The 134,971-nt window shown below is 38.7% G+C and overlaps 5 protein-coding genes, 1 long non-coding RNA gene and 2 pseudogenes across 9 annotated transcripts in view; 5 read left to right on the forward strand and 3 right to left on the reverse strand.

Moving 5' to 3' along the window:
* Nucleotides 1-1,885, forward strand: part of LOC111195552 (uncharacterized) — a 6,259-nt pseudogene extending 4,374 nt beyond the window's left edge.
* Nucleotides 1,886-24,984: 23,099 nt separating this feature from the next.
* eif1 (eukaryotic translation initiation factor 1) lies at nucleotides 24,985-28,332 on the reverse strand. The gene is made up of 4 exons (XM_007236499.4): nucleotides 28,169-28,332; nucleotides 26,280-26,443; nucleotides 25,844-25,945; nucleotides 24,985-25,681 (listed from the first exon to the last, which is right to left on the reverse strand). Exons 1-4 carry the CDS (start codon nucleotides 28,197-28,199, stop codon nucleotides 25,637-25,639), a joined length of 342 nt encoding a protein of 113 aa, XP_007236561.1. The 5' UTR covers nucleotides 28,200-28,332; the 3' UTR covers nucleotides 24,985-25,636.
* A 29,913-nt stretch (nucleotides 28,333-58,245) lies between these two features.
* LOC103044360 (keratin, type I cytoskeletal 13) lies at nucleotides 58,246-60,749 on the forward strand. Its single transcript, XM_015602245.3, has 7 exons — nucleotides 58,246-58,802; nucleotides 59,221-59,303; nucleotides 59,397-59,553; nucleotides 59,676-59,837; nucleotides 59,960-60,085; nucleotides 60,175-60,398; nucleotides 60,536-60,749. Exons 1-7 carry the CDS (start codon nucleotides 58,305-58,307, stop codon nucleotides 60,654-60,656), a joined length of 1,371 nt encoding a protein of 456 aa, XP_015457731.3. The 5' UTR covers nucleotides 58,246-58,304; the 3' UTR covers nucleotides 60,657-60,749.
* A 19,528-nt stretch (nucleotides 60,750-80,277) lies between these two features.
* LOC107197050 (keratin, type I cytoskeletal 13) lies at nucleotides 80,278-91,227 on the forward strand. 3 transcript variants are annotated; one of them, XM_049476359.1, is made up of 7 exons: nucleotides 80,278-80,741; nucleotides 89,298-89,380; nucleotides 89,504-89,660; nucleotides 89,861-90,022; nucleotides 90,140-90,265; nucleotides 90,391-90,623; nucleotides 91,017-91,227. In XM_049476359.1, the coding sequence occupies exons 1-7, from the start codon at nucleotides 80,346-80,348 to the stop codon at nucleotides 91,126-91,128; spliced, it is 1,269 nt and encodes a 422-aa protein (XP_049332316.1). In that variant the 5' UTR covers nucleotides 80,278-80,345; the 3' UTR covers nucleotides 91,129-91,227. The 3 variants fall into 3 exon arrangements, with proteins under 3 accessions (XP_049332316.1, XP_022538749.2, XP_049332315.1); XM_022683028.2 differs by lacking the exons at nucleotides 89,298-89,380; nucleotides 89,504-89,660; nucleotides 89,861-90,022; ... (1 more) ...; nucleotides 90,391-90,623; nucleotides 91,017-91,227 and adding exons at nucleotides 81,429-81,511; nucleotides 81,600-81,756; nucleotides 81,871-82,032; ... (1 more) ...; nucleotides 82,389-82,621; nucleotides 82,936-83,145 and having other exon boundaries at nucleotides 80,279-80,741; XM_049476358.1 differs by lacking the exon at nucleotides 80,278-80,741 and adding an exon at nucleotides 88,264-88,723.
* A 7,066-nt stretch (nucleotides 91,228-98,293) lies between these two features.
* LOC103043362 (keratin, type I cytoskeletal 13) lies at nucleotides 98,294-101,173 on the forward strand. Its single transcript, XM_007236498.4, is given in 8 exon segments — nucleotides 98,294-98,370; nucleotides 98,372-98,777; nucleotides 99,577-99,659; nucleotides 99,783-99,939; nucleotides 100,101-100,262; nucleotides 100,367-100,492; nucleotides 100,618-100,850; nucleotides 100,963-101,173. Coding segments are annotated over 8 exon segments (1,341 nt in total). The 5' UTR covers nucleotides 98,294-98,308; the 3' UTR covers nucleotides 101,075-101,173.
* Nucleotides 101,174-104,820: 3,647 nt separating this feature from the next.
* LOC125799505 (uncharacterized) lies at nucleotides 104,821-114,034 on the reverse strand. The gene is made up of 2 exons (XR_007438470.1): nucleotides 113,623-114,034; nucleotides 104,821-105,062 (listed from the first exon to the last, which is right to left on the reverse strand). It is a non-coding gene; the product is annotated as an uncharacterized LOC125799505 (long non-coding RNA).
* LOC125799504 (uncharacterized) lies at nucleotides 104,821-114,675 on the reverse strand. Its single transcript, XM_049476360.1, has 3 exons — nucleotides 114,041-114,675; nucleotides 105,482-113,579; nucleotides 104,821-105,020 (listed from the first exon to the last, which is right to left on the reverse strand). The coding sequence occupies exon 2, from the start codon at nucleotides 112,458-112,460 to the stop codon at nucleotides 106,110-106,112; it is 6,351 nt and encodes a 2,116-aa protein (XP_049332317.1). The 5' UTR covers nucleotides 112,461-113,579; nucleotides 114,041-114,675; the 3' UTR covers nucleotides 104,821-105,020; nucleotides 105,482-106,109.
* An 18,808-nt stretch (nucleotides 114,676-133,483) lies between these two features.
* LOC103042831 (keratin, type I cytoskeletal 13-like) overlaps nucleotides 133,484-134,971 on the forward strand; it is a 4,327-nt pseudogene continuing 2,839 nt past the window's right edge. Inside the window, exons 1-4 of the transcript XR_007438471.1 lie at nucleotides 133,484-134,029; nucleotides 134,298-134,380; nucleotides 134,509-134,665; nucleotides 134,876-134,971. The exon at nucleotides 134,876-134,971 is cut by the window's right edge and continues 66 nt beyond it. The product of XR_007438471.1 is annotated as a keratin, type I cytoskeletal 13-like (transcript). The remainder of the gene's footprint in view (nucleotides 134,030-134,297; nucleotides 134,381-134,508; nucleotides 134,666-134,875) is intronic.

A 134,971-nucleotide genomic window follows, 5' to 3' on the forward strand; every position in this document is an offset into this window, starting at 1 on the left:
CCAAATCACTGCAGCATGGAATAGGTGGCGCCAGGTGACTGGAGTGCTTTGTGACCGTCGTATGCGCAACCGCTTCAAAGCCAAGGTATACAAAACCATCGTACGTCCAGTGGCATTGTATGGAAATGAATGCTGGCCAGCAACAGCGAAACAAGAACAAGCCATGCATGCCATGGAAATGCGGATGCTACGATAGACCCTGGGCATCTCCCGCCTTGATCATGTCAGAAATAAAGACATACAGGAAAAAAGAGAGTCACATCTATCACAGCCAAGATGCGGGAGGCTCGACTACGATGGTATGGACATGTGGTACGTAGCGATGAAAACTCTGTGGCGAAATCAGCAATGCAGTTGAGCCCCCAAGGACGCCGACCACGCGGACGACCAAAACTGCGCTGGATGGACAAAATAAAAGCAGACGTGAAGATCATCAGCGCCACGGCAGAAGACGTGCAAAATTGGCTGTGGGTGCAGTGTTAATTTCGTTGACGAAAATTTTCCGTCATAGTTTTCGTCAATGAAGCTTTTTTCCAAGGCGAAAACGAGACAGTAGTACTTACCATACACTTGTTGTCACAATTTGATTTATGACCCCTGATTGAATCTTTTAGTACACAGTTGAGTTAAACACACCATCAGCTCATGAAATAACATCAGCATTAAAACGCTGATCTCTGCATGGAGATCTGTGTGACTGAAAGGTTTGTGGTGTTTTTACCGGAGTCGCTCCGCATGGTTTTTACACGTTGTCTTGTTTTTTCGCGACGTCAAATGAGAAATATTTCGCATCTCCTCTCTCTCCTTGCTGCTGACACTGTCAAGTTAACTCTGAGTTGAGCCATGTAAGTAACGATAGATCACAGGCGAGTCTTTTCTCACGGGTTTGTATCTGAGCGCACCGCGCTGCTTCATTAGAGGTGGGTACTGATTGGTGGCTACCCCGCTTGTCCCACCTCTCCACCTTCGCTTAAGTAGTAGTGATTAGATATCTTACTAACTGGTCCCTACCTTTCAAAAAACTAAATCAGTTCTGATTGGATGTCGTCCCTGCCAAACATTTTCGTAACGTTTTTATTTGTTGATGAAAATGTCAGTTAATTTCGTCTTGTTTTTATTTTTTATGCTGTTTTTATTTAGTCATCGTCTCGAGTAGTACTTACCATACACTTGTTGTCACAATTTGATTTATGACCCCTGATTGATGGCTTGATTTATGATCTTTTGATTTATGGTTTACTTTATGGCATGCTGACTGACAAGGCTTGGGACATGTCTGATTGACAGGCTGACATGTTTATTACCCCACCAGCAACCCCCCTCACCAGACGACCCCCGTCCACATTCACCCACTCCTAAGAACACCTGGCTTGTTACAGCGCGTTGGTGTGACAGTGGGTGGGGTTCTTGTTTGGGGGGCGGTGACATCAGTATATGTAGTATTTAAGCATTTTCTTTACCAAGTTAAGTGTGTTTTAACTACAGAAAATAAATCATGTCTTCTACATTCACTCCAGCCTTTAGAGAACATAGCTCTGATAACTTTATGTGTTTTGCGCCAAGAAAGAGAATCTACAACCAAGCGTTTACTATCGACTCTCAAAAACAGTATAAGAGTGTTAAAATTAACCTCTACAATTCTCAGGCCTATGACGTTTGTGGGGAGGTGCATACAGAACAACCGCCTTCTTCTGAAAACCTGTTAAAAGGAAATCATTCTACACTTCGGGTATTTGGCGACAAGACAGCCCTTAACACTCAAGGTGAAATGTATAAGAAGTTTTCTCCAGCAGACACTGCCAAAACTGACGGTGGCATCGCGGTCTACAACCACGAAGAGACGCCGATGTGTGACACGAGGTCTGTGGACCATCACTGGTCATGATGTTAACACAGACGATCCAATGGTCTACGACGACGAGCGGTCGATGCCATTTACAACAATATCGGACAACAGCTGGTTGGATCGGCTTTGTGAGGATTTTGGGGGTATGAATTTGACATACCTACCACCAAACTATTATTTGCCAGAGCTGCCAGTGGAGTCTAGATACCAGACATTGCCAGCCGGCATTGAAGATGACGAAACATTGGTTGAAGCTCCTGAAGTCAAAACTGTACCTACAAAACCGGACGACGTGGATGGTCAAGTATGCGCCACGGGTTTAAAGCTTATAAAGTCTGCTGTCGTAGTGATTCTACAGCACATTATACACAACAAACTCAAGGAAACGTGTCTTGGATGTGAAGTTTGTCAGACATTGTGCTGAAATATCGCGTAAAGTTTGAAATGACAAATTTGTTGTATAAATGTATTGAGGACAGCGATGTTGATTTAACACATTTCAGTAGTGCACATGTTGTTAATGCTAAACGTTTGCAAAATTTTAAGAAACAGATGGGTATTGTGAAATCAGTATCAGATGACTGGTACAATTTGATACAAATATGTATAGAAAATAATGAGCCATTCCATGTGACAATCGGGCTGGATTTGGTGGGGTTTTTAGATGCGGTTTGGCTATACTAAACCCCTTCTTAAAAAACGGTATAGCCATTCTGAATAAATTTCTAAAAACCCCACCAAATCCAGCCCCATACATTGCAGGGCTCCCGGCATACCCCAGCATGCCCCCGCCGGCTTGATTTTGGTAGTAAGATACATAGCGCTCAGGGTCCATGGCGTGTATGTTAAAAGATTCCATTTAAAATACTATTGCTCGTTTTACAGGCCTAAAGTGTAGTTTCACAACCACTTTACCGTAGGAAAAATCAATATACTGGTTCTGATCAGTTTTAACCTCAATAGCTATATCATTAATGTGTGTCTTAGTTGTTGACACGTAGGGTGGCTTGTTGTATCTAATAGTGACAATGTCGTGATGGTTCCCTGTTATATGTACACATCTTAACAGGGGTACAAAACAGTCTCCAACTGATTGGTAATCAATGATGTCTGATGATGTCTGTGTAAACAAACAATGAGTAGAAACCCCCATAGATGTCTGCAGGGTGTGGTGCATACTGTCTCTGCACAACATCCAGATCATTTCCTTTAACACCACATTCTAGAATCACCCCTGGTTTAAAACCTAATATGATAGCAAGTTTCCCATAAAATGTCACCCCCACAGCGGATTGTGTCTAATAAAAACCCTGTGTCTTATTTGGTCATAACCAAGAGCTGTTGATAGTTCGACTAAGTGTGTATTAATCTCACCAATCAGGGTCGGTATGTTGTTATAATACCCGGTAGGCAGCGTTATTTGGTTGTTTTTTCCAGATTTTTTATCAAACACGACAAACGTAGCATCTGCATCACCAAAGGTGTTCCATGTTCGTGGGTATTGAATCTCTATAATACCCACTTCCCAGTCACCTTTTAAATCTAACGGCTTGCTTAGTTTGGTTCTATAGTTAGAAATTTGATTATTAGGGTACACAGATGTTGACGAATTACACGGCAACGTGACACAAAAACCACTCTCACCCATATTGTTTTTTTGTGCGAATGAACAGTTTCACAAAGCGCATAGATTTTAAGGCGTTTGTATGTCCACGACATCATTTTCAGGAATCCAACTGTTGAATTTTGAAGGCCAACCTAACCATTTTACTAAAACTAATATTTTTTTACCCTGTTTCTTTTTATCTAAAATCTTTTCAACTTTAAATGTTTTATCTTTAGGCAAGTGTATTTTTTGCAGCTCTTCTTCATAAAAACACCCTTGTATAATATCACCATCATAATCTTTTAACCTATAAACTGGTGGTTGTCTATGGATACACTCTGATATGGTAAAAAATTCATGTGTGTAATTTTCCTCATATCCCTTTGTAAACGGACCCCTGACTTTAGAAATCCGCACAACATCCCCAAGCCTATACCTAAAGACAGGTTTCTGTTCTAGTTTGTTTTTCACACCATACAATGTTTAAAAAACCGTAGATTCATTTTCTTTGGTTACATCGCCAGGTTTAATTTTGATACTACGGTGGTAACTATTGTTGTACCCACTCATCAAGTCTTGTAAAACATTGACGTACCTTTTTGAATTCGTTGCTGTTAGATAGCGCCACATCCGACTTTTTAGAGTTCTATTAAACCGCTCTATGACGCTTGCTTTTAGCTCGCTACCCGTGGCAAAATGTGTAATTCTATGTTTCGAAATAATATTTTGAAAATGTTTGTTGGAAAACTCTTTACCCCTGTCAGTCTGCAACTTTTTAGGAATTCTACCTTCCGTTAGAATGGATGCAAAAGCATTAGCAACCTCCAAACCTGATTTATTTTTTAACAAACGGACCCATGCATATTTACTTAATACATCTATACATGTCAACATAGATTTGTATCCATCATTCTCCTTAGAATACGCGCTCATATCAACAAGATCAGCTTGGAATTGTGAGTCAATACCGTACACTATTACTCGGTTTCTTTTGTAATTGTGACGTATGGGTTTGTGAAGTGTGTATGCATCCTCGCCTGCTAACCAGTCTGAAACCTCTTGATCAGATAAACGCATACCAGTATCCTCGAAAACACATCGTTTCAAACGATTTTTACCGCCTAATGAGCCAGCGCTAGAAGGCATGTAATAAGCCTTTTTCAGAAGATCCGACATGTTGATAGACGGTGTTTGCTGAAAAGAATTACCCTGGAAATGTTTGACACGCTATTTTATTCACAACTCACTGTGCATCAATGTAATCCAGAAATTGTACACATACATCAACATTTCTTTCAAGCAAATATTCAACAAGTGTTTCAACCACTTTACAAACATTAATCGGTCTCTTTGTTAAAAGTTGCATCACACAAATATCTAGTATGTATGTACACAAACATAGTACATGACCGACTCGCACTGTCTTAGGCATAAGGGACAGAATCTTACCGTTTGTCACATGGAATGGCTCATTATTTTCTATACATATTTGCATCAAATTGTACCAGTCATCTGATACTGATTTCACAATACCCATCTGTTTCTTAAAATTTTGCAAACGTTTAGCATTAACAACATGTGCACTACTGAAATGTGTTAAATCAACATCGCTGTCCTCAATACATTTATACAACAAATTTGTCATTTCAAACTTTACGCGATATTTCAGCACAATGTCTGACAAACTTCACATCCAAGACACGTTTCCTTGAGTTTGTTGTGTATAATGTGCTGTAGAATGACTACGACAGCAGACTTTATAAGCTTTAAACCCGTGGCGCATACTTGACCATCCACGTCGTCCGGTTTTGTAGGTACAGTTTTGACTTCAGGAGCTTCAACCAATGTTTCGTCATCTTCAATGCCGGCTGGCAATGTCTGGTATCTAGACTCCACTGGCAGCTCTGGCGAATAATAGTTTGGTGGTAGGTATGTCAAATTCATACCCCCAAAATCCTCACAAAGCTGATCCAACCAGCTGTTGTCCGATATTGTTGTAAATGGCATCGACCGCTCGTCGTCGTAGACCATTGGATCGTCTGTGTTAACATCATGACCAGTGATGGTCCACAGACCTCGTGTCACACATCGGCGTCTCTTCGTGGTTGTAGACCGCGATGCCACCGTCAGTTTTGGCAGTGTCTGCTGGAGAAAACTTCTTATACATTTCACCTTGAGTGTTAAGGGCTGTCTTGTCGCCAAATACCCGAAGTGTAGAATGATTTCCTTTTAACAGGTTTTCAGAAGAAGGCGGTTGTTCTGTATGCACCTCCCCACAAACGTCATAGGCCTGAGAATTGTAGAGGTTAATTTTAACACTCTTATACTGTTTTTGAGAGTCGCTAGTAAACGCTTGGTTGTAGATTCTCTTTCTTGGCGCAAAACACATAAAGTTATCAGAGCTATGTGCTCTAAAGGCTGGAGTGAATGTAGAAGACATGATTTATTTTCTGTAGTTAAAACACACTTAACTTGGTAAAGAAAATGCTTAAATACTACATATACTGATGTCACCGCCCCCCAAACAAGAACCCCACCCACTGTCACACCAACGCGCTTTAACAAGCCAGGTGTTCTTAGGAGTGGGTGAATGTGGACGGGGGTCGTCTGGTGAGGGGGGTTGCTGGTGGGGTAATAAACATGTCAGCCTGTCAATCAGACATGTCCCAAGCCTTGTCAGTCAGCATGCCATAAAGTAAACCATAAATCAAAAGATCATAAATCAAGCCATCAATCAGGGGTCATAAATCAAATTGTGACAACAAGTGTATGGTAAGTACTACTCGAGACGATGACTACATAAAAACAGCATAAAAAATTAAAACAAGACGAAATTAACTGACATTTTCATCAACAAATAAAAACGTTACGAAAATGTTTGGCAGGGACGACATCCAATCAGAACTGATTTAGTTTTTTGAAAGGTAGGGACCAGTTAGTAAGATATCTAATCACTACTACTTAAGCGAAGGTGGAGAGGTGGGACAAGCGGGGTAGCCACCAATCAGTACCCACCTCTAATGAAGCAGCGCGGTGCGCTCAGATACAAACCCGTGAGAAAAGACTCGCCTGTGATCTATCGTTACTTACATGGCTCAACTCAGAGTTAACTTGACAGTGTCAGCAGCAAGGAGAGAGAGGAGATGCGAAATATTTCTCATTTGACGTCGCGAAAAAACAAGACAACGTGTAAAAACCATGCGCAGCGACTCCGGTAAAAACACCACAAACCTTTCAGAGTCACACAGATCTCCATGCAGAGATCAGCGTTTTAATGCTGATGTTATTTCATGAGCTGATGGTGTGTTTAACTCGACTGTGTACTAAAAGGCAGCACTGTTGTTCTGTACAGTTAAAGTTACTGATACAGATTAACTCTCTCATTAAGATCAGATCATCTGTTTAGTCCCACAGTGTGAAACATATAGCGTAGTGTTGACAGCAGGAACAGCTACAATAGGTTTGCTGGGTTAGTGCTGGAGATAAAACTCCTTTAAAACAGTATTTTTACATCTAAAGCTCTGTTCAAACTATAATTTTCAGATGTTTTATGACCTGATTTCTAGAACAAAATTTTAAATGCAAAATATTTATAGTCACATACCTACAATAATAATATACATTAAATCATATATAAATATAAATATATTTCACATTCAAACATTACCAATATTACACAACTGGTTAATAATTTTTTTATTTTTTATAAGTGTATAGTTAAACATACAAGGAAACTGATGAAAAAGCATTTACATTTACACCCTTTACATTTTAGTCGACTAAATTGACTGTAATTTTAGTCGACTATATTCTTATGATATTTAGTTGACTAAAAATAGACTAAAACTAAAAACATTTCAGATGACTAAATTATGACTAAAACTAAATGCTATTGTCACAAGACTATGACTAAAACTAAATGCATTTTTTTTTAAATGAACACTGTGGGAGGAAGGCAGGTTGGCATTCTCTGCTGCAGTGCTGTTAGCCAATCAGAGGCGATATATTTGCATGTATGAATATTCATGAGAAATAGCCAAAACCTATGTTTCTTTAGAGACCTGTAAGTCAGTGATCTAAAGCAGGGCTAAATAGAAGCACCAGAGCACTTTTTTCACAAAAAAAAAATGGCTCACACGGCATTAATTCATACAAAAGACCACAACTAGACTATTTAAAATGAATTTTAAAATGATGGAATGTGACTTTTAAAGGAAAATCATGAAAATTATCAGGAGTGCCCAAACTTTTTCAAACCCCTGGGCACTTAATAGCACTGTGCAAGCCCCCTGGCATTAGTTAATATACAGCTGCTTTATTGGCACTAATCTGCTCCAGAAAAATCTCGGACAATTATCAGAACAGAAAAAGAGAAGGTGTCCTCAAGCGCTGGCAGTGTAACAAAATGTTTTTCCCCAGTCAGTGTCCAGCTGCTTCTTTTGATGACCAACCTTGTTCCCAGGCTCAGAACGATGACCTCGCAGCTGTCCATAAATCAGATCTGAACAGAAATGCGCTAATCACACACTGTTCTGGTGTCTCATGTCCTGCCTGTAGACATATCCACTCATTAACACTTAAAGGTCACAGTAATTACAGATGAGAACAACACCATGCGGTACTTGTGCCCTACTTAGTGTTTTTTAACTGTGTTATTCTGACTAACTAACTACAATAATGTGAGAGTAAAATACAGAGAAAGAGAACTAGAAATGTAATTTTGAATAAATGTAATATACTGTACAAACAGATTGGCATAAAGACCTATAGAGTATGTGCTAAAGACACAGACTAAAGTAGACCCACTAAACATTAGACGTCTTATAGATGTGCAGATCATGTCTATATTGCGTCCGTCGGTCTAATACCAATTCTGCACTTCTAGACGCCGTGCAAACTAGGTCCGCTACTTGGACGTCTAACTATGACCCTAATTGGACGTCAGTATGCAGTTAAACATTTGAATGTCGGACGACGTCCTGGGGACGTACATTATTAAAGAATATATTTATTATTGTTATATTAATTTATCAACCTTGTTGTTATCAATATCATTGATCAATATGAATATGTATTATTTATTATTAAGCATTGTTTATTACTAATTACATAATATTTTTGTATGTATTATTTATGTTTTTTTTTTTTTTTTTTGGAAATGCAATTTGTGTGGAACAATTTTAGATTGATTTCAACCAGACTCGCCGCTCTGATTTGCTGAGACCGCAGGTCATCATAACCCAAACTCCACTCTGATCCTGGCACCATATATTTGCATATTGGGTGTGGCCTCTACCTAACTTACCATCTTTGTGTTGTCTGTTGCCCAAAGTTACTTTATCCTGGGCGTGTAGTAATGTAATATACATGTTGATTGCCAGGCCTCAGTGTTTGTAGACTGTAGGAGCACATTAACTTTATTCTGTGTTCTTAGTGATCACAGTATGCTGGCTTGGAGCTCACTCTTTACAGAGTTTACTCCTATACTGCTGCAATATTATACTGTCAGTATTGGCAGTTAAGTAATAATAATAATATACTAAATATATTGAGAATACCTGTGTATATATAGATCATATAAGGGCTAATTCTAGTCCAAATTAGGTCGTTGCAGACGTCTTTTCTGCGTAGAAAAGACGTCTGCATCGACCTAATTTGGACTAGAATTAGCCCTTATCTGAAGGTCTGGGGGACGTCAATATTGAACGTGCGGAAGACGTCGGAAAAAAAAACATCATCTGGCATCACAGTCTGCATCTTCAGGAGACCAAAATTGGACATGCAAAAATTACCTAGAAAAGATGTTGTTTCAACGTCTCTTTGTTTAGAGGGGAAATTTAAGTGTTCTTTAAGCAGCACAACTAAGTGGACGTACCAAAGTATTTAACATTTTTGTACTTATTTATTACAAGTAGTTTATTCTAAAATGTACTACTAAAGTACTGAAAGTAAAAGTACAATATTGAGTATTGTGTAGTTTTTACAGAAAGCAGTCCAAAGTCTGAATAATAGCTTTAGTAATAATGTGGGATTGGAAAGATTCATAACATTTTTTTAATTGTAACAATGAGTAACGATGCAGCACATGAAATATTTGGGACAATCTTTAAGTCTAGACTAAAAACTTACTTGTTTAGTTTAGCTTTTGGTGATTAATATTTTCATTAGATAAGGCTGCAGATTCAGGGGTTTATGGACAGAGGGAATTGTGGTACGCTGAGATGCTGGTGCTGTTGTTCTCCCACTGCACACGGTCACTCAGGTTTGTGGACGGTGGAGTGGGTGGATGCCAGTGTTTCAGGGTGCTTCCGTGTCTATGTTACCTTCTGGCTCTCTCCCTTTAGTTAGGCTGTTTTATTCAGATCTGCCGGAGTCATTAGATAATCACACTCTGATACTGTTTTATTTTCTCTGTTTTACATAAATCCAGTCAAAACTAATTCCATCTATCTGCCTTTCTGTGTTCTCTATCCATCTATTTTACATGTATTGAGATGCCCTTTTCCTGATGTTGCCCAGCCTGGCTCTCCACTGCCCACTGTGTCATAAATTAGTATCTGTTACATTAGCTTTAGCTATAGCTCACATTATCTCTCTGTACTGTTGTTTTGTTCTGTTATTTGTTTATTTGTTATTGTTCCTCTGACTGAGTCTTGGTTCCTCCTAAGGTTTCTTCCTCTTAATGTATAAGAGTTTTCCTTGCCACTGTGTTACTACAATAGTTGGTGTCTCTGTGTTTTTCTATGTAAAGCTGCTTTGTGACAAGTTCTCTTGAAAAAAACGCTATATAAATAAAAGTTTATTGAATTAAATTGAATATGTATCTGTATATGTAAAACTCATATGAAGTGAAGTAAAAGTAGGAGAAAAAAATCTACAATACTCCAGTAGATACAGATACTACTTTTTAATACTTAAGTACAGTACTGAAGTAGTTCTACCTCTATTTCTTCTATTGGTTACAACTCATTTACACTAAAACCCCTCACTACAGTATGTTCCACAGGTAAAAGTATGTTCCATTAAGAGGTACCCATATTTTTCCTACAGTGCAGGATGTAATGCGCTGTTAAAGCTGGCTTAACTCCTATGTTTGTAGTAAATAGTTCCACATTTTTATTCTATACCTTTTTAAAGCAATTTGTTCATGAACTCCTTCTGAATTAAATCGTTTTGTTTGATCCACTTTGTATTTTACAACAGGTTCCAGGTTCTAAATAAAAAAGTTAATAATAGTTGAGAGACTTTAGAAGAGACATAGGCATTTACCAATGTTACCCTTTCCCTTCAATAAGTTCTAGAAAAAAAATCTGAAACATATTAATATATATATATATATATATATATATATATATATATATATATATATATATATATATGAACCAATGTTTTTTAATGTATGAGAGAGAGCGAGAGAGAGAGATGGGGGGATAATTATTTAAATAACCATTTTTAAATCACATTTTCTTAAATTTTGAAGATGTTTTTAGGCATCTCAATTATTCATTTTATTTATTCGTCTATTTTCATAAAAATATCAAGCTATTATATTACATCCAACAAATTCCTGTCCACTCTGTCACCCAAAGTAACATTTAATATCAGTGACTTCCTGTGACAACCTTCATACTGTTTTATTGTCAAGGAACTTCAGTCACATGCTGCATGTTAAGTAATATGTTTATAAGTAAATATGTTGATTACACTTAATATTTCTCATATTAATATGTCTGTATTTAGCTGAGGTTAGGCTTAAGCTTTCCACCCTGTCATGGTAAAACATCACAGTAATAGAAAGTGAAAGTGAACATAAAATGTGATTTATCTTGAAAAATATGATTTCTGTGTAGTCTGAAGCCTAATAAACATGATGAATAGTCAAAAGAATTACTATAAACTATGACCACATATATAATTATGAAATAATCAAAAACAGAGTTAAACAAACCAAAAGGTGTTTTATATTTTAGATTTTTGATGCCAACTTTGTCCACTCTTGTCATTATTTTCTCAGTCTGCTTCATGAGTTTAAAACTGACTTTGTGCTCCAACTCTTTCCAAACCACCTAGATTGTTTTTATATCAGGTGTTTCTTTACAGTTTTTAAATTTTTAATAATATATAAGTTTAAGGGGTAATAGAGGTGTAATAGGCACTGAATTTTTATAATGACTCCTAGATGTGATCCAAGATGGCGGCGCGTGCACCCCCATCCCCCCCCCCCCCCCGAGGAAACAGCGTTTTCGTGTTATTTGTCTCGTAAGTCGCATTGTTTTTGTACGTCTTTGTCGTGCGTTCACGTCCTGAAACGCACCTACAGCCGTGAGTTTCTGCTTGGAGTTCAGTGACAGCAGAGACACACAGAACCTGTGGCAGGGTATCCAGTCTATCACAGGCTATAAACCACATCCACAGACCTGCGACAGCGACACATCTCTGCTGAACGACCCGAATGGGTTCTTCGCAAGGTTCGAGCCACTCAACAACACACCCGCCCAGAAATCCATCCTTCCTCCTGGTGACCAGGTGCTGACGCTGTCCCCAGACAGTGTGAGGAGAGCATTCAGCAGGATCAATGCTCGGAAAGCTCCTGGGCCTGACAACATTCCTGGCCGTGTGCTGAGAGACTGTGCCTGGGAACTCGCAGAGGTTTATACTGACATTTATAACACCTCTCTGAGTCAGGCGGTGGTTCCCACATGCTTCAAAGCCACCACCATCATCCCTGTCCCAAAGAAGGCATCGCCATCCTGTTTCAATGACTATCGTCCAGTTGCACTCACCCCCATCCTCATGAAGTGCTTCGAACGACTAGTCATGCATCACATCAAGTCTTTGCTCCCCCCCTCCCTGGACCCCTACCAGTTTGCTTATCGGTCAAATCGCTCGACCGATGATGCCATCTCCACTGTTCTCCACTCAGCCCTCACACACCTAGACAAGAAGAACACCTACGTCAGAATGCTGTTTGTTGACTTCAGCTCAGCATTCAACACAATCGTCCCCCAACAGCTCATACACAAACTGGATAGTCTGGGGCTGAGCACTTCACTGTGCAACTGGCTGTGGGGCACAGCCAAGGGGCTCCCCAAGGATGTGTGCTGAGCCCCCTTCTGTTCACTCTGTTGACCCACGATTGCACACCAGCACACACCTCCAACCTCTTCGTCAAGTTTGCGGATGACACGACGGTGGTGGGTCTCATCAGCAACAACGATGAGTCACACTACAGGAGCGAAGTGAGCCGCCTGGCCTCCTGGTGCAAACACAACAATCTCTCTCTGAACACAGAGAAGACCAAGGAGATTGTTGTGGACTTCAGGAGAACTCACACACTGCACACCCCTCTGTTCATCAACGGAACTGCTGTGGAGAGGGTGAGCAGCACCAAGTTCCTGGGTGTGCACGTCACAGAGGACCTCTCCTGGAGCACCAACTCAGCGTCACTGGCCAGGAAAGCAAATCAGCGTCTCTACTTTCTCCGCAAGCTGAGAAGAGCTGGAGCCCCCACCCCCATCATGACCACCTTCTACAGAGGGGCCATCTAGAGCATACTGACCAGCTGTTTCACCGTGTGGTACGGGGCCTGCACAGCATCCTGCCGCAGGACCCTCCAGCGCATCGTGAGAGCAGCTGAGAAGATTGTTGGCACCTCTCTCCCCTCCCTTCAGGACTTGTACAGCTCCCGCCTCACACGGAAAGCCCTCCGTCTGGCAGGAGATCCCTCTCACCCACTACACAGCTTCTTCAGCCTGCTGCCATCAGGGAGGAGACTGCGGAGTCTCGGGCGAGGACCAGCAGACTGCGAGACAGCCCCATCCATCAGGCTGTGAGGATGCTGAACTCTCTTCCTGCTCTACCCCATCCCAATCCTGCCCCCAGCACACACTCACTCAGCATCCTGAACCCCCCCACTAATAAAGTACTGAAACTCTGCACTACAATGCACAAAGTACTGGTCCCTTCCAAACAGACTTGCACTACACACCCAATATCTGCACTACTGATATACTTGCACTGTCTATACGCACTTTAATTCCACTTAATTAAACTGTGAACTTTAAGGACTTACGCACCCATTCACTTTACCAGCCTTAAGCTATATACCATATACCGTATTTGCACTACTGTTATTTACTATTTTTACTGTCATTCCATCTCAATCACCATCAATATTGCACTATTGTCTTACGTATGTTTATTGTGTCTTGCTGTATTGAACATATAGTGTCTCTCACTCTTTTATATTATAATTATATATCTATTTTTTACTTATTTACTTATATTTATATATCTATTCCTCCCCCACACCACTGCACCTTGTTTTTGTCTCATGTATGTCTATTTGTGTCCCTGCTGTATTGTACTCATAGTGTCTCCCATTCTCCTTTATTATATCTATTATCTGTACTTGCTGTAATATTGGGAAGGAGAGTAACGTAATTTCAATTCTCTGTATGTCCTGTACATATGCAGTATTGACAATAAAACTACTTGACTTGACTTGAGATTAACTAAAGCTGTTGGTCTGTATCTGCAGGATGTACTGGGCTGCACTGCACTGGTCTGATGGGCTCAAATGCACAACAACATCAGAAGACATCAGAATTCCTAAGATTCTATCACACTGTTTGTGGGATAGACAGGTCACATGACAACACCTTGTAGGAAAACACTGCATTACATCTCACTTTCCGCTGTGAAAAGAAGAGCAGTACAAAAAGGCATTGCTAAGTTGGCTAAATTTATCCCTGTATCCTATCAGTTCATTCTAAAATGTTACACAATATTAAATGTTACACATTATTAAATATTATTGCATAATTTGGATGGATTTCTCATTTTTATTCATTAAATTCAATCATTTCAGTTTATTTTTAAATCTTAAATTTAATTTCAAATCTGCCTTTGCCCTAAAATACAAAACATCCTATGTACAAAATACAAATTTTACAGACATAAACATCACTCTATAGTCTTTCTTTCCAAAGAAGTAAATTCAAAGAAATTCTATTGACATTCATGTTTCTGTTAAATTTTATATTTTTGTGTTTAAAAGAATTTTAACATAGACCAACAATAACTTCAATCCTTTTTACTTCAGGATCTGTACCAATAGCGATGACACAACAAATCTATAAAAAATAAGCTGTGAAACCTGTGAAAAGAAGATCTAAGCTGCAGGTCTGTAGTATAAAAAGTAATTGCTAGGTTGGCTAAATAAGAACATTTAGGCTATGTAAAACTAATAGACCAATGGACTCTAAAACCTTTGACTACTAGTGTGAATGGTAGTCAATTCATTCTCTACACAAGACGATACCAATAAATTAAGAATAAATGGTACCACTTTAAAATAAGACTACCTTTATAAAGGGTTTATAAATGGTTTACAATTAATTTATTAATGGTTACTAATTAGGTTGTAAATGCCTTAAAAATCATTAATAATCAGTTATAACACATACGTAGAAAGGGCAACAATATAGATGGCTGTGAGTTCACTATTTAACAAACAACAGGTCATTGTTGCCCTTTCTACGTATGTGTTATAACTGTTTATTAATGTTTTTTAAAACATTTACAAGAAGGTACCGCAGCATCCGGTCCAGCACGACCAGATTCTGCAACAGCTTCTACCCCCAAGCCATCAGACTCCTCAACTGCAGAGACTGAACTGATGGTTTTTCTGTACATGCACACACACTCTTACCCCACTTACCCCAGAAAATGGAAAGCACTAAAAACCCTACTACCTCACTGGACTCTATTGCACACTGTGTAATAGAGGTAATTACTACCTCACTGGTCTTTTTTGCACACTTTTTGCACACTGCATAATTTGCACACTGTCTTGTTATTTTTTATTCTTTGTCTGTATTGTGTTGTATTGTCTGTCTGCACTTTTGTACTGTTGCACTATTGTTCTGTCTACACTGTGTTTATGTGCACCATGGTCCCTGGAGGAACGTTGTTTCGTTTCACTGTGTACTCTGTATATAGCTGAAATGACAATAAAAACCACTTTGACTTTGACTTTGACCTAATTAGTGACCATTAATAAACTAATTGTAAACCATTTATAAAGCCTTTATAAAGGTAGTCTTATTTTAAAGTGGTACCGAATAAATAAATGCTTATATACATTTCAATAGGAAAGTTATGATCAGAAATGATTATATAATAACTCTAAAATAATTCCTATTAAATAGTTTTATATTGTAATAATGCGCTGTCCTGAGATGAAGTGCTTTAGACACGTGGACTGTGGCGTTCACCGCAGCATCTGAAATGAAGCTCTCTCATGGATAAACGTCTGCTAATTAAAAATTGATCTATAAGAATGTAATTAAGGGAGCGTGAATGTGTAGCCTTGTAGGTCAGCGTCATCTAATGATGTCTTACCAGGCGAATCTGTCACACTGATGAACTTTTCCTTTTTCTCAAAGGTAAAGAGTCGTATTGTTCTAAGACAGACACTGCAGACACGTACATATTAAAAATAGCCCTTACTGCAGGAGACTGTCACACTGCTACAGCAGATAGATAACAAGCTCTTCCATGGGATTTAAATAATAGAATGTTTACCCTGGATAAGCATGAATAATGCAGTGAAGCATACTGAATAATATCACTGTATAATGTCACACTATAATGCCCCCTTTTTTTAGAGAAACACAACTTTAGATAATGTTCAAAAATGTGCTTCGGTGTGTTCCTTTAAAACATATGTTCACATATATATATATATATATATATATATATATATATATATATATATATATATATATATATATATATATATATATATATACAGACTGTGTAGTCTTGGTTCAGAAGAGAGTTCACAACTCTTCATTGCTCTAATAGTTCTAGTATTTCTCTTAAAATTGCATTACGGGACAATTACATTTCTAGCTCCTGGACTTCCTCTTTAGTTAGAAAGTGTATTTTGCTCATTGAGCCTCTCTGAAAGAACACAGAAAGCAGCATATTTCATAAGTGTTGTTCTGTCCATCACACTGATTTTGATGCTGTTATTTTAAGATTTAAATTGAGATTGATTGTGTATAATATTGCTTTAACCTGGGTGTTTGGTTGATGCTCTTATTATTTAGAGAAACTTACAGTACATTTGATTTATGATGCACTAATGTGGGAACCTAGCATTAAGATTTGTGCCCAAAGGCTCTTATTAGCATAATAAAGTGTCCAGTGAAAAACTGTGCATTGTGTCAATATCCCTGCATCCTAATGTTTTTTTCTAAATTGTTACACAATCTTTAATTAAATAAAATTGAATACAAATGTTTTCATTTGCATTATATAAATTCAATAATTTCATTTTTTTTATAGACTTTCAGTTTCATTTCAAATCTGCCTTTGCACTAAAATACAAAAAATCTTGTGTACAAAATACATAAAAAATCACTCCATAGTCTTTCTTTCCAAACAAGTAAATTCAAAAGATTTTAAATGACATTCATGTTTGTGTTAAATTTATATTTTTGTAATTAAAATAATTTTAACATGGACCAGACAATAACTTCAATATTTTTTACTCCAGGATCAGTGCCAAATGTGATGTCACAATAAATCTATTAAATAAAATAAAATACAATAAAAAAGAATAGACAGACATTTTTCTATTTATTCTTGGACTGACCTTGTTTTAATTTGTGCATTATCATTTGCCATGACCAGTACCTGCGTCTGTTACATGCAAACCCAAATAACATGCCTGTGTACAGCCTGTGTGTGTAGCCCAACGGTTTTCATTTTGGCCCACATTGTCAGAATGTCTGTGATGGATCCCACCTGGGTTGTACACTGCATATCATCGCTGTCCAATGAGAATCAATTTCTCCATTTTTGTTGATTTTTAGTTTACTACATACTTGGAACACACATACTGTCCCAATTCTCCAAAATTTCCTTGAAATAAACCGATTTTACATTGAAAGTTAGGAAGGTTTTATTTCTTTCCTGTAAAGTTGGTGAAGAGTTTTGAAGATACTTGTTTTTCATTGGATAACGACGATATGGAGTATAGAAAGGAAACACATCTACACAGCAAATTTCTGGAGTTCAAAAACCTGGAGTGTGAAAAAAATGTGTGAAAGTGTTAAATTGTGTGAGTTTATTCTCCAACTTAAACTACAGGTTAAGTTGAGGGGAACTCTTTGGTGGTGTAGTAGTTCAGAGTTTATTCCAAGGAAATGAGGAGCGTGACTGAACTATTTGTTAACATTGTGAAGGAGTTTATGGTAAAATTAATTCCAGCTGAGAGCTGTATTTTACGCTGGATGGAATAAATATTTTAACTCCCACAACAGTTCAGATTTAACTCCTGAACAGAGGCCAACTTAAAAGGCCAACTCCAAGAAAAAAGTTACTTTAACTCTGTTATAGAGTGTATTTGATGGTCACACATAAACACTTAAAATGAGTTGATATTAACTCTCAGGGAGTTTATTCCAAAAAACTGAATTTGCTGTGTAGGTCCAGAAAACGCATGTCCAAACCCACAGTGAGGGGCGTTGCCTCTTTAATATATATTGTGTCCTGCCTACCTAATATATAATAATTTACCAATACATTTTTAAATATTTGAACTTAGATCTGAAGCAGTTAGCAGTGTTTGTCCTCACACTTTTTGTATAACATGGTAATTTTTCTTGTAGTCTGTATTTGATAGTACCAATAAACAAATGGTATTACTGAGTGCATTTTTGTACGTATTGTAGGAGCAATCAGATTGTGCCGATTTACTGTAACAAAATACACTTCAAAATTCACTTGAATAACCTCCGCACCCTATTACCCCTTACTGTATTTATCCCGGCGCTTGCCCTGGAGCTCATGCCCCCTTGAAACCCACACAGACCACGTTCTACCCACGTGAGCAGCCCACAAGACTGTTGGGAAATGTCTTGCATAATATTTCTCTACACAAATATGAGGGGTATAATAAAGCGCTGAGCTAAAATAAAAGAGCTAAGCAGAGGGAATCAGCACTGAGGCCTGAATCGCGCTGCAGGATCCGGACTGAATCTGGCTGGACTTTATCTGGGACACGAAAACAAAGACTCCGAGGCCAGCGAACACCTCGTCAGCTCCGAGACAGCGGCTGCCAATCCGCGGGAAACGATTCAGCGATTCAGCACGCTCACAAAAGTCTGCATGCATGAAACCGGTGTGAGGGCCAACATGGACTATTGCCATGGCAACGAGGGCCTTTCAGGCGACGAGTAGGGAGAAGGGAGAATGGAGCCGAGAACGGGACCGGCCCCGGATCTGCAGAAGCTTTACCATGATGACAAGATTACAGACAGCATTGCCAACAGGGATCAAACAAACAAATAAAGAATCGCATTCAAGCCGTGCTCTGCTCTCTGATTTGTTGCGGGTTCTTAGACACTTCTCACACTCAGCTCTTTTTGTCTGAGTCACATTCATTGAGCATAGAGAGTTGGCGATGGCCTGAGGACAGTTTCAGCCGAAAAAAGAGCATCTAAAGTATTCAGACTGCCTGATAATGAAAAGACGAAAGCTAATTATACAGTCATCCCCCTACACCCCCCTAATCTAAATGCATATGATCAACCAAACCCTGTTTATTGTCTGAATTGTGTTTTTTTTTAGCTTTAGCCTTGAAGCTATAGGGCTAATTTAGCTAGAAAGCATATACTGCAAAAAGTGAAATCCTGTAACACGAAGGAGGAGGCCGGATGCAAATGCAAGTCACTTTTATTAGACATTTAGAAACTAACAAAGAACTAACATTAAGCAATCCTTGAAAACTGAAGACAAAAAACACAGCAGGTCTGAGGCTTAACAAAACATAACCTAGACAGAGTAACAGGACAAGGTCAAACAAAAAGAGCGACAGAGAACAAACAAGCACATGAGGTATTTATACAGAGGCACACACTAGGGACACCTGTGGAGGTAATGAGGGGGGCAGATTTACACATGAGACAGGAGGGGTTACAGATGACAAAGCGCGGCTAAGGCGGAGACAAGACCAAAACACAACAGTTGCACATGGCTGGGAAACATGACAGGTAAACAATAAAGAACAGAGGACAGGAGCAGGAAGGAACCACAAAAAAGGAAAGACACTGGACAGACACAGGCTAAGGTGTGACAAATCCCTTTAAATGTAGTTTAAATATCTACTATTTCTCATTTTGGTAGAATTAAACATATTATTAAAACTTATTTTATAATTATCTGCAATTACCTGAACTTTCTAGTCCTTACATTTTAAAAAAATGTACATAAGACCCTGTGTCACGGCCCAAGCATTTGTCCTTAATAGTATTTTTTCCGTTACATTACTTTTACTTTTATACTTTAAATAGTTTTGAAGCCAGTACTTTTACGTTTTTACTTGAGTAAAAAAAAAGCTTAAGTTGATCATTCAACTTCAACTTCTACAAGTATTTTTAAACCCTAGTATCTATACTTCTACTGAATGTGAATTCTTTCCACACCTTTGTTGATTTGAAACAGTAAAAGATGGAAATAAAAAAGTCATCCTGTTTAAAATATTAAAGAAAAGCATTATCTTTAACTTTATGCATTTTTGGAAATCAGGTCATCTTTTATTTGCACAGCTATTCAGAATTTTTGCTTAAAAAGCCTCAGTCCCTCACTCCTTACTGACTTGGCACACAGAGCCTGTCCACTGTGGCCTTTTCCTCCAGCAGCTTCAAACAGAAGGTAATTCCTGTAAAATGCGATGAGCCATCTGGTATTTAAATGTCACTGACAAAATTGTGTGTTTTTGGCAAGCGGGATGATGAAAGACCAGAGCTAATATATTTAGTGCTGCTTCTGGATCACCTGAAGGAATTTTAGTCCCTTTACCATCTAACTCCACTCCACTCTATAACACTGTTAGAACTCGTCTTCAGTGGGTATCTCATTAATATGTAGAAGACAAAGCCTGTCAAATACTGTCAAGATTAAATATAGACATGAATATCTTAAGTACATGCAGCATAGAGTAGGCAGCTCTTCCTTCAGACATCTTAAAGACCCTTGTCCTATTTTTTATTTTTATTATTATTTTTAAATTTTACTTTCCGTCTGAGCTTCACATATACTCTACATACTGTTCTTTTAAAAATTAAGAGACCACTTCAATTTCTGAACCAGTTTCTCTGATTTTGCTATTTATAGGTTTATGTTTAAGTAAAATTAAGATTGTTGTTTTATTCTATAAACTACAAACAACATTTCTCCCAAATTCCAAATAAAAATATTGTCATTTATAGCATTTATTTGCAAAGAAAGAGAAATGGCTGAACTAACAAAAAAGATGCCGAGCTGTCAGACCTCAAATAAAGCAAAGGAAACAAGTTAATATTCATAAAGAGTTCAGAAATCAATATTTGATGGAATAACCCTGGTTTTTAATCACAGTTTTCATGCATATTGGCATGTTCTCCTTCACCAGTCTTACACACTGCTTTTGGATAACTTTATGCCACATCTGGTGCAAAAATTCAAGTAGTTCAGCTTGGTTTTATGGCTTGTGATTATCCATCTTACTCTTGATTATATTCTAAAGGTTTTTAATTTGGTAAAATCTCATCATTTTTAATCTCCAGCCTTTTTTATTTTTAAAACTGGCACAGGGGTCAATATCAATATAATGTGCCTTTACATGCATAGTTGTTTAAATGTCATACAAACACTGTTTTTACACAACAATGCCTTTTTTAAGATTTGCTCAAAAGAAACACATTATTTTTTCCATTTAAACAGTGTTGCCTGGTCAAGTAGAATCATTAATTGGAATGGTTAAATTACACATTTATTATATTTAATTATTTTTTGAAGGGGACAGATTATTCAAAACTCACTTTTCGCATGCTTTTGTATTTCCACTTGGTCTCGACTGCTCATATTGTGATGTCACAATGAAGAAACCTGCGTAGACCTACCCTGGCACCACGCCTCTCCAGTCAACCCCCACCAGAGCCCCACCCCCCAGATTAGTTAAAGAAACACCAATTCTGTCATTTTGGTTAAGAAACTCTGACGGTACACAGCAGGATCAGCCAACAGACTTCACCTGATAGAGGGATCTGTACCTGCTGTCAGAGGCAGATCAGCAGATAAGGGGCACATAGTTAAACTAGCTTGTTTGTTTTTCTGCTTTTATCACAAGCTACCATTAATGTGTGGGCAGCAACAGCTTAATTGCATAAAAGTGACAGAGCCCTTAAACAGAATATTCTGAAAGGGACTTAAACATGCAAGAATAGAGCTGGTGAGATCTGATGAAATCTATTTATCTGAGATTTTATGTAAGGAACTTCATGAACATGTTTTGTATAGCCCACAGACCTAATCTAAACTGTATAAAAATAGGTATAATATGTCCCATTAAAAAAAAATCTTTAGTTTTTAATGTATGGAATTTATAGTAAAGTTTACAATGTCCACCCTATCATGGTAAAATGGTTCAAAATGTTTGCAACTTCAGATCAGCCACATTTTCATCAAAACATAATTGTCTCAAAAATTGTCAGGCCTGTCATTGCATGATAGAAAATAAAAAGGGATTAGGTTGGGGAAATATGATTCGTGTGTAGTCTAAAGTCTCTTAAATATGATAAATAGTCGAATCGTTTTTTTATAAGAGTTTTCAAGTGAACTCCACTCTGATTGGCTATCCTGTTCTCTGCCTAAATCACAAAGCAGTTTAGAGTGAAACACTCCTTATAACTTAATGTAAATGGGTGGAGCTAGGTCTCAGCTGCTCTGCTTCACTGGACTATACTGGGTGACTCTGGGCTTTATCAGACAATTCCTTTAACACTTAAGATCACAGATACACAACTCAGTATCTCAAGAGAAACAGTGTAGAGAAACAGTGCAGATGTGAGGCAACACTCTCTAAAGTTCACTCATTAATATCACATGCTTTCACTGTCCCCTAGTGGAGCAAGTGTGTCTGTTTTACTTTTACTCAGTATTTATATTAGGTTGTATATTTGTTTAGATTTCTATTTTATTCGTATATTTTATTTTAGAAACGTTTTTCTGTTTTTATTTTTTATTGTTTCTAGCAGAACAAAATATCACTATCTCCACCAATATAAGGTAACCATGGTTACTGAAAGTTAATGTAAAAGGTTTTAAGTCACTGTTTACGAATGAAGAGGTGAATAGATTAAACTTAAATTCATAATAGGAGGCATGTAAAGGCCTCCTATTATGTTCACTGACTATGAAAATAAGTTACAAATTACAACAATAAAGACAATTTATTTTATGGATCATGGTTATTTAATTCACAGTGATAGTGGATAGTTCCTTTTAATAGTATTTAATATTTCTTTGTCTTTCTAAAAGATTTCTTGGATTTGAAGACCCTTTCCATGAAAATAAGAACCATAAGAATTCAAATGGTTATATGAGTCAAATTTGCTATTGGTAAAGAACTTCTAATATATAAAACTATTAAACAGAACTGAAAAAGTAATTATTTGGCCATGAATAATAGTTGTTATATTTTTAAGTCAATGCTTTGTGTATACTTGCCTGCATCATCACATTTACCAGAGACACTTTTTTTAAAACATGTGATTTTCTTTATATATATATAATTGTCACTGCATTCTTAGTAAAAAGAGGTTCATTTTTGTTTTACAATAGTGGAAGCCGGTTTGGTGCTGTTTATAATAATTCTTAAACATTTGTTAAAAACAAGCAATTAGCCAAAGAGTGTGAGGTGATCCTTTGTTTTAAATTCTATTAAATTCTTCTTTTCATCCACATACAGGGAGATCAGCCAATCCAGCAAATCCAAGTGTACAAAATCGGTGGCATCATATACTCAAAAAGACTCTACAATAAAGGTTCTATAGTTAAGCACTGAGCAACAGCTTTAAACTTTTACAACTGCAATATTTACATTTTTCTATTTTAATAAAATTGCACTTTTCTGAAGTGCTGCTAATACATTTATTCTAATTATAAAATACTGAGTACAGAAGTATTTGGTTTTATATATGCACAAGGCCATAAAATAAAAAAAAACATTTACACCAAATAATTAAGTATAAACTGCATGGGGTATCTACAGTTACCTTATTTTTAGCAGTACAACATAATTTAGAAAATCCATTAAATATTACTAAACATTGCACACTTTATGAGCTAAAAAAATAAATAAAATGCTTTCAATTTATTTGAGTAGAGTTTTTACCCATATGAGTGATAATGAAAAAAAAATTAACATCTGAGAAATAAATAAGGTACCAGTTAACTGATCTTTCTTAATACATCTTTCCTGTTGGCTCCTGAATTTACTAATTTGCATAATTGGCGTGTACTCTAGCCCTCACTTACCCTCAGTGTGTAGTCTGAGCCACCAGGGCTACCTTTCATTTGGTATTCAACTATTATTTATTCAGTGATCGGTTGCCTGGCTGTAGTCTTGTAAGCCACAGCAAGTTACCATTTGCCAACTGTACCATCTGTAATGAAGTAATTCTGTGCTAGATTAATTTGAATTGCGGTGTAGGACAAGCTCTTTATGGCAATAAATTATGCCAGGTGCCAATAGGAAAGATGTATTTTGTTGTGTAATATACTAAGAAATGTTAAGTAAACTTAACTTCATCACTTAGTGTGCCTTAGACATTTAATTTAAGTAATATTTACTGAAAATATGAATTAATCTTTACCCAAATAATGTGAGTGCATACGGTCACCTTAAATTTATTTTCTTTTTTTTGACAGTGTCTGGATGTTACCCAAATTCCTAACTGAAGGCATTATTTTATCAACACAAACTTTGTCTTGAGGATAAAACTGTCATTTGTACACGTTGAGCTACATTTATTTATCCATAACAAGATTAAATGTTTGCAAAATCTGCAAAAAGGCATGCATGTGTATATATAAATATGCTAATGGACATACACAACACTTTACTGTAAATTGTTTTGTTAACCTTATCCTAAATAAAATGTGAGGATTGATGTCTAACTATTTGTATTACTACCATAATGCTGCAATTTCCTTCAAATTCTATCTATACATCTAAAAGAGATAAATCAAAAGTTAAATCTGTAATTCATAAAAGTATTCCAAACCATTCAGTACTGAGCTTGAACCACTAATTGCTCACTTGATTAGAATTAGAACATGGGACACCTTTTACAGTTTCGATGTAAAATTTTCATTATTCTGTGAACTCAAATCTTTACTCCACAGAAAATATTTAGTCTTTAAGTAACTTTCAACATTCACTAAAAATAAGTGTTAAGATTTTTACAATGATTAAAAAAAAAAAAAAATTAATACAAAAGTGAACTACGTACTATACATTGTAATGCATGTTATTGGATTGTAAAACAAGTCACATGACAAGACTATCAGCAGGTCCAAAGCATGTGATTTTTCTAGATAAAGATCTGAAGCTGTTTACAGCACGTAAGATTACCCATACAATTTATGACAAAATTGTATTTTTTTTAAAGCAAGACTGCAGCACAAGAGAAGGTAAGGGATATTGTTTATTTCAGTCAAAAAAATGACAAGATTAGAAAACTGAAATTAGGCATATTTTAAAATAAGAATGGAAAAAAAAAAGCAAATATTAAAAAGTTAAGGTGGGCTCGCCATGCTCTGTGCTCCAGCAGCACTCCAGTGTAATCCTGCAACAGGCTGGCCCACATACGCAATCCATTATGGTGGAGCATTAAGAATGAAACTTGGCATATGTCAAGACCTCACCTTAACACCCCCACCCTGACTTAAACCAACAACAATTGTGCAAAATGTAGCATCTGAGGATTTTTATTGAAACTTATACACAACAAAACAAACATGGAACTGTGCTTGAAAGCACAAGTCTAACTAAAAAGGAGAGAGGGGAAGGGGAGAAAGGATAAATAAAAAAATTAAAAGAAAAATATATAAATCACCATTCATCACGTATTGTTTGTGTTGCTGACTGTCCATGCTGTAACTGGACTGGGCTCTTTGATGATGAAGCCCTACTGCTGAAGAGTCTTAAATCAGATGCAATCACTTTCATTTTCAGCGTTTGCTATGTATGTTGGTGGGGGAAGGGTTGGGGGATACCAGCCAAGGAATTAGGGAGGGGAGGGGATCAGTGTCAGGGTCAAGGTGGGGGCAGATCGCCAAAGCCTCTAAAAACCGTGGACCTTGAGCTGCTCCTCTTTGGCCAGTTCAATCTGTTGGAAGAAAGTGAAAGGAAATATTAATACCATTACAATTTAAAATGTTAAAGCCCAGGTGAACCTGAAGGCTGAAGTGGGCACTGAAAAATCATTCCAAAATGAAAATGTAAATCCATTTCTGATAAGCTGCTCCAAAATTTACAAAAATCTACTTACATCAGTCAAGAACTGACAGATATTCTTGCGCTGGTCGCCTTGCAGCTGAATCACTTCACCATACTCAGGGTGCTCAATCACTGTCCCATTGCAGGCAAATTTCTGGGGGAGAAAACAAAGAGGAACAAGTTTATTTAATCATTTTATAGTTATGCTGATTATTATGATAGTAATAGATACATACAAGAGTGAATAAAAAACAAGATTTTTTTAAATCTGAGAATAAACATCCAGCCTGACAAAAACAACTACAATAATAAATGTCTTCAAGATTATTTGAATTTTACAACGTAATGCTTTGAATTTTACACCATCCCTATTCTCCCTTTTTTTTTACATTCAGCTTATACTTCTTTAATTTATTCTTCTGGATATGCCTAGAGCAAAAAAACTGCTAGATAGGTGTGAAGGTTTTGAAGTATATTAAATGGTTTACCTTCTTGAAGGCCTTGACTAGCTTCTTCTTATCATAGTCATCGGCAATGCCCTGAACAGTGGTCAGAGTCTTCCTGCCGTTCCTCTGCTGGATTCTTATGTGGATGTAGTCCTCAGTCCCAGCTGGGAGCCGATCATCACCCTTAGTTGCATCAGCAAAGGGGTCTGAAGAAAACAAGATCAAGGGAGAAAGCAATCAATGCAGGGAAACAAAGGGCATAGAGAAAGGCAGTGAGAGAAGTGAGGGGTAAAAAAAAATCGGTTACCAAGCCAAACCAAGCCCAAAACGTGATCTTAAAGAAAAATATTTAATTGTTGTTTATGCCAACCCATCATACGTGCCAATCAATCAATGTATGTATGTAACATGAAATCTGTCACTTGAAATATTATATTAAACTGAGCCCCATGTCAAAACTGAAACAGCAACTTAAATCAACGAAAGCTAAACATTTGTGATAAATGCTCAAGTGGCAAAAACGTCAACCTTGATTTTTATTAGACTAGTGTCTGTATTTAACATAAACACGGAAGAAGGGCTTTGAAAACAAACAACCCAACATTCCGAACTGTAAACGTAACCGTGATTGAGCAAGCTCTACATTTAGACAGCCCCCCATTTCGGGCCAGCTATGACTAACAAGACGAGGTCATATTTCTTAGCGACTGCGCAAAAGCTAAATATAAGCAGAACCCCGCTTCCATTTTGTGAAGGCCAAACTGGCGGCTACGTCTCAAATGGCGCCCCAGTGCACTATGTAGGGAGTATCTAAATCCACAAAACTGTAACCTATCCTAGCTAGCTTTAAAGATTAAATCGAAGAACACAACGGTAACCATGAAGACAACTGGCAGCTATTATATTAGATTAAAAAAACAAGCGCTCCAGTTGATCTGACAGCACTAGTCATATTTGCTGCTGCGTTTTGTTCTAATATTTAGGCGTCCAATTTAGTTCACTACATAGGGTGCACACAGCCATTTGAAACGCCCCTTAGACATTTTCTAGACTGAGCCAGGTTAGCATTTAAGCTACTTACAAAGGATTACAATCAGACAAGATACAAGGGCAACGGTCACTTAACAGTCGAGGGAACTCAAAGGTGGAATAAAGATGATCTTATTCTGCTATTGTGGAGCCAAAAAAATAAACAAATTGAAGCGAGGCGTCGAGTTTAGTGGGGCGTTAGCTTTAGCCACAGTCGTCATGAAACAGACAAACAAGTAGTTAGTTAACGTTAGTTAGCTACTGTGTTAACCATCGTCAGCTATTGTTAAGGTCCAAACCAATTCGCAAAACTACAAAAATCTTACGAATATATGGTTATTTATTCATAATAACAATACGGTTACGTTATGGGTTACGTTTGCTACAACTATTTTCTTTTAAAAACCCGAAATTAAGTTTAAATTAGTAAAATAAGTGGTTGCATTAAAAACAACAGTACGAAATTAAGGAAAAAAAATTGTGTACAATTTAATCTATTTCTTTCCAGCAAACGTAAATTGGGCCTTCTTATTAAAGTCTGACGTTCCACCTTAAATGGTGCGACACTCATCATTTCGTCAAGAGTATTCAAGTGTTAACTGCTGCACTATTTAAGGTGGAACGGTACACTCGAATTCAACAGTACACACAATACGTTTCCTTTCCTTTAAACCGCAAGTAACAAGCCCCACAACAGTAAAATAACGCTAGCTATAACCAGGTAAACATTTTCAGACGATTACCGTAACTGTCAAATTAATCTAAATACAGTTTCAGTATTTTTTTACTATCAGATTTGGCCGCCCTTCCCCCACCCCGCTAGTTCAGCTAACGCTAGTTAGCTGAGCTCCCTCCAGCCCTACTCTGGATAAATTCAAAAATCTTAATAGAAATGGTCTTACCGAAGGTTTTGAGGTTCTGGATAGCGGACATACGATTTGATTCCCTTTCCTCTCGGAGGGTAACGGAGTTTTCGTCGGTCGGATTTATTTTGTTGGTTTAAGCTGCGTTACTTTCACCTTCAGACACTCGCACGAAATGATGACTGCTCAGAGTAAAAAAAAACACATTTATAGCCCCGCCCCCTGCATGACGTGGCTAGCTGGTGGTGGTCGCCATGGTTACCACAGGAGGGAGGCCACTAGCTTCAGATCTCTATGACATCACACCACGCAGTCAGAAAGCAAGAGTTCCAAAAGCAGCAGTTTCAAGGCTTGTTTCTTGTTTCTTTTGTTCAGAACAGCTTGCTATTAATGGCAGCGATGGACCAGAGGCCAGTTAAGTGCTGGTTTAAGCAACACTAGTTTTAGTTCAGTCAAACCTCTGAAATCTACAGATTTTTACTATTCGCCTAGTATAAAACATGCTGTCATTGGCCGAAAGAAATATATTTTTCTTTATAATGTTACTTTTATTAAAGAGTTGTGTGTCCTGAATTAGAATATATTGATAAAGTCTCAGTGCAAAACTGTATTACCCAGCAACACTAGTTTTAGTAGTCAAACCTCTGAAATCCACTAATTTTTACTATTCGCCTAGTGTAAAACATGCTGTCAGTGGCTGAAAGAAATATATTTTTCTTTATTATGTTACCTTTTATTAAAGAGTTATGTGTCCTGAGTCAGAATATATTGATAAATTGCCAGCGCAAAACTGTATTACCCAGCAACACTAGTTTTAGTACAATTTCTTACTTTTTCTTTTTTTTTATCTACGTTATTTAAACGTGTTTAGAATATTTGAAAAGCTTTTAATTAGCTTTAAACTCTAAATATAATTAAAGTAGTTCATATTATTTCATTTACAGCCTCAAAACTGATTTTTATTACCTTTTTGGGGGTACTTTTATATTGACAGGAAATCGTTTTGGACTCCTGCCAAGTGTTGCTAGAATCACAATGCTGCTCATTTCACGGAGCTGGTCTGTCTGCAGAGCCGCAGAGCCACAGATTTAAACCAGCAGTTTCAGGCCAGTGGTATTCTGCGCATGCGTTGACACTTGCTTCGGTTTTCTTAGCGATTGTTATACTAGTGACACTTTAGTTTTAGGAGGAATTCCAGTGTCCTGTCGAGTTGTGCTACCCATCGATATATGCTTCTTTCCACCAGTGCGCCTGCGCGGACATTCTTTTATGATTTTTCTTTTAAAAGTCAAAAAAGTAATAAAACAGGCAATGATAAGCAATTTAAAATACAGAACACACAAAAAATATGTAGGTCTTATTACCTTAATTTTATTTTTTTTTATACACCGAGTTAAATAAAGCTTATCCAAATATCCCGTTGGAAGCATATTTCCTAAAGAGTGCTTATTTTTGTATTTTTACCTTTACATATACACTAGGGTAGACACGATTTGACAGGGTAGCACAACTCGACAGAACAGGTGTTATTAAGGACAAATAGACTGATGGACTGATGGACTATGTAGACATATCGCTCTCAACATTTATAGTTGGCTCACGTGGGATTTACTTTTACACTTACTCAAACATGTAAGTTACATACCAGAATGAACAATTCGCCTTAATTATGCAATACGTATGATGTATATCATATTATACCTTTGGTGCAATATTTTATTTATTTTGGTTTCCATGGCAATAAAATTATGACGCTCTCTCCTTTTTTTCTATTTATTTGAATATTTTTTTGTATATTTTTAAACTGTGATTTAATATGTCCCAAATGTGTGATTAATAAAGGATCGATTTATCTTACAACATAAATAAAACAGATTTAAACTGAGCATAATGTTAAACACTTGGCTGAAACAAAGACATATGTATATAGTAAATATTGCACACAAAATAGTGTAACCTTTGGACATCAATAAAAACAGAGGATTTAAAAACCTTAATTAGCTATAACAAAATATCACTTATGTTAAGCGCTGGCTTTATGTGTACACTTACACGTGCAAGAATAAAACAGCATAAACAGACTTAAACTGAGTATAATCATAACTTTATTAATACAATAAAATAGTGATAATATAAACAACAAACAAAAAACGTCACTTAACTAACAACAGCAATTACATTACCTAACAACAGCAATTAACAGAAATCAACATAAGCAGCAGAAATAAAAAATTACAGTAATCAACTTGATACTTGTTGCAGTATCGCTCTTATATCAGCACGGAATTCCCTTGTTGGACTGACGCACTGCAATCGCAGCGGAATCGCGTTGTGCAGCAGGTGGACCCACAGTACTGGAACCAAAAGAAAAAGAGCAGACTGGACTGCACAGGGAAAACTGGGGGAATTCTGGAAGCAAATAAGTGATATTACTGTCAATCAACACAGCTTTTACATGGGTCTAGTACCACACATGGGCAATGTTGGATCCTTATTTAATCTCTTGCTGCTAGTTTAATAATATAAAAAATCTGTTACTTTATTTATTTCAGATTCTAAAATTCTTTAAACATACTACTTTGATGGTAGGCATATACCAATTTAATTTTTTATTTTTTTGCTTAAATCCCTTTCTTGTGTTGTCTTCTGTTTATTTTTTTTATTACATTTATTTTTATTGACATTTAAGCACAGCAAGTCCAATAACCTGCCAGGGTGTAAAGTTTTATCATTTTAAATTGTAAAAAGATATGATGTTAAAGTATTAAAAAGAGCCAATTATATTTGCATTTTATACAAACTGTGTACAGAATCCTACACGTTTATAAACTGGAGAAAAATTTCCACAAGACCATGACAGTAGCTAAATAAATCACAAATTAAGCTATTACTACACCTACCAAGCATTACCATTGTTGCCTCCTTATGTACAATATAGAATTCCTTCCATTTCTCTGCATTTTTAATTATCCTCCACTCACCCTTTCCTTTCTTTGCCTTTCTTGTGATCGGCTCTCGGGCTGAACCTGCTGGGATGACCTGATTGCTGCAGTGAAATGCCTTTTTATAGTTCTGAGGTCTTTTCAAACCACTTCCCTGGTTCAACTGCATCTGCATTCTTTATTTTGAAGGTCTCAGAGAGCTCTTCGGTTTAAATCCGAACATGATCAAATGTGACAAAAAGAAAAAATACATAATTTTTCTTTAACATTTTTTTCTAAAGGTGGGCAATTCTTTACAATGGCCCTGATTATAAAGTCAAATAATCATTTATTTTGCAAAGGTGATGCTATTATCTGTACAGTAGAGTTTGTTACATGTTAAATTTCTTTCCCTGGCCAGAAGAGGGCAGCAAAAGCAAAGCTATTTACTGGAGAGCTCAGGACGTCCACCTGTGCAGAGATTCCCTGTGCAGAGTAAACTAATGTACAAAGTAAATGTACAAATGACAAAATGATTTATATTTTTTACTTAAGTAAAAGTGCAAAAGGCCACGCTCCAAAATGTACTTAATGTAAAAACATAAATGTATTTCTTTAAAAGGTTTCCTTGATTCTTGATTTTGAAATGTTTTTGAATTAAAAGTAAAGAGAAGTCCTGAAAATCAGGGTTAAAAATGTTGGAGTTTTTGGATTGTGTGGAGTGTTGTGCATCCTTGAGTTTCTTGAAGGTTGCTATATATGTGTAATTTAATTAATTTAATAAACAAATGTAACAGAAGTAGCTGAAATATCTAAAAGAAGTAGTGCAAGGCAAAAAAAGTAAATTTAGGCATTTACCTCAAAATGTATTACTGTACCATTGGGATTTATTAACATAAAATAATGAGTCATAAAGCAATCAGTGTCTTTTAAGAAGGTTGTAGATGGTCCTGTAAGGATGTCCTAGCAAGTTCAACCCAAGAACAAACTATAACATCCTTAAAGAAATCTCCAACAATCCTAAAAGGCAACCACAGGACCTACAGGTAGCTCTTCCGACAGATAATGTCAAGTTAAAGCATCTACCAGCAGAAATACATTGCACAAGTTTGATTTTCATGGGAAGAGTGCAAGGAGGACAACCTCTTTATATATTCAGTTAAATAAATGATGAAGTGAAATGTTATTGTTTTTGCAAAAGGTGATGTGATTATATCTCATGTATCTACAGATTTAGTTTAAAAGAAGATGAAATATTGATTTGCCCATATGTCTTAAGAAACCAAATATTTAATGGGGTGTATTATGGATGATACATTAGAGCTGTCTGGTCTTTTAGTTGTGGCTGAAAGCATAAATTCCAGTTTCCAACAGTAGGTGGAACCCACGAGCCAGAAATGCGAAATCTCACAGTACCTTGCTTTGAGTGGGCTGAAGGATGCTTTGGAGTGACTGTTGAAATGAATGTAACAAAATTAAACATATTCAAACACAACTTTCAGCAGCTTATCTCTTTTGTCAAAGCACAGACCCTGTGTGCCAATTATCTCTCCCATTCCAGTTCTTATTAGAAGCAGAAAAAACAGCTTGCAGTATGTAAAATGTAACTGAGAACAAAGTACACAGGTTATTAAGTAGCTCCTCTAAATATCAGATCTCTTACAAACAAGATTTATCTGATTAAAGATTTTATTTCAAATTGTGGGCTTGATTGTCTACTTTTAACAGAGACATGGTTAAACTCAATTTTGACTGCATTTGTGTTTACTAAGCTGCATTTTTGCATTTTGATCTTTTCAGTGTTCTCTGTGGAGCTAGACTTAAGCAACAAAAATCATTTGTGAAGTATAATTAAAGAGGTGCATCAGCTTTTGAATGTAAATGTATTAAATAATGCAAAAAATAATGTGCATTCAGTTCCCTGCTCAGGCATGCAAATTTGCATTTTATTTTTATTGTTTGCATTGTATTTTAGTTTTATTTATTTACGTTGTTACCAGAATCACAATCATAATGAAATCTGTACCTCACTTCTAAGTGTGAATTATAGATATGTAAAATAGGAAACTTGAAGTTGACTTGTCAAGCTTCTCAGAGCAAAAATGCTAATCTTTTTACAGGTAATGCACAATATTTGCACAACACTGAATTCAATTAAACAGCTGATGGGAACTGATTTTAGATCAGTACTTTAACTCTAAAGGGCTTAGTAAATGAGGCCCATTGTTTTCAATTGGATGAGTGGTGTGGCTGTCTGTACAGAAATATGAGTATGTACATATGGAGTTACGTGGACGTGAGTGACGAATGCTTTTTATACCGTGTTCAGTGTAAAAATAGCAGCAGCAGCAGAGTCAGGGTTTGTTCATACCTGTTTAAATTATCTGGGTAATATAACATGTTAAACTGCACCTGAACAGCCGTTTAGCCTAAACATAAGGAGAATATTTGAAAATTGGGGATCAAGGTCAGATTACATTCTAATCACAAACTAAATGTACTGGAGTTCGTTAGGGAGTGGACTTCTCTTGCGGCTCTCAGTGGAGATGTTTTGGTCTATACTGGTCTAATGTATAAAGGTATGTTTAAAGAATAGTGCCTATGTGTTTTTTGCGTTTAACTCTTAATTTTCTTTCATCTGGTTTAAAATTAAACTGCATTCTGTAACGCGGGGATGAGACGGGAGGCGGATTTATATGCGGGTAAGACCAAACTTTTAATAAATAATAAGTAAACAAATAAACAAATCAGGGGAATAACGAATATAAATATGTACATAAACAAACAACAGGGAGAAACGTAAAACAGATAATAACAAACAGGATTAGGGAAATATACAGGGATAACTACGTAAATATACAAAATAAACAAAGAAACAAACAGGAAATAAACGTAACTAGAAATAACGTGACCGAATAAATAAACAAGAGCGAGTAAATAGAAAACAATGACGTGACGTGACAGACAACGGGGGAAGGTGCAAAGACCGACGGAGGACAAGGTGGCAGAGGAGGGCTATTTATAGTAACATGAAACACTGAACACCTGGGGAAACAGTTAACAAGGGGCGGAGCTACAAATTACACACACGTAATGGAAAAGTACAAGAGAAACACACTAGGAAACGGGGAAAACACAGGAAAACATAGCAAGGGCGTAACAGAAGCCCCTCCCTAAACGCGCAGCTCCCGAGGCGCGTAAAAACGAACCCCGGGGGCCGGCGGCGGGGAGAGGCCGGGAAACACAAGAGACGAGACCTGAGACTTAACATGGGGCAGAACTGGAGACTGGACTGAAGACCAGACAGGAGACTGGACAGAGAAAGGAGACTGAACCAGGGACGTGACTGGAGACTGGACATTGGGCGAGACAGGAGACTGGACAGGAAACTGGACAGGGGACGATGACTGGACGTGAGACATGACGGGTGACTGGACAGGACTAGACATGGGAACGGGAACAAAAACATTAACAGGAACAGACACGAAGACGGTGACAGGAACAGGCACAGAAAAACCAGACAAGACAGGAACAGGAACACAGACAGACACGGGGACCAGAACAGGAAGCGACATGGGGACCAAATAAACTTGGGGATGCAAAGTTCTTGGGCTGGAGTCCGGGGCTGGAGTCCGGGGGCCTTGGGGCAGACCTGGGCACATGGGGCTTGGGGTGAAACTTAGTTCTGGGTGCAGGAATGGGCGTGGGTGTGGTGACGGGCCTCGCTGGCGACGCGACGGCTTGGGCAGCAGGAGCTGGAGGCGCGGCAACTCGGGCAGCAGGAGCTGGTGGCGGTGCGGCGTCTCGGGCAGCAGGAGCTGGCGTAGCGGCGACTCGGGCAGCAGGAGCTGGCGGTGCGGCATCTTGAGCAGCTGGAGCTGTCGGCGCGGCGACTTGAGCAGCTGGGGCTGGCGGCGTGGTCGGCGCTGGAGCGGTAGGCACCGCTGGCACAGGGACATGGATGGTGGGCACTGCTGGCTTTGGCACATGGGCAGTGGACACCGCTGGCACAGGAACATGGACGGTGGGCACCGCTGGCATCGGCACATGGGCGGTGGGCACCGCTGGCACAGGAACATGGACGGTGTCTGGCACCGCTGGCATCGTAGCAGGAGCGGTGGGCATCGCTGGCATCGTAGCAGGAGCGGTCGGCACCGCTGGCATCGTAGCATGGGCGGTGGGCACCGCTGGCACAGGAACATTGGCGGTGGGCACCGCTGGCACAGGAACATTGGCGGTGGGCACCGCTGGCACAGGAACATTGGCGGTGGGCACCGCTGGCACAGGAACACTCACGTGAACAAACTTGGACCCTTGGGCAGTAGGTGTCTGCGTGGAGACTTGGGCTGCTGAAGAGAGCACGGAGACTTGACATGAATTCACCGCAGCGTATTCAGGTTCCAGGGCAGCAGGAGCAGCAGAGTGCAGCGCCGTTGCCATGGAGACCTTGGAGCGGAGATCTGCTGCCGCCCTCGGAGCGTCGAAAACCCGGGCTGGAGCTGCTGATTCCCCGGAAGAGTCCAGCGCATCGGAGCGCGGCTGGGCGGCCGCGGAGGAGGTTGGATCTGCCGCCGTAGGAGAAGCAGATGCCGCTGCAGATGGAGAGGAGAGCGCCGTAGCAGCCAAAGAAACATGAGCCGTCGAGAAGCTTGGAGCTGCAGCCGCCGGAGATGCTAGCTGAGTTAGCCGCGTAGCCTTGGAGAAGCTTGGAGCTGCAGCCGCCGGAGATGCTAGCTGGTTAGCCGCTGAAGCTAGCTGCGGAGCCGCCGAGGTGGAGCGCGCCCTGGGAGGCGGGTGGAGGACAGCCTCCGCAGCCGGCGACAAGCGGGCTATCGTCGGGAGGTAGAACTCGTCCTCCGAACTGGACGCGGCTGCGAGGAGGTCCACGTAATCCCAGAAATAGTCCTCACAGCCCGCGTTTCTGCCCGCCTTGCCTACTTCGCGGTTCGGAGCGAGGCCGATGGCCCCAACCGTTAGCCCCCCCCCAAGAAAATCCTCCGGATCTTGGGACCTCTTAGAGCGCCGTGACCGAGGCCTTCTTCGGCCTCGAGGCCTCGGATTATCCTGCGCCGAGGTCCCAAAGGGAGCGTGACGGATGGCCAGCTTGCATCCAGCCCAAGGGTGACCCGCAAAATCCATATGGTTGGTCTTTATGTAACGCGGGGATGAGACGGGAGGCGGATTTATATGCGGGTAAGACCAAACTTTTAATAAATAATAAGTAAACAAATAAACAAAACAGGGGAATAACGAATATAAATATGTACATAAACAAACAACAGGGAGAAACGTAAAACAGATAATAACAAACAGGATTAGGGAAATATACAGGGATAACTACGTAAATATACAAAATAAACAAAGAAACAAACAGGAAATAAACGTAACTAGAAATAACGTGACCGAATAAATAAACAAGAGCGAGTAAATAGAAAACAATGACGTGACGTGACAGACAACGGGGGAAGGTGCAAAGACCGACGGAGGACAAGGTGGCAGAGGAGGGCTATTTATAGTAACATGAAACACTGAACACCTGGGGAAACAGGTAACGAGGGGCGGAGCTACAAATTACACACACGTGATGGAAAAGTACAAGAGAAACACACTAGGAAATGGGGAAAACACAGGAAAACATAGCGAGGGCGTAACACATTCTAATTAATGACACACCACCACCTTGTGTAACCCCTCTAAATGTACCACAGCACACACAACGGTTAAATTCAGGGAATAGCACCATCTACTACTGAGTTAAATAGGGCAACTTGTCTTTCTCATGTGAGACATGCTGTGACATTTCTCCTTTAAATGTGCACAGAAAACTCACAGATAAATACATGACCCAAAGCCACAGAAGAGTTTTAGCCAAAAGACATATTATTAGAGCATATATTATTCATCTCTAAATGCTTTACAGACACTAAGATAACTAGCAATGGTAAGTTTTATCCAGCACACTAGCTAGCTAGACCACTTCAGTTTCTGAATCAGTTTCTCTGATTTTGCTATTTATAGGTAGATGTTTGAATGAAATGAACATTGCAGTTTTATTCTATAAACTACGAACAACATTTTCAGACCTCGAATAATGCAAAGAAAACAAGTTCCTATTTCAAAAGTTTTAAGAGTTCAGAAATCAGTATTTGGTTGAATAACCCTGGTTTTAATCACATTTTTATACATCTTGGCAAGTTCTCCTCCACCAGTCTCACACACTGCTTTTGGATAAACTTATGCCACTCGTGGTGCAAAATTCAAGCAGTTCAGCTTGGTTTGATGTCTTATGATCATCAATCTTTCTCTTGATTATATTCCAGAGGTTTTTTATTAGGTAAAATCAAAGAAACTCATCATTTTAAAGTGGTCTCTTATTTTTTTTCCTGAGCTGTATTTAATGTGATCAAGTGCCTTACTGAAACTAATTTTTTAAAAAAGGTGATTTTTTTTTAAAAGGTGATGTGCTACAGGCGGCTAACTCTTTCTTACAGTGTTGTTACAAATGCAGTGTTGGAAAAAAATGTAGTTAAACCGAACTATTGCATGTGAGTCTGCAAAGATGAGCTCTTTGTTCTGTGCAGTACTATGTCTTATATGTATGTCAGTATAGCTAATGATAAAGTAATGAAGCAATGTTTTTTTATATGCAAGCTCCATTAAGATGTGTTATACAAAACAGTTATTCTGTTATCGAAATTATTCATTTGGACATGCTCCAAACTACTGGTGTGTATTTCTAAAAAAAATTATACTAGCCTCAGACCCCACTGCCTGTTTTAAATCGTTTTATTTCTAATTTTTCCCATTTTCTTCTCAATTTACACGGCCAATTACCAAACCCACTCATTTGGACTCCCCCATCACTAATAATGCCCCAACACACCAGTAGGGTGAAGACTAACACATGCCTCCTCCGATACATGTGAAGCCAGCCACCGCTTCTTTTTGAGCTGCTGCTGATGCAGCATTGCCGAGCAGCATCACAGCGCACTCGGAGGAAAGCGCAGCGACTCGGTTCCGGTACATCAGCTCACAGACGCCCTGTGCTGCAGACATCACCCTAGGAGTGATGTGGGGAGAGAGCGCCATCTACCTACTCAGAGGGGGCCAGTTGTGTTCCCTCTGAAAGCCGGGAGCTTGATGGCAAAGCTGCATGAGCGAGGTTCGAACCTGCGACCTCCCACTATCCAAACAAATGCTTGCTTGAAATCTGTGCAGCAATTGATTCTTTTTTACCATTATGTTCATGAAAATCAGTGAATTTCAGTTTTTATGCCATGGCCCCTTAAAACACTTTGATAAAGAGACTAAAGCCCCACTGGGTCATCTATATGTTTATTTAAATTGTTTTAAGTTAATTCACTCCCTGTGTCTCTCTGTGCCTCCAGGCTACCAGGTCACAGTGGCCATGCCCTCATTCCCAGGGAATTATATTAATGCACTTATTCTATGCGTATGACTGTTATTAACTTATAAAAGCCTTTAAGCCTTTTGACAGTTAATGCAGGTAGTTGAAAACAAATAGCTTTTAACAATACAGCAACAAATGAATTAGACATTTTAATAATTGCTGTCTGTCAATCCTAACAAAACTTGGAGTGACTTAAGGCCAATTTAATCAATAAAACTAATTACTAACAAATTCTAATGGAAACTGTGTATTCAGTGCTGTAAATGTAAACTGTAACGTTGCACACAATGAAGGAGGTGTTTGTGTGAATAATGACAATGGAACTGTGACCTTTAGAGAATCTGTCACAGTTACTGAGCTGAAAAGTCACCTGATTTTTAGTTTTATTGTTACAGGCGGGGTGTGAAGTTTTGGTATTTGTTATTTAGGTGGATAACTCTGCTTGGTTTCTGCTTGTTCTCTTTGTGCCACAGGAAACACCCATGAGGAGCTGCTGGTACATAACAAATGACCCTGGGTGAGTCAGTGGCAGGGGTAAAGGGCTCGAACAGGTTGGGGCAGATTTCTGGGCGTTTAGAATAGTGCGTTTCACCCTCCTGACACCGACAGGGACCTGCAGAGAGAGCCAGTGTTTGTGTTAACTCAGTAAACAGCTAACCTGTCATTATATTGTCAGGACAGGTTAATCAACAAGCACACATGAATGTGTTCATTCATATACAGTGTCTTTCAAAACATTTGAGACAAAGGCATAACTCGTTTTAAACGTGCATTCAGAGTTTTTTAGGTGTTTAAAGTGTGCATCCTTATATTTCAATGCCTGAATGATTTAGATCATTGCATGTTCATACATTTCATTATATCATGTCAAAATAACTGTGCATTAAATTTTGTAGCTAGTTTTTGATATTCAGTAATATTGCCAATGTATAAGTGAAAAACATTACGAGAAGAAATAATAACAGTAAACAGTACATCAGTAAACCTTGTTGAAATACCTTTTATAATCCAGTACTAGCACCCTTTTCTTTTCAAGCTATTTCAATGATATTAAAATGTGTGCAGCATTTGCTTTAGCATTGTATTGTTTAAAAATGTTTGGACCTGTCGTCCCTGCCATTACAGGAGTGCGCTGGCACAACCTCATAGCATGAAAGACCCTGGCTTTTGGACTTTTGTTTTGCTAACAGTCTAAATGGTCTCTTTTGTCTTTGGTCTGGAGCTCAATGTGTCAAGTTCTTCCACTATGTCTGGAATATTGATTCCTCTGATCGCAAGACACAGTTTCACTGTGTACATGTCCATCCTAGAGTCTAGAGAAGTCGATGCCATGTCTGGACGTGGTTAATATAAAGCATATATATTTTTGCAGTGTTTTAAGTGGCATTTGTGAATGTAAATCTGTATTGTAGTGCTTGATAAAGGTTTTCCAAAGTAATCCCTTACCCATGTGGTTCTATCAGGAATTCTTGGATGGTGGTTCTTAATGCAGTGCCGTCTAAAATATCAGATATCAGATATCACGTGTGTTCAGCAAATAATGTTAAAATCACCTGTTCAAACCCATGTCACTATTTTACTTCATTACATGCAACAAATTGCCATTGTTCCCTGTCATTATATAGATATTAACACATTTAATTAATTTGAGCAAACAAAACAAGAATTATTTCATATTTATACTGTCTGCAATAAAAAAAAGAAAAAATATTGATTTAAACTGTGCCCTGATGAGGTCATACTCATATGCCCATTAAAAAAAAAGGTTTGACAGCTGCAGGCACAGGCAGAAACTCTTGCGGTTTTTAAAACACTCTGCACCACCTAAAACCTCAACACCACTATGGCTTTAGGCTGTAACCCATGGCCTGTAGCCAAAAGCGTTGCCAGATTCCACAGATATCTCAGTTGGCTTTTTGAAAACATCGCACCAGTGTTTGCGCCACCACTGTGCAACTTATTGCTCTAACCGATTCCTGTTTTCTCACATTTAGAATCAGCAAGGTCACAGAAAGGTTAGTTTAATGTAACAGAAATAAAATTCTATAAATGCTCTGATAACCTGTAACATACTATTGGTTTGTAAATGGAACATTTAGAAAATTTTTAACTACATTTACACTAGTTAGACAAAAAACATAAGATTATGGAAATATCTGCAGTCATTTTCCCGGTATACTAAATGAAAAAAGGAAGCATTACTTTTTAAAATGATGTCTACTACATGTTAAAAGATTAAATTGTTACCCATGATTCACAGTGATTATGAGCTTCTTCTTTTACTCCACACAGTCAGAGGCAAAGCGAGTTTATAGGCAAGTTAAAGCCTGCAACTCTTAAAAAAACCATCACCCAGTTCCTGACTGGAAAAAAACTAATCACTAAGTTTCACTCCACGTTTTTATTTCACAGACATATAAAGTATATAAAAGGAAAGGAGAAACAGCTTTCTCCTTTGCTACACTGTAATACATTAAAATGAATTAGTACACTTGTTTTATATACAATTATTTTTGAATGTGGCACCTATTTTAATTATTACATTTATCCAGATAGAATAGCTGAAAAGATACAGTTAGCACACATTCTTAGTCTAAAATGGCCACGGCAATCCAATTTTAAAACACTGGAGAGATTTTTTTGCCCCTCCAACTCCTCCCCAGACGCCATGCAAAAGTTATGTGCTTGGTTTAAGACACTGACTGTACACAAACAACACAAATGCCACAAAGTCCTTTATCCAGAAAAAAGCCAACAGCTCCTAAAATACACACTCTAGAATTACTGCTTTACAGATACTGATAACATAATGGGGTGTGTTTCCGGATAACAAAATTATACAATGACAGTTATTTGAATACCTATTGGTCATTTGTCTTTATAATAAACATCTGTGTAATGATGTTTTATTAATTTTAATGGTTTAATATTGAAAAAACTGTACTTTGGAGACTAAGAAGGCTTTTCAACATGCACAGCAACTGGAGTTTGTTGTTGTTTAACTGTGTTAGCTGCACTACCTCCATTACACACACACACTAAAAAGACTCTACTTTTATACTTTTAGACTTTACTTTATTATTTGTACTGTTTTTTTTTATCTGTATCATATTATCTTTTCCTTTTTTGTAACTTTTGTGAACTGGGTATACCTGCTGATACTGGAATCTATCTACATGGGTTATACAATGACACTGAAACACCTGTCATTTTAGTGTGGGAGGTTTCATGGCTAAATTGGAGCAGAGTGTGAAGGTTCAATTAGCAGGGTAAGAGCACAGTTTTGCTCAAAATATTGCAATGCACACAACATTATTGGTGACATACCAGAGTTCAAAAGAGGACAAATTGTTTGTGCACGTCTTGCTGGCGCATCTGTGACCAAGACAGCAAGTCTTTGTGATGTATTAAGAGCCACGGTATCCAGGGTAATGTCAGCATACCACTAAGAAGGACCAACCACATCCAACAGGATTAACTGTGGACACTGTAAGAGGAAGCTGTCTGAAAGGGATGTTCGGGTGCTAACTCGGATTGTATCCAAAAAAACATAAAACCACGGCTTCCCAAATCACGGCAGAATTCAATGTGCACCTCAACTCTCCTGTTTCCACCAGAACTGTCTGTCAGGACAATAAATTAGTGTGCTCTAAAACCAGGTGTTTCAGTTTCATTGTCCAAACCCTGTATCTATCTATCTTTTGGGAAGCGGGGGTAAAATTGCTGTTCTCAAAGTTATGTCGTTCGATCATTTTTTATCGGAAAACGCACCCCAGTTTACGATAAAATAATGTAGCTCATACCTCTGCTTCCTTGATCAGGAGAAGGATGGCCATCTCAGCATCTGTCTTTTAGTTCTTCTGGTCTCTAAACCGTCTCCATCTATGAAACGCTATGTCAATGTTTATTCATGTCTCACCTGGTCATCTTTAAAATACGTATTTAATCCACTAAAATTAAAGCTGACTGATTAATTTCAAATTGAGTTGTCTATGGAGGCAGTTATTAAAATGACATGCAAAATTCTGTACTGAATATAAGAACACTGTTTTATTGAATAGACTACCAATATTTAGTCATTTAATGCTAATAACTATGTTTCAGGAGCTGCTTTCAGTTGCTGTCATTTTAATAATAGGTCTGTAGTATGAAATTATGCTTTTATATGCTGCCCAATCAGCAGGCCTTTTTCTCAGAATGAAGAGTAAACATCCGACTCAGCGGATGAACACAAGCTAAAACCTGTTGTAGAGACTTTGATGTCTGTGGAGAAAACACACAATCAAAGCGCTGCGGTTTATTCGAATTGCATGTGGAATGTTTCCACACCTCATTAAAGCGATAGTTTGTTGAAATGTAGTCTCTGTTCAGTGTTTTCTGTTCAGCTGTAAAATGAGGAGGCCGAATTGCTTTGCATTGATTGAGTTTTGGGAGATTAATGTTTTTTCCGTCTTGACTGATGGAGGATTCTAGCTGCTCAACAGCTCTGGGCATTATTTGCTGTATTTTTTTCATTTCATAATGCACTAAACGTTTTCTGCTGGTGAAAAATCTGAACTGCAGACAGGACAGTTCAGCACCCGGACTCTTCTTCTGCAGAGCCTTGCTGTTGTGATAGATGCAGTATGTGATTTAGTATTGTTTTGCTGCAAGAAGTACAGTTTTCCCTAAAAAAAAACATTGTCTGGATGTTCAGCAATGAGTGCATTTCCAGCTTTCCAGCCCTCACTATAGGTACTGATGCAGCGTCACACCATCAGTATTCAGATTTAGACTTTTAAACTGTGCTTTAAGAATGCGTTTTATATGATAATTAAATAGCATTTTCTGCAAACTCTATTCACAGACTGATTTCTGCCCATGCAGTCATTCCCAGTGGAGAATTATGCCTGATTTTAATGCAGGGCCACCTGAGGGCCTGAAGATCACCAGCATTCAAAACTGACCGTCAGCCTTGTCACTTGTGCACAGGTTCTTTCAATCTTTTGATGATGTTATGTTCTGTAGGAGGCTGCATATTTGCAAAGTGTTTCTAATCTTACATTGGGGAACATTTCATGACATTTTTGTTGGACATTTGTGAACCTTTGCCCATATGTGCTTTTGAGAGACTTTACCCTTCAGCTGTATTTTATTAGTACCACACTCACTTGTCCAGGATTTTGTTGCTCCTGTATCACTTTTTTAAATTCTTAATAAGTTTAATAAGTATTTTGTTTCATGAAATGGTAAAATCTCTCACTTTCAGCATCTTACATTTGTTTTAGGTTCTAATGTGAATGAACTATGGCTAAATGAGCAATTTTACAAAAAACAATGATTTCTCCTAATCTCTCCTTATTTGAGTTTAATAGAGTTATTTCTAGCTCTCATCATTTCAACACCTGGTTTGGTAAATTTGGTAAATCAGGTGAGCTGCTGACGGAACTGAACATAATATACACATGCTGGCTGAGGAGCATCCAGGAGAAACCTGGAACTACACTTAGTTCTTCAGCTTGGCTCACAGGATACAACATACTTAGTTAAAAATGAGAATTCCTTGTTACGTTTTACTGTATTTATGTTTATTTGCATCTGTTCAAATCATATGTGGTGCTTTTTTCAGGTAAAAACACTCATATTTCTGAGATAAATGGATTAGTGTAATTTGCTTTGGTGCCTAACATTTTGCACAGTACTGTATACATTTTTTTCTTTTTTATTCCTTCAGAGTTAAGTAAGGCGAAGCTGGAATGCATACTGTTCTCCAGCTCCAAAAATTCTTAGGCAAACCTCTACAGTGGCATTTCTGCATGAGGTAACAGTTTCACTCTGCATGAAACTCAACGCCTGAGTGGCTGAACACACTGATGCGCATTGAGAGATTTTTAATTCAGAGCAGGACTGAGAAGAAGAGAACGTGTTGACAGCACAGCCGCCATGCAGGGCCAAATGGAGCGAGTGATTGATAGAGGGAGGGGGAGGAATTGACAGAAATACACATTAGGGATAAACTTGTGCGTACTTGTCACACCCTGCAAAGCACAGTGGAATTTTGGCCTCCGTGACTTCGGTTACCTAACGCACACCTTACACACACACCTGGACGCTGTTTTAAACCAGGTACGCCCAGGGTGCATAAGCTTGAGCATAAAGCGTCATATTCACAGAGAGGATTAAAAAACTAATCACAGAAGCACAGTTCACACGCTGTAGGAAGATTAGCAACTCTGACATCTGAAATGTATGTACAGTTGTAGCATGTATAGTACACAGACTATGCACAACCAAAAGTATGAGGGCATCTGCTCATCTAGCATTCTGTCTGAAATTAAAGATGTAGATATTTAGACATTAAGAATATAGATATTATTAAAAATTGTCCCCTTTTGCAGCAGTATGAAAGAGCTTTTGGGTTGAATTGCATTTAACATCACAAGAGCATTGAGGTCATGTTTGCTTGTTAAGCTTTTTTGCATAATGATACACTGCTGTATTGTAAGATGATGAGCTGCTGTATCATAAGTGTTCTGTTCTATTGGTCAAGGCATTACTATAGAGCAGGGGTGTCCAAACTTTTTTTGTTGGGGACCAGAAGGAGAAATACATTTGAAGTCACGGGCCACAGACTCTGTAATAAAACAAATAATGAAATATACCACTTTAAATAATACATTTTCCTGATTACTTTCTTTTACACACCATTTTACTTGACTTATTATCTTTATCTAACTTTGACAGTGTTGTGTAAACTAAGATTTTTCAAATTGATGTTTCATTTCACGATGTCCCTTAATATTAAACTCCTTAATTACGGCAACTTTTAGACTCTTTGGCCTGTTTTCTGCGCTACAACTGCGCACCCTCTCCGCTTTTAGACTCTTTGGCCCGTTTTTCTGCGCTATAAGTGCACACCCTCTCCGCTTTTAGACTCTTTGGCCCATTTTTCTGCTCTATAACTGCGCACTCTCTCCACTTTTAGACTCTTTGGCCTGTTTTTCTGAGTTACAACTGCGCACTCTCTCCGCTTTTAGACTCTTTGGCCCGTTTTTCTGGGCAACAACTACACTCTCGCCGCTTTTAGACTCTTTGGCCCGTTTCTGGCACCTAGCGTTCAAACTTTGAATCTCACATTATAAAAACCTGCTTAACAGCGGGCCAACTTTCATTCTATTTCTAAAATACCTCGCGGGCCGCTCCAAAAAAGGAAATGGGCCGCAAATGGCCCGCGGGCCGTAGTTTGGACACCCCTGCTATTGAGATTCATGGGATCTGTGTGTGAATGTCTGTGCAGCTGAAAGCAAACTATAATTATTATGTTTTAAAGTTTGCAACCTTGTTGCCTTTAACTTACTAAATAAGCAAAAGACAGAAAGTTCTGAAATTTGCTATTATATTGCAATTACAGTTCAGACTTTTAAAAGTTTTTTTTACAGTTTAGCTGATTTTACAATTATTAGTTATGATTCCTAGATACTTTAGGACACTCTGTGCATATACACTATACTGATCCATACATCAATGAGAAAAATACCCCAGCTTTGTATTGTATTGGCTGAATTTCATCCAGAATACCCGAACAGTGATTGATTGCACGATATGTTTCTGACTTAAGGCCAATTTATACTTCTGCGTCAAACCTACGCTGTAGCCTACATGCATACCCTGCATGTAGACATGGACCCTACACAGTAGCTCATTTTTCACCTCTCCAAAAAATTTTTTTTATAATTTTGTTATAAGGCAAGTTTTTGAAAAGCCCATTTAATTTGTCATTGGGAAAAACCGTTTAGACTGTTAAGAAATAGTAAATATTAATATTAAAGGTATTTTTCAGCTGATCAGACAAAATGACATTTAATCCAAAAACCTGATTATGATTAAGAGAATGAAGTGTCATGTGAGTGATCTTGTTTGGGCTGACTCAAGTGTCTGAAACTAGTGAGTTGTTTCTGGATATTGGACCTGAACTGTGTATGTGGGTGAGTGTGCAAAGAACAGTTAGGCTGACACCTCAAAACTGAATGTCCAGTATGTAGCATGTAATGCAGAAGTCAGCGCCTAAGCAGCAGAGATGAGGCCGAAGGACACATAGAAAACAGTAGTAATCAATAAATGGTTTAACTCAATCAGTTAGAAACAGTTGCTGAGGAACTGCTTAACTGACCTTTGCACAGGATGTATGGGTGGGGTTTTGGGGATATAAGGTCTTGCAGATGTAAGGATCATGTAACTTCTTCTACTGAAACTCTGTCTGAGTGGAAGGGGTTCCCAGAGCTCTGTTGTAATAAATTGCTAATTTGCTGAAGATCTAAGTATCCTGTCTCTCTATCAACTCTACTTTGGGCTTCCATCAAAAGAATCAAGGGGAACGCACTGGAGCAGTTGAGGGTAGTGCTGATTTTCCCAACAAGACATAGAACCCCAAATATGGGCATACGAGGACTATAGAATGACGCATGACTGCAGTGGTCTATTTCCCTAATCAGACTTAAACTTACATATTTGTAGAATGTGCAAAACTAGTATGTCATGTGGAGGAAACACCACTAACCAGATTCCCCACTCTAGAGTCCATTACTCAGTCCACCAATCGTATAACAATCATTGTCAGGTGGACTCAGAAGTATTTGATTTTATAATAATTATTAATAAAAAATATTACATTTTTGCTTCTTTAAGTGTTCCCACTGAATCTTGTTTCTAAGCCATTGCCGAGTCATTGTAATATAATGTACTATTAAAGGCATTTCAGGGAAAGAGATTTTCTTCTTTGTAGTACTGTAGATGTTCTCATACTTGGAGGGATAAATAGGCAGGTTGGCACAGGTCTGCTCGCTGTGTTTCACACATTATTAAAGTGTAACTACATCAGCGTGCTCTGCCAACTATTACCATAGTCTCCTAATTCTAAAATTGCTTCTTTATACCTCTAACTCAGATGACATGTAGGGCCTTAATGAGTAGGATTAAGGTAAGCTGTAATGATGGGGCATATTTGGGAAGTCCAATTGGGTCCCGGGACCAACACATGTACAGACCCATTTAGAGCTCAGGAACCCACCTATCTCATGTTTCACCCGGGTGAGCCCCACATGACCATGTTGTCTGAAAACATCTAATACATTTCTATAGAATCCTTTTCTTTTTCAGAAGACTAAACAGCAGACTAAACAGACAGCAGAGATTTAAATACTCTGGCTCCTTAACAGGGTGTAGCACAATGCTGTGGGTGTTTCTGCCGATGAGAAGTGTGAAAGGTATCAGATAGTTCGTATTCCATTAGATGAAGATTTAAATGTACATAAGATGTAAATATTAGAGTGATTGTTGACTTCGCTCTTGCTTTAAAGTCCTTTTCAATTATTTAGATTTTGAGTACAAAATTAAACTTCACAATAAGTCTGAAGTGTTTTTTGGCTAGAACCTCTACAGCAGGGGTATTTAATTAGAATTCAGTGTGGTCCAGTTAGAGAAAAATTCAATATATATATATCTTGTAAGGTTGTTTGAACTATTATGAAACACATATATCATAAAAAATGCCTCTCTGGCCAGATTTTGTTTACATTCCTCACCTGTCTCTCTGTTGCTCTCGGCGTGACTTTAGTTTCCGCCCGTTCTCGTTTTTCCGCAGGCAGCGGGACCGCAACCCTGACAACACAGGTTCGATCCCTCCTGAGGAGTAGTGTGTTTATTTTTTCCTTACCACGTCTGCACAGATCTGAATCACACGTGATTGGTCTGTGAGTTTACTGCGCTGCAAAGCACGTATACAATTAAATCCTTTCTCAGTAGGTTTGGGTCCGTATTGGACAACGTTTGGGTCCGGTCCGCGGTCCGCCTATTAGTGACCTCTGCTCTACAGCTTTTATACAGTTTCACTCTTACCTTTTCTCTGCTCTCTGTCTGCATTAGCTCTCTTTAATGTCACTCCTCTAAATAAGTGCTCATTCATTTCCCAGTCTTTCAGCTCTGCTCCACCATATACAGTTGCAAGAAAAAGTATGTGAACCCTTTGGGATTATTTGGATTTCTGCATAAATTGGTGATTAAATGTGTTCTGATCTTCATCTCAGTCACAACAATAGAACAAACACAGTCTGCTTAAACTAATACCACACAAAAATATTATGTTTGCATGGTTTTATTGAACACATGTTAACATTCACAGTGCAGGGGGGGAATATGTAAACCTTTGGATTTAATAGCAATTTTTATTTACTAATATTTTTTAGTGAATCCTAGTATAATTTTAAATTATTTTCATTTTGTGGACCAATATTTGCAGATAAAATATAACAGAACAAAATAAGTATTTTTTTAGTCCAGACAAATATGATGTTGTTTAATGCCGACCTTACACCTTAAGATTTCACTGTCACAAAATAATTCTCTAGAGTCGGGATAAAATCACGAGAGTCTTGCTAGAGTCGAGCTGCAGTTGTGTCATCTCAATATTTCAGTGTAAGGTGGTTAGGACTAAAAGTTTTAGTCAGTCTTTTTCGCGTCTTGGTGCTCCGATACAAACAACCGTGTTTAATATTATCATAAGAATTGAGACTCAGATCATGCTAATAGTGATGAGAACAATGTCAACAGCCAATAGGAGAGCTACGGAAAGCCACAGGCAAGAATATTTAATATTTCTTGCAGTTAATATGACTTATACGCCACTTTAATATGTAAAGTATTTTAAACACAGTTAGCACTTTAAAGTCATCATATTTTAAGTTATTTTATTTTGCACTACTTTGTCTTATTGTGTAATTTTTGATACAAACAAGTTTAATAAATACACATTTTGCAAGAATTATGTTCTTTATTGCATTAATTTTATCTAAAAAAAGGCACATGTAAAGCAGTGAAGCTGTGATTCTTTGCTATACAAGTAAAAGTATGAGTAAAAACTCTGTAAGTAAACAGTCTGAAAGTAAAAAGTCAGTGAGTAAAAACTCTGTGAGTAAAAAGTCTGCGAGTAAAAGTCTGTGAGTAAAAAGTCTGCGAGTAAAAGTCTGTGAGTAAAAAGTCTGTAAGTAAAAAGTCTGAAAGTAAAAAATCTAAAAGTAAAAAGTCTGAAAGTAAAAAGTCTGTAAGTAAAAAGTCTGAAAGTAAAAAATCTAAAAGTAAAAAGTCTGAAAGTAAAAAGTCTGAATAAAAAGTCTGTGAGTAAAAAGTATGTGAGTAAAAACTCTGAGTAAAAAGTTAGAAAGTAAAAAGTCTGAAAGTAAAAAGTCTGAAAGTAAAAAGTCTGTGAGTAAAAAGTCTGAGTAAAACGTTAGAAAGTAAAAAGTCTGAAAGTAAAAAGTCTGTGAGTAAAAAGTCTGTGAGTAAAAAGTCTGAAAGTAAAAAGTCTGTGAGTAAAAAGTCTGTGAGTAAAAAGTCTGTGAGTAAAAAGTCTGAAAGTAAAAAGTCTGTGAGTAAAAAGTCTGTGAGTAAAAAGTCTGAAAGTAAAAAGTCTGTGAGTAAAAAGTCTGTGAGTAAAAAGTCTGTGAGTAAAAAGTCTGAAAGTAAAAAGTCTGTGAGTAAAAAGTCTGTAAGTAAAAAGTCTGAAAGTAAAAAGTCTGAAAGTAAAAAGTCTGAGTAAACAGTCTGTGAGTAAAAACTCTGTGAGTAAAAAGTCTGAAAGTATAAAGTCTGAGTAAACAGTCTGTGAGTAAAAACTCTGTGAGTAAAAAGTCTGTAAGTAAAAAGTCTGTGAGTAAAAAGTCTGTGAGTAAAAAGTCTGTGAGTAAAAAGTCTGAGTAAAAAGTCTGAGTAAAAAGTCAGAAAGTAAAAAGTCTGCTCGGGTGTGTGTCGGTGTTAATGGTGGGCCTGTTAGGGCAGATATTTTGGGTGTGTTTCAATAATGTGGCCCTCAGGTCTCTTTTTCACCAAGATTCTGTCTTTTTTAACTTTAAAGACTGTGCATGACATCCAATCATCATGCCAAGCCCCAGCAATAGTCAAAGCTCAAGCAGCTGAGAGATAAAACTATTATTACTATTATGGAGTAGAAAGTTCTAGATCAGTCTCAAGAACTTTCTCTTTTTTATGTCTAGAAAACAGTTTTAGTCCCCATCAAATTGCACACTTAACCTAAACCTTGCCTAACCTTAATCCTAACTATAACCTAGACTTAACCAAACCAATGACCTAACTATAACCTTAATCATAACCTAACCCCAACCCTTTTCATAACCTAAACTTAACCTAAACTTAATCTTAACCTTAACCATAACCTAGACTTAACCAAACCCATGACATAACTATGACCTCAATCATAACTTAACCCCAACTTAAACCTAAACTTAACCAAATTCTAATGTTAACCTTAACCATAACTGAAAAGTAACCTAATCCTTGAGCTAAATCAAATTTTTACTGTAACCTAAACTTAACTTTAATCATAATCTAAACTTAACCTAATCGTAACCATAATCTTAGCCATAACCTAAACTTAATCTAAACATAAAATTAAATTTAACTTTAATTATAATCTAAACCAAACCTATTTGGGACAGTTATCTCAGCCATAACCTAAATTTAATCTAAACATAAACTTAAACTTAAGCTAAATATTCTAAACCTAACCTGCACCTTCTGCAGAGAATTGATCTGCCTTGTGCTCAGTGATTCCTCAGAATAGGCTGATATGAAGATAAATATTTATTCATGTAAGTAATTAAGCTGATATTCCCACAAAATCCCCAATAGGCTACAGAATGTGCCAAGTATTACACTGCAGTAAAAGCCAAAGTCAAAGTCAAAGTGTTTTTTATTGTCATTTCAGCTATATACAGAGTACACAGTGAAACGAAACAACGTTCCTCCAGGGACCATGGTGCACATAAACACAGTGTAGACAGAACAATAGTGCAACAGTACAAAAGTGCAGACAGACAATACAACACAATACAGACAACGAATAATAAATAACAAGACAGTGTGCAAATTATGCAGTGTGCAAAAAGTGTGCAAAAAAGACCAGTGAGGTAGTAATTACCTCTATTACACAGTGTGCAATAGAGTCCAGTGAGGTAGTAGGGTTTTTAGTGCTTTCCATTTTCTGGGGTAAGTGGGGTAAGAGTGTGTGTGCATGTACAGAAAAACCATCAGTTCAGTCTCTGCAGTTGAGGAGTCTGATGGCTTGGGGGTAGAAGCTGTTGCAGAATCTGGTCGTGCTGGACCGGATGCTGCGGTACCTTCTTCCCGAAGGCAGGAGGGAAGAAGCTTGTGGTTTGCCAGAACATGCCAATTCAAAGATCATCACACATTCACTCAATTACATTTAGAGTAATTGCATCACCTGATATTTCCTCTGACCACACAAGAAGAAGTTTACTCTATTCGCTGTAATACTGTAATGTTTAAGACAGTACTGCTTAAGTCTATTTGATTTGTTTATTAGAGGTAAGATGATCCATCCTACAGGGTGAGTTTGACCATCTGAGAAAACAGTATTAACTATTTTTAATTCCACTAATAACTACAGGGGTTGGACAATGAAACTGAAACACCTGTCATTTTAGTGTGGAAGTGTTGGACCAGCCTGGTGGCCAATCTTCATTAATTACACATTTCACCAGTAAGAGCAGAGTGTGAAGGTTCAATTAGCAGGGTAAGAGCACAGTTTTGCTCAAAATACTTCAGTGCACACAACATTATTGGTGACATACCAGAGTTCAAAAGAGGACAAATTGTTGTTGCACGTCTTGCTGGCGCATCTGTGACCAAGACAGCAAGTCTTTGTGATGTATTAAGAGCCACGGTATCTAGGGTAACGTCAGCATACCACCAAGAAGGACGAACCACATCCAACAGGATTAACTGTGGACGCTGTAAGAGGAAGCTGTTTGAAAGGGATGTTCTGGTGCTAATCCGGATTGTATGCAAAAAACATAAAACCACAGCTGCTCAAATCACAGCAGAATTCAATGTGCACCTCAACTCTCCTGTTTTCATCAGAACTGTCCGTCGGGACAATAAATTATTGTTGTCTAAAACCAGGTGTTTCCGTTTCATAATCCAACCTCTGTATATATGAACCAAGTCTGATGGAGAGGAGAGAGGTGTAAGACAGTGATAGTTAGTTATGATATTTAATCTATTTCCATTTTAAACAAAAATAAAAAATAATCTACTTCCTGAATGTGTTTATATCATTAAACGATACTATATATCACCAGGCTCTGTTAATAGACTAAATGTAGTCAGGAAGTTTGAGCCAAAGTTGGTAAAATTATTCATTTGTGATAAAAAAAAATTGCATTCGTTAACACGTTAACTTTGACAGCTGTGGAGGGAGAAAAGAGGAGTCTCCAAGTCCCCCTTAAATTATGGACAGGAGCTGGTAATGAGGGAAAACCAACACTTAGCAACACTATTTAGGCGGCTTTCACATCTACCTTGTTTTATCTGAATCAAAGTAGCAGGTGTGAAAGGAGCTGTGAACCACTGTCCAGACCAAAGAAACTGAGTTTGGATCTACTAAACCCTTCTAGATGGTTCTAGATGGTTCTCTTTTAGCTGCTATGCCAAAAAAGTAAGCTAATGATGTACAGTTACTCCGATACAAGTGGTTCTACTTCTACCTACTGACTCATCATACCCCACTCTTCCCTTATACACACATACAGCTCATAATAAAACTTCTCTCCTGTCCTCAGTGGGCCTCTTAATCCCGTTGTCATAAGCCTAATGTAGAGAAAACGATCTGCAGAACCTCAACATGCTTTGATGAAGCCGCATGTTCAGTGTCTACTGACTGATGTCTGAGAACACCCTGGAGACACGTTCCCCTGCGTGCCTCGCTTTTCTCGTCTTGTCTTCTCTAACCTGTCAGGATCATGTCTAGTCATGTTGCCAGATCCTTACATTTCATTTTCACACCTATATAAGAGCTTAGATGGTTAACCAAATACGGTAAAGTCTGGTTTCAAGAGCTCCATATGGAGGACAGGGATGTTTTGCAGTAAACGTGGGACATTATGACTGTGGGCCCCAATGTAAAGTCAGGCTTTAGTCAGGCTTGGATTCATTTTCTGCAGAGTGTGTCTTCTTTCTCTACCTGAATGCATTAACTGCTATTGATTTATTACACAGTATAAACAGTATTTTCTGTGCTGGTGCTCTGCCCACACCAATCATGCACTGTTCAACAGGTACCAGGTACTCACCAGGTGGTGGGAAGGGGGGCAACAAAAAAATCAGGCTTATTAACAACCATCATCATAATAATAGTAATCATAATAATGATATATGTAAAATAAAACTATGTAAAGTAAGTTTATATATATAAGCTATTCAAAAGTAACATATTTGCTTGAGAAAAAGATGGAGTCTGCATCTAAACCAAGTATAACAGTAGCCGAAGAGGCTCCTTACGCTTTCTGTACATAGATAGAAAATGGAAAAGAAACTTGTTTCACAGCTCAATAAACATAGTCACAGCAATACATTCATAAATATCTTATTCTCATGTTGTCAGTACTGACGCTGTCAGTCTGACTGCTCCGGACTCTAACAAAACAACACTAAACAACAAAGACTCCAATTCCCAGCATGCTCTCTCTCACCATACATCCCTGTCTCTGCTGATCACGTGACACTACAGCGTTCACGCTCTCCGAGCTTCTGATTGCACACACCTGGTCTGTTTTGTATAAATACCACCCTGTTTCCATTGTTTCCTCGGCAGGTATTGAATCTAGTTTTCTAGCTCTTCTACTAAACATTTTAGTTTAACGGGAAGTCAGATTTAGGAAAAATGTCTGTTCAGTTTTACATAAACCATAAACCAATCTGCTGATGTTGGCTTCTTCCACATATAGATTCATAGGTTGTCTCCGCCCACAAAAAAAAGAGGTGGCTCATTACTGAAGAGGACCTGCTACCATTCTAATCGCGACTGCCCACCAAGTTTCATTCTTTCTTTTTTTATTCCTTCTTTTTTATTGGCTTTTGGCTGAAAGCGGTTTGATGACAGTGCCCATAGCAGTTCTATAGTAAAATTATAAAGTAAATGGGTGTGTAGGGCACTGGGATTAAATTATGCAGCACCGCCTGCCAGATGGCAGTATTGTAAACAGGTCATGTGTAGTAGGCCTATTGTCTAGCCTTATTTAATGGGGTTCCCCAAGGCATTGCAACTTATAGATGTATGTGTGTGAGTTGCTGCCTATGAAAATTTCACTGTCCTTACCATTGTCTGGTGGGCCTCTGTCATATATTGCCTTTACAGAGAAACCCTGACCAGCTCTTTTTTTTTTAAGAATGTGTCTGGGAGATATTCTGACACTCAGCTTTGTTCAACACTCTACTAAAACATCCTCATTTCAGCCTCCCTGTCCTCCCAGCATTAACATGCATCCTGGGAGATCTTATCATAAGTGGTTAGCATAAAGTACAGGTGTGAACGGGAAACAATCAGTCCTGATGACACATTTCAAGCCTTCAGAGGTGGTTAGAGATGCATATTGTTATTGTAGTGTTATTATTATATTATTATTGTAGTGTGACGATCAAAGCACCACCCACATTAACTGCGTCATGCTGCCCCTGCTGAACCAAGCTCATGGCAGGGTGTCTATGAATTCTTCAAAAGTCAAATTTTGTTCTAGAAAAGGGTTTTACTTGTCTTTAAGTTTCTTACATTATAAGTAAGTAAAGGTCTAAAACATAATAAAACTAAAAACAATTTTGGCTTTATTTTAATGTTTTTCATTTTCCAAATTCCATATGCCTCAGTTAGCTTAAATTATTTTACTGATTTAACAGCAGACTGTAATAAGCAAAGCCAATAGCATTATAAATGGCTCAGAGGGTTGCTATTTTCACATACATAAATTACTTTCTTTTAGCTAGAGGAGACAGTTCTCCAGGAATTACTAAAAACAGTAGACAGTAAACTCCAGTTTAGCCCCGGATTTGGTCGAAATATTGGTTTGTCATAAAAATACAAGAACCACAAGCTGGGTGTGCTGAGTGGTCCAGCAGTTTTAAGTGCTGCCACTATGACCAGGAGATCGTTGGTTCGAATCCTGGTCATGCAGCTTGCCATCAGCTGCCGGAGCCCTGAGAGAGCACAGTTGGCTTTGCTCTCTCTGGGTGGGTAGATGGCGCCCTTTCCCCTCTTCCCTCGTAGGTTAATGACGATCAGCACAAGGCGTCTGTGAGCTGATGTATCGGTCGCTGCGCTTTTCTCCGAGCGCACTGTGATGCTACTCGGCAATGCTTCATCAGCAGCAGTTTGAAAAGAGGCGATGTCTGTCTTTCTGATTCATGTGCTAGTATTCACTCTCCTTGTCTTGTGGCATCACTTGTGATGGAGGATATACAGTTGACTAGCAGCTGAATGGGTGGGACAATAGCCCTAGCTACATTGGAAGAAAATAGGGGAAAATGTACATTTAAGTGAGTGTTTTGGGCTTTTAGACATAATTATTATTGGGAATGTGGTCTTAATTTGTATTTGAGTGGTATTAAAATGTCTTAAATGTAACTCTACCAAACCTGCAGCTAACCTGTACTGGGTAAAAGTGATACTTGTGACTGGTGTCCAAGTGAAAATCCAGGCAAAGAAAACAGGAAGACTCCTACTACAACGAGCTCAGAGAATATTGTGAGAGCGGCTGTGTGTTTTTGCAATCATTTGTGACTGGGGCTTAAGGTTCTGTTTCATCTGGTTACCATGTGGATCCATAGACTAGTCAGACCTGGCAGCACAGGCTGTTTAAGCAAGTGAATATAGCGCCTCCTATTGGTGTCTGAATCTGTATCTATATACAACAGACGATCTGTTGATTCCCTATTTTGGAAACATATGTAGTTACATCTCTAGTGAGCACAAACTTGAGAAACATATATATGAATATGAATTCATGCCATGTTTACAAATCAGCCTTTAAACAGGTTCATTATTCAGTGTGGACCCCCATAAGGACCCCTGGGGTTCAAAAGAGAACTGATGACATTCTTGACTTTTCACCTCACCTTTTCACCTCACATAACTGGAGTAGAGCAATTTATGACAAATGACCTGCACTATCTGACCCACTCTTACTTTCCTCTGCTTATGCTGAGTGGGTGTGGACACCTGCAGCCCATAAGCATATATTGAGTGCATGCTTATGTTTACTCAGACTCATGCATGTGTGCACAAACCTGAAAAGTGTGTTTCTATTCATGATACATTCACTGGTAAGACTTTTAGCAGCAGTGATATATTTTACTTTACAGTATCCTGTATAAACTACAGTCATATCAGTTTTGTTTGGTTGTTGTAGATAAATTGCAATAAAACACATTGATGTTGAAATATCAAAAAGCTCCAATTCGTCCTAGTGTCCAATTATTACTGAACGTAAATGGAACTCTGAATTGACTATAACTGAAATGTTAGTAACAAATAATTGTGTTAAATTCTTCACATCAATATAAAGAAACTCATTGTGTGGTTTAACCACATTTCAATGGTTTGCAGTTAAATTGTGCATTATAAAGTTTTATTTTTGTCAGTGTAAATGCTTATTTTTCTTCCATATTTTACAATTCCCTCCAACAAAATTACAAAGTACAAAGGGATAAAACAGTGCAAATATGTGCAAATATTGGACGAAAAAAAAGTCTATCTAGCAAATCCAATGTAGTGCCATGCGAGCCACCAACCGAGCACAGTGCAGCCTGATTTTGGGTGTGTCAGTGTCTCTTTGATATCATAGTTATGGGAAAAATACTCCTCGCATGGCTTGAAATGCACAAAAGGCATGTACTAATTCTCTTAATTAATCATAGGTGTTTTGGGTACAACATAAAATAAACCTACTAGCATATCACTTGCCTCACATTCCCTTTAAGAACCAGGTGTGCCCTCTGACTTTGGCAGATTGGCACTTCTGCACTTCTCAGCAGAGGAAACTGACCAGGCTCGTGCACACTGTGAAGGTAAAGCAATGTTATTTTATTTTGTGTTAATTATGTTAATGTAAAAGTTGGGTCGTGCAGTGCTGCTGCCCAGATAGCAATAAACATCTGACATTTCAATGTTGAATGCAGGGTTTTAATAAGTCAGTGGCACACCTGTGTTTTCCATTTCCCATTATAGCAATATGCCAGAAATGTACCTATGTGTACATATATATTTATAAGCGCCTTTGCTATTTGAACAACACTGGTGGAAGACGTGAAATAAGATGTGAGATAGGCCCCTGAAAGTGTTCAATTTTGACACTCGCAGCGTTAATTTAACACTATTAAATATACTGTATAGTCTTTTTTTTACTGGTTGTCAATAATATTTTAAGAAGGTATTTATCGTTCCTCCATAATAGATAATGCTCCTTTCCCAACTAAATTGTGCAGATGCTTCTTGATATCATAAATGTTTTATTAATACTTAAACCTGCAGGTGTAATATAGTCTTCTATGAAACTATAACTAGTGTAAGTTAGCTGTATCACCATACAGACCCTTAGGGGTTAACGGCTTATCTACTGAATGTATCATGTTTAGCAGATTGACTTTACATAACTCTGAGCTGAGGAAAGTTTCTCTGTGAGGATTTATAACTGACATTTTGGAATCTGCTGTATTATTACTTTTCAATGCCTTTGTTGGGTGGGTGTAGACACCTGCAGCCCATATGATTTGTGGGAGTGTGTGCGTGTGTGTGTGTGTGTGTGTGTGTGTGTGTGTGTGTGTGTGTGTTTATGGACTCTTGTGCATGAGTCTATTTGCCTTCAGGGGTTCAATAATCCTCCTCCTCCTCCCATTCACTCTCATTTATTCCCTCCCCTCTCAACCTGTATAAAAACTCACCATCCCTCACTGCTGCACTCACTCCTCTTCAGCCAGAGCAGACTGACAGAAACCCTTCATCAACATGAGCTCCACCTACTCCACTCGTGGCTATTCCTCAGGGGGATCCCTGATTGGAGGATCTGGTGGCTCAATGCGCATGTCTGCTGGTGGAGCCGGAGGCCGTATGGGTTCCATGCGGTCCTCTAGTGTGTATGGAGGTGCAGGAAGCAGTGGGGTTCGCATTTCCAGTGGTCCTGCTCTCCTCCGTTCAGCTGGAGGTGCCGGAGGCGGCTATGGCTTTGGTGGTGGTGCTGGAGGAGCTGGAGGTGGTTATGGCTTCGGTGGTGGTGCCGGAGGCGGCTTCAACATGTCCGATACTGTTGATGTGTCCGCCAACGAGAAGGCCACCATGCAGAACCTCAACGACCGCCTGGCCACCTACCTGGAGAAGGTGCGCTCTCTGGAGAAGGCCAACGCCGACCTGGAGCTGAAGATCCGCCAGTTCCTGGAGAGCAAGACATCACCCACAGCTCGAGACTACTCTGCATACTATGCCACCATCACTGACCTCCAGGGCAAGGTATGTTGAGTTGTTTTGGTGGTCTTAAAGGACCCTTTAAAGTGTAAGATGGGTCCATTGGTAGGTCAGGACACTCTAATGATCTGAGTTTCTCTCAGATCATTAAACTTATATTGTAAACTTATATTGAGCAATAAGCAGATGTTTAGGCCGTTCTTCTGTTTACTTTACAATGACTGAAATGTTTCTGGGTTGACCTCCTTCCATTACCGTATCAGTTATTCTGTATGAGTATAGTTTCCATTAGAGTGTAAACCACACCCAGTGCCTACCTCAACCCACCATTCAGTTAGAACATAAAGCACTCCTACACAACTCTAAAGAAGGGCTCATCTCAAATAATACCAAACAATGCAGAAATACCACTGACCTTTCAATGTGACTTAATGCTAATTTGCTTCTTTATTCTTTCTTGAAGATCCAGGATGCCACACGTGTCAATGGAGGCATCTACCTTAGCATTGACAACGCCAAGCTCGCTGCAGATGACTTCAGAGTCAAGTAAGTCCAAAAAAAACAGACGTAAATCTTAGCATTCCTCATAAAACTGAACATTCTTGCAGATTTTTGATCCATCCATCATGTCTTACACAGATACGAGAACGAGCTGGCGATGAGACAGTCTGTTGAAGCTGACATCGCTGGGCTGAGGAGAGCTCTGGATGAGCTGACCTTGGCCAGGTCCGATCTGGAGATGCAGATCGAGGGTCTGAGGGAGGAGCTGGTGTTCCTCAAGAAGAACCATGAGGAGGTGAGTGTGTCAAAAAGCCAGAAAAGCCAAACTGACCTGCAAATATACTTATGTCATCATGTTGCTTTAAGTCAATGGTTTGTTTGACACTGTTTGACACTGTCCTTGCCTTGCATCTTCAGGAACTCTTGGCTGTGCGCTCCCAGATGAGTGGACAGGTCCACGTAGAAGTAGACGCCAAGCCACAGGAAGACCTCAACAAAGTCATGGCTGAAATCCGTGAGCACTACGAGGCTGTCGCTGCCAAGAACCGCAGAGATCTCGAGGCTTGGTTCCAGGCCAAGGTAAATTAAAGCTAAAAATACATATATATATATAAGTTTTGGGTATTTCTCTGTATTTTATAAACTGCGAACCTTACTGGACTGTTATAATAGTTTTTTTGTTTTAACTTTATTTTTCATAGACCGAGACCTTGAACAAAGAAGTCGTCAAAAGCACAGAAACCCTCCAGACAAGCCGGTCAGAAATCACAGAGGTCAAGCGCACACTGCAGGGGCTCGAAATCGAGCTTCAATCACAACTCAGCATGGTATGTAACTGGCAGAACACATTCGCCTCCAATCAAATTAAAATAATCTGTCCTGGAACACCATTACCAAACTGATCTCTCCCCAACAGAAAGCCTCACTGGAAAACACACTTGCAGACACGCAGGCACGCTACTCCTCCAAGCTAGCTGGCTACCAGATGCAAGTATCCAACATGGAGGAGCAGCTGGTGCAGCTGCGCGCTGACCTGGAACGCCAAGGTCACGAGTACCAGATGCTGCTGGACATCAAGACCAGACTGGAGATGGAGATTGCAGAGTACAGAAGACTGCTGGATGGAGAGACCAGTGCCAGGTGAGTTTCCACAGCGAAATAGCAACATTTATTGTATTACGCATTTTTCTCAGAATTTAGACTCAGCAATAACAGCATTAAATGTTTTCCTTTTAACTGACTGGTCTTTTTTTTCCTCAATCTTTTTACCTGAACAGCACAACCGCGAAATCGACCTCCAGCTCCAGCACAACCCGCAAAGTGGTGACCATCGTGGAAGAGGTGGTGGACGGCAAAGTGGTCAGCTCCAGTTCCAAGGCTGTGAGTGGGACCTTGTGAACAAACTCACAAGTACAGCAAATACGAGCACTCTGAGCATCAAGAAACCCATCGCTACCTGATGCACAAATCAATAAAGTGTTCAAAGCATTACTTAAGCTTATGAGTGTGTTTTTCAGTTATTCTGCTTATGTTATGGAATATAACGATGGAACGGGTTGGGATGCTGGAATTTGTGTATGGCCTAAGGTACTACTTGTAGAAATCATTTGGGAAAAACTATGAAAAAAGGATAAGAATGATCATGAAATGCAAATAGTGTAAACATGATTAAATACATACATTTATATTCTTAATAGCCAACATAACAAGAATGTAACTATGATAGATTTAGGGTACAAGCTCATCCTTCTCTGATTGACACCATAGCACAAAATACACTACAAAAGCATAAAAAAGCATGAATGCCACATACTCTCAACTTTGTTTGTTTATTCAAATAATATTTTTTATCTAGATATGTTCATGTCGATAACAAACAGGGGGGTAAATTCTTAAGCGTGTTGGGGTTTAGGGTTGGGATCAGGTTTTGGGGGTGATGTTAGGCTTAGGTTTTGGGATAAGATAAATATAGTGATCATGGTGAGGTTTCATATACAGACAGACAGACACACACACACACACACATATATATATATATATATATATATATATATATATATACATGTATATTCAAATGAGCTAAAAACGTAAAAATTATTTTAGTATATTGTAAAGTATATTATGAAACATTTTGTTAACAGTTTACAGCTGTTATTGCTGTTACTCTCTACTGCAGCATTTACACAACACACAGCACATTCACACTTTCATCATAATAACTAGAAAAAAAAACAGATAAATGTGTAACTATTGGATTTACAGTTTGGATTGGATTTACAAATTACAGTTGAAGCGGTTATTTCTGTTTTCTACACATTCAAAAGACTCTTGGAAATGGTAAAAAAAAAACTGGTTAAGGAAGAGGTTTGGCTGACCCACATGGCAATGCCCTTAGCTCAGCTTAACATTAGACTAAGTCTCAGTTTTAGCAGAGAAGAGAATAATTACAGGTCTGAAAGGTGAAGTCCAGGAATAAAGTAATTGCTCAGATGAAAAAATAAAAAAGTATCTTGTCTGGGCCATACTGCACTGCTAATGAACTACTTAAAATTAGATGTGTTCTAAAACTTTCACCAGTAGTGTTTATCAAGACTGTATTTGTTAGAAGTTTGAAAGGCATACCTCTTTTTGAAATTTTGGATTACTCGGCTGCAACAAAGCACAGAACTATCATCTTTGTCGGCTCTTTACGATAAATATTTGCCCGTGTTTTCATATAAAATTTCTTGTGACAGTTCATGTACAGTTCATGACAAAGGTATTGTAACAGTGAGGCCTGTCTCTTTATTTCTGCTGTAGACTGAAAACATTTGGGTTTATCATTAAAAAATATATAAAGAGACAAACATTTTAGCTTTTATTACTAGGTATTTACAGCTGGATCTGATGCACAATTCAGAACATAGCATCTTTTGTCTGAACTCTCTAATTAATTGTTCTTGAGAGTAAACATATTGGAGCATGTGACTGTCGGGTGTGTTTTTTTGCCCAGGTGTCTCCTGTTACATTGATTATTCAAACAATAAATAGCTCTGAACGTCTGCACTCAGTTTCAGATTTGGGTTTTGCCTGTGCAGATTCTGCATTTATAGTTAGAGGAGTAATACGTTTTCTGAAGCATGAGTGCTTGAGTAGGAATTCTGCCCTCCAGGATTGGGAGTTCCTCATCCTGCATTACTATTATCATGTTATTTAAGAAGGAAACTCCATACCCATACTCTAAATCTACAACAATAGTAACATCACTCTCACATTATTTCATAAAATAAAGGTCAAGAACAAAGTGCAACACTGAGTGAACTGTGAGGAAGAGTAACATCAGTAAGAAATGCTCTCAGTAAGAGCCAATCAGTAAGAACTCATCCTTCAGTGTTAAGCTTTGGGGAAAAAAGCAGTTATTTCTTTTCCAGTTTTGAATCCAAAACATTTGTTAAGCTATTTTTGCATACATTAGAACAGTTCTATACTCACTATGCTCCTCTCCAAAGAGCAAACAAAGTAAAATCTACAGTGCCAGTCAAAGGTTTGGACACACCTCTTATTATTCAATGTTTTCTTTCTTTTTATGATTATTTGCTTTGTAAATTTAATATTGAAGACTATATTAAAGCTGTACATGAACACATGCAGAATTATTTTGTAAATAAAAAGTGTTAAACAAGACAGAATATGTTTTATACTTTAGATTTTTCTAAGAAGCCACATTTACCTGTGAGGACAGATCTGCGCACTCTCTGTATTTTAATCTCAGTGTCTTTTCTCAGAGGTAGATTCACCAAGAATAATTTTTCTCAACATCTTAAGGGAATTCCTGGAGGTGCTGAACAATAGTTTCTGCTTTTCCTTTACGCTGTGAAGCTCCAGCTCATCCCAAAGATTACCCATCTCTGATTTGGACCAGAGAAACCAACTACAGTTGTAAAAAAAAACCTAGTCAACCTTTAAAACACTTGTGCATGTGCTCACAAAAAAGGCAAGCAAGCAGATTCCTCAAGGAAAACTTCCTTTAGTGATAAACAGCTGTTAGCAAAACAAATGTCATATGGCCAACACAACTTTACCAGAGCTGATTTATGGATATATTATGCTCTCTTACAATACATCATTCTCAGGTCCTCTAGACCAGGGGTGGCCAACCTTTGAAACACAAAGAGCCAGAAAAAAACGTATCACTACCAAAAGGCATCGGTTATGAATTTACACAAATATGTGCAAACGAATATCAGTACTACTACTATTGAAAGCTGGCATGATGGCATGATGATGCCAGCTGGCATAACGCTCAATAAAAAATACAAATCCTCCCACTCTGGTAAGAAGGTTCTGAGTTCCCTTTATATTTACGCTTGGTTTTATGTTTCCCGGATGCTGCCAATGCAACAAAAATAACATGTTACTTACAAGTCCAACAAGAAGCTGGTCAGCTATGTGTTTGTTCGGTAGTTACCCTTTATTCTCTTGTAGTTCATGCCAGCGTATAAAAGACAGTACAGTATATATTCTCGTCCGGTATATAGCTTGGTTACTCTCTACTCTCTTCTTCCTTGTTTCCTTATTGACAAACTGAACCTGCTTTTTCTGTATATGAATAACCAAGAACACCCTACCTATTGTAAAGCTTAAATTAATCTGAAGCTTACTGAAACACTCGACTTAATCTGTTTGAAATTACTGAGCATTTCATTTAAACAGCTTTAGAGCTAAAAGGTAAAGCTAAAATCCACTTTTTCTTGTTTTTTGTAAAATACTATAGGTCTCTCTGAGTTGTATATGCATGCTGCACATTAAACTGTTCTTCAGCCTTCATTATCTGCAGAAGCTAGTCAAAAAAAATGTTCAGAAAAAAATGAGTCGATCAGGAAAAGCTCTGTGTCCACCTCGGCTCGCGACACTGTCACGTTAGATAAGCAGGAGCTGTTTACACCAGCTAGTTAGCATTAGCAATCTTGTGTAAGTGACTGTAGGTTTAAATTATATGTCTGGGGCTTCGACGTGGTGAAACTGCCCAAACACAGAATCAGCAAGTCTGAGGTAAGAGTTGAATAGTGTTAGTTTAGCTGAAAGAAACTATGCTATATCTTTACAACTAAGTATCTCTGAAAACATTTTGTCCTTGGATTTTTAGAGCTGTAAAATTGATTGGGAGGGGGAGAGGTAGGCATTCTCTGCTGCAGTGCTGTTAGCCAATCAGAGGCGATATGTTTGCATGTATGAATATTCATGAGCAAGAGCCAAAATCCTGTCTTTCTTCAGAGACCTCTAATTCAGTGAAATAAAGCAGAGGTAAATATATACACCACATTACTTTTTTCACAATAAACTGCTCCCTTGACATTCATTTTACTAAAACATATGCCTATTAATAACAAAATCACAGAAACTGATTTAGAACCTGAAGTGTTTCTGAATCAGTTTCGGGGGTGAAGATCTGCTCCACTCAGTGCTATCTTTATAACTATCTTTATAAGTATCTATCTTTATAACTAAGGCTGTATCCTTGAAAACATTTTGTCCTTCGAGTTTTAGAGCTGTAAAATTGATTGTGAGAGGAAGGCAGGTAGGTGCTGCTGCATGGCTCTTAGCCAATCAGAGATTATATGTTTGCATGTATGAATATTCATGAGCAAGATTCAAAATTCTGTCTTCAGAGACCTTTAATTCAGTAAAATAAAGCAGGGCTAAATATACAAACCAGGGTAAACTGTTCTAATGGCATTCATTTTACTCAAACATTTCCCTTTAAGAAACTGGTGTGCTCTCTTATTTTTGCTTCCCTATGTACCCGTGTTTCAAGTTGTTCCTGTTGTTTTTGGATTGACCACCAGATGTCAGTGTGGTGCGATAATTCACACGTTTCACAAAATCAAGGCTGTGGCTTCCACTAAAGATTTGCAGCATTCTCATACAGGATTCTGAGGTAGGAAGGCACACATTCATATATAAATTGAAGTTTACTAAACTAGCTTTCTGTTGTAGTGGGCAAAAATGCTACCAGCTAATGACAACACAAAGTGTTTAGCTACAAAGCTAAACGCACATATCTAGCAGTGAACTGTCCATTCTTTGCCAATGTCAAGACATGTCAAGAATTGCATGTTGCCTTTTAATCCCTAAAAAGAGACCTTCATCACTACAAAAAAACTCCATCTTAAATCCAGCTGGTCATCCTGGAAAAACATAGTCTATGTTGGTTTGCTAGCTTCTTAACTACCTCTTGATCAGTGTAGTGTATTTTTTTGTTTCTGGCTGACCAGCTGAATTTAGCAGGGAATTCACTGATCCAGTTGGTTTTCTCTCAAAAGCCTCACTTTGCCAACTCTGCCTGGTCAAACAAAAGGTCACACACTGTAATATTTTGTTGGACCACTTCTGCAATATCACATTATTTATTTATTTTAGCAAATTATTCTCTGACTTCTTATTTAGCCTGAAACATCTCTCTATATATATTTGTTTGATAACTTCAGTATGTATATGGATCATTCCACCAAATGGGTGACATTTGCTTGTTGTAACTCTTTCAAATGATTTTTTTTTTCAACTCTGATTCTAATAACACATGTATTTAACTATTCAAAACATGTACTTTTAAGTCTCAGGAAGTTTTACTTATTTTTTTACAAGGTTTCTAAGCCGAAGATGGTTACATTTTTTTAGCCCTGTTACAAAATTTAAAGCCATGTTTAAATGCAAATCCACTAATCCCTTAGATTTTTTCTCAAGAAGACCAAAACCTGGAAATTATCAAATTTATTATCATACAATAAATTATGAACCAAACAGCTCCTTTTAATGGCACTCTGTCCTGTTACTGGCACTCACTTCTGTTACTGTCACTCAGTCTGGATACTCTTTATGTTATGAGTAACAGGACTGAAAGGAATGAGTTTTTAGCATAGAATTAGCAAAAACATGAAAATAGCTAAATGGCGGCTATGCTAATAGCAGGAGGACGCTAAGAACAATCTAGTAATTTTCCCAAAATTTGTATTTTTAAAATAAACCAATAAGATCTGAGAATTAATTTAGGTAGCAAGACAGAACGTTGAGATTGACCTCTTCAGTCACAGTTACAATAAGATTAAATATACAGAAAAACAAATAAGGGAACTTTATTTTGGTCTTCCCATGGTCTTCAGAAGAACCAACTGATGTAACTTCCTGTTGTAGATGTGACTTGTAGAATATTCCAGATGTTTTAGATGTAGTAATGTTTTACGGTAACAGGGCTGAGCGAAAACCCAGGGACACAAATAAATGTGTATTTTAACTTAAATATTATGGTTTTATTATGAAATAAGTATATATTTGTAAAGCATAGATTTAGCGTCACACAACAATGCAGAAAAAATACATAACTGAAGAATTTTAGTAATTATATTTCATGGTAATATTTGTAGTTAGAGAGTGGGGACAGAAAAAAATGTTCTTTTTTCAGTGTTCTAGGTAGTTTTTATTATTTTTTAACTAAAATGTGTATTTTAATTTAAATATTATGGATTTATTATGAAGTAAATAAATATTTGTAAAGCATAGATTTGGTGTCACCGAACAATGCAGAAAAAATACATATCTAAAGGATTTTAATAATTATATTTCATGGTAAATTTTGTAGTTAGAGAGTGGGGACAGGAAACAAATGCTCTTTTTTCAGTGTTCTAGGTGGTTTTTATTATTTTTTAAATTACATATTTTCTTTTTGCAATTACTACAATGAACAAGACACTTTGCTTAATAATAAAATGTATTTAAACTTTTTTTTTTATTCCTGAGGACAGAAATGGCACTGATTCGGTGGAATACGCCATGTGCATTCTCCACTTGAGGGCACCAAACACCTCTGGCTAAAAGCTTCGGTGACCTGTTGCCTGAGTCAAAGCTTACATGGGATATGTTACACAATCTATCAAAGTAGAACACACAGTTCCTCAACTTTCTTTTAGCACAGCACTGACAGCAGGCCTGGCTTTACATTTCCTCTACAGTTGAGCTTTGGAGAAAATCTGGTTAAGCAGCCTAAAGCCTTTGGATCAAGACTATAATAACAAAGTATGTGCATCTGAAATCCCTCTAATGCTTATGTTATCTCTCAGAAGACGTTATTGCTGTATTTAGTACTGTCTGCGGTTTGCATCAGTTGTAGTGTCTGGCATTAAATGCACAAGCATAACTGGTATGTGTGTGCCTTCCATCCTGTCCTATTAACTTACGGATCTTGTCCTCGTCAGCAGCAATCTAAAATACTAAAATACAGATTTCCAAAAACTACATTTAAGGCCGCTGGCTGACACTGTTTATCATAAGTGACTTGATTTTTTATAATGGTAAACAGGTAGGCCTACGTTTTAGATGAAGTCTTAGTTTTAAGAATCCAATTTATGTGGATGTTTATGATGCTGTAAGACAGGTCCTTGATAGGACTTTTGTATAAAGACTCCTTGCTGGTCACATATATGGAACAATCTAATTGGGCTTAATGGTTACTTAATATATTGACATAATGTACAACTAGTGTGTTTTTTCCATAAAAAAATTATTACAGTTAATTACAATAATTGACATTTTAATACATACCGTATTTTTCGGACTATAAGGCGCACTTAAAAACTTTTAATTTTCACAAAAATTGACAGTGCGTCTTATAATACGGTGCGCCTTTTGTATGGATTTTACTCGTCAGGTTGTAAGGAGCAGTAAACACACACTCCGTGCAGCGTTATAGAGAGTTTCAGTGCTATACAGAGTCCAGAGCCGTGCAGCTCCGAGGCTGAGCAGCAATAGCATTAGCTAGATGCTAACCGCTAAGCTAGCTAGCTTATTCACTGAGATCAGTATTATCTAAATTTTACTCGTCAGGTTGTAAGGAGCAGTAAACACACACTCCGTGCAGCGTTATAGAGAGTTTCAGTGCTATACAGAGTCCAGAGCCGTGCAGCTCCGAGGCTGAGCAGCAATAGCATTAGCTAGATGCTAACCGCTAAGCTAGCTAGCTTATTCACTGAGATCAGTATTATCTAAATTTTACTCGTCAGGTTGTAAGGAGCAGTAAACACACACTCCGTGCAGCATTATACAGAGTTTCAGTGCTATACAGAGTCCAGAGCCGTGCAGCTCCGAGGCTGGAGCAGCAAATAGCATTAGCTAGCTTATTCACTGTTCAGAGATCAGTATTATCTAAATTTTACCCGTCAGGTGTAAGGAGCAGTAAACACACACTCCGTGCAGAGCAGCAATAGCATTAGCTAGATGCTAACCGCTTAGCTAGCTAGCTTTTTCACTGTTCAGAGATCAGTATTTTCTAAATTTAGCACTTTTAATACTGCTGGAGCAGTATTATTAGAGTTAGATGCTAATCGCTAAGCGTTCACCGTTCAGAGGTGAGTTATCGGCCTGTAAGTCTGTGCTGCTTTGCCTGGCTAGCATTAGCTAGATGCTAAGCGCTAACTCTCTCAGAGGTGAGTTTTATCAGCCTGTAATCTGCTTGTTTACAGTGTTAAAACAAGCTACGGGGGACGAATCGCTAGCTAATATCTCACTGTCTTACCAGAACACGCAGGATTACTCAGTGTAACGCTGTCGTTTAAGTTTGGGTTAACTTTACTAGTTTAGGTGACTAGCTAGCGTGCTAGCGGATAGCTATGCTAACGCTGGTGCAGCAAGCCTTAGTGGACATCTGGAAATCTAAGCTTACTGTAAATAAACTGAAGCACGTTACTCACCCAAATAAACAGTTTTCAGGAGAGGAATCTGTGTAGATTAATATCCAGCACTCGTTTGACTTTGAAAGAGCTAGATTTATATATACTGAGACGCTCCACCGGCAAGCGACCACCCCCGGTGGGGGAAGGGAAACATGGCGCCACCCCTGTTCACTTTGATATAGGCACCCTTTCTAGTGTCACTTAACGCGCCTTATAATGCGATGCGCCCTATGTATGGAAAAATAGCAGAAAATAGGCGTTCTTTGATAGTGCGTCTTATAATACGGTGCGCCTTATAGTCCGAAAAATACGGTACTCTAGTCTGGGTTGCTGTTTTGCACTGAGAATAATGGAAAACTGAGGACGTGGAAGGATACATCAGTTGCGTCCTTGAAATCCTTGATAAGACTAGATTAATCTCATAGTGAGAACATTTTTAGCAAGCATTTCAAACTTCTGGACCAAACTGAAGTATTGTTATTCGCTCTAGACTCCAGACAAATCATTCAGTAACAATGTTGTGCAATGGTCATAAAACATTTTGGGTGTGTTTATCCTTAATAATCCGAAAAGATAGCCATGGATATTCATGTAATCTAAAGATCATTGTTGAACTTGATAAGCATTGTTTAGCAAATTCCTGAATGTGTTATTATAAAGTAATTTTCTGAAAAACTTTTTGCTCTGCAAAGATTATTTAATTCGTTTTTGGGTTTTTTTTGTTAAATGGATCAGCTATCAACCATTGTTATTCACCAGTAAGTCTTCAGTGTGAAAGGTGTGGTGTTAGATGGCATTAGATAAGGATCTGTGAGAAATACGACACTGCCTGAAGCCATTAGTGACTCAACTGAGAAATATGTCTTGTTCTTAACACCTCAGCCGCTCTCAGCCTGGGTGTCACCAACCGACATTGTTCAGAGCAGCCAAATTACTTAAATTCACATTAAACTGCATCAGCTGTTTAAATATACCTGTGTTACCTCAAGTGTTTTTCTGTAATCAAGGAAATTAATAGGGAGTTTGACCCTTTTTCTGCAGGAATAGCCTCTATTCCTCTAAATGGGTTTCAAAGTAAAGGCTGAAACATTACTGTGAAGGAGATTTCATGATGATCAATAGTGAGATCAGGTTTTAATGTTGGATTATCAGATCTGTCACTTCAGCTCATCCTAAAGTTACTGAGTGGTGGAGCTTCTTTACTGCAGAGAATGTGGTCCCACTCCTGCACCGCCCAGTGCTGGGGGGCTTTACACGCCTCTATGCTCGGCATTAGAAACAGTGATCCTAGGTCACGTGCTGTTCTGTAGAGATATGCGAGTGAACCCCTGTAGTTGTGACCATGAAGAAGCCCAACTCCATTCTGCTAAATAGATGTTTCACTCACTTTCTTATAAACCATCATCCTTTTGTAGTGAATAAATGTAGATTATTTAATAACATTAATGCATCACAGTAATCCAACAGTTATGTAATAAAGATAAAAAATGTCAGACACTTTTGGCATCTTATAAGAAAAGTGTTTTCCTGAAATCATCAATATTTCTTTATATCACCTTAGATTTCGATATATTTTAATTTAAATTATTTTTTTATCAGCTGTTAATTTTTATGTGATCCAGAAATTAATACAATTATGAGTTGTCTGTTTTGTCTATAGTAGAGTTTATGCTTGTTTAATTAAGATTGTGATACCGTATGCAATGCATCCATTCACTATAGTACAATCTATAGTATAGTTTCTGCTGCTTTAATATAGTTATTATGATACAGTGCACATTATTTCACTTTAGTGCATTGTAGTAAAGTACCCATGCTTTTATTACAGTACAGCTTCTGCTTTGTTAATTGAGTACGATTGTAAAACAATACCCATACATCCACTATAATCCAGTTTTTGCTCCTTTAATTGGGTTATATTGTGATACAATGCCCATACTTTCACTACAGTACATATTTTGCTCTGTTTATCGAGTTAGATTGTATTACAGCACCCATACATCCACTATAATCCAGTTTTTGTTCATTTAATTGAGTTAGATTGTGACACAGTATCCATGCTTCCACTATAAAGCAATTTTTATTATTTTAATATAGTTGGACTGTATTACAGTACCCATGCTTTCACTACAGTTTAATTTCTGCTCTTTTAATTGTGTTAGATTCTGTTACAGTACCCATACATCAACTATAATTCAGTTTTTGCTTCTTTTATTGAGTTAGATTGAAATACAGTACCCACACTTCCACTATAATGCAATATCTGCTCTTTTAATAGAGTTATATTGTGATACAGTACCTATGCTTTTACTACAATAGTTTCTCCTCTTACATTTGCGTTAGATTGTGATACAGACAGTAAATTATATTTTCACTGTAGTAAAGTTTCTGTTTTTTAAAATTGAGTTTAATTGTAACGCAGTACTCATACTTCCACTATTCTACAATGTCTGCTTTTTTATACCTTCAATTGCAATACAGTACCTATACTTTTACCACATTATATTCTCTGCTCTTTTAACTGAGTAAGATTATGATACAGTACCCATGCTTTGACTTAGTGCTGGACGATATGGCCAAAATTTATATCACGATATATTCCTTAAATTTCGGTCGATACGATATAATTTTGATATCAATATAAATACTTTGAAGGCCTCAGAAAACTGCTAAGAAGCCCTGCAATCCCTGCAGCACTGCGAATTTAAATTATTATATAACTGTGTATTTGCACTTTTTGTATTGCTGGCATCAGATACCCTCATTATATGCACATCTATCTATCTATCTATCTATCTATCTATCTATCTATCTATCTAATGGAAATCTGTACCTACTACTGTCTGAAAATTTAATTTAAGACTTTAAAACCTCCTTTCACTTCCTTAAAAACTGTAATACTTTAGAAATAAAAGTAGTCAAAATAAATGAATGCTCAATATTATTTGCATATAGCAAAATAATAACATGACATCCCTGTCAAACATAAGCCTATATAACTATTACCAATAAAAATAACTTTAAATTACAATAGAGGCAGAGCTTTTTATTCTTTGTGAACAAATTTAACAGATTAAAACGTGTTTCAACTAAGATATAGAATACAAGAAGCCTTTATATACATAAAAGCAACAAGATTTCCCGTCAAATAAACAAACCTACAGGCTCTATCAACTATGAATAACTTAGTTACAACATAAGCTATAAAAGTGCTTCAGTCAGTATAAGAAAAATATTGTATGTAGTGGAGTTGCTTGAAGTGGTGGAACAGATTAGATGTATTAACATTACCGCTGCTGGTCGGCTGCACTCTCCGGCACAATTTGCAGCAAAGCGGCAAGGGAGCGACCCGCGGCCGGCCTCGAGGACCCACGGCCGAGCGAGCGGGCCCGCGGCCGGCCTCGAGGACCCGCGGACCCGCGGCCGACCGAATCGAGTCTACCTTAGCCTTGGATCCGCTCGTCCCGGCTCTGTTTGGCTCCAGCGCGAGACATATGTGCTGAGTAGCGAAGCGGACCCGAGCCTAGCCATTTTAACCTAGCCTTGCATAGCCTAGCCTATTTGGCTACGTGCCTGTGAGGTTACGTCATCACGCACTGACGTAGCCCAGCTACGGGGGCTGAATGTGTTGAGCTCTGGGGTGAGCTGACGCCAGTAAAAAACGCCTGTCCGTGATTCTAATACATATCGATATACCACAAAGCTGATATCACCGTTATTGAAACATTTCTTATCGCGATAAATACCGATATCGAATTATTGTCCAGGCCTACTTTGACTATAGCACTGTTTCTGCCATTTCATTTGAGTTAGATTAATCATGCAGTACCCATACATTCACTGTAATACAGTTTCTGCCTCCTTAATCTGAGTTTGATTGTGAGACAGTACCCATGCTTTCACTACAGTACAGTTTATGCTCTTTTATTTGAGTTATATTGTGATACTCATACTTTCACTTCAGAAACAGCTCTGCTTCTTAAAGCAAGCATTCATTCTTTCTCAATAGAAAATCCATCAAAAGCACAGCAAATTTCTTTTAACATTTTTAGTGAAGACAGCCACACACAAACTACAAACATATAGAGCCTGTTAATCTCAGGCGGGACCATCCGTCATTTTAAAGCAGCTTTATGAGACAGCAGCTGCATTCCACTAGCAGGTCTCTGATTTTGCAGCTATGTAGAATAAAGGTTTCTTTCTGCAGATCCCTGCTGTGCAGCTCATTTCACACATACCATCCTTCAAACCCACCCACACTTCTAAATGTGACTTTTATGCAATTTTTTTGGCAAGTAATTTTTCTTGGCAAACCTTTTTTTAATGTTAAATAATAATGTTCCTAAAAATGCATTTATTTTTTCAATAGATAAGATGTTTGCATGCATATCTATTAAATATGCAAGTATATTAAACATTGAATTATAATAATATAATCATATTCTTAAAAAAATCTTACAATTAGATGTTTTGATTTGATTTTGACCATAACTGAGACCTCACTTGCATTAATATTGCAGTGCAGCTCTGTGCAAATGCATTTTTAAGAAACCTGTTTAAAAGTGTATGCACTTTAACCTGTTCAACAAGATCTTTGTTTAATGTATTGTGTGCATGTGTTTTTTGTGTGTGTAAGATATATTATTCAAAACAAAAATGGAATTATATCTGAATGAAAAGTTTCCACAAAATGTCAAAACTATCAAAATAAAGTTCACTATTTTTATTTTTTATTCTTACAGCAATCAAATAAACAATATTGCACATTTAAACTTGACACATCAAGTAAAGTTTAGAAAAGAATTTCTGAATGCTTAAAAAAAATATGTTTTTATAAGGTAGATTATTCTAGATAAGGATTTCAGCAAATGAAAAATTTAATTAATTAAAACAGTAAAATATATGCATTATGATTCAATGCCTTTAAAAATATTGCCATATAGTCCTTAAACCAATACTACGTGTGAACTGAATATAAATCATTAAAGCTAATTTTTGTATTTCCCCAACAGAAAAACTGAACACTGTGGAAAACAAGAAGAAGCAAGTTGTGTTTCTGCAGGGAGTTTTTTTTTTTTTGTTAGGTAAGGTAAGTGAAAGCAGCAGCCAATAAGCACACAGAGTGTGTGGGGTGTGTTCATATGCTGCAGTATCAGATAAGTGTTGAGTGTGGTCGTTCTTGAAAACTGTAGAAATGATTATTATAAGTAATATAATAAGTATTTAAGAAGATTTAATAAACATTTGAGAAAATGTCGGAGAATATCCCTTTTATAAAGAGTAAAACATCAATTTTTCCTTAATTTATGATCTTCCTCTTTGCTTGTACATGTACATAAGATTTGATCAGTACGAGAGAGAGGTGGGGAGGTAGAGGTGGAGGGATAGGGTGATGGGGAGAGAGATAGTGATTGGGTGGAGTAAGAGGGTGTGTTATGTGAGTGTAAAGGTTGTGTTGTAAATGAAAGCAATCTGAGTTCTGTCCTCAGGCGACTGGCAAACGTGGCTTTAGTTCATCAAAAGCTTGTTTTTTTTAAATTGATTAATTGTCACATGATGCAGACTTTAAACAAACAGGACTATTGCCCAGTAAAATTATTATTTATATAATGATTATTATTATCTTTTTGATGTTATATAGACGATCTGGGTGGTTAATCAAATCGATTATTGTTTTAAACGAATTTTCAAAATGAGTAATCGAGATCATACATCATTAGGTATAACACTTTCCAGAGAGAATCTCAGTACAGATTTAGTGCTTCTGTTAAGAAACCTGAACATGTTTCAAAACATTTTAAAGACACATTTTTAAATCTTTTTCAGTGTAAAAGCTGCTTGTAAGGTTGAATGCTTACTATTGTTAAGAAGAACTAACTAAATTAAACTTTTCTTTATGTATTTGTTACACTCAGGTTTTATTGTGCTTGTGTGGTTTTGGCATAATTGATTATGAGTATAAAAAAAAACATTTAATAGCTCTAAATGGTGAGGTTTTATGGTTAATTAACAGTCTTAGAAAAGAGTTTTCTTTATCAGAGTTCATTTGTCACATTTACAGCCATACACTGTATATCTAGCACTGAAATACTTTGATGTTTTTTGGATATATGCTACCACTAGGTTTTATTATTCAGAAGGCCAGAATTTAATTTCTATGTGCCTGATTGATTAATGGGTGTAACTCTGCGTTACTTTGCGATAACATTGGCCATCTTGCATCCTATGTTAAGCCACAAGCAAGAAACCGATAGGCATTGTCTTTTATGATCAAAATCACCTTTTTTATATGATAAAAAAATATATAATTAAATTTCTTAGTCTGTGTAATTCTCATAAATATGGAACTGAAGTAATTTGATGATATAAGTGGAAGCCAGCTTATTTAGTGCTTTAAAAAAACAATAAAACTTTACATTAAATATTAAATTGAATTGGAGGCTAATGTGGGGATGCTAATATCACCTTTATCAGGTAGTTAGATAACATTTAATGGCTTAATCTGCAAATATTTCTCAGAAGCTCCAACCTGAGAAGTGAGAACAACTGTAAAGCATTTCAGGAGATTCCAGATCCAGATTTAGATTTTAAATGAGAATGATTAGTTATGTAGACAAGATTTAAGATGATTTCACTTGCTAAGATATCAATTTAAGAAAAGCGAGCAGTACGTACATTTTTAATATTAAGCTTAGGAAAAAGTTCTCACTAAAATACATGTGTAGAAGTGTAGGAAATCATACACCCCTCAGAAATTTACTGAAGCAGATAAAGCTGAATAAATATAAGATGCACAAGGTTAAAACAACACAATGAAGAGATGTGAATATTATCATACCAGGCATAAAGTGCTTAAAAACATCATTTTACTAACGTATAGTTAATGCTTCAAGTATAATCATATATAGAGCAATTACCCTCAATAAAGAATCCCTAAAAATACACATTTATTAAAGAGTCTAACAAAACATCTTTTTATAATTTCTTTTTCGTAATCAGCACTTTGCATGGTAGAAGAGAAAGGCAGAGAAGTAGAGGTGGAGGGATAGGGAGATAGAGAGAGAGATAGTGATTGGGTGGAGTGAGAGGGTGTGTTATGTGCGGGAGTGAAAGGGTTGAGTTGTAAAAGAAAGTGCTACCTGAGCTCTGTACCCTCAAGCCATTACCATTAAACAGGTTCCACAGGTTCTAGCTCTCAAAAAAACACCCCTCTGACAACAAGGTTGAGGGACAGATGGTTTCTCTAGTCAAAATGATTGATGACAAGATAACATGAGCGTGAAAGACGTGTGCAGAGACATATTTAACACTCTTCTCTCACATCTCCAGTCACTCCTGTAATCATTTTGCAGGTGCTCTTAAAAGTAGAGCAGGGATCTGTACAATGTACTGTTAAAAAACTTTAAATTACACTGCTGTTCACAACGTGTACTGAAAAACTACCCCGTTCTGAAAACCCCAACGTGGTATCCTTGTAATGTGATTTTAAAATTATATCTTTTCTGAGAATTATGAAAAGTAAAAAAAAAAAGTAAATTTTTGCAACATATTTGAGGTATTTTACTTGTTTTAAGGAGAGTACTGCTGTTCTTAAGAACAATCATGCATATAGATTGTGCCTGGGGTCTCAAAATGACTTAAAACTAGTAAAAGGAATCCAGTCTAGAAATAGGCTGAACCAAATAATATTTTTAGAACAATCTCACCATGAAAACGATTAAATGATCAATTCAGATTTTGAGACAGTACTGTGCAAAAGTTTTAGGCACCAAAGCAAATTACACTAATTCATTTATCTCACAAATACAAGTTTTTTTTTACCTGAAAAAACCAACACATGATTTGAACTGATGCAAATAAACATAAATACAGTAAAACGTAAAAAGTAATTGTATGTTAAATTCTGTAAGCCAAGCTGAAGAACTAAGTGTAGTTCCAGATTTCTCCTGGATGCTCCTCAGCCAGCATGTGTGTATGTTCAGTTCCATCAGCAGCTCACCTGATTTACCAAATTTACCAATTTACCAAACCAGGTGTTGATATAAGAACTAGAAATAACTCTATTAAACTCAGATAAGGAGAGATTAGGACATGTTTTAAGGAAAATTGTGCTGTAAAATCTCTGCTTTTTGTAAATTTTCTGTTTGTATTTATTGTAATGTTAGTGTTTTACTGAGCTAATAAACACTTACTGCACAGATAAGAAGCTTTTTCTTTACTGAAATTCCCACAGGTGCCTAAAACCTTTGCACAATACTGTATTTGCTTTAAAAGCATTAAAATATTTGCTTTAAAAGCATTAAAAGCTAAACTCTCAAACTTGCACAGCTTGATTTAGGGCGTGTCAGTATGTCTTAATGACAAAAAAGTACTAATTCACTTAATGAAGCATGTACTAATGATATTAATTAAGCATGTAATAATTATCTTAATTATGCATTTACTAATTATCTTAATTAAGCATGTACTAATGATCCTAATTAAGCATGTACTTATGATCTTAATTAAATATAACCTCCAATTACACATTAATTACATTAACAATTATTTTTTTTGTTACAGTGTTTGTAGTAGATATGACACCAAATGTATAATTTAAGCTCCAAAATATGCTGTAAAATCAGAATATCTTATCTATGTGATGGGTTTCAGGTTTCAGGTTTTAGCATCCCACCTGTATATATCTCACCTGCTGATAAGACCTGTGCTGACAACATTTAAAGAGAGTACTTAAAGAGACAAAAGAAGTTTCAGCTCATTAGCATACACATGCAGGTCTGACCTGAAAAGATTAAGCATTCGCTTAGAGGATCAACTGAAAATTTAACAAATTTTGGAACCCAGAGTTATCTCATTATGAAAATATGCAAACCACCACTTTAGACTAAGTGAAACATTAGCATTATCAGCATTATTTTCATTGCACATCTTAGTGTGCGGAATTGTTAACTGAATCTGTACATGACCGCTCCTGCTGCGTGTTTTTTTTTTGTTTGTTTGTTTGTTTGTTTGTTTGTTTGTTTTGAACCATAAGGCAACTCAGGTTGGGTATTGGGGATGGGTGGTGGAGTTAAAAGTGTGGGGAGTTTTTTTTTGTTGTTGTTGTGGTTTGCTTTTGTTTTGGGAAATCATATATGTAAGTAAAAATGCTGTTTGATGCTTGTCTTTCAAATACCTGTTCAGTTTTAACTTGCTAAGATATATTTTTTAAATTATAAATGAAACATTAATGCCTAAAAAGAATTCCCCCTGATATATTGGAGAAGAAGTAAAAGTGTTGATATTTGAAAATATTTAGTTAATCACAAACCTGTTCAGCTCAAATTTAATTTTAAGACACGTTCTCCAGATTTCTCAAGATTTACATAAAACAACTAAGCACTAGGGGTGGGCGATATGGCTCTAAAATAATATCACAATATTTCAGGGTATTTTTGCGATAACGATATACCTGGCGATATAGGAAAACTAAAATAATTCATTCATTTCAGGAATATAGTATAATAGTATAACAGTATAATCATAATGTGGCAAAATAAATAATACAGCTTAAAGTAATATAATGCAGCAAAAAATATTGCAGAATATTTAGTGCATGCATATAAACTGCAAACTAAAACAATTATACAATAAATACACCTAAAGCTTCACAGTGAATAATAGACTAATTTTAAGACAGAACAGCCCTGTTATCACGATATGGATTTTTAATATCATGAAATTTCTGTCACGATATATTGTATACGATATAATATTGCCCACCCCTACTAAGCTGTCTAGAAATATGTTACATAATAAGAAGAACAAAATATTTTACACAAGTTTTATAGTGTACAACATTTTACACAATGACTACATTTAACATTGTTTCCACCTACCAAAATATACGCTTAGGTCTTGCAGTGAAATGTTTTACAGTGCAGATTCCCTTTTCTCTTGCATCAGTCATTAATATTATGTATTTCCATTTACTGTGGTTTTGCATCATCATTATACAGTAAAACACTAACACAACCCATTCTATGGTTCTACTATTCTTCAGATAAAAGTTGTGCAGTGTATAACACATACATAAGTATAGGTTACGCAGGTTTTACGAGTATGTGCTTTTACTCTGCTGGTGCTAAAAGGAATAGCCAGAGGCTTTCTTATCTGTTTGTCCACCAACACTGTCTCTCAACAGCTCCAGTTTATAGATTCCACTGACTGCATGTCAAGACTCTTTTTGATGATTGTCTATAGGCAGATTTTTAACTTCTTTATAAGTATGTGCAAAAACCTGATTGGTACCATCTAGAACAGTGTGTTTTATGCATAGTTCATAGTTAAGGATAGTTCTAGATAGAGTAATATATATCCCCATTGGGCAGAACACAAATTAGTAATACCAAATTCCTATTTTATAAATGTGCTTGATAATTTATGATAATGCATGTGTGAGAAATTATATATGCATTTGCCTGTATCATTATATGTTCAGGTTAAAATACACAGATGAGTGATAAATGTTACATCCTAAAAAGATTTTCAAGCCCCAGAAGTTTAAAAGTGTTGGGCACACATCTGTGTTGACAATTCAATGCCAAGATAGCAATGAACTTTTGACTGTTGATGTCTTTCTAGGTTTTTTTCAGTCAGTGGTGCAGAAACAGAAACATTCCAGGATCTACCACATGAAACAGACTGAGAAAATAATGCCAAGACTGGGCAAAGCTGCTACTTTGAAGAATCTAAAGTACTAAACATATTCTGGCTTGTTTAACACTTTTTTGTTTACTTCATAATAGCATAAGCATTCTTCATAGTCAATATTGTCTGCAATATAAATCTACAATGTAGAAAATAATAAGAAAAGGAAAAACTGTTAGTGGATTTATATTAGATTTACGTTGAATTTACTTGCTAAGAGATGATTTTTGCAGTGTGCACTTTTGACTGAATACGGACTCAGTTCATATCTCTATGTTGAAATCATAATACACACATCTCCACTCTCAAAAAGTTTTCAAAATTGCATCAACATGTATCATATAACGTACAGATTGTACCTATGGCTTGTCTCTTTCATTTACTAATATACTATAGTTTGTGAAAAAAAGGTGTTTCTTGATCAAGTCATGACAGAAGTGAGAGTTTTGCAACACCACCATCCTGTTTCAACATCAACAAGCCACAGATTCCACTCACTGCTTGTCAAGTCTCTGCTGGATTGCTTCTTTCATGACAGGTTTGTCTAGTTTGGTGGAATTTGCCTAAGGGGTGGATCTTTCCCCCCTGACCCCCTCCTGGATCCTCCCCTGCGGGGTTAAAATGGACCGGTTTCCCTCAGTTCTCCACTCACTCTCCTCTAGCCTGAGCAGAAGGGACCTGAATCTCCAGCAGCACCATGAACACCAGCTTCTCCAGCCGCAGCTTTGTCTCCTCCGTCGGGTCCATGAGGGCCAGTCCCCTGCTCTCTGCCTCCAGTGGAGCCCGTCTGGGCAGCATGAGGTCTGGCAGCGTCTACGGTGGAGCCGGAGGATCTGGGGTTCGCATCTCCACAGCCAGCAGCAGTGCAAGCGGCTTCAACCTGGCTGATGCCGTTGATGTGTCCGCCAACGAGAAGGCCACCATGCAGAACCTCAACGACCGCCTGGCCACCTACCTGGAGAAGGTGCGCTCTCTGGAGAAGGCCAACGCTGACCTGGAGCTGAAGATCCGCCAGTTCCTGGAGAGCAAGGCGTCCCCCAAGGCTCGTGACTACTCTGCCTTTTACGTCACCATCACTGACCTCCAGGGCAAGGTAAATCTGATTTACTGCTATTGCACTTTCCTCTTATGTTTAGTAAAAAGATATTGTTGATCTGGTACCTCCTAAAGCTTTTTTGGGGGGGTAATCTTATGTCAACTATTTGAATATAAGCCTACTGAAAACACTTTTAACAAAACACTGAATCGTCAAATTACAACATGAATTAGATCCAGACAGATCTCAGATTTTATTACCTGCATTACCTCACAGGTTGCTTCTACTACATCTTTTCTTTGACCAGCTTCCCTTTTTACCCCCCCTTGTGTTGCTCCAAGCTGTGTAGAAATGCATACCTCCCTTATGGCCACACCCTGTCATATTGTTCGTTGCACAGAACAAAAAAAAATCTTCAAAGGGTTTCACCTGATACTACCTGCCAATTGAAAAGGCATCAAAAACTGAACAGATGAAAAAGATTAAAGTTATGAATATGAACCACAGCAAAAAAGCCTTTACAATGCTGAAAACCTTTTATGAAAGGTTTGGATCAGTTCAACTGAGTTCCGCTCCTTTGGGATAATCTGTTGTGCTCAACTCAAGCTCCCACCACACCCAGACCAGGCAACCTAGAACTACATACATTGTTGAGGTGTTCTTATCTAAAGGTCTCCAAGGATTGGGTTGGAAATCACTGGTTTAGATTTTCACTCAGATGTTTTATTCATTTTGTGTTTGTAGATCCAGCATGCCATCACAGTGAACGGTGGAATCTACCTCAGCATTGATAATGCCAAGCTAGCAGCAGATGACTTCAGAGTCAAGTAAGTAAATGATCTTTAGAAACCAACAGTTATAACCAATACAATACACCAATACACAAGATATCTAAACCTCTAAATTTCTGCCCAGGTACGAGAACGAGCTTGCCATGAGACAGTCTGTTGAAGCTGATATTGCTGGTCTGAGGAAGGTTCTGGATGAGTTGACCTTGGCCAGGTCTGACCTGGAGATGCAGGTTGAGGGATTGAGGGATGAGCTGATCTACCTGAAGAAGAACCACGAGGAGGTACATCAGAGTTGATTTGTAAAAAAAATAACAAAACAGTAAAAATATTAGAGAAGGTTAGAGCAGGGTCCCATTCAATGCCTCTAACACTGTGTCTTGTTTTTTTTTTTTCAGGAGCTCTTGCTGGCACGCTCTCAGATGGGTGGGCAGGTGAATGTGGAGGTAGACGCAGCACCACAGGAAGACCTCAACGCTGTCCTGGCTGGAATCCGTGAACACTATGAAAGCGTTGCCTCCAAGAACCGCAAAGAACTTGAGGCCTGGTTCCAGAACAAGGTACTACATTCAACCCTGTTTAATTCACCTTAAACGCATCCGTACCAGTATACCAGTGTGCTTGAATGCAAATGTGTGGAACATTCAAATGTTTAACTGTAAGATTTGTTTTCAAACAGACTGAAGCTCTGAACAAAGAAGTCGCCATCAGCACAGAAACTCTCCAGACGTCCAGATCTGAAATCACAGAAGTCAAGCGCACACTTCAGAGTCTAGAAATCGAGCTGCAGTCTCAGCTCAGTATGGTAAGGACTGTCCCACACTCTTCGTTGAAGAATTACGAGAAACTGAAGATAACTAGGTGTAAGGTTCTCCTCTAAATCTATCTTCTGCCTACTTTTTTCTGCCACTTTTAGAAAGCATCGCTTGAGTCCACCCTCGCCGAGACACAGAACCGCTACGCTAGAATGCTCTCCGGCTACCAGGTACAAGTATCCAGCCAGGAAGAGCAGCTGGGGCAGCTCCGTGCTGATTTGGAGCGCCAGGGTCGCGAGTACCAGATGCTGCTGGACATCAAGACCAGACTAGAGCTGGAGATCGCTGAGTACAGAAGGCTTTTGGATGGAGAGACTGCCACCACTACTGCCAGGTAAGATCAAAAACACAGTAAAAGAGATGTCCCTTGAATTGGGATTTCCAGACGAAGGCCATGATAATATGTGGATTCTTATGAATTACCAATTTTACTAGGTAGGGTGTGGCTGCAAATGCAATACCTGTGGTAATAAAAAGCATAAAAATACGTTCTGGCAAAGAGACATTTAATGATTAAAACATTTAACAACGACACTTACATGTATTGGTACCATAACCATTAGCTACCACTGTATAAAAGTCATAACTAGTGTTACTATGATTTATTGCACCAGTTTTAAAACACAACAATCTTTTTTACTCTTACAGCTCCAAAACATCAACCACTCGCAAGGTGGTGATTGTCACAGAAGAGGTCGTGGACGGCAAAGTGGTCAGTTCATCATCCTCCTCCACAAGTGAGACCAAATCTTCCAAGTGAGGATCCTCTAAACTCCAACTGAAATGAGGACCTCAAGCCCTATGAAGTCAATCCCCAGTGCTCATAGAGATCAATGAATAAAGAGGTTAAATATTGAATTGTTGTCTGCTTGTTGTTTGTTTCTCATACTTGCTTGTTTGTTCCAGTTAAAATTCTGGACCCACCTGATTACATACATATCTGTTAAAATACTCAAGATGTTTTGATCTAAACACTAATAATAATATAAACATTAATGTTTATGCATTTTGGACAAAATATGAAGGTGAAAACTGGAAAAGGTTCCTATTAATCAATTGCTTTACAACCAAATCCATTCTTCTATCCATTATCTGCGTGATGTTCTTCAGGTTTCAGCATCCCACCTGTATATATCTCACCAATACTCTAACCACCATTTAAATACCATACCATACCATACCATACCATAACCAGCATTTAAAGAGAGTCCTTAAAGAGACAAAGGCAGTTTCAGCTCATTAACATACACATGCAGGTCTGACCTGATAATGAACATGATACCAAATAAAACTCTAAAGCTCCAAAGTTGGAATTGTCTTCATCTTTCAAGTTTATTTGTATTGGTTTAAATGAAAGTCATTAAATGTATGCTGGATTTTTGAAAAAATAAACAATTATGAATTGCATATAAAGGATATATATGAAAATAACCTACTAATATGCTTGTGAGAAAATGAAAGTCTTACCATTTGACAATATGTAGTTGAGCACAAACCCTTCAGAATTGTCTCTATGCTTTGCTCCACTGCTTAGTCAAATGGAATAGGACTCCTTCTCTAATTTAATCAACTAAGCAGAAATAAGTTAATTCATTATACAATATTGTTAGTGAAACATACTACACATATTGACTACATATAATTTGTCTCACCTTCCAAAATATAATTTGTTCAGTTTAAGTAGTAAATGTTCTACACTGTAGCAACTGTTGTTCAAATCAGTGATTAATATAAATATATTGTATTTAAACAATAAAGTTTAGGTTTTGCATCATCACTGTATGCAGTCAAAAGTTTGCACACTCTAGTTTATATACACTGTGCAGTGCATAATGAAATAAAAGGGCTTATGCAATGCTATGGGTTTATATGTAGGTGCTTGAATGCTGGTGCTTCTCTTTATCTGTTTATCAGTCCACTAATACCAACAGCCCTAGTTTATAGATTCCTCTCACTGCATGTCAAGCCCCTGCTTGATTACAGTCTTTATTCATGTTTACTCCTCTAAAAGCCATTATGTGCAAACTAGTAAAACTAGTAAAATCTAAAACAATGTGTTTAACGTACAGATAGCTATTTTGTATACTTGTATACTTCTATTTTTCAGATTATCAAGCAAACTTTAATATCAGGCAAAGATAACCTAATTAATTACAAAAAGCATTTTCAAATGTTGACAACCTGCAATCTCCCCCTTCCCCATCCCCAGGGCATGTAGAATCAAGGCATCACTTGAATAGAGAGAGTACCCCAAAAGGACATGGACAACTCCTCCAGGAGGTCACAGAAACCTACAGGTTTTACTTGCCTCAGTAAATGTCAGTGCTAATGATTCAATAATAAGAAAGAGACTGGGCAAAATGGTATCTATGGGAGAGCTCCAACACAAAAAACACTGCTAATTAAAAAGAACACAAAGGCCCATCTCATGTTTGCTTAAAAACTCCTTGATGATTCTCAGGAGAACTTTTTGGAAGCTGTGTGTCTGGCATTACAACACATACAGTTGCAAGAAAATGTATGTGAACCCTTTGAAATGACTTGGATTTCAGCATAAATTGGTCATTAAATGTGTTCTGATCTTCATCTAAGTCTCAACTATAGACAAGCACAGATTTAACAACTGGTTGACCCTCCTTTGGCAGCAATAACCTCAACCAAATGTTTCCTGTAGTTGCAGATCAGACCTAAACAACAGTCAGGATGAATTTTGGACCATTTCTCTTCACAAAACTGTTTCAGTTCAGCAATATTCTTGGGATATCTGGTGTGAATCGCTCTCTTGAGGTCACGCCACAGCATCTCAATTGGGTTGAGGTCAGGACTCTCCAGAAGGCATATTTTCTTCTGTTGAAGCCATTCGGTTGTTGATTTACTTTTATGTTTTGGACTGTTGTGCTGTTGCCTCATCCATCCTCTGTTGAGCTTCAGTTGGCGGACAGATGGTCTTAATTATTCCAGCAAAATGTCTTGGTTAACTTGGGAATTATTTTTTTTGTTAATGACGGCAATCCGTCCAGGCCCTGAGGCAGCAAAGCAGCCCAAAACCATGATGCTCCCTCCAACATATTTCACAGTTGCGATGAGGTTTTGATGATGCTGTGCTGACCCCTTTTTTCTCCACACATAATGTAGCGTTCTGTGTTCCTTTCAAACAGCTCAATTTTGGTTTCATCTGTCCACAGAATATTTAGCCAGTACTGCCGTGAAACATCTCAGTGCTATTTTGCAAACTTCAAACTTGCAGCAATGTTTTTTTTGGAGTGCAGTGGCTTCCTCCGTAGTGTCCTCCCATGAACTTCATTATTGTTTAATGTTTGCCTTTTAAAAAATGTTTAGCATGTGCCAGAGATTTCTGTAAGTCTTTAGCTGACACAATAGGATTCTTCCTCAGCTCTTACAGTCATCTTTACAGGACGACCACGCCTAAGGAGAGTAGCAAGTAGTGCTGGACTTTCTCCATTTGTAGACCGTCTGTCTTACCGTGGTCACATGGTCATCAAGGCTTTTAGAGATACTTCTGTAACCCTTCCAGCTTCATGCAAGTCAACCATTCTTGAACGTAGGTCTTCTGAGAGTATGATTCACATCAAGCAAAGCTTCTTAAGCACAGCAATCTCATCACATCCTGGCTCCAATTTAGCTCTTAAAAAAGTCAGTAGCCTAGGGGTTCAAATACTTATTTTCCCCCTCACTGTGAATATTAACATGCTGTGTTCAATAAAACCATGCAAACATATATTTTTTTGTGTGGTATTAGTTTAAGTAGACTGTGTTTGTCTATTGTTGTGACTTATATAAGGATCAGAACACATTTAATGACACATTTATGTAGAAATCCAAGTAATCCCAATGGGTTTACGTGCTTTTTTCTTGCAACTGTAATTAAAAGAAAAAAACATCATACTGAAAGTCAAACATGGTGGTGTGATGGTCTTGGTCTGCTTTGCTGCTTTATTTGCCTGGACAACTTGCTGTAATAATGGAACCATAAATTATGCTCTCTACCAGAAAATCCTAAAGTAGAATGTCTGACCATCATTTTGTGACTTTAATCTCAGGCCTACTTGGGTCCTGCAGCAGTACAATGATTTAAAGCACACAAACAAGTCCACCTCTAAATGGCTCAAGAAGAAAAAAACAAATGAAGGTTTTGGAGTGGCCTAGTCTAAGTCTGATTGAAATGCAGTGGCATAACCTTAAACAGGCCAATCATCCTCAAAACCCCTCCAATGTGGCTGAATTAAAACAATTGAGAAAAACAAATGTAGCCAGGTGGTGAATGGAGAATACACCTTTAAAATGTGTGTCTGTAACTTTAAGAAACACTATCAGAAGTGTTGTCACCCTGAGAGAGGAAAGGGAGGAGCTAAGAGCATGGTAGTAGAGGTGGGCGATACCGGGAATTTTCAAGTAAACGCAGGGCCAGTATTGCCGATATCGATACTGATACCGATACTTTTTAATATTTAAGCTTTATAGATCCAAATGATCCAAAAACCTAGGACATAATTTCACCAAATATTGTAAGTGATAACTAAATACTTTAGTATCACAATCAACATTTTTTGTTTAGAAACAATGGAACAGTAACAAAACAAAGTTTAAATATAAAATAAAAAAATATAAAAAAATAAAATAAAAATTCTCCCCTCACTAGACATCTTTTCTAGTTCTTTGTTTCTTTGTTTCTTTTTTTAATAGAATTGTCATTTGGAAAAACAATAAAAAATAAGGAATTGTCTTCCTTTCAGTGCAATTCAAATGCAAGTTTTTCTTAAATAAACAGAGTGTAAAAAAAATATCACTCAACACAAATCTCCTGAGGTAGAGGCGTGTCGACTCGAGGAGAGCGCTGAGTGGGCGGGGCCAGGCTGAGCCTACCTGCGTGGCGGTTTGGCTGGCTTTGCTGAGCCATGTGACGCATGTGCAACAACAAGAGACCAGAGAGTAGACTGTGGTGAATCTCGTGCGAAGCAGTCAGTGCGTGCGGCAGAGAAAAAAGCTTGAATATCGATATTTTTACACGAGTATTGCACAATACCAATACCAGCGTTGGTATCGATATTATCGATATTTGGATCGATCCGCCCACCTCTACATGGTAGAGAAGGAGGCTCAAGCTGCAGTGAATGGTGGTGCTCCATTTTTGGATCCATCCAGAGCCATCCTAATGAAATAAGAGGTAAAAATCAGGAAATACTGAACAATATAAGGTTTAGTTGGCCTATAACAGTAGTAGATGCCTATATTGCCTTTCTAAACATGTATTTTGGATGAATCACAACCAGATGCGGGCAGATGGCATTGTTTCAGTGGGGTAGTGTGCTCCTCGTGGTCAAGCCTTGTATTTTTCTGGGTTACAGAAGCTGTTTGTCCAAGTTCTCTTGATGAAATGCTCAAATCTTGTTGAGTAAAGCTGAGTAGATCAAGGTGAGCTTAAAAACAAATATAAAAAGAGCTCTGTTAATGGTATTAATGTGGTATTAATGTTATTTATCTATTTTCTGTAATTAGTGCCACTACCAAATACTGTACTGTGTTCTAAGTTAGGGTTTTACAGTATATTAATTTTATTTTTATTGTTTTAAATACATAAAAATCAGAATAAAATACCCGGTGTGCGTCCTTTCCCCGGTGACACAAATAAGACATTTTTTTCATTGTGTAGCTTTAAATGAAAACCTATTCCAAATATAAAATATTTGTATTTTATTACATTGCACGATTTAATAGATTTAACACACTCTACAAAAAAGGTGTTTCTTGATCAATTCATGACAGAAGTGAGAGTTTTGCAACACCACCATCCAGTTTCAACATCAACATGTCACAAATTCCACTCATTGCTTGTCAATCTCTTTCTGGATTGATTTCTTTATGACAGGTTTGTCAGGTTTAGCGGAATTTGGGGTGGGTCTTCACCCCCAAACCCCCTCCTGGCTCCTCCACTGCGAGAATAAAATGGACCGCTTTCCCTCTGTTCTCCACTCACTACCCTCCAGCCTGAGCAGAAGGGACCTGAATCTCCAGCAGCACCATGAACACCAGCTTCTCCAGCCGCAGCTTTGTCTCCTCCGGCGGGTCCATGAGGGCCAGTCCCCTGCTCTCTGCCTCCAGCGGAGCCCGTCTGGGCAGCATGAGGTCTGGCAGCGTCTACGGTGGAGCCGGAGGATCTGGGGTTCGCATCTCCACAGCCAGCAGCAGTGCAAGCGGCTTCAACCTGGCTGATGCCGTTGATGTGTCCGCCAACGAGAAGGCCACCATGCAGAACCTCAACGACCGCCTGGCCACCTACCTGGAGAAGGTGCGCTCTCTGGAGAAGGCCAACGCTGACCTGGAGCTGAAGATTCGCCAGTTCCTGGAGAGCAAGGCGTCCCCCAAGGCTCGTGACTACTCTGCCTTCTACGTCACCATCACTGACCTCCAGGCCAAGGTAAACCTGATTTACTGCTATTGCACTTTCCTCTGTTCTTAAGGAGCAAGATATTGTTGATTCAGTATCATTAAAAGCTTTAAATGCTTGTAGGCTCTTATGTTGACTATTTGAATGCACTGTATTTCATTTTGTTTTGGAAATACGGTATATTAAGTACATTACATATTAATACATTGCAAATAACTAGTAAAATCTAAATTTCCAAAGAATCACCAAATTACAAAAGTGTGCCAAGCTTATTTGTGATGCTGCTTGTTTTACTGCATTACATAGGGTCCTTCTATGACATCTTTCTTACATCTTTTAAGATTCTCTCCAGGCAATACCATGTTGTGCTGTTTAGTGCAATCACATTCACATCAAACAGAAAATAAACCTCTTCATCTGATAGAACACACCAGTTAAAAAGTTATCAAAACCTGTACAGATAAAAAAAGATAAGAGACACTCTGGTGTGCTCAGCTACAACTACATACATTGGTGAGGTGTTCTGAAGGTCCCTAAGGACTGGGTAGAAAATAATTGGTTTAGATTTTCACTCACATTTGTTTTTTTCATTTTGTGTTTGTAGATCCAGCATGCCATCACAGTGAACGGTGGAATCTACCTCAGCATTGATAATGCCAAGCTGGCAGCAGATGACTTCAGAGTCAAGTAAGCTAATGATCTAAAGGGCAAAAAAATATACCACCAGTTTAATTCCACCAGTCAATTCATTGTCTCAAGTTTGGTGACATCTCAGAAAACATTTGTCTAAACCTCTAAATGTCTGCCCAGGTACGAGAACGAGCTCGCTATGAGACTGTCTGTTGAAGCTGATATTGCTGGTCTGAGGAAGGTTCTGGAGGACTTGACTTTGGCCAGGTCTGATTTGGAGATGCAGGTTGAGGGGCTGAAAGACGAGCTGGTCTACCTGAAGAAGAACCACGAGGAGGTACATCAGAAATACTTATTATGCAAACAGCATGCTACTTTAATTGCTCAAAAATCTAACTGATGAAATCTCATTCACGTATATCATGGCACCAGTTTATACTGTACATTCAATACAAAACTTAAAAAGTTGACACAATTTAGAAGGTTTGCACAAATTTCCTCCAAACTTATGCTATAATTTTCTTGGTTTAATTTCAGGAGCTCTTGCTGGCACGCTCTCAGATGGGTGGGCAGGTGAATGTGGAGGTAGACGCAGCACCACAGGAAGACCTCAACGCCGTCCTGGCTGGAATCCGTGAACACTATGAAAGCGTTGCCTCCAAGAACCGTAAAGAACTTGAGGCCTGGTTCCAGACCAAGGTACTACATTCGAAACTATATACACACCTCCCATATATACTTTCCTGGCTTCAGTGTGCTAGAATGCAAATGTGTGGAATATTTAAATGTCTAACTGTAAGATTTGCTTTAACACAGAGTGAAGCTCTGAACAAAGAAGTCTCCATCAGCACGGAAACTCTCCAGACGTCCAGATCTGAAATCACAGAAGTCAAGCGCACACTTCAGAGTCTAGAGATCGAGCTGCAGTCTCAGCTCAGTATGGTAAGGACTGTCCCACACTTTCACACACTGTATCAATTCTAGATAACTGTAGTTTAAGAATTATGTAAACTGAAGATGACTGGGTGTAAAGTTCTTCTCTTTTCTCTCTTTTTTGCCACTTTTAGAAAGCATCGCTTGAGGCCACCCTCGCCGAGACACAGAACCGCTACGCTAGAATGCTCTCCGGCTACCAGGTACAGGTAACCAGCCTGGAAGAGCAGCTGGTGCAGCTCCGTGCTGATTTGGAGCGCCAGGGTCGCGAGTACCAGATGCTGCTGGACATCAAGACCAGACTAGAGCTGGAGATCGCTGAGTACAGAAGACTTCTGGATGGAGAGACCACCACTACTACTACCAGGTAAGATCAAGAACACAAATATATAGAATATATAGAATAGAATAACAGAAATGTCGCTTGATTTGGGGTTGGTAACTGTGCCAAACTAGTGGAAATGCTGATTGGGAATTTAGACTAAAATCCACAATAATATGTAGATTCACATCACCAAGACATACAAGCATTTTAGACATTTCCTCAGGTAGGGTGTGTTTGGCAAATTACATACTTAAGGCAATGAAGACTACAAAGACGTTCTATAGCACATGTAAAAAATGTTAATATTAATTCTTATATTAATCCTGTGATATATATTTATTGGCATATACCTATTAGATCAAATGTATTACATAAATGAAAAAGCTAGTGTCATTACAGCACCAGTTTTATAACAGCAATCTTCTACTTTTACAGCTCCTCATCATCAACCACTCGCAAGGTGGTGATTGTCACAGAAGAGGTAGTCGATGGCAAAGTGGTCACTTCATCTTCCTCCTCCTCCAGTGAGACCAAAATAATCAAGTGAGGATCCCATAAACCCCAACTTACTTAAAGACCTCAAGCCCTATGAAGTCAATCCTCAGTGCTCATAGAGATCAATGAAATAAAGAGGTTAAATAATGAATTGTTGTGTGATTGTTGATTGTTTCTCAGGCTTGCTAAATTGATAGGAAATTACTGAACTATATATATAGTTTTGAAGCTATATATATATATATATATATACATATATATATATATATATATATATATATATATATGTATATATATATATATGTATATATATATATATAGCTTCAAAATATTCAGTGTTTTGATCTAAAGACTAATGGTGAAATGTTTAATGGTCAATTCAAAATTTATTATATGTTCCTACAGAGTTATGATGCAGTCACTTACTTCTAAAATTAGAGAAAAATATCAAAGAAATAAGGCAATGAAATGATGCTGCATACAATCTTAAGGTCCTTAAAAATTAAAATTTAAGGTCAAACAGGATTTAAAAAAGTGCACAACATTTGTTAATTTCCAAGAGCAAATGAACTCTAAAAATGACCTATTCAATGGTTCTTCAGTAAAGGTCTTTGTGCTATAGAGAACTGAAATGGTTCTTTGTCTGGTTAAGTGGGTTTACACTATGACAGAAAACCTGTTGTACATGGTTCTTTAAAGATCTTATACGGATTATTTCGACACTATATAGACAGAAGTATTGGTGCAAACCTCCTAAAAGCTGAATACAGGTGTTTCATTCAGTTACATTACCACAGGTATAAAAAATAAAGTACCTAGCTACGCAGTGGTGGTTACAGATGGGACATACTCTGAATTTTATCATCTTTAATAAACAGAAATATACCTTTAGCACTGGATAAGTGGACACCCCTTTTCTCCTCCCCGCTCCTCTCTTTCCATTTTAAGATGTACAAAAGGGCTGGGACATTCAATATTCACCACCGTACTGTGATATTTACAGGCACACAGGGTAATAAACTTAATAGCAGGAAAACAGATAAACAACATAGCATTTTATAGGCAATATTGGTTCAAACTAGCATAACTGGCTAAGCTTGCATAGCTGTATAGCCTAACCTAGAAGTGTGCTAACCAAAGTACACAAACTTCAAACATCTATAAAATAAAAATTCTCCATACCTGATAAACAAAAATAAACAGCCTTTAGCTTTGGATAGGTGGGCACCTCTTTCCTCCTCTCCACTCCTCTCTCACGCAGTTTTAAGAAATACATACAGGCTCCCAGGCTATTAAACTTAATAACAGGACAAAAATGAACATCATAGCATTTTATAGGCAATACAAGCTCACACTAGCATAACTAGCTGAACTAGCATTAGTTGTATAGCCACTTAGCCTAGCCTAGTTTTAGATAGGTGGGCACTTCTTTTCTCCCCTCCAGTCTTCTCTGTCCATGTTAAGATACTGGTTAACACTAGCATTACTAGCTGAACTAGCATAGCTGTATAGCCTAGAAATGTGCTAACCAACGTACACAAACTATCTATAAAAATCTATAAAATGTACACAAACTATCTTGATCTATAAAATTAAAACCATTTGCTTGTTGTAACTCTTCCAGCTTAAACTTTTTTTCAACTCTTAATCTAATAGCACATACATTTAACTCTTCAAAACATCTACTTGTCAATTTCAGACAGCTTTTACAATGTTTTTAATCCTAGAATGGTTACATTTTTCTCATTCCTGTTACCAAAACTCATGTGACATTTAAAAATCATGATTAAAAGCAAATCCACTAAATCCTTTGATTTTCTTTTAAGAAAATGTTTATTTTAAATAAATAGTTGACTGCATGTTCAAATAATTGATATTTATGAGAAACAAATCACTTCTAAAATATGCATTTTTATTTTTTCAAGAAGATCCAAACTTGAAATTGATCAAATTTATTATCATGCAATTTATTAAACTAATGTATAAATGATCAACAGAAAAATAAAACAGAATTGGAAAAAAGTGGTTTACATTAACAAATTTTCACATTAATAAATCAATAATCAAAGGGACTCTACTCATTCCTGTTGGAACTCACTTCTGTTATTGGTACTCAGTCCTGTTATCTTTTATGTTATGAGTAACAGGACTGAAAGTAAAAGGAATGCGTTTTTAGCATAGAATTAGCAAAAACAAGAAAAATCGCCAAATGGCAGCTAGATTTATTATGAAAAAAATATATATTTTTAAAGCATAGATGTGATTTAGGGTCTTACAACAATGCAAAAAATTTACTCTCTGAAGGATTTTAATAATTATATTTCATGGTAAAGTTTATAGTTAGAGAATGGGGGACAGGTAACAAATGCTATTTTTTGAGAGTTCTAAGTAGTTTTTTATTACATATCTTACTTTTGCAATTAGAGCAATGTGAGAGACACTATACTTAATAATAAGTATTTTAAAGTTATTTTGTGTGCACATTTATGTATGTAATTTCCTGGGGACCGAAAGGGCACTGATTCGTCAGAATATGCTATAAACAGAATAAAACAGCCTTTATCTTTGGATAAATGGCACCTCTTTTCTTCTCACCAATCCTCACTTTAGTTCTTATCAAAGTATATAAAAAGGGGGGAAGATTTAGCTGGCCACACCACATTAACATGCATAAAACTACACAATGAGAAGAATTGTGTGGAATTCTAACATTAATACATGTATATTTAAACTCTGTTACACCTTTACAAACATTATTAAAAGAATAATGAACTCCAGGATAGGACTGTAATAGGAAACTACCACTGCAACAAGTCAGTTCATGAAATTTCTTCCATCACAGACATTCCACAAGAAACTGAGTGATATTGTTGTAAAAGTGGTTTAGAAACCACAAGCATCTCAGCCATGTAAAGATAGAGAGTGGGTCTAGTGCTTAGGAGCACACTGTGTGAAGGCACAACTCTCAGTAAAATCATTAAGTGCAGAGTTCCAAACCTGTTATTATTCATATTATATATTATTCTTTCATGCCTATTTTTAAGTGTTTGTTTTTTCTGGTTTTGTTAAAATTTCCAGTCATTTAGTATCAAAATTCAACATATGCTGTACACTGTAAAAATGAAAAAGTTAAGAAAACTTATCTACATTTTAAAGTTTTTAAAACTTTTTGGTTTTAAAGAAAACCACCACCAGTTTAGTTCTGATCATTCATTATTAATGTGTTTAAAAATGTCATTTTAAGTTTTAGTTTAAGTTCCTATAATTTGTTAGTTCTGCTGACTATCCTCACACTCAGCAACACAAAACATAGTAATTTGCTCTATAGCCTTCAAACACCGGGGCCAGGCAGTTAACTATTATATAACATATATATAAATCCCAATAGAAGGCAGCCTGTAGAAAATGATTGCACCCTGATGGTGAGTGATAGGTGAAAGGAAAATGCCCAGTATGCAATTAGCATGACCAACATCAGGTAAAACCCCAGCAGAATTGATTAGTACACCCCATTCACCTAAAGAGTCAAAATGAGAATATGCAAAGTAGTTAGTTTGGCCTTAACTAGGGTTCAACTACAGTTTGTAAATTTGGCCAACACAGATTATTTATTTAGACCAACATTTAACAAGAAACTTAATCTTAGTTTGTGGTGCAATTCAGTAGCTGACTAAAAAATCACATTAGGTAAAGTGGGGTGATATGTGCAAGCAGGCCGCTGTGCAACCCCCAGTTTCTATGGAACCATAGAAGAAATTTGTTATGTGATCACATATGTTGAAAGAGTCAACTCAACCAGCTCCTTAGAGAGATTCTTTACATGAGAAGTAGGCACATTTAACTTCAAAACTACAAAAGTGTTTTTTTTTGCCTTTCAAAGTAAAATTTCTATGGTCAAGTTTTTTTGTGTGTGTCTAAACAGTTACAGACAAGGCTGAAACCATTTTACACGTTTTAATGCTTTGGTAGGCAACACTATGAGATGAACATGTGCATGATGTCATTAAAACGATAAATAAGAGAAAGAAGAAAGATAGATGGAAAAGAAATAAGACCTGGATATAAAAAAAACAGACTTGTCATCAAGTATTTGACGAGCTGAAACATGTTCATGCAATAGGCTTGTAGAAAAGTGCCCTTTGATGTTGTAAAATAACTTAGTTAAAAAGAAAAAAAATGGCACAATTTACCCCAATGTATACTCTCCAAATGCACAACTTTTTTATTTGTACTGGAAAAACACTTTGTATTATGTACATCTACACCCTGGGACCATTATACTGTATATACTGTTCATTTGCACCCCTGGACACTTGTCACTTTCCTGTACATCCTGTACATTTCTACCTACCTACCGACCGACCTACCTACCTACCTACCTACCTACCAGGGGCAAGTTGTGCCACAACACCTTTTTTTCAGAAAGCTATATTTCTTAAATACCATATTTCAGATCCAAAGTGATTGTTCCTAGGGATGCACCACATTCTGAAATATATGTACATATTTTAGTTGAATGTGTTACTGTCATGGCCTTGCTATGAACTCTGTTACGGCCAGCTCGTTCACACAAACCGCAACATAAAAAGAGGGGAGGTAACACCAGATTTAATAATCAAATAATATCATTTATTATAATTAAAGTCTAGGGGAATCAAAATTAAGGAAGAAAGTAAAAAGAAGGGATCAAGGTCAGCATATAAAGGTGTGTGGTAACAAAAATCAAAGAAACCAAAAATGAGGCCTAACAGGCCCACAAACAAAAAGGATTAAGGCCTAAGAGAGAGAGAGAGAATCTGGAGGAGAGACCTATATCTTCTCCCAGGTGCCCTCAGTTCAGAAGGTCACCCAAGCAGCATCCTGCCCAAACCTGCACTGCCCCTGCAGGCCAGGCTGCATTACAACACAGGGTCTTAACAACTCACTTTAAGTAAATTGGCGCAACTCACCCCATTCTCCCCTAAGGGAAACAGGTTTTGGCTTATTACAGTGAGACACCAATTATAAAATAGCTAGCTATTCTAATCTAACATTTATTTGTTTAGTTAACAGACACATTTAATGTTATTGAAAGCTACTTCAAGCAAAGCTAACTAGCTTCCTAACAGAACACAAAAATATGAGGATGTCATCTAGACGCAGTGCTATAGGGCATCTACAAGGCAGCTCGTTTATCTGCAGTTTTACAACAATAGCACTACATTTTTTTTAAATAATAGATGTGCAGATGTAAAATATAATGTTATTAAAAAGTTAACTTTAATGCTAGACTGATTACAATTTGCAATTCAGCTTTTAATTTAATTTAATTTAACAAGATAGCAATAATGTTACTGACAAATATCACGTCCCACCATTTTGCTAACTAGCCACCTACCTGCAGAGGTTTTATACTTTTTAAATAAAAAAAGTATAAATAAATGAATATGAACTTGTTTTCTTTGCATTATTTGAGGTCTGAAAGCTCTGCATCTTTTTGTGTAATTTCAGACATTTCTCATTTTCTGCAAAGAAATGCTCAAAATGACAATATTGTTATTTGGAATTTGGGAGAAATGTTGTCTGTAGTTTATAAAATAAAACAACAATGTTCATTTTACACAATATAAACCTATAAATAGCAAAATCAGAGAATCTGATTTAGAAGCTGAAGTGGTCTCTTAATTTTTTCAGAGCTTGTGGAAGAAATATACAATACATGCTACACAAAAAAATGTGTAATAATACCATACAAACCTTGTTTTATTGCTGTGGATCTGGACATAATACTAAATGAAATGCTAAAGCTCCAAAGTAAACAGTAAAGGGAGGAACCATTATCTATATGATGGGTTTCGGGTTTCAGACCTGTGCTGATAGCATTAAAAGAAAGTATTTAAAGAGGCAAAAAACAGTTTCAGCTCATTAACATACAAACAGGTTTGACCTGATAACACCACTTAGTGAAAACTAACACCATGGACACATGCCTTTGCTGCACTTTGCTGTTCTTTAATGTGTGTTAACATATGTTTTTTTAATAATACAAATGTCTTTAATTGCTGCTGGGTTGAAGTTGTCACGAAGGACTGTTCTCTGATTTTTTTATTTATTTTAAATGAGAATCATTAAATATAGATTAAATTACAACATTGTAATTTACAAAGATATCAAAAATAAATTATGAATTAAACATTAATGAATAGATAACACATAAATATAAAAAGTAAGTGTTGGTGTTTGAATATATTTAGTTAAGCATAAACTTTATTTTAAACTTTTTAGAATTGTATCTATGTTCAGGTTTTGCTCAAATGCAATATGACTCTCTAGATAATAGTTACTTAAAACAGCAAAAATGTCAAGAAATTTGTTACATACGTATAACCTATTTTACAGCAGTGTTGCAGTAAACAATAATACACAAATTGATGGGTTTGCATGCCTACAAAAAATGTTCTACACTACGCTTTGTTACCTTTGCTTGAATCAGTCATAAATAACATGTTTTGCCATTTATTGGGGTTTTGCACCATTTTTGCACAGTCAAACATTTGTACAACCCATTCTAGGACTTTTAGTATTCTCCAGATTAATATGTGCCGTTTAAAAGGCATTTACACAACGTATAGGCAATGCTATGGATTCACAAGTATGCACTCGTTCACGGATGCTGGTGCTAAACAGAGAAGAAACCTGAGGCTTCTTTTTCTGTTTGTCCACCAACACTCGTTTGTCTCTCAACAGCCCCATTTTATAGATTCCACTGACTGCATGTCAAGCCCCTGCTTGGTTACTTTCTTTATTCATGCGTTAAAGTCCTCTATAAGCGAGTATGTACAAAACTTTAACTGGTACCATCTAGAACAACGTGTTTTATGACTTTTATTGTACAAAAAGCGAAGCACAAATGGTCCAGTGTTGATTTTTTAACCTCATGGACAGTAAGATATCACCAGCATTGGGCACAACACTTAATAAATGCTTACATCCTAAATGTGTTTAATAATGTATAATAAGACATACAGGCTTAAATACACTGATGTCTGATGCATGCTATTGAGAGCCTTGGAAAAGTTTTACAACTCTAATGGTTTAAAACTCTCCCACTTTTCTAGTCTGTCCAGTAATTGCTGGTCAAGTTTCTACTGGATTTCTTTCTTCATGACAGGTTTGTTGAGTTTTGTGGAATTTGCCTAAGGGGTGGACCTCCCCCTCTGACCCCCTTCTGGATCCTCCCCTGCGGGGTTAAAATGGACCGGCTTCCCCCTGTTCTCCACTCATTCTCCCCCAGCCTGAGCAGAAGGGACCTGAATCTTCAGCAGCACCATGACCAGCTTCTCCAGCCGCAGCTTTGTCTCATCCGCCGGGTCCATGAGGGCCAGTCCCCTGCTCTCTGCCTCCAGCGGAGCCCGTCTGGGCAGCATGAGGTCTGGCAGCGTCTACGGTGGAGCCGGAGGATCTGGGGTTCGCATCTCCACAGCCAGCAGCAGTGCAAGCGGCTTCAACCTGGCTGATGCCGTTGATGTGTCCGCCAACGAGAAGGCCACCATGCAGAACCTCAACGACCGCCTGGCCACCTACCTGGAGAAGGTGCGCTCTCTGGAGAAGGCCAACGCTGACCTGGAGCTGAAGATCCGCCAGTTCCTGGACAGCAAGGCTTCCCCCAAGGCTCATGACTACTCTGCCTACCAGGTCACCATCAGTGACCTCCAGGCCAAGGTAAACCTGATTTTCTGTTATTGCACTTTCCTCTGGATTTCAGGGGCAATATACTGTTGATCCAATATTTCAGAAGGTTTTAATGCTTGTAGGTTCTTATGGTTGATTATTTGAATCTACGGTATATTCTTCTTGTAGTAGATATTAAGTAATATTTCATTGCCAAAACCCATTCAATCATAGTTACTAAGGAATTACCAAAGTGCACCATAAGGTATTTTTTTATTCCAGCAAGATTAGATTAGACAGATTATAAAGATTATAAAGATTCAAAAAGACTCAGGTTTCATTACCTGCATTACCTCACAGGTTGCTTCTACTACATCTTTTCTTTGACCTACTTCATTTTACCATCCCCCAATTGTTGCTCCAAACTGTGTAGAGAAGCATACCTTCTTCATGGCCACACCCTGACATATTGTTCAGTGGAATCACATTCACATTGCACAGAACAAAAAAACTCTTCAAAGGGTTGCCAATTTAAAAGGCATCAAAAACTGAACATATAAAAAGTAAGATTAAAGTTATGAATATGAACCAGAGCAAAAAGTTTTATGTTGCTGCAAATGTTTTCAGTTCTACGCTAGTGTGCAGCACTGTAGCTCCCACCACATCCAACAACCAAGCAACCTAGAACCAGATCAACATTAAGGTGTTTTGGAAAGTAGAACAAAGCTAAATGATGGATATTTGAATATCTGGTATACAGATATACAGTATGAATACCTGAAGGTCCCCAAGGACTGGGTTGGAAATCACTGGTTTAGATTTTCACTCATGTTTTTTTTTTTTTTTGTAGATCCAGCATGCCATCACAGTGAACGGTGGAATCTACCTCAGCATTGATAATGCCAAGCTGGCAGCAGATGACTTCAGAGTCAAGTAAGTAAATTATCGAAAGGAACCAACAGTTATAACTAGCAAAATATACCACCATAAATTCATTGGGTCAAGATTGGCGACATCTCTTGAACTTTCTGTCGAAACCTCTAAATATCTGCCCAGGTACGAGAACGAGCTTGCCATGAGACAGTCTGTTGAAGCTGACATTGCTGGTCTGAGGAAGGTTCTGGATGAGTTGACCTTGGCCAGGTCTGACCTGGAGATGCAGGTTGAGGGATTGAGAGATGAGCTGATCTACCTGAAGAAGAACCACGAGGAGGTACATCAGAAATAACCATGTTTTGTACCCAAGCTTTGTATGAACTGATCTATATGTTTTAAACTGTACATTTACCAATTCAAAAGTCTAAAATTTTACATGATTAAGAAGATTTGAGCATTCTATTTAACATTGCTATAATTTTCTTGGTTTCATTTCAGGAGCTCTTGCTGGCACGCTCTCAGATGGGTGGGCAGGTGAATGTGGAGGTAGACGCAGCACCACAGGAAGACCTCACCGCTGTCCTGGCTGGAATCCGTGAACACTATGAAACTGTGGCCTCCAAGAACCGCAAAGACATCGAGGCCTGGTTCCAGACAAAGGTAATTTGTTTACCCTTGAATACATCCTAAATAGACACCAGTGTGCCTCAATGTAAATATGTGATATATTTAAATGTCTAACTGTAAGATTTGTTTTCAAACAGACTGAAGCTCTGAACAAAGAAGTCGCCATCAGCACAGAAACTCTCCAGACGTCCAGATCTGAAATCACAGAAGTCAAGCGCACACTACAGAGTCTAGAAATCGAGCTGCAGTCTCAGCTCAGTATGGTAAGGACTGTCCCACACTTTTACACACTGTATCAATTCTAGATAACTGTAGTTTAAGAATTATGTAAACTGAAGATGACTGGGTGTAAAGTTCTTCTCTTTCCTCTCTTTTTTGCCACTTTTAGAAAGCATCGCTTGAGGCCACCCTCGCCGAGACACAGAACCGCTACGCTAGAATGCTCTCTGGCTACCAGGTACAGGTAACCAGCCTGGAAGAGCAGCTGGTGCAGCTTCGTGCTGATTTGGAGCGCCAGGGTCGCGAGTACCAGATGCTGCTGGACATCAAGACCAGACTGGAGCTGGAGATCGCTGAGTACAGAAGACTTCTGGATGGCGAGGCTACCACTACTACTACCAGGTAAGATCAAAAACACAAAGTTCACACAAAAAAGAGACATTTATTTAGTAGAAAAGTAAAAATAATCACGCATTAGATACCATGTATTCAACAATAATCTCTACTTTTACAGCTCTTCATCATCAACCACTCGCAAGGTGGTGATTGTCACAGAAGAGGTGGTGGATGGAAAAGTGGTCAGTTCATCTTCCTCCACAACCAGTGAGACTAAATCATCCAAGTGAGGATCCTCTAAACTCCAACTGAAATAAAGACCTCAAGCCCTATGAACTCAATCCTCAGTGCTCATAGAGATCAATGAAATAAAGAGGTTAAATGATAAATTGTTGTGTGATTGTTGTTTGTTTCTCAAACTTGCTTGATTGAGGCATATATATAGCTTCAAAATATAAATATAAATATATAAATGTTTATGTTTAAATATAAAGACAAATGGTGAAATGTTTAGGCAGCCGGCAATAAATCCTGAGCACATTTAAAGCTTTATTAAGCCTGTTGGAAAACCATCCTCATTAAGCTGCTTGAGGGAATGACAGGACTGTGTGGAACAGGGCAAAAAGGGGCATACAAATCTCAATGAATGATCAATGTGCAAAGCATTATATGTTACTACATATTTTGATGCCTTAAATTATAAAAGAAATAGGTCAAAAGACAGTCAATATGGGGTTCTGCACATGTCTTAAGGTTTTCAATGGTTCATATTGTCCTGTCTGGTAAAATGGGTCTGAAGAACTCACTGAACTTCAGCATTGTAGTGTAATAGGATTCTACCACCGCAACAAGTCAGTTCATGAAATTTCTTCCACCCCAGACATTCCACAATACAATCAGAGTGGGGTCGTTGAGTCCTGAGGCACATAGTGCTCTCTGCTGACTCAATAATTGCAGAGCTCCAACCCTTCTCTTATTTAACTAAAAAAGGCACGCACACTTTTACAATATCAAGGTTGTTTTTTGCACCTATATGATAAAATTTTTGGTCATTTAATATCAAAACGCATTATTTGCTGTGGACACTGATCAAATTCAACATTTATTTGTTGAGTTGTTGAGCATATTTATAATTTTCTTAAGCTATTTGTAGCGTAACAAATTAGCTTTCAAACACAGCACAAAAAGGACCTATTTCTAGGATTAAAAGGACTAAATAAAAAAAAACATCCACCCAAACATGCATTCGTCTGCTCTTACCATTTTGTAAAGAGGAAACTCAGTACTGCCGCTCCAGTGAAGTGGATGCATCAGATGCTCTTGAAGTTGTCAATGAAGACATTAGCCTACTAGCCTACTAAGAGCCTGCTTCCCCTGAGCTTCATATCTAAGACTTTTCTCTGTGTTAGGATGTTCTGGTGTTTCTGACTGCTCATAAACCTGTGGACGTATACACGTTTGGGTGTCTGTTTTTAATTTTACGCCTTAGATTATAGGCACGGATCTATCCATGAATCCATGGGTATACTTTATATGTTACCCCACAAAACTCTCGTGTTTTTGTGTTGTGTTCACAACTCTGTGTATTAATAAAATAAATAAATAAGTGCACTGGATCAAACAAGAACGATGAATTCAATTAAATTTAAAATAAGTGATATATTTAAACAATAGAACACGAGAGGGAGTGTGTTATTCTGAATAACAAAACGTGATGATGTTAGAGATAATACATAACCTTGAGTGTGCTCGAAGTTTTTTTTTACAAAATGAATATAGAAAATAAAAGACCCTCAAAAAATCATAATAAATATGCTTTAATACGTTAGCTTGAAATAAATATTGGGAGTTAAGGGGGTAAGCAAATGTTAGGAATGTAAAATAACACTGAAACTCTCCTCTCCTGCTCTGCGGAGTCGTCTTCATGTGAAAGTGAAGTGTGTTTGCAAGCATTTCTGCCTGTTTTGCTTGGTGGTGTTGGTTAGCTAGCCGGCTGGACTGTGGTAAGGTTAGCGTAATTAGATTAGCTTAGCCTAGCCTGGCTGGTTACTGTTCCTGCTAACCAGTTAGACTTGTGGCCGAGGTGACTGATGCATTTTCTTTTTCTTTTTTCCACAAAAACGAGGACGCTAGCCTGTGCTAAGCTAATGTTGCTGCTGCTGCTGCCGGTGGAGGTGAAGATTTAAAAAGGTCTTGTGTATATATCCCGTTACTTGGCAACGTGTTGGCGGAGTGATACAGATTTAGTGTGAAAAGGCTGTTCTGTTATCAGAAATATCAGCACGGTTAGAACACTTCTCAACCAATCAGATTGTGAAGTCGGAACTAATGTTGTATAAAATGCAATTAGATTTCCCAACTAAAGAAACAAAGGGTGTGCCTGTAAGGCTTCCACCCAGTCACAGATCAGAACTGTTAGATGTGTAGAGATTGTACAGTCCACTGCCGGAGGGTTTGCCATTCTTGTTTTGTTCTTGCATGTTTATGACATGACAAACAACCGGGAATAAAAAAAAAACATTGGGTGCCAAGATGAGCAATGTTTAACGTAAGACTGAGTAATGTGGGTGTGGATGTGTAGTGCACAGCTGGCTGAGCACAAGCTTTGTAGTAACCTGTCACTCTACAATCTCGCTCAGGGATCTTGGGTTTCACTCACCTGGTCTGCGAACAAGAATATAATTATTAAAATTATAGTAGTGTTGGCTGTAAATAACTCAAACACTTCTAAGAATGTAAAATAAATAAAAAAAAACAAGGTTCTATAAAGTGAGTTTATTCAGCAGTTTTATTAGTATTTTTTAATATATAAAATGGTACTCATGTGAAGATCCATACCTGTCAAGTTTTAGATTTAAAAATAAGGAAAATGTTCTGCCGCCCACTTCGAGCCATCCCACCAGCCCAACCGTGGTTCAATATCATAGTATCATGATATAGTATTTATTGATAAATAGTTTATTATATTAATTATTATATTATATATAGTCTTTTTATTTTAATGTTTTTTCTTGTGATTAGTGGTATTTTATGCAGTCAGAAAGAGTATGTATGATATTATACATATGTACATAGTATGTATAAGTTTGTATTATCATAGTATGGTGTTTTTTGGCAGGAATGCCCCCTCTCTCCTTGCATCCATCCTTCTCTCTGATTTGTTGTTCCAGGGTTGTTTCCACTGTCGGCATTAACTCATTTTAAACGGGAATTTTACGGGAAAATATTAATCTATTCATCATCTACCTATTTGTAGCACCACAGATATATAGACCCAATTACACAACCACTACAATGAGTGTTACTTGATAAAATAATTAGGATAGTTCTAGGACCAGTTAGGTTCGCTCTAGGAGCAATACACATGGAAGAAATGAGACCAGAATTTGGGCAGCAATAACATGTATTAAAATGTCAGAATCAATACCAGTAGATAAATAAAACACTAACAAAAATAAATTCTGTAAATAAATAAACAAACAATTCACAGTTACTGGTTTTCCAAAAGAAATTCAAACAACCTTCAATAACCTTGGTCACCAATACAAAAAAAATGGTAAGTATTCCCTTTGTATTTCACTCTGTATATTTAATATTATACTAATTACTATTATTTCTCCACACTAATCACCGGTGTTCTTTATTTTAGATGTATTTATGCAGTTAAGGTAAGTATTATTTTATTATTTTAATCTATTTATAGGTATTTTATAACTAATTAATTATTTCTTCCTTCTATGTCTGATGAATTATTAATTAAAGGTAAGTATTGTTATAATTAGTGTTATCCAATTAAACCTCTAGGTTATTTTACACCAATAGTATACCCTTTAACAATCAACAAAAAAATAAAAAATAACAATTCTCTGTAGCAGAAACAATAAATGAATATCAAAACCACTTAGAAATTATCAAAATTAAATAACAGTAATCCAACCAATTAAAGTTTAACCCTTTTCAGTATCTTTGTAGAGTGTCCTTTCTTTCAAAAAAAAAAATAAAATAAAATAAAAGTGTCCTTTTTACTCAAATAATCTTAAAGTCCACAAATTTTCTTTAATGTTCACTATCAAGTGTTTGAAAATGTGAATGAAGTGTAATGAAGTCACTTGGGTCCTCGGGCTTGGCTCGCCATCCTAGCACCGCGCACTGCACCGGCCGTGTGCAGCTGAACGACACGAGGAGTGTTCGGGAAGATCCATTTCCAATCCATTTCACCCAACAAAAAAAACTGGCCTGTTTACATAAAACAGTGTCTGAGTTTCACATAACTCTTAACTTTTTTTTTAAATACACTTACATAACCGAACTCAGTAAAAAACATTACTTTTAACAGTATTACATTCAAAACAGGTCTTAAACATCCAAAATACAGCTTAATAAATCTCCACCGTTCCATAAAATTACATTTATAAGTGGATAAACTCATTTCACACCTTAACCAATAGCGTTAGCATAGCCTCAGGCTTGAAATATATACACGAGGGTTAGCTTAGCATAAGCTTAATAAGCTAAATTCAACACATTAGCTTAGCGTAGGCTAAATTAGCTTAGCATTAGCTTATCACAGGCTAGATTCAATGGGCTAGCTTAGCATAACAAAACGCGTTAGCCGCTAGGCTAATTAGCGCTATTTTATTCCTCTATTTATTCGGCAATTTGGTCAGAAAACATGTTTAAATATACTCTAAACTCACCGAATCCTATCCAAGGTTTTCACACACCACCCCAGGGCACATGGACACCAGGTTCTACCTCCACCTGGAGATTACCGGAGCGTGTAACTGGCAAAGTTTCACGAGGCACAATAAGTGAGCCTTTCCCCCTTTCTCCACTCTGCAGCCTCAACTCTAACAGCGGTCAGCTTGGTAGTGATTTACTCACTAACCACAACGCTGAATTCTAGCGTTTTCTAGTATTTTTTTTTTTTAATACTTTAAGCAGAGAACTTCTTGCATGACCTGTCTCTTCTCCTCCCGCAGAACTTTCTGGGTAAAACAGCCAGGGATTGACGTCCACTAACCAACAGGCTCCGCCTCTGTCTCTTAGAGGATTATTATGATTGGCTGCTGTTTTGCACCTTGGATCATCTGAAGAACTGATTGGCTGCTGTTTAGCGCCTAAAAGTTTTATTTCATTTATTATCTAAAATAAATAAAAACGATTTCCTTTTCATTTTAAACACTGTTTGGGAGTTTTCTTTTTTTCTATTAATTAATTTATACTGTTTCAGAATAATTAAAGAAATAATAAAAATATATATTCATTATTTACTTTCTGCAGTTATCTAATTTATCTGTCTTTGTGACCCATTTAAGACCTGGGTTACACCCTCCCGTCTTTAACTGCATGCACATCCCTGTGCATTGGACTAGTGGGATGTCTCACAGCAGGATTGGCATATTCCATAGAGGCAGCTTCTATAAGAGACTGAGTGAGGGCTGTAGTCATACCTTGGAATAGGGACTGGACAATGGATATCAGAGGATTGCCTAGCTCTGGATAGGTTAGTCTCTTGGCTTTTTCTCTGTGTCTTGTGGAGCGTCTCACTGATGCTGGAGTTTCTTCATCCTCGGATTCCTCTGTGGAAGGCTGTAGGTGTTCTGCATTTTCTGGTACCTCTTCAGCAGGTGTAGCAGAATGCAGCATTTCAGAATTTAGAGCTGGATCGTCGACATGGTCTGTAGGTAAGTATTCATTTTCTGGTAATCTTTCAGGTAGGTTTTCTTTTACAGGGATCTTCTCAGGTAAGTTTTCTCTTTCAGGAATCTCAGGTTCAGCAGACGGGTTCTTTACAGCTGGGTCAAGCTGGATTCTGAAGTTAGAGTCAACTGGTATTCTTTCATCCTCATGGATCTGAACAATTTCAACAGGTTCAAGCCTTAAGGGAACTGAAGAATAGTAGATTGGGTAGTCATCAGAATCAGAGTTAGAATCAGACTCTTCTGAATTCTCTTTGGGTGACATCTGTCTTGTTCTTGGTCTCCTAACCTTAGAAATAGGAAGGTCAGCTTCTTCTGGTGATAGGAAGTTGCACGGTCGGAGCAAATCTCTGTGCAATGTACGTAGGGGCCCAGCCTTGTTCTCAGGCTTTACTGTGTACACTGGGAGTTCTCCTGCTCTGCCCACAACAACATACACAACAGATTCCCATTTATCTGACAATTTATGTTTTCCCCTCAGTTTCACATTCCTCACTAACACACGATCACCCTTCTCTAGGGTTGATTCAGTGACTCTTTTGTCAAATCGTGCCTTGTTTCTTTCAGCAGATTTTGCAGCATTCTCGGTAGCCAATCTATAGCTCTCTTCCAGTTGAGTTCTCAGATGGCTCACATACTGAGAGTGAGTCTTCTCATGTTGCTTGTTCACAGAGATGTTGAAAGCGAGGTCAATTGGCAGTCTTGGTTTCCTTCCGAACATTAGCTCGTAAGGGGTAAACCCTGTACTGTCATGCTTCGTACAGTTATAAGCATGTACTAATGGCTTAACAAAATCTCGCCAACACGACTTCTCTTTCTCTTGCAAAGTCCCAATCATGCTCAGTAGTGTCCGATTGAATCGTTCCACCGGATTACCACGTGGATGATATGGTGTAGTCCTTACTTTATGAATTCCCATGACTTCACACAGCTCCTTGATAGTTTTGGACTCAAAGTCAGGACCTTGGTCACTGTGCAGCTTTTCAGGAACACCATAATGAATTATGAAGTTCTCCCATAAGCACTTCGCCACAGTCCTGGCCTTCTGATTGGGAGTAGGTATTGCCACAGCATATTTGGTGAAATAATCTGTGATCACCAGGATGTCTTTGGTGTTGCTGCGATCTGGTTCTAATGACAGGAAGTCCATACACACCAATTCTAGGGGTCTTGTTGCTTTGATGTTAACTAATGGTGCGGCTCTTTCAGCTGGTGCTTTCCTGAGTACACAGCGACTGCATGTCTTTAGCTTCCTCTCCACATCTGATGCCATTTGGGGCCAATAAAAGCGTGCTCTTAAAAGATCTAGGGTACGCTCCAACCCTAGGTGGCCCATGTCATCATGGAGGCTCTTCATTACCATCTCTCTTAGTTCTTCTGGTAGAACTAGCTGGAAATTGACATCTTGTCCTAGTTGTCTTCTTCTGTACAAAATTCCGTCCTTCATTTGTAACCGATTCCACTCTCGGCACATCAGAGAAAGTTTTGGCATCTCCCTTCTTGCAAATGGGGTTGGCACCTCTCCCCTTTCAAAAGATGAGATTACTTCTCTGATAACAGGGTCTGACCTCTGTTTCTGTTGTAACTCAACTTCAGTTATCATTGGGATGACTGGAAACCCTTCAAAGTGTTCGCCCAACACAAAAGCATCCGGTAAAGAATCAGGATGAGTAGACAGGGATCCGACTAAGGGAATGGGTTCGACTTCTGATGCACTCAAGGATGGCTGGCATACTAACCGAGCTTCGCAGATTGCCTGGACCACTTCGGTGCTCACTTCTGCATTAGTGGTAAGCTCTGGTAAGTGTTGCAGCGTAAACTGTCTAATTCGGTCTTGTTCTTTCTGAGAAGAAGGGTCATCAATTTTAGTATTCATGGGATGTCGTGAGAGGGCATCTGCATCGAGGTTATGTTTGCCAGGTCTATATTGCAACTTAAAGGAAAATGTTGACAATGCTGACAACCACCTGTAGCTTGCAGCATCCAACTTCGCTGAAGTGAGGATGTACGTCAGAGGATTGCTGTCAGTTATCACTGTGAATGAATTGCCATATAGATAGTCAGAAAATTTGTCTGTTACAGCCCACTTGAGGGCCAAGAATTCAAGCTTATGCGCTGGGTATCGCGCTTCACTTTTTGAAAGACCACGACTGGCATATGCTATTACACGTTGATGCCCGTCCTGCTCCTGGTATAAGGCAGCTCCAAGGCCAACGGTGCTGGCGTCGGTGTGCAAGATGTATGGCAGACTGGGGTTGGCAAATCCCAGGACAGGGGCTGAAGTGAGTTTAGCGATGACAGTGTCAAAAGCTTCCTGACAGTTTTCCGTCCAGCGGTCTCCAAACAGTTCTTTTGGCTTGTAGTACTGGTTCTGACTTTTGGTCAGCTTGCATCCTTTCCTCTTAGGAGCATATCCAGCAGTTAGCTCATTCAGCGGTTTGACTATCTTCGAGAAGTCTCTGATGAACCTTCGATAGTACCCTGCAAATCCTAAAAAGGAACGGAGTTCTTTGAGGTTCTTGGGACTCGGCCAGTTCTTCAGGACTGCAATTTTCTCTGGGTCAGTTTTCACTCCATCACTGGATACAATGTGTCCAAGGTATCGGACGGACTTCTGGAAAAATTTACATTTCTCAGGGGATAGCTTGAGACCATACTCCTTGAGTCGTTGGAGGACTTTGAAAAGGCGCTCCTCATGCTCTTCTAAGGTTTCTGAGAAGATAATGAGGTCGTCCAGAAAGACAATGACTTCTCGGAGGTTGAGGTCTGACATACACTTCTCCATGAGTCTTTGAAATGTACTTGGGGCGTTAGTGATCCCCTGCGGCATACGATTCCATTCCCAGAATCCAAGTGGGCACACAAAAGCTGTTTTATGTTTATCTGCTTCTTCTAGCTCAATCTGATAATACCCTGACTTCAGATCAAGAACTGAGAACCATTTGGATCCTGTCAGCACAGAAAAGGTTTCCTCCAAATGAGGTAGGGCATATGCATCTTTCACAGTTTGCAGATTGAGTTTCCGGTAATCTACACAGAGTCTTACTTCACCGTTCTTCTTCCTGACTACAACAATAGGGGATGAAAAGGAGGATTCAGACTCTCTGATTACTCCAGACTCTAACAACTCTTCTAGATGTCTTTTTACTGCATCAAAGTCCTGAGGATGTATTGGTCTAGCTCGCTGTTTGAAAGGAGTTTCATCAGACAACTTGATGCGATGTTTCACTTGGTTTGTGTGTCCAAAGTCCAGGTCATGGTGAGCAAAGACTTCAGGCATAGCTCTCAGTTTGCACTCTATCCTTTCTCTCCACTCAGCTGGGATAGGTGAATCAGCAAAGTCAAACTTGATACTTGCATCTATGACAGAAGCTGTCATAGGTGAGGTGTAAATGGAGTTTTTATTCAATGCATCACTGGGCAGGATTTGTTGCAGTGCATGCAATTCAGCAAGGACTCGATTAGGGGTTAGGGTGATATCATGGTCTGTCTCGTTCCTCAGTACCACAGGCAGCTTAGCGTGAAACTTGTCAGGTAGACTAATCAGGCTGTTGGTCACAATGAGACCACCAGGAAGAGAAGCTGTTGAGGGTGACTCCAGAACAACCCATCGGTCAGCACCTCTGTGGTTCACGGATCCTTCTAAAATAGAACACTGGCCTGCTGGAATGATTTTGGGTGCATTACTATGAAGCCTTACCGTGCCTACTGTGCAGTTTTCAGTTTGCTTATGTCTCATTTCTAGTGTTTTCAGGACCATTTTATAGCCATGATGTGGTGACTGATGTTTCAACTGATTCTTCTCAAAATGTTTCTCATACAGGACATCCAAAGTATTGGTTCCTATCAGCAAGGTGGGTCGTGCTGCTTCGCTGATGTCTGCAACAACTAATGCTAAGGTAGGAACTTCCACAACTGTACCTAGAAACTCTTTTGGAAATGTGATGTTTAATTCTACATAACCTGAATACGGAACAGGCTGTCCATTAGCTGCTTCTACTTCTAGTAGATCACCAATAGGTTTACAGCTCAGGGCTGGCTGATGTGTCTCATGAAAGGATTTGGAAACAGTTGTCACCTGTGACCCTGTGTCAAGCAAGCAGTTGTATTTCTGTCCATCAATGACCACTTCAGAAATACACTTGGTCCCTACTAGACCTCTGGGTAGGTTACCATATGTTTTGGTCTGAGTAGTTTGGTTGTTTACACTGGCCCTGGTAACATTAGGGTTCTTAGTTCTCTGTGAGATTGTCTGGTTCACTGTACTGTGTTCACGGTCCCAAGCATGCTGCTTCTCAATTAACTGCTTCTTTTTAGCAGCCACTAAGGAAGGGTTGGGATCAGCTGGACAGGATACAGCAGTATGTCCGTCTTCTCCACAGCAGAAACAGTACCATGGTCTCGGCCTTTGACTGGACTCTTTGGTAGCACTGGTCTGTGTTTCTTGTGTCACTGTTCTGTCTCTTTTCTTGTTTCTCATTTCAGACAGCACTGCAATGGGTTTCTGTGGCTCTGGAACCATCATGTTGGCAACTTGACTCTGCAGGTGGGCTACTTGTTGTCTCAGCTCTAAAATAGCACCTTCTGAGTACTCAGGGCATTTTGGCTTTGGCTTTGACACTTTAAGTTGCCCTTGCAAGTCTTTGACTTGTTTTCTTAGGCTGTCAACCTCAGCACTAAGGGTTTCTTCTTCTTGGCTAACATAAGTCTCAGCCCTGACAGCATGGGAGCTGGCACGAAACTTTGCATTACCAAGATGCTTTTTCATTCTCATCTCTTTGGCAATGTGCTTATCTTCTTCCATACGAAGATGGAACAATAGCTCAGAAAATGAGGGTGGGTTATTCTTCTTCTGCTCCAGCTGGAGGTCAGCAAGTAACCCATTATCCCAACATCCACGACTAAACTGGCGTAACAGGTGCCTGTTCTCCTCACTGGTGGGTAGACTGCCTTGTTTGATCACTTTACTTAAAACAATGTAGAGCCTTTGGAGGTATTCGGACGGCTTTTCACCAGCATCCTGTAGAGTATTCAGAAATCTTGCGAAGAGCTCATCACCGTCTTCAACAGTGGCGAAAGCTGAGTCAAGTAGGTCTAGATAAGCTCTTGGAGTAGCCTGTGGACCCAGATGCTTTACTAGATTAGCTGCTGGAGGCAAAAGACTATCAAGAACTCTTCTGGATCGACACAAGTCTGACACTGCAGGGTCTTGCAACAGTAGTTCAACATTGTTTCTCCATGTCTCATAGTCAACCTCATTATTAGGATGGGGTTTCTTCCCTGAAAAGACTCTAAGCCTTACTGGGGCATTTGCATGTGCTGCAGTTTCTCCACTCCTTACAACATGTTCAACAACAACGCGTTGAATAGCAGGAGGGTTCAATTCCTCTGGTGTGAGCACCACATTATGTTCAGATCGTCTCTCTGAGTTAATCGCTGGGAAGCTCTGAGCATTCGTCGGTGACTGCGGATAAGCTGAAGACACTTGATTTGTAGGTTCTGCCTCCCATGAACTGGAACTGTCTTGGATTCGGCCAGTTTGGTTGTCTTCTTGACATGCCATTGTTTCACGACACAGAAGGAGTTGCTCTTGTAGAAGTTCTGTTAACGGCTTCCTGCTCTGTGCTGCTAGCTTTTGGAATTCGGCTAGGAACCAGTTTGCATCAGTTTTTGTGGCTGAAGGCACGTATACGCTTGCCAAAGCAGTTATCTTGTAGGAGACATCTTTTTGCCTTGAACTATGGTAAGTATATGGCAGTAAGGGTTTGAGAGTACCGAGAGCTAAAGAACTTTTAAACTCCACTATTGCATTTTTGTGAAAGGCTGACGTGGGGTTATCAATACGCAGTACCCTTGCAATGTAGCCATGCTGCTCTAAATAGTCAGTTAGTTCTGTATCTGTTTCTGTCTCAGTTAACCCACTAACAAGAACTGAGTTAGCAACATTAACTTCTTCCTGTTCTACAATTTCCATGGTGAGTATACACTTTGAGTGCTATTTTAGATCTAGATTTTGTTTAACTTATTTATAAAGTTTTTAGGTGTGTGTTCTAATTATTTGGTCTCACTGCTTCCAGTTTTATTGCTCCTGGCTGGCTCGCCAAGTTCTGTAGCACCACAGATATATAGACCCAATTACACAACCACTACAATGAGTGTTACTTGATAAAATAATTAGGATAGTTCTAGGACCAGTTAGGTTCGCTCTAGGAGCAATACACATGGAAGAAATGAGACCAGAATTTGGGCAGCAATAACATGTATTAAAATGTCAGAATCAATACCAGTAGATAAATAAAACACTAACAAAAATAAATTCTGTAAATAAATAAACAAACAATTCACAGTTACTGGTTTTCCAAAAGAAATTCAAACAACCTTCAATAACCTTGGTCACCAATACAAAAAAAATGGTAAGTATTCCCTTTGTATTTCACTCTGTATATTTAATATTATACTAATTACTATTATTTCTCCACACTAATCACCGGTGTTCTTTATTTTAGATGTATTTATGCAGTTAAGGTAAGTATTATTTTATTATTTTAATCTATTTATAGGTATTTTATAACTAATTAATTATTTCTTCCTTCTATGTCTGATGAATTATTAATTAAAGGTAAGTATTGTTATAATTAGTGTTATCCAATTAAACCTCTAGGTTATTTTACACCAATAGTATACCCTTTAACAATCAACAAAAAAATAAAAAATAACAATTCTCTGTAGCAGAAACAATAAATGAATATCAAAACCACTTAGAAATTATCAAAATTAAATAACAGTAATCCAACCAATTAAAGTTTAACCCTTTTCAGTATCTTTGTAGAGTGTCCTTTCTTTCAAAAAAAAAAATAAAATAAAATAAAAGTGTCCTTTTTACTCAAATAATCTTAAAGTCCACAAATTTTCTTTAATGTTCACTATCAAGTGTTTGAAAATGTGAATGAAGTGTAATGAAGTCACTTGGGTCCTCGGGCTTGGCTCGCCATCCTAGCACCGCGCACTGCACCGGCCGTGTGCAGCTGAACGACACGAGGAGTGTTCGGGAAGATCCATTTCCAATCCATTTCACCCAACAAAAAAAACTGGCCTGTTTACATAAAACAGTGTCTGAGTTTCACATAACTCTTAACTTTTTTTTTAAATACACTTACATAACCGAACTCAGTAAAAAACATTACTTTTAACAGTATTACATTCAAAACAGGTCTTAAACATCCAAAATACAGCTTAATAAATCTCCACCGTTCCATAAAATTACATTTATAAGTGGATAAACTCATTTCACACCTTAACCAATAGCGTTAGCATAGCCTCAGGCTTGAAATATATACACGAGGGTTAGCTTAGCATAAGCTTAATAAGCTAAATTCAACACATTAGCTTAGCGTAGGCTAAATTAGCTTAGCATTAGCTTATCACAGGCTAGATTCAATGGGCTAGCTTAGCATAACAAAACGCGTTAGCCGCTAGGCTAATTAGCGCTATTTTATTCCTCTATTTATTCGGCAATTTGGTCAGAAAACATGTTTAAATATACTCTAAACTCACCGAATCCTATCCAAGGTTTTCACACACCACCCCAGGGCACATGGACACCAGGTTCTACCTCCACCTGGAGATTACCGGAGCGTGTAACTGGCAAAGTTTCACGAGGCACAATAAGTGAGCCTTTCCCCCTTTCTCCACTCTGCAGCCTCAACTCTAACAGCGGTCAGCTTGGTAGTGATTTACTCACTAACCACAACGCTGAATTCTAGCGTTTTCTAGTATTTTTTTTTTTTAATACTTTAAGCAGAGAACTTCTTGCATGACCTGTCTCTTCTCCTCCCGCAGAACTTTCTGGGTAAAACAGCCAGGGATTGACGTCCACTAACCAACAGGCTCCGCCTCTGTCTCTTAGAGGATTATTATGATTGGCTGCTGTTTTGCACCTTGGATCATCTGAAGAACTGATTGGCTGCTGTTTAGCGCCTAAAAGTTTTATTTCATTTATTATCTAAAATAAATAAAAACGATTTCCTTTTCATTTTAAACACTGTTTGGGAGTTTTCTTTTTTTCTATTAATTAATTTATACTGTTTCAGAATAATTAAAGAAATAATAAAAATATATATTCATTATTTACTTTCTGCAGTTATCTAATTTATCTGTCTTTGTGACCCATTTAAGACCTGGGTTACATATTCATCAAAGGTATATGTAAGTACATTTTATCATGTTTTACTGCACCAAAAGTCAATTTAACACCTGAGTTCTGCTTTAAAAGGAACAGAGACAGTGGTTGCTCACTATAAAAAAAAAAAAAACAGGTTATTGATGACACAGCAATGACTACCCAGCAATGATTTTACTGTGTGTGTGTGTGTATGTGTGTGTGTGTGTGTGTGTGTGTGAGCCACCTAGTGTGTAAGCGTAAGGACAGGTTAAGGCAGATTCTTTAACCACAAATTCCATCTATGTCCAAAAAACACAAGCATGTCAAGTATGGGTTTCTTGTTATCTATTCTTGTATTGTCTTGAATATAATAATAAGCTCTGATTGCACTTTTGCTGCAGTCACTTACACAACAAAATTCAAAGTATGTCTTTCCATTAACTCACATTATTTAACTATGCCAAGTTATTATTTTGTTTAACCATCTATTTATCAACATAAAGAACTTGTCCAAAGATAATCAATTCAAAGTCTATTTTAAATGGCCTTTTTTGTAAGTTGCAGGTAAAGTCATGTATTACCAAACAGATCTTTATATTCAGACATATCAAATTACCATTAACTATCCTTAACTTTTAGACCTTTTACTTCAGCGTTATTCACACTATTACTGCAGGGTCAATAAGGGTCTTTAAAGGCTATATAAAATTATTTTCCAGGTAATTTCTCAACATCAGTTACACATTTACAGAACCCTTCCTTCTTTAACAGCTACTGTGTTTTAATGAAAATGGGACACAGGTACTTAACCAAAGTACACCTACACATCATACTTTGCTTTTTAGTACTACAAGAAAAACAGCTCCGTTATGAAAAGATGTCCTGGGAGAGGGAATGATGTTCAAGGTTAACCGTAAAAAACACATTATGTAACCCTGAGAAAAAAAAAACATTTCGTACATGAGAGTGTACTCAGATGTGTTGTCTTATGTTTTGCAAACTTGGCATTTGCCTAAATCTTAATTGTTTTTTCATATTTTTTCGGGGGACTGTGATGACTGTGAAGTTGAGCTGAAATTAATTATAGAAATGATTTCTCTACTTTAGGAAGCAATCTGCTGCCACCTTCAGTCTGACAGTGGGAACGCATGTTCATAATCTCTCACAGCTCAAATAAATCTGGTCTGGGCCAGATCTAACACAGTTGTAAAGAACTATAACAGAAGACTCTGTGTGGGCTATATATTTTTCCAACAATATACATAGTGTTCAAAACAAAAAAACTTTACAGGAAAATGAAAAACAGTTATAACTTAACTTGTTTTTTTTTTTCAATAACATTCAGGTCTGGTGACTATGATGATCATTGTAATTACTCTGCATGAATGCTTTAGTAGATTTTAAGCAGTGTTTAGGGTCGTTGTCTTGTTGAAGTATCCAGCCCCAGCGCAAGTTCAGGTTTTGAACATTGTTCTCAAGAATCTGCTGACATTGACTGAAATTCATGCAACCCTTAATTTTAACAAGATTCCCAGTACCTGCACTGATCACACAGCCCCACAACATGATGAACCACCAACAAATTTTACTGTGGGTAGCAAGTGTTTGTCTTGGAATGCTGTTTTCTTTTTCTGCCAAGCATACCGCCCTCCAAATAACTAAATTTTAGTTTCATCAGTCCACAGCACCTTATTCCAAAATAAAGCCAGCTTGTCCCAATGTGCTTTAGCATTCCTCAAGCGACTCTGTTTGTGGCGTGCACTCAGAAAAGGCTTCTTCTGCGTTACTTTTCCATACAGATTGTCCTTGTATAAAGTACGTTGAATAGTTGAACGATGCACAGTGATACCATCTGCAGCAAGATGATGTTGTACGTTTTTGGAGCTGGTCTGTGGGTTGACTATGACTCACCATCCTTCTCCTCTGCTTATCAGAGATTTTTCTTTAGACAGATCATTTTTTTTATCTGATCCTTTAGATAAAAAAGATGAATTGAGTAGGAATGTAGAAATGTAGATTTGTTTCTTTTTTAAATTAATTATAACTGCTCCTACAGGTAGAGGTGTCCCCATATACAAGAAAAACTTAAACTTGTTGTTTGTTAGAAGCTCTAAATATCTCAGGCCCTGATAGCAGGCCCTGGACTTCGGCCTAATATCTCTCTCTCTCTCTCTCTCTCTTAGCATTGTGAATGGGTGGCATCTTGTTGGCATAGTCTCAACTGTTTTCTACTTTCCCACAAGCACATCACTCATCTCTGATTCACACGTCTAACAGGTTTTCACCACCCTGTTGAAAATACTACGGTTATCAATGATTGAAAAAAAAAGCTTCTCCTTTAGGGGCTCAGCAGGGAGGGGTTAGCCGCATGCACAGTGGAGCTGGTGGAGAAGCTGCACGCACTTCTCATGCAAAGACTGAAAAAGTTGAAAAATTGATACAGATTAATAAACATACTTTAACCAGGTCTATTCAATACATATACACCAGAAAGACAACTACCTACCTGTAGAACAGTGTAACGTTTTAGAAATGCAGACCTTTCTCATATTAAAAACAAAATATATCTGTATTCAGGTTAAATCAACTGTTTTTTTAGAATAAACCCGGACTCATGACCAGACTAAAACTTTTTATAGTTTCAAAGTATGTTACTGTACGCATTTTTTGAAATAATAGAAAAGAATTTATGCTTGTATAAATAATAAAAAAAAAACAATATCAAGTGGCACCACTGAAGTCTTGAAGAATATTTGTGATAGTATTTATTTTGTATGTTTTAAGTAATAATACTGTAAAAAGTTGAATTAACCTTTGTGTGGTGTTCGGGTCTGTGGGACCCGTTTTCATTTTTCATCAAATGATACAAAAAAAAAATAATTCTAACTCAAACTCATTGGCATTGGCTCATTTTTTTGTGAAAAACATATATCAAAACACATTTTTGATAAACACGCACTGTATACCCCTCCCCCCCCACACACACACATTTATATTACATACAGTCTGTTTGGCCAAGGGCTAATAAACATTGCTTCATTTGTAAATTTGAAACTAAACAAATTTTCTACTCATATCTTGAGTTTAATTCATTTTCTTTTACATTTTATTAAAGAACTAATAAAAAAAGAGTAGCACTTTTTAAAAGAAATGTAACATAAGAAAGGTAAAGGGCAAATATTAACCATGTAAGCTGTTTATATTGCTTGCAATTTAGGTGAAGCAAGCATGTGTAAAGCATTTTAATGTAAAATTGCTTAATTTTGCTGAATTAAATACAAGTAACAAAGTAAACGAGTAACAAAAATATGAACACCACACAAGGGTTAAATGACAATAGGAAAACTGCCTATTTGGTGGTATATAGACCAGAGTTTGGATTCCTAGAAACATGAAAATCAAAGGGTTATTATATCACACCCCTAAATTCATAAATATCTTTCTCTCCTGTATTCAAGGTTTATGTTTCAAGTTATACTACTGTAGCATTTTAAAGTAATGGGAAGTCAAACTTGTTTTGCATAAACTAGAATGTGTATAATCCATAAATCTATAATCTATAAAACCAGCAAATCAAATTGTTATCAAATGACATGAAGAACACATTTCATACTATTCATTATAAAAGGCCTATTTAAGGTATTTAGTTGAGCTAAATGAACCCAGTTTTATTGCCTGTTCCCACATAAAGCATTTTTTTGACTGACCAGACCAAAAGTTTTTATAGTGTATAAGTTTATGAATTGTGATGTTAACAAACTAGTTTTTGCTTAAAAATGCATGCAATTTTGCAAAACCTCAAATGAACTCAAAGTGTAAGTGGACATTGTAAATCAAAAGAATCAGTGAAAAAACGTGCAAGAGATACAGACCCATAGTGCTCCAGCACTTTGCAAGTTAGGACATATATTAAAAAATATTTTGTTGGAAGTGGAGATCTTATAGCATGAGTTGGAAAATATTCTGTCAGACATTTAGATGCATTATAGGTGCTAACCTATTAAGGGTTTTATGAAGCCTGGAAAGAAACATGATATTTATTGAAATTCTAAGTAAGATAGCTAGCCATGTGTGTGTGTGTGTGTGTGTATGCACTGTAGCATTTGCTCAAGGTCATTTGTCTTCTGTGCTTTTTTAGATTATCTATAGTTGTTAAATGTTAAAACACATGTAACAGAGACGATTAGTTATATCATTTAACAATATCAATCTAACAATCAGTTAATGACAGTGTGGTAAATCACAAAGTCATAAAGAAATGACCTTTTACTGCACAAGCAGGCTTTTGGTTTCAGGGTGAAAAGTGTCTGTTTAGTTTCAGGCTTCAGGCTCAAGCAACAAATCCTGTCAGAGTCCTGTCAGCAGAGCTGCTCTGTGAGCCCCAGGCTAAGCAGGTCTGAACACAATCCAGCTGCATACCGGCCCTGCAGCCCCTATACGCTTCCAGCTCACCACCCCAGTGCCCTCTATTCTTCAGCATTACTGTGAGAGAGATACATACAATTATGCAATTTGTGAACTTATTCTGAAACCAATTTGATAATTTACTTAAGCAGTTGGTTTATCTAACTTTTACATAAACATCTACAGTTTGCATTGTGTTGTAGGAAAGGGCGTTCCATTAGTGTGTCTCATCTAGTGTAGCTATTTGACAAAGTAGTATTCAATTTGCGTGTTAGATTTTCTTTTACAATTTTTAGCAAAAAGGCTTGAGGTATTTTTTAAAGCCCCACATTAACCATGCCGACTGCAGGTGTTCATATTGCACCATGTAACAGAAGGATCTGATCTGGGATCCTGTCTACAAAATGTGTACAAATGACTCTCAGCATGTTTAATATTCTTCTTTTTCAAGGATTCAAATATTCAAGGAGATTTTATTTATTTCACATCACATGTGGTACATGAGGTGGAACGAAATTGTATTTGAATTTGATTTTAAAGAATTTGATTTTAAAATTTGATATATATAAAAATAAATAAAATAGAATAAAACCACAATAATAAAATAGACAAGATAATTGCACAGAATAAAATAAAGGAGTAAAGAAGTGGCAGCATAATGAAGTTCTTTTTAGAGCTGATAACATGTTTTTAAGGCCTTAACTTACATAACTGGTCATATAGAAAACAAGTGAGCAAAGGAGTTTGTATAATAATGAAAAATATTTATTTGAATGTAATAGTAGTTGATAATACTGATTTTTTTTATGTGTTATATAGAACCATCGAAAAAAGCTTTTCAACCAATCTGCAGAACATTTAAATCAGGCAAAAGTCCATTTAAGTATCTAAATTCTATTCTATTCTAAATTTTAGATTCTTTCTCTTCTTATACTTCTATATACTAAAGATTGTATATCTATAAAGAATTATTGAAGAACGTTTTTAAGGTCCTACTGCTGGAGATACGTTAAAGATATCTCGCCAACAAACAACCCAAGAAGAGGGAAAAAATCTGCAGACCAAGACCACCATTTGTATTTAGACACAAACAAACCTTTAACCCAACCATGCAGAAAACATACACATATATCAGATACAGATATCACACCTTGTGCCTGGGAGCAAAGAGGGTTAAATTCCATGTTCAGGAGTTGAACAGTAGAATCCAGTTGAACGTGGATATTGAACCCACAACCTTGTAATCAGTGACCCACTGCCCCAAAGCTCAGCTGGAACTGATGGAACTTCAGTGGAATTTTACAGCAGAAAAAGTAAATTTTCTCTTTTTTTAGAATATTTTGGAGTAATTTAAAAAAAATTAATGCTGCAAAATGAGATGTGAGAACAACATTTAAGCAGTCCAGCAGCTGAATCACCACAACAGAACTAAATTAAACAATTTACTTTTATTTTAAGTGTAGTTAAGAATAGTCCTACATGCAACAGTCATGCAACAATTAGTGGGATATTCACAGTTACAGGTGTATTAAAATAGTACAGCTTCAGTAATTACACATGTTTATCAATGGTGTGCACTTTGTGCAAATACACAAGTGCCTCATTAGATAGTAACAGGAAATGCATCAGCACTAATACATCTAATTGTCCTCAATTATGAATCTAGGTAATGTACTGTCATTATGAGCCAGAATTAAACCGCACATTTTTTTTAGTAAGTAGACCATTAAAACTGACCCTTTATCTTCGATTCTGAGTTTGAATAAGCAAAATCTGTTCAGAATGATGTTACTGAACTGTGCAACATGGAAAACATAGGCTCATCATATAAGAAATCAGTTTAGAATGGAACTCCAGAATGTAATGTGGACAGGTACAGAGGCTTGTGTGTGCAATGTGCAAGTCAGTGCTGCGTCATTATAACTTTCTAACTTGTGCAGCGTTCTTTACCATCACAGTTAGATTTTGTTACTTTGATATATTGTTATCATTACACAATAGCTTTATATAAAATAAAAAAAATGCACTGAACAACTTACGCCTACATCCCAGACCATTTACTTGAGACTGACCAGACAGGGCCTGAGGAAAGTGGTGGGAGTTCGGTTTGGGCATTGGGTTGGACAACATCATTTAAGTGGTCCAGCACCAAACAAACTACTTTTATATTAAAGGTAGATACACAATAATACTACATGCAATATACATGCAACTATTAGTGGGGTATTCACAGTTACAGCTTTATTACAATAGTACAGCTTCAGTAATTACACATGTTTATCTATGGTGAGTGATTTGTGCAATTACACATGTGCCTCATTAGATTAGTAACAGGAAATGCATCAGCACTCATACATGTAATAATCCTCAATTTATGAAACTGGGTAATGTACAATCACATAAGAGAGAGTATGATGTTGAATACATGTGTGTAATTATTGTAACTGTGAATCAAAATTCAAGATGGTACACATTTATTTACGTACTACAGTAATGCATAAAGAACTGAGTGACTATTGCATCAAATCATAATCATGACTATACATGGGCCACCCCGCTTTGCACATTTTAGAGGATTGCCTGCTTTAACTCTGAATGAACAGGGAGGCTCTGGGACCAGGATTGAGTAACCCTGGCTTAAAATAACTATAAAAAGGAAAAGTCTCCTCACCAAACATAAAGAACCCATATTCAACATTTTTTTTGCTTGATATCTTTCTGTGAAGCCAATTTCCAACATTTCTTAAAAACCCATTTCTGATACTATGCCTTCAAGATAATTACTCTAATAAGTACATTGTCTGACTGTCCTGTATCATCTTTCATTTAAAAAGCGCTCATAGCTGAAACACTCCTGGGAACTGTGATATGAATATGAAACTGCTGTAGATTGAAGAGGTGGAATTAAGTTGCAGGGTAAATTGGTGTAGATATGTAACTCAACTGGTTCTGATTTTATCAGAGTAACAGAGAAGTTTAAAGGCTTTTTTAAAGCTTAGTCTCTGTATATGGACTGAGGGATGGTGAATTGTATTTTGTTAACATTTTACAGTGTTCACATTTTACTTTAGATACGTTTTTTTTAGTTCTTCAATACAGGGACGTGTTTTTTAAGAGCTAAAAAGTCAGTCTAAAAGTGATTCACTGTCATAGCAATTAGAGCTTAGATCAGGCCCAAAAAATCCAGCCCGACCCTGCATGCCTGTGCATGTTCTGCCTAAAACTGACTCGGCCAATTTAATGAGCCCAATTTAAACCACATTTTTTTTAGACCATTAAAACTGACCCTTTATCTCTGATTCTGAGATGTATGAATGAGCAAAATCGGTTTAAAAGGATGACATCGAACTGTGCAACATGGAAGAAGCATAGGCCTTAATATTTTAAAAAAGTAGAGGAGCTTGTGTGTGCACTCTGCAGGCCAGTGTGGTGTCATTATAACTTTCTAACTTATGCAACACTTTTTAAAATCACTGTTAGATTTGTTACTTTGCTATATTGTGATCATCAATACATAGCTTTACATAAAATAAAAAATTGCGTTGAAAAACTTATTCTGCACCTATTGGACAAGCCCCACACAAGCCCACTTTGTACCCTGCACTTAACTCTACTATACTCTACTATACTTATAACAGGTGAAGTTACACTGCACTTACTAACTGTCCTACATACACCTGAAAATAGTAATGTATCATCCATATAGTCAGAATTATATATTATACCTGTACATTCAACAGTGCAATATTGTATGTTAATAGTGTAAGTTAATGTGCACAGCGGAAGTTAACTGTATATTTTCTATATTATTTTACATTATGATATATATAGTGTGCTCTGTATAAAAAGTGGGATTGTGCACCCAAGTTTTTACTTCACCTGTGATGTGACAATAAACCTGATTTGATTTGATTTAATTTGATTATAACTCACCATTAGTGTTTAGTCTTGTTGGCAATGTCTTGTTGACTATGTCTACTCAAAGAACCATTTGTATGCTTAAATGTTTTTTTTGCCTGACGAATGGTTCCTTAAATTGATGCAAATTGTTTTGTAAATAGTTCTTAATGGGTTTGGAGCAAATCACAGATTGGAAATGTTTTTTTGTAGCTAAAATTCTTTCACTTCTTGTAGTTCTTGAGATAGTATCGAGCTGCCTTGCATGTATATGTTAATGACTATTCACAAGGTTTCTGTAATATTTACCTTTCTGGGATCTGTGTAAGGGCTGGTGCCCGATCGAGGTGTCCTCCAGGGCGTCGGAGGGCGCACCAGGCCAGCGCCGAGGGCTGATTGGCTAATTATCAACACCTGCTTTCAACAGCTTATAAGCAGCGCCAACCAGCCACTCGGCGCTGGATCTTTGAAGCTCGTGAGAGCGAATCTATGCCCGTTTTTTCGAGTGAGCCTCGGCTCTTTTCTCTTTCTCTTCCTGCTATCCCTTTGGAGAGAGTATGATCCAGCACCGCTGGCATACTCCTCCCGCAAAAGTATCTTCCTCTGTCCCTTTCTTCTCTCTCGAATCTGCTGGAGATAGAGCTGTGTGCTCTCTCCTGTGTCTCTGTGTCTGTGTGTGTTTCTCACCGCGAGGCACGCGGTTGTTTACCTTCTCTCTCCCACGCTGTTCCTCCCCTCTCTGGTGGAGCAGCGTTTAAATCCACAAACACCTCAGTTCAGTTTTGTTTTCTTTGGAAGCCCCTTTTGTTCAGTTACTCCTTCACCTCGTTTTATAAGAGGTAGCCGTAGCTTCCACGGCGAGTCTTGTTTACAATTCTCCCCCTTTCTCTCACTCACGCTCGGCGTGAATTTTGTTTTCCGCCTGTTTTCCCTCTCCGCCCGTTTTCGTTGCTCCGCCCCTTTCGGGAGTGGAGGCTCTAAAGGGCGATTAAAGCGGCCGCATCCCAATCCACTCGCTGGTTCAGCGGTTAGAGCATTGGGCTGCGACCGCGACAGCCTGGGTTCAATCCCCGCGTGGAGCGGGGTTTAATAATAATAATTATATCTATAATATTATTATAGATCCTATTAATATATATATATATATATATATATATATATATATACTATTATATATTGATTATTATTATTTTATTTTTTTTTTTTCCCTTTTTCTTGGGTTTACCTGCTTTGAGATCTGCTGCTCTGCACTTGGTTCCTACAACCTTCTGGGCTGGAGAGCTACTGCTCCCCAACCCGTTACAGAAAGATCCAGCGCCAACATGGACCCAGCAGAGCAGCCGGATCTCGAGCAGGTAAAAGCCACACTGGGGAACCAGAGGGAGGCTATAGGGAGGCATGAACAGACCTTGCAGCAGATCCTAACCCAGCTGCAGGGTCTGACTGGCCTGTTAACACAGCCTGTCACCCAAGCACCTAAACCCCCCCAGGTGGAAGAAAAAATTGCTGTGGCACTTTCAGTGGGGCCTCAAGTTGAGCCCCCACTACCTTCCCCCATGCGGTATGGTGGTGAACCAGGAGGCTGTAGGGGGTTTCTCCTGCAGTGCTCCCTTGCATTCGAGCTGCAACCGTCCCGCTTCCAGTCAGAGCGTGCCAAAGTGGCGTATATCGTCTCCCTCCTCTCCGGACGGGCATTAGCGTGGGCCACCCCGGTGTGGGAACACCAGCCAAGGGTTTGCACCTCGGCTGCGCTGTTTACAGCTGCTCTCTCGCGGACGTTTGATCTCCCGAGTCGAGGAGGGGAGGTAGGAACCCGCCTCCTGAACCTGCGTCAGGGTAGGAGGTCGGTTTCGGAGTACGCTATAGAGTTCCGCACGCTCTCGGCTGGAAGCGGATGGAACTCCAGCGCTCTGGGCAGTGCGTTCCACCATGGCCTCAATGAGGGACTCAAAGATGAGCTCGCTCATCGCGACCCCCCAGCGTCCCTTGACGACTTCATTGAGCTGACCCAGAGACTGGACAGCCGCCTTAGAGAAAGGCGTAGAGCTCAGGGCACGGGGACCGTGCCTCAGGTACCTCGGGGTTGGCCTTCGGTTGTTGGTCCACCTCGGTTGACCAAGGAGCCACCAAACCTTGGGGCACAACCCGTGCAGTTAGGGCACACTCGCCTGTCTAGGCAGGAGCGCAATGCTCGCATGCGGGGGGGTCGGTGTCTCCACTGCGGAGTCTCGGGGCATCAGCGCGCTGCCTGCCCCGAGCTAGCAGTTAAAGGCCAAAGTCTGTTAGGGAAGGAAGGACCCCTAACAGACCGACCAGGGTCCCCTCGAACTCAGGGGGTGTTCCTCAATGCCACACTTTCGTGTGGGGCATCTGAGGTTCGTCTTCCTGCCTTTTTGGACTCGGGAGCTGCAGGCAACTTTTTGGACGCGGCCATGGCCAGGAAGCTTGCCTTGCCACTGGTTCCCCTACAGGAACCCCTCCCCATAGCAGCTATCGATGGGCGGTCACTGGAGCCAGGGGTTGTGTCCCACCAAACACACCCCCTCACGCTGCGAGTCGGTCCTCATTCAGAACAGGTAGTATTGTACATCATAAAGGCACCCGACTTGCAGCTTATTTTGGGTTTCCCTTGGCTCCAGCGACATAACCCCCACATCGACTGGCTGACCCGTTCAGTTTTGAGGTGGGGGCCTGCTTGTCAAACCTCCTGCCTTCAGCCCCCCAGAGCCGTCAAGGGTGTGGACCCCGACCCCGGAGGTCCTGACCTTTCTCGGGTACCCGAGGAATACCAGGACCTCCGCGAAGTGTTCAGTAAAAGGCAGGCTCAGATACTGCCCCCCCACCGTCCCTGCAACATGGCTATCGACCTTCTCCCTGGGACCAGTCCTCCCAGGGGAAGGTTGTTTTCTCTTTCGGGTCCTGAACGCCGGGCGATGGGGGAATACATCCAAGAGGCCCTTGCCCTGGGATTTATTCGACCCTCCTGCTCCCCGGCCGGCGCCGGGTTCTTCTTCGTGGGGAAGAAGGATGGCGGGTTGAGGCCCTGTATAGATTACAGAGGCCTCAATAAGATCACGGTCAAGAACCGTTACCCCCTGCCCCTCATGTCATCCGCCTTTGAGGCACTGCAGCAGGCCACCATTTTCACCAAGCTGGACCTGCGCAGTGCCTACAACCTGGTTAGGATCAGGGCGGGTGACGAATGGAAGACTGCGTTCATCACCCCATCTGGGCACTATGAGTACCTAGTTATGCCCTTTGGGTTGATGAACGCCCCCGCCGTCTTCCAGGGGTACATTAATGAGGTTCTCCGGGAGGCGTTGGACCGGTACGTGTTCGTTTACTTGGACGACATTCTCATATACAGTCGCTCACTAAACGAACACGTTACCCACGTCCGACGGGTTCTCCAGCTACTCCTGGAGAACCACCTCTACGTCAAACTGGAGAAGTCGGAGTTCCATGCGCAGACCATCTCGTTTTTGGGCTTTATTGTGTCACATAACAATCTGCGCATGGACCCCACCAAGGTCAAGGCAGTTGAGAACTGGCCCCGACCGACTTCGGTGCGCCTGGTCCAGCGCTTCCTGGGCTTCGCTAATTTCTTTCGACGATTCGTAAGAAACTTTAGCTCTGTGGCCGCTCCGCTAACCGCTCTGACGAGGAAGACGTCTGGGCGGTTCAGCTGGGGCACAGAGGCCCAGGAAGCATTTGATGCTATCAAGAACTTGCTGACCAGGGCTCCAGTTCTCCGACTGCCTGACCCTGGCCTCCCGTTTGTCGTAGAGGTGGACGCCTCTGAAGTAGGCGTGGGTGCGGTCTTGTCCCAGCGGGCGGGGCTGGATGGCCGACTGCACCCATGTGCCTACTACTCCCACCGTCTAACACCTGCAGAGCAGAGGTATGACGTGGGAGACAGGGAGCTCCTGGCCGTAAAGTTGGCTCTGGAAGAGTGGAGGCATTGGCTTGAGGGGGCGGAACACCCCTTTCTGGTCTGGACTGATCATAAAAACCTGGCTTACATCCAACAGGCCAAGCGCCTGAACCCACGCCAGGCCAGATGGGGGCTGTTCTTCACCCGGTTTGACTTCACTTTGTCATACCGTCCCGGGTCCAAGAACGTCAAACCTGACGCCCTCTCTCGCCAGTGGGAACCCCTCCCTCTTCCAGACGAAGCCTCGACCATCCTGCCTTTGGCCAAGATCCTGGCACCCCTTCGGTGGGGGCTCTTGGACGCCATAAGGCGAGCCCAAGAGACCGATCCGGGTCCAGGGAATGGCCCTCAGGGCCGAGACTATGTACCTGCTCCTCTCAGAGGACGGGTACTCACATGGGGACACTCCTCACCCCAAGCTGCTCATCCAGGGGTCACGCGCACGCTTGAGTTCCTGCGGCGGCGGTTTTGGTGGCCTCGCATGGAGCCAGACGTGCGTGCCCACGTGGCCGCCTGCACGATATGTGCGCGGAATAAGGACCCCAGAACCAAACCCACGGGTCTGCTGCACCCCTTAGCCGTCCCCTCTCGCCCCTGGTCACACCTGTCCCTTGACTTTATCACGGGGCTGCCCCCTTCTCGGGGCAACACTGTGATATTGGTCATTGTGGACAGGTTCTCCAAGGCCGGGCGCTTTGTGCCATTGCCCAAGCTTCCGACTGCCCAGGGGACGGCTGAGGTGCTGCTTGAGCAGGTTGTCCGCATCCACGGCCTACCTTCGGACATTGTGTCAGACCGTGGGGCTCACTTTACCAGCCGGTTCTGGGGTGCTTTCTGCCGGTTATTGGGGTCAGAGGCCAGCCTGTCCTCGGGGTTCCACCCCCAATCCAATGGCCAGACAGAGAGGGTTAACCAGGACCTGGAACGAACCCTCCGCTGTCTGGCTTCCTCTGCACCATCCACCTGGTCCGACCAGTTAAAGTGGGCGGAGTATGCCCATAACACCCTCTGGCACTCGTCTCTAGGGATGTCACCCTTTGAGTGCCAGTTTGGGTATGCTCCGCCTGCTTTCCCTGGTCAGGAGACGGTCACGGGAGTATCCACGGCCGACCAGATGGTCAGCCGCTGCCGCCGAGCATGGAGGAGGGCTCGGGCCGCCCTCTTGTCTGCCAGGGCAACCCAGAAACGTCTCGCAGACAGGAGGCGTCGGCCTGCCCCCTCATTTCGAGTCGGCCAACGAGTCTGGCTTTCGGCCAAGGATATCCCGTTGCGGGGTACCCCACGTAAACTGGCCCCACGGTACTTGGGGCCGTTTAAAATCCTTCGCCGGATCAATCCGGTTTCATACCGGCTTGCCCTGCCATCAGCCCTTAGAAGAATCCACCCGACCTTCCACGTGTCCCGCCTTAAGCCCTACCTCTGTTCCTTGGGTCCGGCTGCTCCCCCGGGCCCCCGTACCATTGGTGGTGCCCCCGCCTACACCGTCCGCCGGCTCCTGGACTCCCGAAAGGTACGCAGGGGTCTCCAGTATCTGGTGGACTGGGAGGGGTACGGGCCGGAGGAGCGGTCCTGGGTACCAGCTCGTCACATCCTGGACCCGGAACTGGTCAGGGCTTTTCGGCGAGACCGTGCGGCGGGTTTAGGGCCGTCGGGTGCCGCCCCTTGGGGGGGGGGTCCTGTAAGGGCTGGTGCCCGATCGAGGTGTCCTCCAGGGCGTCGGAGGGCGCACCAGGCCAGCGCCGAGGGCTGATTGGCTAATTATCAACACCTGCTTTCAACAGCTTATAAGCAGCGCCAACCAGCCACTCGGCGCTGGATCTTTGAAGCTCGTGAGAGCGAATCTATGCCCGTTTTTTCGAGTGAGCCTCGGCTCTTTTCTCTTTCTCTTCCTGCTATCCCTTTGGAGAGAGTATGATCCAGCACCGCTGGCATACTCCTCCCGCAAAAGTATCTTCCTCTGTCCCTTTCTTCTCTCTCGAATCTGCTGGAGATAGAGCTGTGTGCTCTCTCCTGTGTCTCTGTGTCTGTGTGTGTTTCTCACCGCGAGGCACGCGGTTGTTTACCTTCTCTCTCCCACGCTGTTCCTCCCCTCTCTGGTGGAGCAGCGTTTAAATCCACAAACACCTCAGTTCAGTTTTGTTTTCTTTGGAAGCCCCTTTTGTTCAGTTACTCCTTCACCTCGTTTTATAAGAGGTAGCCGTAGCTTCCACGGCGAGTCTTGTTTACAATTCTCCCCCTTTCTCTCACTCACGCTCGGCGTGAATTTTGTTTTCCGCCTGTTTTCCCTCTCCGCCCGTTTTCGTTGCTCCGCCCCTTTCGGGAGTGGAGGCTCTAAAGGGCGATTAAAGCGGCCGCATCCCAATCCACTCGCTGGTTCAGCGGTTAGAGCATTGGGCTGCGACCGCGACAGCCTGGGTTCAATCCCCGCGTGGAGCGGGGTTTAATAATAATAATTATATCTATAATATTATTATAGATCCTATTAATATATATATATATATATATATATATATATATATATATATATATATATACTATTATATATTGATTATTATTATTATTTTTTTTTTTTTTTTTTCCCTTTTTCTTGGGTTTACCTGCTTTGAGATCTGCTGCTCTGCACTTGGTTCCTACAATCTTCTGGGCTGGAGAGCTACTGCTCCCCAACCCGTTACAATCTGTGGATCATTCCTACAGTTTTTTTTGTCTCTCTTCAGGTAGTCTGTTGTAGTTGTCATCAAGTCATCCTCTTTTCAGCTTCAACCCTTCAACAGATTTGACAGTCAGCGTTTGACATTATTTTGTGGTTAAGTCTTCCCTCCAGCTGTGCAAAACTGTCAATTAAACTGACAACCACACATATGCAAAGCTGAATAAATCCACCCCATTGCTTGAAAAAGTTTCTGGTAAGGTGACAGGTACTGTTTCTTTTGATGCACCATGTGTGTTATACATAATGTGTACTTAAAACTTATTCTTATTTACTCAATTAAGTTGATTGTACTGACTTAAATATCATAGTAACTCTAAATTTGAATGGAAAGTATTGACCAAGTAACTAAGCCAAATTTAATATAACCATTTCATCCTTTCATCATTTGTTTGCATAATGGAGTACCCCCACCACTAACTCACCTTTAGTGTGTAGTCGTGTTGACAAAGGCTACCCTCCCCTGGGTATTTAGTTATACACAAAAAGAATATATATATACCTTTTTTTTTATATTCCCGTAATATGACTAAATGCTGTTTATTCAGGCTAGGCTAACTTTTTCTTGTTTTAAGAGAGACAATCTGCTCTCACCATTAATTTACTAGATTAGTGTTTTGTTTTTAACCTGTGGGCCGTGTCCCCACAGTGTTTCGCAGAGGTACTGCAAGAGGCCATTTACATTTTTTTTTCAGATTTTCTAAAATAAATGCTGAATGACCGTCTGGCCTCCTACCTGGAGAAGGAGCGCTCCCTGGAGAAGGCCAATGCTGAGCTGGAGTTCCTGGAGGCCAGAACCTCAGCTGCTGCACGTGATCAGTCTGGCTTTTTCCATCTCTGAACTCCAGGCCAAGGTAAATCACTTATTTAAAAAATTCTGTTCTAGTTACAATATAGCAAACATTGCACTCTGTAATCGGAAATGTAGCATTTTAACCAATTTTGCTTTCAAAAGGGTGTGATTCTCTCTCAGTTTTACCATTTTTGCACCCAATAATTATTCCCCTCATATCACTTTTGTATTGTTCATTAAAAAACTGGACACTGTTTTCCACTTGTTTTAAGCGAAACAATTTCCTCTTCATAAACGCTCGCCATTAATTCACCTGGATCCCCCTGCAGTGTTCTACAGAGGTACTGCAAGGGGGGCATATACCACTTTTTTATATATTTTCTAACATATTATTCTTATATATAGATAGTTCAGCAAAATTTAGTTCATGTATATTGTAAAACAAAGCATGTTCAGGTAAAGCTTGTTGATTGGTTGGAGTGTAGTCACATGGCAGGCAGAGCAAGCTAGGAAGCATATTAACGAGCTAGTTATGTTATTAGTGAGAGTCTGAGTGAAGTGTTTGTCCAGTGCTAATGTGTTTTACACATTATGGGTAAATGGGTCAAAACAGGATCTTTGGCAACAAAAGACTGAAGTTGGACCATCTGCAAGTGAAGTGGCCCCACTGTATCTCTGACCAAGAGAACTGAGAAAGGCAAGCATAAATCCAATCGAAGAAAATACAGCAGTGAGTTTCTAGCACTAAGGGTTCTGTGAAAACAACAAAGTAGATGGTTGTGCTATATTTGGTATTAAATGGCAAATAAAATAGTTCTGGGGGCCGTGGAAAGTTTTGCAATGGGTTAAGGTCGCCGTGAGTTAGGAAATCTCGCACTAGATGAATATGCTTTAGCCAGCTTCAGTAAGCTTTAGCTGAGATGCAGCCAAAACTTAAAAGGCCAAACAATTGAGTTAAAAACACAATTCAGGACCTTCATCACATTATAAATCACTCAGACTGAAAACAGATGTGGTGCATCCAGCAGTTGAACAGGGGTTCAGTCTCTTCACTTGCCCCATCTAGTGGCCTAAAACCAAAATTGAAGAAAAGACTCTTCACTGATAACTTTAACCTAGAAGGTAAAACCAAGGTATGACAGAAAAACTGAACGCAGAGCAATATCAAATGTTTTCAGCTCACCAACCAGTCAGCTCAAAGTAGCAGTAATCCTAGTTAGCGTGTTTACTGTCTAAAACCTGTATTAAATAGGTAACTACAGCAACTACATCGTTTTACTTTTTAAAATTAAAGGAATGTCCTGGACAAATTTGTGTTTTTAGCCATTCTATTCATTTAGGTCTGCAGTCATTTTCTGATATAATGGCAGAGATAGGCAGTGGTTAACTCCATAAACTGTCAGCAGTTAGTCTATTTGCTAACGTCATCTAGCTAGCTAGCTAACTATGACTTAACTCTCTCATACACACATTTTTATCATCAGTACTAAGGTTAGTTAGGGCATTTCAGAATTATTTTGTACGTTTAAAATGAACTCTGGTTTGTTTGTACTCTTAACGCAGCTCGATTCAGCAGGTGTGAAAACATTAGACGCACTCCTAATCACAGTTTAATGTGATATAAAAGCCAGATTATATACTGCTATGAACAAACGCTGTCTCTGTTGCATGCTGTTTACACAGATTTACGAGCGATGGAAAACAGAATCTACTCATTGTATTTATTTCCTTGCTCCTGCGCCAGACAGCTCTGACCAATCAGAGGAGACAGTATCCTCACATTATTTTTATTGGTGCATTTAGGTTTGTGCCTGTGTGAAACCAAACACGAAAAAGGGAGAAAACACTCCAAGTAAAGAACTGATCAAAGAACTGATCAACTGATCCAGAACCAAAAACAGTTGTACTGAGCTGCTTGATACTCCGTATATCTGTACTAGAGGCTAGCTTAGCAAGTGAGCTTTAAAACCCAACACCATGGACAAAATGATGCAGATTTCTGGAGTTTCGGTCAAACAGACTTGAGTGTATTCTGTGGTGAACAGAATGTTAGATATCATTCTACCTAAAGTGTTCTGTGCTAAACAGACTGGTGGTTTAATATTTACTGTATGACTGACCTAAACATATGTGCAGTGTTCACCATGCTAAAAAGATCAGCTTTTTTTCTGGATGACCAGCTAGTCTTGAGCTAGAATTTTTCAGTTTAAAAATAACCCAGAATTTAATGGTATTGTAGCTACATAAATACAGGACCTGCACCACCAGTAATACCAAGGTAATGTTTAGACATGGTATGACGGTATAAAAAAAGTTAAAAAAAAAAAAATCTCTCAGTGAATCAATTTATTGATGTATAAACTTGAGGTAAAGAGTTTATTTGTAGAATATGTATTACATTTTCGGGGCAAGAAAATGTAGTACATTTTAGATATATTAGATTATTGGGTGGCCTATGCCATTAATATAGTCAGGTAGAGGTCCAAACTGTGCATGGTAGCATCTAAAAGCATTGTGTGTGTTTTTGCAGAATTGAGTAGTTGGGATGACCCCTGACTACAAAGGTTGTTTGGTTCGATTATGTGGTAGCTGATGTAATGGATTTATCATTTACGTACAGCAGACATTACAATAGGCAAGCATTAGGCTGTAGGTATTGTAAGACTTCAGTTCAGTTCGTCAACTCTTAGTACTTTTGCACAAACCTTTACCACCCTGAAGTTTTACTTAACGTATGTTTCTTTGCTGTGTTTGCTTAAAAACCTGCCAGAAGGTTTCTTAGATTCGGCGTCTCTTCATGTTGTGAACTGTCCTCACGCTTGAGGAATTTAGGACCTGAAGGAATAACCCCTGAGAATGAAAGATGGTATCAAGTGCACTCAGAAGCAGGTGATCGCCTGAGAAAGACTCTGCCACTGTCAATCATTGTGTCATAAAAACTAGCCTGAAAGCTTGACCTCATACCAAAAACGATCATATGTACCGATAAACGTCTGCAGCGTCAGCAGAGTTTCGTAACATGAAAATGGAGCCCATGTGTCCCTGGGTACCACCCAGGTTGGGTGTCCAGGACAGCATATAAAAGGAGTGTGAATGTGTCCTCCTCACTTACTCTCATCAGAGCCGGGTAAAGCAAAAAGCCTCCATCAGCCATGGCAACTGCATTCTCCACCCGCGGCAGCTTCGCATCTGCAGGCTCCTTTGGAGGAGGAAGCCGTATCAGCGCCATGAGGTCTGGAAGTGTCTATGGAGGAGCTGGAGGCTCTGGAGTTCGCATCTCCCAGGCTTCGCGCTCTGTGTCCTTGGGCAGCTCCAGTGGAGGCTTTGGCTTTGGCTCTGGTGGAGGTTTTGGTGCAGGTGCTGGTGCTGGTGCTGGTTTTGGTGGTGGTGCCGGTGCTGGTTTTGGTGGTGGCTTTGGGGCTGGAGCAGCTGGCGCTGCAGATAGCAGCATTCTCGGCAATGAGAAGTTCACCATGCAGAACCTGAATGATCGTCTGGCCACCTACCTGGAGAAGGTGCGCTCCCTGGAGAAGGCCAACGCAGAGCTGGAGCTGAAGATCCGCCAGTTCCTGGAGGCCAGAACCTCACCTGCTGCACGTGATCAGTCCGGCTTTTTCGTTACCATCTCTGACCTCCAGGCCAAGGTAAATCACTTATTTTAAAAAATCTAGTAAAATTTTGTTCTAATTACAATATACTAAACATTGCACTCTGTAATCACAAATGTAGCATTTTAACCAAGTTTGCATTCAGAAATGTGAGATTTTTACCGAATTCTTGTCCTCGATGAAATTCACAGTTTTCTCACTCATTTATTAGATTTTATGTCACTTATCACTTTTGCATTGTTCACTGAAAAGCTGGACACTGTTTTTCAAATGCCTCTTATTTTTTTCCTGCTGATGTATTCAGATCTTGGACGCCATCCAGTTGAAGGGAACCATCCACCTCAGCATTGACAATGCCAGCCTTGCAGCTGATGACTTCAGAATGAAGTAAGTGTTGTTTATTAAATCTTACATCACTCACTGTAGATGAATCACAGTTATAAAAGCTCTACATTTTTCAGAATTTGACGAATGCACATAAAGACAACAAATTATTATTTTTTTTTATAATGAAGGTACGAGACTGAGCTGGCCATGCGTCAGTCAGTGGAGGCTGATATCGCTGGTCTGAGGAGGCTGCTGGACGAGCTGAACATGACCAAGAAAGACCTGGCCATGCAAATCGAAGGGCTGACAGAGGAACTGGCTTTCCTCAAGAAGAACCATGAAGAGGTGATGAACTATTCTGAGAAAAAAAATGCTAATAATTAATAATGCAGTTAATAATGTAGACAAACAAGGGTTTGCATAGATAATTTAGAGATGTATAGATAATTTACCACCTTATGTCCATCAGTTCGTCTGCTATTTAAGTATGTTTGTAGACATTTCTATTAGATATAAACACTGTATTAAACTTTTTCTTACATAACACATCTCCAGGAACTGCTGACGACGCGCACTCAGATGACAGGACAGATCCATGTTGAGGTTGACGCTGCACCACAGGAAGACCTGACCAAAATTATGGAGGAAATC

The sequence above is a fragment of the Astyanax mexicanus genome, chromosome 3 (assembly GCF_023375975.1).
Source record: "Astyanax mexicanus isolate ESR-SI-001 chromosome 3, AstMex3_surface, whole genome shotgun sequence".
Classification (NCBI taxonomy): domain Eukaryota; kingdom Metazoa; phylum Chordata; class Actinopteri; order Characiformes; family Acestrorhamphidae; genus Astyanax; species Astyanax mexicanus.

Excerpts from the sequence above, each read along its gene's own strand:
- LOC125799504 (XM_049476360.1), bottom strand. The coding sequence starts at position 112,460 with ATGGAAATTGTAGAACAGGAAGAAGTTAATGTTGCTAACTCAGTTCTT.
- LOC103044360 (XM_015602245.3), top strand. The coding sequence starts at position 58,305 with ATGAGCTCCACCTACTCCACTCGTGGCTATTCCTCAGGGGGATCCCTG. Across the intron at positions 59,838-59,959 it reads AGGCTTGGTTCCAGGCCAAG|ACCGAGACCTTGAACAAAGA; the intron begins GTAAATTAAAGC and ends TATTTTTCATAG. Across the intron at positions 60,399-60,535 it reads GATGGAGAGACCAGTGCCAG|CACAACCGCGAAATCGACCT; the intron begins GTGAGTTTCCAC and ends TTACCTGAACAG.
- eif1 (XM_007236499.4), bottom strand. The coding sequence starts at position 28,199 with ATGTCCGCTATCCAGAACCTCAAAACCTTCG. Across the intron at positions 25,946-26,279 it reads TAGTCAAGGCCTTCAAGAAG|AAATTTGCCTGCAATGGGAC; the intron begins GTAAACCATTTA and ends TTTCTCCCCCAG. Across the intron at positions 25,682-25,843 it reads TCTGTCAGTTCTTGACTGAT|ATTGAACTGGCCAAAGAGGA; the intron begins GTAAGTAGATTT and ends TTCTTCCAACAG.
- LOC107197050 (XM_049476359.1), top strand. The coding sequence starts at position 80,346 with ATGAACACCAGCTTCTCCAGCCGCAGCTTTGTCTCCTCCGTCGGGTCC. Across the intron at positions 89,381-89,503 it reads GCAGATGACTTCAGAGTCAA|GTACGAGAACGAGCTCGCTA; the intron begins GTAAGCTAATGA and ends ATGTCTGCCCAG. Across the intron at positions 90,023-90,139 it reads AGGCCTGGTTCCAGACCAAG|AGTGAAGCTCTGAACAAAGA; the intron begins GTACTACATTCG and ends GCTTTAACACAG.